General features: G+C 40.2%; 2 protein-coding genes across 2 annotated transcripts in view; both read right to left on the bottom strand.

The window, feature by feature from the left end:
- Positions 1-73,342: 73,342 nt before the first annotated feature.
- On the bottom strand, positions 73,343-107,567 carry LOC126188674 (uncharacterized). Its single transcript, XM_049930280.1, has 3 exons — positions 107,532-107,567; positions 88,961-89,238; positions 73,343-73,529 (listed from the first exon to the last, which is right to left on the bottom strand). Exons 1-3 carry the CDS (start codon positions 107,565-107,567, stop codon positions 73,343-73,345), a joined length of 501 nt encoding a protein of 166 aa, XP_049786237.1.
- Positions 107,568-137,647: 30,080 nt separating this feature from the next.
- LOC126189011 (uncharacterized) overlaps positions 137,648-144,179 on the bottom strand; it is a 19,329-nt gene continuing 12,797 nt past the window's right edge. The window contains exon 3 of the mRNA XM_049930822.1: positions 137,648-137,851. Coding sequence (XP_049786779.1) covers positions 137,720-137,851 — 132 coding nt within the window. The 3' untranslated portion in view covers positions 137,648-137,719. The remainder of the gene's footprint in view (positions 137,852-144,179) is intronic.

Genomic DNA, 144,179 nt, shown 5'->3' with positions numbered 1-144,179 from the left:
ATCAAAGACCATGAAAATATACTGACCAGCCAGTGTACTTAGTAGCCGGTATGTCCACCTGTGGCACAGATAACAGCAGCGACTCGTCGTGGCATAGAAGCAATGAGACCTTGGGCAAGTCGGTGGAGGGAGGTCGCACCGCATCTGCACGCACAAGTGACTTAATTCCCGTTAATTCCGGGGAGGGGGCTATGAGCTCTGACACCACGTTCAGTCTCATCCCAGATCTGGTGAGTTGAAGGAGGGGAGGCGGGGGGGGGGGGGAGGGGAGGCAGCACAGCACAGCACATCAGTTAGAAGGGCTCTGAGCACTATGGGACTCAACTGCCGAGGTCATTAGTCCCCTAGAACTTAGAACTAGTTAAACCTAACTAACCTAAGGACATCACAAACATCCATGCCCGAGGCAGGATTCGAACCTGCGACCGTAGCGGTCTTGCGGTTCCAGACTGCAGCGCCTTTAACCGCACGGCCACTTCGGCCAGCGCACATCAGTTAGAGCTCGCCATTGTGTTCCTCGAACCACTCCATCACATTCCAAGCCTTGTAACATGAGGCGGTACTTTGTACAAGCTGCATTGGACCCATGGAAGCCTAAGTGTGTGTTCCCCAGCGCAGAGTATAATAGAAACGCCGCCAGCTTGTCTCTGTCCCACAGTAAAGATGTCAAGGAGCTGTTGCCCTGGAAGACGACGGATTCGCGCCCTCTCATCGGCATGCTGAAGAAGCTTTCAGCGTTCATCAGACCAAGTACCGCACTGCCGCTACGCTAATGTCCAGTGCCGCTGATCAAGTGCCGTTTCAGTCGTAGTTGCCGATGTTGTGGTGTTCACATTGGCACATGCATGGGTCGTCGGCTGCAAAAGCCCATGGTTAGGGGTGTTCGGTGCGCTGTGTGTTCAGACACCCTTTTACTCTGTCCCGCATTAAAGTCTGACGTTAGTTCCGCCACAGTTTGCCGCCTGTCCTGTTTTACCAGTCTGCCCATCCTACGATGTCCGATATCTGTAATGAGGTGTGGTCACCCAACCCCCGACGTGTATATGTGGTTTCACCTTGGTGGAAACCCTCACTGCAGTACTCCTCGAACACCCGACAAGTCGTGCAGTTTCCGAAATGCCCATGCCGAGCTTCTGGGCAGTCACAATTTGATATCGGTCAGGCTGAGATAGGTCGCGCGCCTTCCCCATTCTACACACGAAGGGCACGCTCACTAGTACTGCATACACAATGCGTGTGTCTCGTTAGCAGTCGTTACTCGCAAGAAGTCGCTGCTATCGCCTGGACGGCTTTATATCGATAGTACGTCTGTGATCAGTGTATATTTGAAGCCTTTGTTCTCCCATAAGTGTTGTCTCATAACTATAAGATTTGTTTGTCACAACTCCTCCAAAATTCGAATCGTACCGCACCTATGAGAGAATAACTTGTGTGCTGGTTGAAGTCACCAAAGTAGATGTACTTTGGTGATCGCTTGTTATTTTCTTGTTGTGAATGGTAACAGTGCTCATTAACGCCATTTTAATAATGTTTTTATGTTTTGACTATTGAGGCTGTTTACTCCTACTCCATTGGCTTTCTTGTATACTTGTCATTCTTAATATTTGACCAAACATTTCTATATCTTTTGGTGGATACATGTCTAGCCTTGTAGTTTTTAAGAATATTACATTTAGCAATCAAGACCTTTTTTTTTAATTCTCTGTCATCAACAAGTATTGCATTATTGGTTTAAGTTATAAGTTGAGTGCCAGCAAATACAATTTCTTCTCGCTTATTCCATACATTTTATCTATCCGGCAACCCCTGTACTTCTGAACAAAATTACCAACACCATCTTCAGAGTCATTTACATTCTAGGATCATTAGATACATTCTGTAACAGGCCTAAAGGCTTCTTTCGAAATGCAGTAACTTGAGCACTCATAATTTTCTACAGACAGCCTTGCACAATTCAATGACTTTTAATGGTTCAAATGGCTCTGAGCTCTATGGGACTTAACATCAGAGGTCATCAGTCCCCTAGAACTCAGAACTACTTAAACCTAACTAACCTAAGGACATCACACACATCCATGCCCGAGGCACGATTCGAACCTGCGACCGTAACGGTCGCGCGGTTCCAGACTGAAGCGCTTAGAACCACTCGGCCACACCGACCGGCCTCAATGACTTTATTTTCTGTCAACATGTTTTTATATATTAAGCAGACTTTGGAGCAGTATGCAACTTATATACACTCTCATTCATTAGCTTTTGTTATGCCTTGATCACACTTTTGTTATTTCCAAAAACATTTTACACATTTCGACATTTTCAAAGACAGCGTTACGTCAGTCATATAAAATTGTTCATTAGATACATTGTATCACATCAAAATTTCCAATCACCAGACAAGTGCAGATTACATCAACTCTTGCATTCACCTCATTGATTAACGAAAAAATGGCTTGAGAATGAAAATATGCTTCCCTGATATTTTTGTTGAATGCCTTATTTGTCAAAGCATAACGTTTAATACTATCATGGAGTGTTTGAATTTTTATACCAATATACCAATGGTCTGTATTCCCCTCGCGGACTGACTGTGTGTAGAAGTGCATACAAATTTGTCCACAGCATGATGCATAAAGACATATTTTCGCTGTTGTTTTTCTATATACACATGTCATCATCTTTTAAAAACCTTTTGAAAGTTTGACCGCTATTGCCTTCATTCAGTTGCCTTGTTTTATCAACAAACAAAAAGCTGTACTGTGAATGATTCTAGCAATCCCTGCATAAAGTGTAAATTTTCAAATATCAGGCCGTTTCCTACATGCACCTGGTCAACGCGTTTGAGATTCATATTATCCTGTTGTAAGGGAATAACAAGGTTTGAGTTATTTATCAGTTGCTCTGGCATTCTATAATATGTCTGGGAAAGGCAAGAGACATAATAACCCTTCTATGTCACCTAAAGGAAAAGTATTTTCGTATTTTATCTTGATTATACAGCACCATATAATCAAATATGAACACAATACTCGGTTTTACTCCTTCAGACGGCCGGTTACCATCTTTTTTGTAAAAGTGGACGTATATAATACCATAAATGTTTGAAACTATCTCCTCAGCGTTTGCATTTGGACTGGAATAGTATTTTTCAAAATACATTTATATTATCGAAGTGAATGCCATCGGGATGCATTAGCTAGAAATTAAGAAAATGTCTTGCTGCAGTCCAGTGTACTGAAAATTTTTAATCTGATACTGTCCGGCAGCAGTGATCTATTCTTATTCTGTTTATCTGCAGTATTCTGAGACCAATCAGCTACGACAAATTTCTTGTGGAGAGGATGTTTCATTCAACCACAAGAGTACAAACTATAATAGTATTAATGGGATAGTTATAAAAAAGAACACAGATGACATACATACAGTTCATTTATTTTTACATATAGCTGGGTATATGCGCACACTCAAATAAAAACGTAATTCTAAAAGCCTGCATCAGGTGCTGTAAGACTCATATATAGTTCTATGTGTACTTATGTGCAACACACATCGAATTATTGGGCTACGTTCTCTTTCGTGAACTGGGAGTTAACTGTGATAGGTCTAGTACATTGGTCCATAAAGCTTTGTAGAAACTATTAACATATGGCTGCCAGCTCAATCTCTGGCCGAGCGCATGTTGTACGGCGTAGCTACTGTACATTAAATTCTTGAAGGTCTGTTCCTGTATGTCAGTGGATTCTGTTTCTTTGAAGAGTTTAGTTGTCCGTGGGAAGTCACCTAAGTTGATCTTGTGATTGGGTAATATCACTGTGGGTGTTAGAGTACTTTGGGCAATTCAGTTATTGCTCAGCCGGCACCACTCTGTAGGGGATAGTATCACTTTAGTGATACATTAAAGCAGTTTTCTAAAATGGACAGGAAGCGCGTTTCAAAAAAGGACAGATGACTTGAATTCAGGATAAAACATCATTCCAATGCTGACATGTTTACTCTGGTTTGAACTTAAGGTGAAAGATAAGTTGAGGAGTCCTCGTCAGGAGATACTTCACAGAATAATCTGGAAGTGAAAATATGAGTTAAATCATACACACAAAGTACACTTCACACACATCCACAGGTACACAGACATTATTTACATGGTGATGGAGATGCAGTTTCATGCTTCATGATGGGATGTTAACAATATGTCTGCTCATTGGTTACTGAAATCGTTCTTTATTGTAAGTATATGTATTATTTTCGCAATGCTGCATAAATAACTTGCAAAATTGTGTGTGACTGATGTGCTACTGTCAGCGGTGGGGGAGCTACTGTTTGAACCTTCTCTGTGTGGTACCTGCCACTGTGGTACAGCCCACTGTGGGCTGAAGACATGACTTCTAAACCTACCAGCTGTGCCACACCGACTGCGTATCTTTATTGACTTTTAAGCAGGTGATGGTCTAAGAGGACAGCTTTTAAATTACGATTTTCTTTATTCGCTGACTGAGCTCCATTACTTTTGAATCATTGTACTCTTTTGTACTCTTTTGAATCATTGTACTCTTATTTATTTGACGAACTGTCTTGCATTGACTTCGTACCAAACCGGTCGGTTGTGCGTATGAAGTAACCTTGAAAGTAGGACTCCGCATTCCTGGAAGTCAATTTTGTGGATTTAATATAAATAGTGCTGCAGGTTGGGGAGGCTTCTTCCGAAATAACATGTCTAAGTGTTTTCCTTGATGAGTGAATGACACCAGCACAGGAAAAAAATTTTCGTCTACTAAGTAGATTTTCCGGTTGTGGAAAGTAGGTCTCCTATAAGCAGCTGGCAAGTCTATACAGTTTGATACCAAATTAGCGATTTTATTGATAGTATGTCTAATTGTAGTTTCATGTTATGGTAAGAAGTAGGTCTGCTATAAATAGTGACCCACACAGGTTGAGATCGATAGGATTACAATTTTCTTACATGTTTACAGCATCACAAATATATTGTGAGTGCAAGAGGGATAGTGATTAGAATCATGAAGGTGAATGTCTATTACCTGAAACATGCGAAGCAGCCAGCGCTGTGTAGGTGGACTCGTAGAGACAGTTCTGACATTATGTGCGAGGTAGTGGTGAAGTGTCGGTCACTGCACATCACTCTTGGAGCGACAAGGTACCCATAGCTTTGGTGGCGAGCGAGCATGAAGTTCAGTAGCACTTCCAGTGCTGGAGAGACCAACCGGTGGTGACAGTACAGTCCAGTGGGGCTCTCTCTGACATGAGAGCAGCCATGAGTGACATGGTGCAGGACGTGGTGGCGGTGACACACTGAGGCAGCAGTGTTTGGGGCTCTCCCACAATTTTGTTTTAATAAAGATGTAAACATTCCTCCTACAAATGTTTAAACTTCGGGCAAGTCAGCTCCAGACTAAGAGTGGTAAGCTGCAACATCATAGGAATGGAGGTATATTGTTTGATGTTAAATAAAGATGCAATTGTTCCTACGCTATCCTACCGTAAATGATTAAACTTAGGATAGTAGGGCTATCGCCATTTTAAACTGAGCACAAGTATATCTGTACAACACTTTGGACTGCGCTCACATATCCAGGTTCTCCAACTTGGATTTAAGCGACACTGACGTTTGTTCTTGTCCTTTTATCCTCTTATCCTATTGAGGCTGTGCTCGCATCTTCCAGTCTGTTGTCTTGAATTTAAGTGACACTGACGGAGACAGTCTCAAAGGTGTGCTCCTCAGGTCAGCCATCTTTGATCGCCACCTTTAAATGTGACGTCACAGAGGCTGTGCTAAGTCATCCATCTTGGTTTGTGACCACAGAGGCTGTGTTCTTTATCTCTAGATCAAGAATCTTGGATCGCCATCTTGAGTTCGTGGACCTATACGACGCATTCGGCTATTTTCGTACCCACTCATTCCTAGTACCTCCTCAACTTCCGCTATAAACGGTGACAATACAAATCGTTTCTAAAAGAATACAGCTATCTCACTTAGAAAAGTAGTGCAAATCTTGTTTCGGAATACGATTTAAGTTGTAAGTAACTCTAAATTTATTTACGTAAAATGTATCTGTGGTCGAATCAGACGAGACTGAAGTGGTAAGCGCTACAGCAATGAACTTCTTCACTGCAGTACACATTTTTTCCACAGAAAGACACAATTTGTTTTGCTATAATTTCAGTCAAAATGATTCGCTTTCTATGTGTCTTGCAGTATAGCTCCCAAGTCGTATTACTGACAGATTTCTGCAATCCTCATTTCAGTATTTTTATCTCGTGTTTCTTCATGTAAGTTAACGTCGCCCTTCATTCAACAGCGTAATTCCCCTACTTGACTGGGCTGTCTAGATACGTTCGTTTTGAAATTTTACTAGATAAAAAATTTTTGGATCAAAATATAGAAGCTGCGGAAAGTTCGTCTTAATTATTTTTTCACACGATATCTGTTCTTGTACATGTTACTGGGTATACCTATATCATGTAACAACACACCAGGTAACGAAAGAAAACATATTTATGCTGTGCCCTAATGAATTGCCTTTCATCTAAGCACAATCCAGTCTGCACAATCCAAATGTCATTACAATAATTTAGGACATAGATCTCTTCTACAGCTCTTTTACTTTCGAAACATGTCTATTTCGCAATGCCGTAGATGTTGAATTCGATTCCGCACAAATTCTGGGGCCTCTTTTCACTTACGGTGATTTTCACCTATGCTCAAACTTTATGAAAGTGAAAATTCCGAGAATCACTGTTGTTCGGATGTTACGTAAAATTGTATGTCGTCTTTTAGAGGAATTGATAAGCTATTTTTGAGTCTGAGAGAAAGCAAAATGACAGGTAGTTTATATTGACCAACAAACATCTACATGAACCCTTTTTTCTGCAGTAGTGATCCCTACTTGTTTATTGACTGCATGACACATTACACAATTAGGTGCCCAGGTTTTTGTTTGTATGTCATATGACATACGTTGTGAGTTCAAAAAGTTTGGAGACCGGATTAATAAAAGATAGATAAACGTTAATATGATGGTTTTAATACTTCATGTTTTCTATATAGTCTCGTACCATTTGAACACAACGTGTAATACGTTCATAGAACCATGTGAAATTGTTAGAAAAGTCCTTCTTTGGGATGTTGTTCAACTCGTTCATCACATTTCTTTGAATGTTGGTTACACAGCGTATGTCGTTGACCCTTCGTGTGAATTTTTGCAGTTTGTTGTTTTTTTGTTCGTACTGACAACGCCAAGTCTCGTCACCTGTGACGAGTTTTTTCAGAGAAGAATTGCCTGAGTTTTGAATTTCTATACAGTTGCGGCCGGCCTCGACCCTTTGCTTATGCTTGGTTTTTAAGGTCCGTGGGACAAACTTGTCACACACTTTTCTCTTCTTGGGAACATTTTAAAGAATGTCTTGAACTCTTGGTTCAGAGATGTTGCTCGGTTGCGATTTGTGATACAACATCGTTGACATTACTGTCGCACGTAAACTACTTAACAATGCCTGCTTACTACTGACTGGTCGACTTCACATCTGTTGTTTACAATTGTTTCTTCAAGCAGCCGGCTTGGTTACTATGCTGACGTCCCGTATTCGCCGGATATAAAATAAGTCTCGGAATTTTTTGGATGGACGGAGTATATTCGTGAACTTGTACGCTTGAAAATCACTATACAGGGTGGTCCACTGATACTGACCGGGCCAAATATCTCACGAAATAAGCATCAAATGAAAAAATTTCAAAGAACGGAACTTGTCTAGCTTGAAGGGGGAAACCAGATGGCGCTATGGTCGCCCCGCTAGATGAAGCTGTGGATATCAACGGATATCAACTGCGTTTTTTTAAAATAGGAACCCCCATTTTAATTGCATATTCGTGTAGCACGTAAAGAAATATGAATGTTTTAGTTGGACCACTTTTTTCGCTTTGTGATAGATGGTGCTCTAATAGTCACAAACGTATAAGTACGCGGTATCACGTAACATTCCTCCAGTGCAGACGGTATTTGCTTCGTGATATATTACCTGTGTTAAAACGGACCGTTTACCGATTGCGGAAAAGTTCGATATCGTGTTGATGTATGGCTATTGTGATCAAAATGCCCAACGAGCGTGTGCTATGTATGCTGCTCGGTATCCAGGACGACAACATCCAAGTGTCCGGACCGTTCGCCGGATAGTTACGTTATTTAAGGAAACAGCAAGTGTTCAGCCACATGTGAAACGTCAAGTACGGCCTGCAACAAATGATGATGCCCAAGTAGGTGTTTTAGCAGCTGTGGCGGCTAATCCGCATATCAATAGCAGACCAACTGCGCGAGAATCGGGAATCTCAAAAACGTCGGTGTTGAGAATACTACATCAACAACGATTGCACCCGTACCATATTTCTATGCACCAGGAATTGCATGGCGACGACCTCGAACGTCGTGCCACTGGGCACAAGAGAAATTACGGGACGATGATAGATTTTTTGCACGCGTTCTATTTAGCGACGAAGCGTCATTCACCAACAGCGGTAACGTAAACCGGCATAATATGCACTATTGGGCAACGGAAAATCCACGATGGCTGCGACAAGTGGAACATCAGCGACCTTGGCGGGTTAATGTATGGTACGCCATTATGGGAGGAAGGATAATTGGCCCCCGTTTTATCAATGACAATCTAAATGGTGCAATGTATGCTGATTTCCTACGTAATGTTCTACCGATGTTACTACAAATGTTTCACTGCATGACAGAATGGTGATGTACTTCCAACAAAATGGATGTCCGGTACATAGCTCGCGTGCGGTTGAAGCGGTATTGAATAGCATATTTCGTGACACGTGGATTGGTCGTCGAAGCGCCATACCATGGCCCGCACGTTCACGGTATCTGACGTCCCCGGATTTCTTTCTGTGGGGAAAGTTGAAGGTTATTTGCTATCATGATCCACCAACAACGCCTGACAACAGGCGTCAGCGCATTGTCAATGCAAGTGCGAACATTACGGAAGGCGAACTACTCGCTGTTGAGAGGAATGTCGTTACACGTATATTCAAATGCATTGAGGTTGACGGACATCATTTTGAACATTTATTGCATTAATGTGGTATTTACAGGTAATCAAGCTGTAACAGCATGCGTTCTCAGAAATGATAAGTTCACAAAGGTACGTGTATCACATTGGAACAACCGAAATAAAATGTTCAAACATACCTACGTTCTGTATTTTAGTTTAAAAAACCTGACTGTTATCAACTGTCCGTCTAAAATTGTAAGCCATATGTTTGTGACTATTACAGCGCCATCTATCAAAAAGCGAAAAAAGTGGTCCAACTAAAATATTCATATTTCTTTACGTACTACACGAATATGTAATAAAAAATGTGGGTTCCTATTTAAAAAAAACACAGCTGATATCCGTTTGACCCATGGCAGCGCCATCTAGCGGGCCAACCATAGCGCCATCTGGTTTCCCCCTTCAAGCTAGACGAGTTTCGTTCTTTGTAGTTTTTTCGTTTGGCGCTTATTTCGTGAAATATTTGGCCCGGTCACGATCAGCGGACCACCCTGTATAGCCTGAATTGGCCAATAGTAATCTAAATAAGCAAAAGTACAGTCTCGGCTGAAATATTGTCGACTTTCATAGAAGTCCGTAAAACTCTGAAATTAAACTTGAAAAAAAAAAAAAAAACAGAATTGATTATTACGGCCCTCATTTCCTCATCTTCCACTTTGGTGCCATCGTGGTCAACGAACTTTTCGACAGCCAATTTCTTGCTATTGTTGGATCTTATCAGGAGCAAAACTGTTCAGTGTTTTCTGACTGTAAGTTCATTCGATTAAGAGATAATGACGTTTCTATGATAGGTAATTTATTTTTTCTGTTCGTATTGAATTGGAAACCAAGTCTATGCGGTGACTCTTATTCTTTGCAGAACTTGTTATTAAGTCGCCTGAAAGTTTCGTACAAACATTCATATTTCATGACCCCTTTTGGTATTTTTCTGCAGATTTCGGCCACGTTACGCAGCTTCGTTTATTTATGAAACTTGAAAAGTAGAATTTTCTCCACATACAAGAATTCTAGTGGTGCCTAAATGCCACATGCTCTGTAAGTTTTATGTCGCTGGATATCAAAACAATCGTCAGGTAAATTGTTAGTTTACAAATTATCCCCAGAAGCTTTTTCATGAAGTTATGATTTCCACTGACAGTTCTGTACTCCCAAACAGAACATTACTGAGACATTCGGTTTTTCCTCGTCATAACATTGTGTATGGATTGTCATATTTAAGCAAAACTGGACAGAGTAGTCTTGTTCTCATCAAGTAACTTTATTTTTCCACAAGACAAAAATATTTCGTGCTACATGTAGTTCATCTCCCTCCCTGCACTCCCACCGCCTCACCGTCCTCCTTCTTACTTATTCCATTAATGTTAAATTGACAGAACTGATAATGCTGCTGCATACTCCTTAACAAACACATAACAAAAATTAAAATAAAACTAACCATATTGCATCTGCAGACTGTTCATTAACTCTTGAGCCGGAACGGAACGGCTCATAGAGGAACAAACTGAATGAATTACTTGGGAATGGCAACCAAAGGACATAGGTCCACGAACTAGGAGTATCACAGCCAGAAGTGCGGATGGAGCTACTCATAGAGCACGAATTGTTGGTTTTTACGCAAACTATGCAATGGTTATAATTAATGAAGAAGAAAAATCAGTGTTTTTGTGTTCCCTATGAAAAATAACCAGGCAACATCACCACAATCAATAGATACGCTCTGCGAACTTCTTCACACTCTGTAACTCAACATAATTTGATCACAGCCGCCATTTCCCACTATCCTGTCTTATTCTTTCGACCCCATACCCCCCTCTCTTCCATCTCTCTCTCAATCTACCTCTCTCACTCTCTCTCTCTCTCTCTCTCTCTCTCTCTCTCTCTCTCTCTCTCTCTCTCTCTCTCTCTTTCTCCCCCTCCCCTCGCCCTCCACCACAATGTTATTCGATTTTTTGTAATTTGTGTTAAGGTCTTTTGGGACAAAACTGCTAAGGTCATCGGTTCGTAAGCTTACACACTACTTAAACTAAATTAAACTAAATTAGTTTAAGGATGACACACACACACACACACACACCCATGCCCGAGGGAGGACTCGAACCTCCGACGGGGGGAGCCGCGCGGACCGTGACAAGACGTCCTAGACCACGCCTCTACGCCGTGCGGCTAAAGTTAGTGCTTAAATATTTATCTGTTGAAATCTTTCTCATAGGCTACGCTTTCGATTGTTCCGTAATAAAGTTCACTTGCGTGCTTACTGCAAAATAGCTCCACCTTCTCGCCAATTTGTCGGGAAACGTAAATGTTCATACGAATGTTGGACTCGTTTTCACATTACCGAGTGTTCTCACGTTTTTCACTGATAACAGCGTCGAACAAAGAGCCGGATCCCCCTATTAGACATCATATTCACACAGACATCGGTTGGTTTGGGCAAGAGGCTGTTGATAGGTATCTACCATACTTTCTACCTTTGACGTGACATTTGTGGGTTGTCACATCTCAACGCATTTCTCATCACTATGTAATGAGTCGTACGTTGCTGCCAGCTGGTGCGAGATAATGACACTTATCGCTCCTTAAGTGTTACCAGACATAAATAACGTAATTAAGGTTTCCTAACTAGAGTCGGAGCTTATTGGTTGCCATTTTTATCGCTGCTTTTTACTATCGAAATTTCCTCATAAGATATAGAAATTACAGATCTTCACACAAGTAAGGTCTTCGACGAATACATGTACGCCATATGCGCCATGGAATTCAGAGTTGAGGAAACGATCGAACCCACCGAACGCAGTACGTGTTGTTTCCTTTAAGTGCTTAAATTATTTCGTGGAAAGCTTCTTATCTCATCCATGTCATTCTAAGGAATTCCGACATGCTTACATAAGATTTTTTTGTGAATAACGAGTCAAAAGACGCTACTAAGAAACTTTCTTCTGCGTACCATCTTTTCTTCAATATTCCGCATTGAAGTGGCTTCTGAGCTTGCGATTCGTTCCGATACGTGAAGATCTGAAATGAAAAACTGACAGTTACTGTTTCACATTTGCGTTATGTGTCCTGCAAATTATTCTGAAGATTACACACAAGAATTTTTACATTTCTGTTGTTGTCCTTACTGTTTATGTCCCCGTCCCGATGAACAAACCATAACTTTGTCGCTCGTTACAGACTCGGAGGTGCCGGTTTCTATTTCCATTGACCATTTTGATTTCTATGGGAAATTGAAGTCTTGAAAGGAGTTCATTCAGCCTCATTAGCTTTAATGAAAAAGAGACTGCTTGAAGAAGTTAGAAATGACACAAATAATTTGTCGAAATATCGAGGACTTTCCCTCAGCTATTTTGATGGAAGCCCACAGAATACGACGTCACACATTTATAGGAGAGAGGTTATTTCATTGGAGATGCAGGACAAGTTCGGGTTGATGCCGGATGATGACAGAAATAGTGTGTCCTTTTTAACTGAACCATCCCAGAACTCATCTTGAGCGAGTCAGGGAAAACACAGAAACTTAAATTAGGATGGCCGGAAAGAGTTTTGAACTGCTGCCGTCAAGAATGAGAGTCCATCGCCTTAACTACCGAACAACTACGTCCCATCACTACAGGATTCTTTTGAATTGAATTAGGGAACAGGCAGAAAGCAGCTCTAGTGTAAAAGGCTTTAATTCATAAACTGAAATCATTCACTGCACATAGCTAAAATATCTTGCATTGCCATCGGAAATAGGAAGATCAATTGCACAATGATTTTGAAATCTCCTACTGAACTTCCATTCTAAAATCAAATGAAGCAGGCCTCAGGCTCATCAAAGTACTATCTTCTTCTTCATTTCTAGTTCACTAAAACCTTGCGAAATGTAGCAATAATGACAATTTTCCAGACAGTTTAAACTGGAATGTGTTCGCATTATATCGTGTAGTAAGATCACCTTACAGCAAAAGAACTAAATCCCAGTAACAAAGCAGCAAAGAAGAAGTACGACGCTGTGAGAGGATAAGTTTCCGAAAAAGAAATTGGAATCAGAACTTCGGCAATATTAGTGAAACTTATTGACGAAATACCTCCCATCAGATGTGAATAGTATAGGCTAAAACCAGTACTATTGACGCAGATAGGAGAGAAGATACACTTACCTTTTTCATACTGGCCGGTATATCGCAGCACCAGTCTGTTAACAGCAAGTTAGCAGCTATACAAGGTGTTTCAGTAAAAGCGTACAAAAATTTAACAGGACATAAGGGATGCTCCACTGAACAATTTGAAGTAGGGAAACTGAGATCGGAGAAGCCAGCTTACGGAAATAATAGGAATAAAATCATATTACTGTGTACTTTTACATTTACGTTATTTACAGTTAACAGCAAGTACCATCATTGACACAATGAACAAACCATTTGTTCTGTATCACAAAATGTACTGAAGCAGTCGGCCATCAACCACAATGCAACGCTAGACGAATTTTTATTCCAACTCTGTTTGGCTACTATATGTGAAGAGAAGTTACAACCCGAGCAGACGTGAACGTTGCAAATGACGTCGAACGTTAATTTAGCTTTTTCTGCCCACTCGGTTTGAACTAGCTTAGGGTCAACTCGATTCATGAAACGGGCTAACTTGGGTTGGATTATTATAACTCGAGCTGAACGCGTTGCACGGCGGGCGGCGCTGAGTTACGATGTTTCGTGCTAGTTCAGAGCTCACCGCCGCTTTCACACCGACTGAACCGGAGTTTATCCGAGTCAGATGTCTGTACCTCCTCCTTAACGTGTGCGAATTGAACGTTATCACAAGTCTACCTTCAAAATTCAAAATTTCAAGCCGAAAAACCAAAAATTGTGCCCCGTATTGATCACGTTTGCGACTTATATACAGGGTGTCCCATTTAACTTGGCCGCCCTAAATAACTGTTTGTCCAAATGCATATTACCAAATGTTTCTAAAAAAATGGTTCAAATGGCTCTGAGCACTATGAGACTTAACATCTATGGTCATCAGTCCCCTAGAACTTAGAGCTACTTAAGCCTAACTAACCTAAGGACAGCACACAACACCCAGTCATCACGAGGCAGAAAAAATCCCTAACCCCGCCGGGAATAGAACCCGGGAACCCGGGCGTGGGAAGCGAAAACGCTACCACACGACCACGAGCTGCGGACCAAATGTTTCTAGCAAGTGTTCTTTAGCCGTCAGGGGGACATCAATCAGCATGATTGCCTTCGCTGTAGCTTTGTTTTTTTACAAAGATATGAACAGCGATATAACTTTTTTAAATGGCACCCTGTATTTTTTATTAGGTAATTCATTTCCTGTCCTAAAGGCCTAATCAAAAATGTATCACAGTGTACCAATCACTGAAACTCAACGTTATTAATTGCATAACACAAAATTGACGTTGACGCTCCCGGCGCTTAGTGCAGGTACTCGGGGTTATGCAACTCATCCATGTGCTGGCGTTGACAGAGGACAAATGTAAACATTAGTAGAATGCACACCCGTCATTCCGTCAGCCATCGTCAGTTGAAGAGTTGTGTGAGTAGAATGTACGCCAACGAAGAGAAGGTAGAAATGCTACTCGTCTATGGGGAATGTAAGTTAGCACAACAGTAATTTCAATACTGTTTTCTTATGTACGGGTGCATTTAGTACAGTAGTTTAGTCCTTTTAAATACTGTTGTGTAGAGTAGGTATACAGTAAAGGCTTTCCTTCACACAAACTGCATCGACATAGCGTTTCTTTTATTGTTTTTGTTGTTGTTGACGGTAAGCGAAATGCTACCCAGGTAGCGGAACTGTACAGAAAGCGATACCCTGACAAGAACCAGTCTTCCCGATAGATGTTTTCTCGTCTTGTTGCGACGCTTCAGGAAACGGGAAGTTTCAACCCGCGACAAGGCAATCGTCGTAGCACTCGCACAGACGAAGCTACCGAAGTTTCTGTTCTCGCTTCCGTTGCGCTTAAGCACAGTATGTCATCCCACTGTGAATGACCATTTCAGCGTTAATAACGAATTAGAGGGGTAATCAGGTGGAATCATATGCAGATGTATGTACAATTTTATTAAACTTAGTTTGATAAAAACCGAATGGTAATGTGAGAGAAGAATGACGGGATATTTTAATTTTAATTTAACTTGATGATCCTAACTCAGGTAAACCAGCGTCAAGTGCGGACAGCCATTGTCGAGGAGAAGGCGCTGGTGCCCACAAAAACGCAAGGCAGCATGACAGGAATTAGAACTGCGGCGTTGAGAGGTTTCGAAGGCTGACGGAGGAGTACTAACTGTGACTAAAATAAAAATACTGTGTAGTTTGCAGGGATGGAAACTCCTTCGCTAGGACCTGGTGGAACAGTTCGACAAAGAGAAGAAGGAAAGAGGAAAAATATTACATGACAAAGTTATAGATTATCCAAGTTAGGAGGAAGGATAAATTCTCGCATGAAAAATTCTGACAGTATAATGTTCTAAAAATTACGTTCTAAGAGTGTCTTCTATGGAGCCATTGATTTAAGCTAGTACTATATTAGAAGCATTAATAATTCTTAAAGGGTAAGTTCTGCCACAACTGATGCCCAAGAAGGGCAACAGTGAGGTCGATGGGTATTGTTAGAGGAGAAGGCGGCTGTAGTCCCAGTAGCTCGGACGTGATGCGAACGTCAGCTCCATAGTTATGGCATATGAACTTCGTTTTTGCTCATATTGAGTCAACAACGTCTAGTCACATAAAGTCATATAGAAAGTCAAGTTGTTTGGTGTTGACAAAGTATTTTGATACATGACAGCACACTTAGACGATGGTAGGTAATCAGCAAACTTATTCCAGGCGGGACGCCGTCGCGTCAATTTGTATCGATAATAGGACGCTTTGACTGTTCCAGTGTTCATTGTCTCACTCTTATGATTTTAACGTGGGCTCATGACCACTTGGCTGTGCCTGTGGCAGTAACTTATTTGTGTGTCTTGGAGAATAGAGCGTTATTAATTGTCAGCGTATCCTAAATTATCCTGGTATTTTCAAGTCCCTTGCGGCAAAAAGCATAATCGTATGCCGCACAGTATAACAGAGTTGTGGCAGCTGAGAATGGTAAAATTATGCTTGGGTAGCTTTTACTCTTATTTCGGTAAGAGAGTTTCGAAAGGAAGAGGCTGCAGTCATGTGGGCTACGTGAATTCTGATATAAGTGCTAGCAGTTTCGTGTAATTGATGTAACTAACGCACGCCTGCAGAACTGGAGGACATTAGGCCTCGACAATATATTAAGACTTTCTCCAGCTTTGCCTGCAATTCATTTACTGTTGTACCAAGCTCTCTCAGAGTGCGATTGTCTTACAGTAATTTACGGCCAGAGTTCGTACTTTCAAGGGCAACGTAGTAGTACTGCACTACAGGTAAGAGCAGAGAAGAGTAACTGGTCAAGGATGAACGGTTGCATTTCAAAGACCTGCTGTTCAGTAGAGCCATATCCCTGTTGACTTCCACTCTCATACAGGCATAATGTTTAGGGTACGTTGCCTTAAGGTTTACACACTCTTATTTTCTGTCGTTGTCAACTGATGTGTTCTATTTCTATTGGAGCTAAAACGTCCAAAGGAAATTAATGTAAAATACGAGAGGAAGCAATGAAGAATGTTTCAGGGTTTTAAGCCAAATTGCATAATTTCACCAAATGTTAGAGTAATTTAGAACAGAACGTTATTTATCACGACCCGTGGCTCTCAGAGATTTTAGTACTACGGTGAGGAATATGTCAAAACGAACCGTGAGGCAAATTTCGAAACTGCGTTGCACTCTCTAACACCAAGGGATGGTGTTACACCAGCTGCTGAGACGATTCGCCGATGCTGAAGCCGCCTTCTGCGTAACATAACACGATGGAGCACTGAAAAGTCTGGTGTCTTCTCTGTGGCTCTTGTAGTAATTAGCTCCATGATATCGATCTCAGCTACGTCATTGTTTTTGGACACTCACACCGGCTTCCACTAAGTGTCCTGTCACAATGCCTGCTCCTCGAGAAACCAGATGGCGCACGTACCTATAGCCTTGGTTAAGTGAGGGGCAACTGTTGTTTTGATTAGACAGTTTCCGTATCGAGGGAACTTAAAGCTAATTCATCCACCTCACTTTCTGTCATTCTCTTCAGCTCCAAGAAGGCTGCTTGTAAGATATAAAGAAGCTTTGCACTACTTTGCATCTTCCTCCGCTCTGCAAATGGAACTGCCCTATTCTTTAAGGCAAGAGGAGTATTAACAGAGAAACTGCATCGGAACCTAAAACTCCAGCGATACTATTACTCCGCCAACATCTCTGGAAGCTTCCACATGGCCAGATACATCTTTCCGACGAGAAAGCGCCGTAAATTTGGCAACGTTACCCTCAGTTACATGCAAACCAAATATTGAATAAAGGTATTCTGTAATGTCCTCTTTGTCGAATCTGGATAATTTGATTCTTTATTTGTGTAGCCATATTATCCATAGTCGCTGCACAATTCCGTTATTTTCGTTCTGTCGTTGCAACTGCAAGAAAATGTGTGTTTTTTCATCAGACGCGTTTCACTTTCTTGATGTAAAGCACCAAATAGTCTTCTTTAGTAAAGATATTTACAATTCGATTTCTTTTGAAGGTCCAAAAACAGTTCGTTAACAATACATTGCTTTTTACTTAGTGTGGTTTCCGCTTGGTTTCTCTCCTACATCGGGAAATGCCGTCTGCTACCACGTCTTTGGTGTTTTGCTTCATTATAGACGGATACGTGTAGTCTAATTTTTAGTTTCTCTGCAGAACTACGCATTTTTTTTTTTTTTGTTTTACACAGTACACCTTTTCACACACCACTGTTTTCTATTTATTTTATACTTCTTAGAGTGTAGTGTGGTTTATGTTTTGTAGAAATGCCACCATAGCATTGCCCCTAGTTTGTCTTTCACCTATATACGTTTTTTTAGTTACTCGTATGAGTGTAATTTTATTTATGTTCCGATGTATTTATACACTCAGTAAGAGTAGTGAAGGAACAGTGATGGCCTCTTTTTTTTAGGTGGAGTTGGGAGAAGCCATGAAGAGTGGAGTGTATAGTAGTGTGATTGGTGATAGAATGGGAGTTTGAGGAGATGGTGAGGGGCAAGAAACTGGGAGGGAGCGTGGCGGGTGGCAGAGGGTAAGTATGCAATAGGCTCTTTTCTTTTTCATGTAATTTCTTCAAATAATTTATATAGTGCCTGTTTTCCAATATTTATTAGGTCATTGAGCAACTGTTTATTTTGTGTTAATGCTTTGTGTATGTGGAAATTTACTTCGAAAGAAAGGAGGCGTCTGTCTTTACTGGTTCTTATGATGTTCATATCTTTTTCGGTATAGCTTGGTCTATATTATCCTTGTTTTCGGTTATCTGCAAATTTTAAATGGACTGTAAAATATTTAAATGCTCTGATGTGTTCTTTATATCTTGTGTACAATGTCCTGTCAGTGATTCCAATGTACATTTTTTCAGAACCTCTGCAACAGAACTGATACATACCAGAATGTTGGTAACTGGTTTGATATGAGTTTTCAGATGTACTTTTGTCTTGAGTTGTTTGTTTCGTAAGAAATGTTTATGCCTTTTTTATGTTACCTATTTTATGTGTGAATTTGTTGCGGTAGGTCATTGTATGCCATTTCTTGTATCAGTACAGGTTTATATGCTGATGTGGGTTGGTTAGTTTCTTCGTTATTTATGTCTTTATTTATCCTATTAAATTTCTCTACCATTGTTTCTTTGTATCCGTTTTCAATGCTATTTGTTTTATAAGGGATAACTCTTCCAGCTAAACAGAAGTATTTTGGAGGCTACTATTCAGTCTACATCTGCATCTACGTAATTACTCTGCTATTCACAATAAACTGCCTGGCAGAGGGTTGAATGAATCACCTTCAAGCTATCTCTCTACCGTTCCCCTCTCGAACAGTGCGCGGTAAACACGACTACTGAAATTTTTCTGATTTCTGATTTCTCTTATTTTATCGTAATGATCATTTCTCCCCATATAGGTGGGCGCCAACAGAAGGTCTTTGCAATCGGAGGAGAAAACTGGTGATTGAAATTTCATGAGAAGATCCCGTCGCAACGAAAAACGCCTTTGTTTAATGATTGCCACTCCAATTCACGTATCATGTCTGTGACACTATCTCCCCTATTTCGCGATAATACAAAACGAGCTGCCCTTCTTTGTACTTTTTTGATGTCATCCATCAATCCTATCTGATGCGGATCTCACAATGCACAGCAATGCTCCAGAATAGGTGGGACAAGCGTGGTATAAGCAGTCTCTTTAGTAGACCTGTTGCAGCTTTTAAGTGTTCTGGCAATCAATCGCAGTCTTTGGTTTGCTCTACCCACAACATTATGTATGTGAACGTTCCAATTTAGGTTGTTTGTAACTATAATCCTTAAGTATTTTGTTTAATGTAGAGCTTTCAGATTTGTGTGACTTACCACGTAACCGAAATTTAGCGGATTCCTTTTAGTACTCATGTGAATAACTGAACACTTTTGTTTATTCAGGGTTAATTGCCGCTTTTCGCCCCATACATGTATCGTATCTACGTCATTTTGCAACCCGTTTTGGTCATCTGATGACTTTACAAGACGGTAAATGACAGCATCATATGTAAACAAACTAAGAGGGCTATTCAGATTGTCTCCTATGTCGTTAATATAGATCAGTAACGATAGAGGACCTATAACTCTTCCTTGGGGAACGCCGAATATTACTTCCGTTTTACTCGATGACTTTCCGTTCTGTTATTGCCAACTGTGACCTTTCTGACAAGAAATCACGAATCCAGTCACACAACTGAGGCGATATTCCGTAGGCACGCCGTTTGGCTCGAAGACGCTTGTGAGGAGCGGTGTTGAAAGCTTTCTGGAAATCTAAAAATATGGAATGAATTTTGACATCCCCTGTCGATAGCACTCATTACTTAATTTCTGTTTGACACGTATCTGACTGCAACCTGTTTCTGATTTTACAGGTGGTTTGAAGTTGTATTTAACTTAATGTCACTTGTTGTGAATTTTCAGTACATGTCAAATTTGTCTTTGTTACTGTCTTTTCTCATACTTATGTCAAGAAAGTTGAGTGAGTTTTCTTGTTCTTCTTCAATTGTCAATTTTACGTTTTTATATACTCTATTTATGTCTTCGTGTAGTTGCTCTATTCCCTTTTTTAGGTTCATCTATCATGCATATTATTTCAGTCACAAACCTGTACAAGTAGATGATTTAGCTTTTCTTTGTTATTATGTCTTCCAATATTTTTTCTATGTGATCCATGAAAATGTTGGCTAACGTTCCTGAAACAGGTGAACCCATGGCTAATCCTTCCTTTGGTATATAGTATTCTTCATTGAATTCAAACAATTTTGTTGTGCTATTAACTGTAACGATTTTGCTTCATATGTGTGTGGATGAGGTAGCTGGTTGTGTGATTCCAGGTTTCTTCAATTATTTTTATGGTTTTGTTAACTTGGATTCAACTATACATACATTCTACATCAAAGGAGAACAGTGTTGGTGTTCCAGTGATTTTAATGTCTTTTATATGTTCTAGTAGCTGAGAGATATTTCTTACTGTTCTATTATTTTCAAGTTGTTAAATTAGGTGAGGTATGGCTGCATTTGTTTTGCAAGTAGATACGTAAGAGCTTCTCTGAAATTCACTATTTTCTTTATGGACCATTAGTTGACATATTACGCTGATGGCTTGAAGAGTTCTTTGTACAAGTATCTGTTTCTCTCTTTTTGTAAATTTATACTCTAAATTTCTGAGTGTGTTTTTAACATGTTTGAAATCTGTTGGTTTGGTTTGATTTTAACTTTTTAATGTTGGTTTTGTTGATGAATTCTTCTGATTTGTGTATGTATTCTTTTTTTTTCATGAGGACAACATTATTATCTTTGACAGATTTTGTTATAATGGTTTTTTCTGCTTGCAGCTTTTTTAATTTTTATGTTATTCATCATAACAGTTATTTTTAATTTATTGTTTCTTAATTTGTCTTGTTATCTTTTTAAATTCCTCTTTTATTAACTCCCTAGTCAGCCTTTCATTTTCATTACCTTTGTCATGTTATCTTCTACTGTCAGAATATACTCATATTCTACAATGATAAGTTCTATCTGTGGTTCACTTTCAGGTGAGTCAACATTTTGCTTTAGACCTTTTTCTGAAATCTGTTGTTCGTTTCCATTTAGTGTTATATCTGTAACATAGGTCACCTTTGGATAGAAATGGTGTGTGAATGTGTTTGTCTTTATGGGGTTTGGTGTGTTACATTTTGGGATTTTTTTATTTTCTTCTTATGCCTTATCCACATTTTCATTATAGCTCTGCATGTGCAACATACGTTATTTTTTGTTAATGGAAGTGAAAATTGCTGGATTATTTAATTTTGATGATATCTGAAGGTGAATTTCGTATATTTCTTGGTTTAGTGTCAGTTTTTTTGTATACAGTGGTTTAATTTCGATTACCAGCCAGGCATTTTCAGCGGCCTGTCTGGCAACTTGTGCTGCTTCTGAACTGCTTTTGACCTTTATATTTATGTTGTTTATCATACGATAATTATGTTTACATTTGTTATTAAATCTGACTGTTTCAACTGTTTCATAAAGATTATAATGAATCTTTTTAAACTGGTAATAGAGACAAACTGGAATTACAAGTTTTTAAACTGGTAATAGAGACAAACTGGAATTACTCGTCAAGGCGTCATTAAATTCTAAATTTGGCCAAATTGTGGGCAGTTGCTTTGCAGTTCCTTAGGATAATTTCGTTCTGTCATTCAACTACAAGAAAATGCGTGTTTCATTCACAAGACGCGTTTCGCTTTCGTGAGGTAAGGTATTTCAGTCCTCCATAATTAAAGATATTTACAATTTGATTTATTTTCTAAACCAAGAAAAGTTCGTTACCAATAAGTCGCTTTTTATTTACGGTGTTTTCCGTTTGATTTCTCTCCTACGTCGGTAAATGCCATCTGCTACCGCATCTGTGGTGTTTTCCTTCATTAGACACGGATACTTCTAGTCTAATTTTTAGTTTCTCTGCGGAACAATGCATTTCTTTTGTTTTATAAGAACAGTTTTTCGCATAGCACTGTTTTCTGTTTATTTTTATACTTAGAAGTGTGTAGTGTGGTGTGTGTCTCAGTGTTGCCAACGTAACACTGAAACTAGTTGTCTTTGATATATACTTTTTCAGCTACTTGTATATATGTAATTCTATTTAATTATGTTCCTGTGTATTTGTATACTAGGTAGAACTAATGAAGGAATAGTGCTCTGGTCCTTTGTTGAGTTCATCTACCGTGCATATTATGCCATCCATGTATCTGTACCAGTAGATGATGTAGCTTTTCTTTGTTATTATTTCTTCGAATATTAATTTTTCTGTATGATTCATGAAAATCTTAGCTGATGCTCCTGAAACAGGTGAACCTATGGATAACAATTCTTCTAGTTTGTAAAAATCTTGATCTAACTGAAAGTATTTTTGCTCTTTTATTAACTGTGACAGTTTTATTGTTTTAGCTGTGTATTCATGAAGAGGATGGTAGTGTGTTTTCGTGATTTGTTCAATAATTTTTGTGTTTTCGTTCACAGGATGTAACTGTACATACTTTCTACCTCAAAGGAGAAAAGTGTTGCTGCGCCAGAGATTTTAATATCTCTTACATATTCTACTAGCTATGAGGTATTATTGTTTTACAATTTTCTAGTTATAAAATTGGGTGATGTGTGACTGCATTTCTTTTGCTAGAAGCTGTCTAGGAGCTGCTCATAAATTCATTATGGGATGCATAGGAAACTTTTCTTTGTCAGCCTCTGGTTGACATGTTGGTGGCTGAGGACTTTTTTGGACAGTTCTCTGTTTCTCTCTGCATATAAATGTTCTGAGTGAGTTTTTAATGTGTGTTTCAAATCTGTTGGTTTCGGTTCTATTTTTACTTTTTTATTATGTATTTGTGGATGAATTCTTGTGTTTTTTTCTCAGTATTCTTTCCTTTGCACAAGGTCAACACAATTACATTTGTCAGATTTTGTTACAACGATGTTTTTTGTTTAGACTTTCAAGTTTTGTGACACCACAATAATCTTTGAATTTAGTGTTTACTTCTTTAATTTTGAAACGTCCCCTTAGAACAATTTATACATGTGAAACGTCCACTTAGAACAATTATACATGTGAAACGTCCACTTAGAACAATTGTACAAGACTGTGCTTAACCTGACACACAATGTTTTTAGCGCAACGCAATCTGACTATCAAAAATCCCTGCAAAAGAATGGCCCTGACAAACATTAAACTATACCTTTCACAAATCACTTACCTCACAAAAATCTTCGTTGCTCGAACTACTGCAATACGGCGAGCGCCACTACTGCCAGCTAAATAAAAGATACAAACTACGGAAGGCACTAACTACTGATAGTCTTAGCAAATGAAAGATTCTAATAGAGAACAAACAATGTATTTACCTCAAGATTCATAATATATACAGCAGTTCATGACATTTTTCAAAACTCCGCCATCTCTCTCCCCACATCCACCACTGCTGGCGGCTCACCTCCAACTGCCCAGCGCTACGCGCTGTTCGCATCCAGCTGCCCAACACTTAATAGTCATCAAAAGTCATAATATATACAGCAGTTCATGACATCCATTTTTACAAATTTCAAAACTCCGCCATTTCTCTCCCCACATCCACCACTGCTGGCGGCTCACCTCCAACTGCCCAGCGCTACGCGCTGTTCGCATCCAGCTATAGCAGTTCATGACAATAATGGCAGACAACAATGCAAACTAGCCACATACTGCACACAGCACAGCCAGTGATTTTCATACAGAGAGCGCTACGTAACGTTGCCAATAAGAAAACATAAACAGCAAACTTACATAAAGAAAACATAAACAGCCTACTTACATAGCCCCCATGCTCCCCACAAAAAATTTTACAAATGGTGTTGGGCACTGGCCAATACAGATTTGAAAAAATTTTTCATAATTACAATCACAAAGATATCAAATGCACACACTGATTAATACAATGTTGGTCAAAAGCTAAAATTTTCTCACAGTCAATAAAGACAGTCCTGATCATTCACCACAGTAAAACTGCCGTTTCTTTTATCAAAGTCTGAGCAATAAAGACAATGCACATGGAAGTAGTGGATGTCCATGCAGTCTTGAAGAAGTAGTGTTGTCCTTCTAACAGAAAGACAGTGCTGACTCTTGACATGCTGACAGGTAATGCGCCACAATGGAGCAAACCCACAGCAGAGTCAGTCGACGTGTTGAAGAATATTGGTAGGTAGGTCATCACAGAGCAGACCCACTGCAGTCCAGGTAGAGAGTATTGGTGGGCCACCAGAGGTGCAGACCCACTGTAGTCCTTGTAGAAATTGTGGTACTGGTGAGTCAGCAAAGGTGTAGACCCACTGTAGTCCTGGTAGAAATTGCCAGCAGCCATCTGTTGTGACTGTGCAGGTGCACAATCACCATTGAAGAGTCTTGTGGATAATAGAGCAAGTCCATAACCACCACTTGTGCATTCACAAAGTTTTTGGGAATTGTCCTTAGAACCAGCAATGCTGTTATCCAGTCCCTTGCTGAATTATTAACACACGTGCAAACACTAACAGTCCCTACTTCTCACATATTGTCCATATACTATGACCAACAGAAATGTGTGCAGTGAAATGAATGCTTACAAGTTACTGAATTTGAGTAACTGGTGTCAATTACAATTATATAACATAAGAATACAATTACAAAGATACAAAATACATCATTAAAAACATAACAATACAGATAATATTTGTAGTGCAGGCTTTACAAAACAATAGAAATAAACATATACATCAGTGTTACAGGAATGATGACATGAGTACATACATAAAAGATCAGAATCACTTTTAAAAATTCAACTTCACACATGAGCATTAAAACAACACAGAATAAATAATGTCTAAGCATCTTTACAAAGTAAATAACATATTATTAGAAAAAGTCTACAACAGAGCTCTCATCAGCTAAACATATAAAGACAGGAAAAACACAAATACACAAGGGTACACAAACATATAGCGGAATAATAGAAGGAAAGGACAGGGTTTGTTTTCAGTGTAACATTTGGTACTGCAGTCCACCCCAAAACTTCATTTCGTATATCTTTCCTCGTATTTCATCCTTTGTTTCCACCAAAAAATTCTATCTAAGCATGCTTTCTGTATTTATATGTTCACACATTGCTTACCTCATCATTTATTTCCAAGAAAATCCTACCTATACCTCGTTCCCGTATTCTATTCATATTTCTTTCAAAATAATTATTTCTGATTGTACCATACTCATTTGGGCCCAAATCTTTCTTCGCAATGCATTCTTTACCTATTCTCCATAGTCAGTTTCTTATATAGTCTACCCCCTCTTAAGCTAACTTAAATCTACTGAGCTCAGATATATATACCAAGGGACGAGGCAATGCAGCATGACAACAAATCAACACAAACAGAAATGACAAAAAATGCAAATTGGCAAAGCTAGCAGCATAAATTAGCAAAGCAAGTGCAATATTACAACTAATATAAGGCACTGTGCAGGAAACAAGAAAAACTAGCTTAGAAGAGTAACACAAAGTCCAATTCAGTAACACTATGCCTGGCAAACAGCAGCAACTTATACCTAAACATGACAATAGCTCAAGCAGAAAAAAATATTACAGTAAAAACAACAATGCAGACAAGGGAAAAGCATATTCAAATCTTAATGTCTATGAAATTAAAGTGGTGCACCATAACAACTTATTGTAAAAAAATATTACCATGTACTTGAAAAGAAAATCATGTTTTACTGTTACGAGTTCCTTCGTATTGTTCTTTCCTTTCCAAGTGCTCCTTTTTAAAGAATGTGGACCATAAAATAATTATTTAATAGATCTGTTGACAGAAAGAGTTCACATTAGCAAATGCATCTCATTTTATAAAAGCAATGCTGCAACACAGCTGGAAACCAGACATCAAATGAAATAAGCAATTACACAAACCAAAGCATAAAAATGTCATTCAGTAGTCATGTGACATTTCATTTCATAAGTTAATTGCTCTCAACTCTCGTACAAAGACTCTTGTCATAATCAGGTGTGCAGATGTAAAAATATTTCTTGTCATTTTGTTAGGCATTTCAGTAAATATCATAAATTTTTAAGTAACGAGGGTGTCGCATTAGCGATGAAAGGCACATCCTAATGGTTTATTCTCCAGGTGTTTGACACAGCTGTGTGCCCACGACGCACATGCAGGTGGTCACTTAACATTCTTATGGAAATATTTACGACAGCAGTTTCCACTACAGTGACAGTCTCATATAAAAATATTTCACAGGTCAAGAATTTTATTGACATAAACATACCTCAACAGCATAATACACATCGTCGTCGTAAAAATAACATCATAACACCTCAGTCACATCTCAAAATCGTCGTAGCTTTCTGCAATAATTTCAAAACCTAAAGAAAATTCTCTTCTCATGTCAATAGTGTCATCTGCCTCAAACGTACTTTAAAAATCATGATCCCATACCAAATACATCATTCAAAGCTCTCATAGTATCACAATGGTTCAAAAAAAATATGAACAGTGCAAAAAGTACAGACAAAATACAATTTCTTAAGTGTGAAGTAATCCAACTCTGTAATCACGTAAACATCTGTCACTGACGTAATAAAAAAGTTTGTCTCTCTCAGTTAAATGATCAGATTATGATACGTCCCCTTAGAACAATTTATACATGTGAAACGTCCACTTAGAACAATTATACATGTGAAACGTCCACTTAGAACAATTGTACAAGACTGTGCTTAACCTGACACACAATGTTTTTAGCGCAACGCAATCTGACTATCAAAAATCCCTGCAAAAGAATGGCCCTGACAAACATTAAACTATACCTTTCACAAATCACTTACCTCACAAAAATCTTCGTTGCTCGAACTACTGCAATACGGCGAGCGCCACTACTGCCAGCTAAATAAAAGATACAAACTACGGAAGGCACTAACTACTGATAGTCTTAGCAAATGAAAGATTCTAATAGAGAACAAACAATGTATTTACCTCAAGATTCATAATATATACAGCAGTTCATGACATTTTTCAAAACTCCGCCATCTCTCTCCCCACATCCACCACTGCTGGCGGCTCACCTCCAACTGCCCAGCGCTACGCGCTGTTCGCATCCAGCTGCCCAACACTTAATAGTCATCAAAAGTCATAATATATACAGCAGTTCATGACATCCATTTTTACAAATTTCAAAACTCCGCCATTTCTCTCCCCACATCCACCACTGCTGGCGGCTCACCTCCAACTGCCCAGCGCTACGCGCTGTTCGCATCCAGCTATAGCAGTTCATGACAATAATGGCAGACAACAATGCAAACTAGCCACATACTGCACACAGGACAGCCAGTGATTTTCATACAGAGAGCGCTACGTAACGTTGCCAATAAGAAAACATAAACAGCAAACTTACATAAAGAAAACATAAACAGCCTACTTACAATTTTTCTTGCTTTGTTTTTAATTTATTCATTTACTAACTCTCTAGTTAGCTCTGTACTTACATTACTTTTATCGTTTTTTCTTCTATTATTGGAATATAATTAGATTCTATAATGAGATTTATCTGTGGTTCATTTTCTGGTGAATAAACATTATGTTTTAGATATAGTAGTACCAGCTGTTTTTTTGTTTTCATTTAGTGTTACACCTGTAAGTTTAACCACCATAGAATAGAAATGGTGTATGTGTGTGTGAATGTGTTTGTTGTTATAGGGTTTGCTGTGGTACAGTTTGAGATTTCAATTTTCTGCTTTAGTCGCATTTTATTTATAGCTCTTCATCTTCAGCACTCGACTGTTTCTATGATGGAATTGAAAATAGCCGGATTATTTGATTTTAGTGCTATCTGAAGGTGATTTTCGTACAATTCTTGGTTCACTGTCTGTTCTTTTTTTTTTTAATCTAGTGATTTAATTTTGTGTTTCATCCAGGCACTTTTAGTGCCCTGCCTGGCAGCCTTTGCTGCTTTCATACTGTTTTGGTGTTTACATTTATATATTTTGGCATAAGACAATTACATTTACACTGGTTATTAAATTGATGGTTTCAACTGTTTTATACAGATGAAAATGAACTTTCTTAAAATGGTAACAGTGAGCAACTAGATCAAGTAGTTCATTTACATGGCCATATTGTCGGTTGTTGCTTTACAATTCCTTAGGGTATTTTTGTTTCCGCCATTCAAGCATAAGTAAGAGGGCTTTTTCGCCAGACACATTACGCTTTATTGAGATAAAGCATTACCACTGCTTTGTAATTAAAGATATTTACAATTTGATTTCTTTTTAAAATCGGAAAACAGTTCGTTAACAATATGTTAGTTTTTACTTTTGGCGATTTCCGGTTGGTTTCCGTCTGCTAGATATTTATTGTTTTGCTTTGTTAGACACTAATACTTGTAGTGTAATTTTTAGTTTCTCTGCATAACTATGCGTTTTGTATGTTTCACACAGTACAATTTTTGCATACCACTGTCATTGTTTATTATTATACTACTAAAAGCATAGCGTGATTTGTGTTCTGAAGTGTTGCCACCATAACATCGCCACCAGTTTGGATATAACCTACATACTCTTTTTAATTGATTTAATTATGTCCAGTGTATTTATATACTGAGCAAGAGTAGTGAAAGAAAACTGATGAATTTTTTTGGTGGGTTAGGGAAACGCCATCAAGAGTGGGTACAAGTGCATAGTAGTATTATGTGTGATGGAGTGTGAGGTCGAGAAGAAGGTGAGGTGCAAGATGTGGAATGAAATTTGGAGGGAAATTGGTGGCTGGGAGAGGGTGAATAACAGAATATGCTCTTTCATCTTTCATGTACTTTTTTGAATTAGTTTACATACTGTCTGCTCTCTGATATTTATTTGGCGATTGAGCAACTGTTTATTTTGTGTTAATGCTTTGGGTATGTGGAAATTTTCTTGGAAGGGAAGGAGGTGTCTGTCTTTACAGACATGATGTACATGTCTTTTTCAGTATTGCTTGGTCTATAGTATTCTTGTTTTCGATTATCTACAAATGATTTGTACCATATTTAAATTCACTGTTTTGTTCTTTATATTTTGTGTTCAATGATGTCCCAGTCATTCTGCCATATATATTTTCACAATCTCTACTACTGTGCTGATAGATACCAAATTGTTGGTATCTGCCTTGTATCGATTTCAGTGTTGAGATGTACTTTTGTGTTGAGTTGTTCGTTTTATAAGACATGTTTATGTCTTGTTCTTGTAGAACATGTTACTCACTTTATGTTTAGTTTGTTGTGGTAGGTCACTGCGTGCCAATTTTTGTGGTAGTGCAGATTGTATGTGTTATTGCAGTTTCATAAGTTTCTTCATTATTTGTGTCTTTATTTTTCTGTTTACCTTGTCTGCTATTGTTTCTTTGTGTCGATTTTTAATGCTGTTTGTTTTGTAATGGCTGTCTCTTTCAGGTAATGGGAAGTGCATAGGGTCATCTTGTTGCAGTCTGTTTTACATGTATCTGACTGTAGCCTGTTTCTGATTCTGCAGGTGGTTTGAGGTTGCATTTAAGACAGAGTCACTTGATGGTTTTCTGTACATGTCAAATGTGTGTTTGTTTTTGTCTTTTCTTATGGTAATGTTGACCAAGTTGAGTGAATTTTCTAGGTCTTGTTCTATTGTCAACTTTGTGTTTTTGTCTACTCTGTTTATGTCTTTGTGTAGTTGCTTTGATCCTTTATTGAGTTCATCTGTCACACATATTATGCCATCCATGTACCTATACCAGTAGAAGTTGCTGTAGCATTTCTTTGTTATTATTGTCTTCCAATATTAGTTTCTGTACACCATTCATGAAAATGTTGGCTAATGTCCTTGAAATATATCAACCCACTCTTTTTCATCTGTGTAGTATTCTTGATTGTATTCAAAATAAATTTGTTGTGTAATTAGCTGTAACAATTTTATTGTTTCATCTGTGTGTGGATAAGGTAGCTCGTCATGTGTTTTCAAGTTTCCTTCAATTATTTTTATGGTTTCATAAACAGAGATACAACTGTACATACTTTCTTCATCAAATGAGACCAGTGTTGCAGTGCCGAGGTTTTTAATGTCTTTTATATGTTCTACCAGCTGAGAGGTATTTCTTATTTTTCTATCATTTTCTAATTTATAGTACTGAGTTACATCTAACTGCATTTGTTTTCTAGCAGGTCTGTCGAACCTGCTCATAAATTGATAATTAGTTGGACAGGATAATATTCTTTATGGACTGTTGGTAGCTATCTCATATTGGGGCTGGCAGATTTTTTTGTAAAAGTCGCCATTTCTCTTTGAGTGTGTTTTTAACATATATTTGAAATCTGTTACTTGGGTTTCTGTTAACTTTTTTATGCTGTTTTTGCTGATGAATTCTTCTGTTTTGTTGATGCTCATTTGTTTTCATGAGGACAACACAACTGCATTTCTCAGATTTTGTTATAATGATAGTTTCTGCTTGTGGTTTTTCATTTGAACTTCCAAGTTTTGTGAACTGCAATAGTCTTTGAATTTATTGTTTTGTTTTTTAATTTGTGTTGCTACATTTTTAATTTATTCTTTTATTAGCTCCCCAGTTAGACCTGATTTACATTACTGTTGTCATTTTTTGTTTGTTTACTCAGATTCTGGAACGAAATCTTCTATCTGTAATTCAGTTGCTGGTGAGTCAACATCGTGTTTAGACCTGTATGTAAGAGCTGTTATTCGTTTTCAGTTAGTGTTACACCTGTGAAATTGATGACCCTTGAATACATATGGTGAATGTGTTTCTTGTTATTGGGTTTTGTGTAGTGCAATTAGAGAATTTAATTTTCTTCTTATGCTGCAGACGGATTTTGTTTATAGCTTTTTCCATGATTGAAGCGAAAATGGCAGTATTATTTTATTTTCGTGCTTTCAGAAGATGTATTTGGTATAATTCTTGATTTAGTGTCTGTTCTTTTGTATTCAGTTATTTAATTTTGTGTTTTTGGCAGGCACTTTTAGCGGCCTGTCTGGAAACATTAGCTGCTTTTGAACTGTTTTTGATCTTCACATTTATATATTTTGTCATAAGACGATTACGTTTTATTCCCACACACCCACTGACGACAGTGCACAGATATCACTTCGCTGTTCGCCCCCTCCCCCTCCCCCCTCCCAGCAGCAGAGCTGATCTAAAAATTTGTGTATATATTGTCCTGGCTGGTTAAGAACCATAGAACCATTCCCTACCGTGTGGGACAGGCATAAAACATCTCTGAATCACCTTGTGAATCTAGTCCTGTGAACTAGCAGTTGAAAGTTGATCACATTTTCCAGAGATAATTCATACACTTTCAGCCACGATGTTTTTTATTACTCTGGAATAAGATATCAATTGACTTCCAGTTTATTTTTACTAATTTGTTTCCCTGAGTAAATTGGTTTAGTTACTTTAGCAGTCTGTACACATTTGTTGAATCCTATTAAATCTGTTTGTAAAAAGGTTTATTGGCTTCTTTCAATAACCCTTGAATGTTCACAGATATTATTGTCTATGTACTAGACGATTATGGAATTTTGGAAATACTGGGAATGTCTCGATTATTTTGTTTTATTTACACAATTAAGTTCTTAAATTAATGAGAGATGGCACAGGGAGATCTATGAAAGTTGATCCTAGTGTGTATTGTTTCCATATGATAACAGTCAGTCAGTACTACATTCCTTCCTGTACCTATCACCAAAGATATGCTTTCCCATGAAACTGTCCTTTGCCATTTATATTCAATAAATAATAAATATGTCTCTGGGCTTTACACTGTATAAGCTTCTCAATTCTTACGACACAACATTAATTATGGTTTCGAATCCTTTCAATGTCTGTTCAGCACAAGTTTAGTCTTTTAACGGGCCCTATTTTTAACTTCTCGTTTATTAGTGGAATCACCTTGACAACGAGCAGCAAAGATACCAGTGTGATAATGTCCAAACTATTTTCGGCTGCAATACTCTTTAATAATTCGCATACAGCAAATAAAGTCCTAATTCAACATAAAAGTTTCCGTATTGTCAATAAATCTCTTCGCAATCGTAAGAATACGGTCGTAGCGCTTCGTTTAACACGTACAATCACCATTCACTTGAATATCAATGTTAGTACAACCAATCACCTCTAATTGACTCTGTCTCTGAATTTACCCCAAAATAATCTATTCTCCACCACTCCAACGTCTAATCCAGTTCTAGGAACGCAATTTAATTATGCTTCTAATCCCAAAATTCCGGCTACAACGGAAGAACTGCGAACACATTCGCCACCGCTGAAAACAAAATCTCAAGAGACCTAACACTGCTGCACATTGGTTTATATATTACATTCAAAACAAAACGCAGCTCTGTTATGGCTTCCTTGGATTCCCTTGGTACTACTTTGCGTTACTCTATTTCGAGTATCCACTTTTTGTAAAATTTTAACTATTACTTCGAAATACTACTACCGTTTTTTGGCTCTTAGGTCATTTCATATTACAGAATTTAGTCTAATACTCGTTTCTGTATAATCACTATCTAAAGAGCGGTTACAGTTTACATTAGTTAACGACTCTGTTGGTTTCAACTGTTTTATACAGATTTAAATAAATCTACTTAAATTGGTAATAGAGACCAACTGGAAATGCTGGATAAGGCATCATTAATTTCTTCATTTGTGAGACCATATTGTTGTAGTGCTTTACAATTACTGAGGGTATTTTCGTTCTGTCGTTGCAGCTACAAGAAAATGCGTATTTTTTTACCAGATGCGTTTCACTTTACTGAGCTAAAGTATCGTCAGTGGTCTATAATTAAAGATATTTACAATTCGATTGGTTTTCAGTATAGAAAAAAGGTAGTTAACAATACGTCGCTTTTTATTTACTTTTATTTCGGGTTGATTTCTCTCCTACATCGGGAAATTCCGCTTGCAACCGTATCTTCTATGTTTTTCTTCAGCCGTCCGGGGTGGCCGAGCGGTTCTAGGCGCTCCAATCTGAAACCACGCGGCCGCTATTGTCGCAGGTTCGAATCCTGCCTCAGGCATGGATGTGCTTGATGTCCTTAGGTTAGTTAGGTTTAAGTAGTTCTAAGTTCTAGGGAACTGATGACCTTAGAACGCTTGCAACCGTATCTTCTGTGTTTTTCTTCAGCCGTCTGGGGTGGCCAAGCGGTTCTAGGCGCTCCAGTCTGAAACCACGCGACCGCTACTGTCGCAGGTTCGAATCCTGCCTCAGGCATGGATGTGCGTGATGTCCTTAGGTTAGTTAGGTTTAAGTAGTTCTAAGTTCTAGGGGGCTGATGATCTTAGAACGTAAGTCTCATAGTGCTCAGAGCCACTTGAACCATTTTTCTTCATTAGACACTGGTACTTCTAGACTAATTTTTTGTTTCTCTGCAGAACTATGCATTTATCTTGTCTTATATGGCACAATTTTTGCACACGATAGGTTTCTGTTTATTTTTTTATTTCTTACTGTGTATTGTAGTTTGTGTTTTATACTGTTACCAACATATCATTGGTAATAATTGTCACTGACCTATACACTTTTAGTTAATTGTGTACATGAAACACTATTTAATTATGTTACTGTGCATTTATATGCTGTGTAGGATTAGTGAAGATTTAGTGATTGAAATTTCTTTTAGATGGGCGAGAAAGAACCACGATTATTGGTCGTAAGTGTATAGTAGTGTGATGTGTGATGGAGTGTAAGTTGGAGGAAAAAGTGAGAAGCAAGAAGTGAAATGAAAATGCGAGGGAGAGTGATGGATGCGAGAGGGTTAAGAATGGAACACTCTGTTTTCATTTTCATGCAATATCTTCAATTCCTTTATATACTGTTTAATTTCCAAAATTTATTTTGTACTTCAGCAAATGCTTATTTTGTGTTAATGCTTCGAGAATGTGGTACCTTATTTAGGAAGGGAGGAGGTGTCTGTCTTTACTGATTTTTATAAAGTTCGTTCATTTTCAATATTGCTTTGTCCACGGCATTCTCGTTTTAGGTTATCTGCATTTGTGGAATCGTTTCTACCATATTTAAAAGCTCTGATGTGTTCTTTATACATTGTGTAAAATGTCCTGACAGTCATTCCAATGTGTATTTTTTCACAATTTTTGCTACTGAGCTGATAGATACTGGGTAATTGGTATCTGCTTGACTCTGCAGGTGTCAGAGGTTCATTTTAAAATAGTATCACTTACTATGAGTTTTCTGTATATGTCAAATGTGTGTTTATTATTGTCTTTTCATATCGTTATGTCGAGAAAGTTCAGTGAGTTTGCTTGTCCTTCTTCTACTGTAAACCTTATGTTTTTGTGTACACTACTTATGCTTTTATGTAGTAACTTTACTCATTTTTTAGATTCATCTATCATGCATATTATGTTATCCACGTACCTGCACCAGTAGATGATGATGTAGCTTTTCTTTGTCGTTATGTATTCGATTATTAATCTTTTTATAGGATTTTTTATATGTTGGCTAAAGTTCTTGAAATAGGTGAACCCATGGGTAACACTTCTATTTGTGTCTAGTATTCTTTAATCAAATTAAAACAAGTTTCTGTGTTATTAACAGTAACAATTTTATTGTTTCATGATATAGCTGGTTGTGTGTTTTCAGGTTTTTTCAATAATTTTTGTGGTTTTGTTAACTCAGATGCAACTGTACATACTTTCTTCATCCACTGAGAGCAGCTTTGCTGTGCCAGGGATTTTAATGTCTCTTATCTATACTACTGGCTCAGCGGTATTACTTATTGTTCTCTCATTTTCTAATTACATTATTTTAAGAGATGTAACTGTGTTTATTTTTGAAGTACATATGTACATATGTACATATGTAGACGAATGGAAAAACTGGTAGAAGCCGACCTCGGGGAAGATCAGTTTGGATTTCGTAGAAATGTTGGAACACGTGAGGCAATACTGACCTTACGACTTATCTTAGAAGAAAGATTAAGAAAAGGCAAACCTACGTTTCTAGCATTTGTAGACTTAGAGAAAGCTTTTGACAATGTTAACTGGAATACTCTCTTTCAAATTCTCAAGGTGGCAGGGGTAAAATACAGGGAGCGAAAGGCTATTTACAGTTTGTACAGAAACCAGATGGCAGTTATAAGAGTCGAGGGGCATGAAAGGGAAGCAGTGGTTGGGAAAGGAGTAAGACAGGGTTGTAGCCTCTCCCCGATGTTATTCAATCTGTATATTGAGCAAGCAGTAAAGGAAACAAAAGAAAAATTCGGAGTAGGTATTAAAATTCATGGAGAAGAAGTAAAAACTTTGAGGTTCGCCGATGACATTGTAATTCTGTCAGAGACAGCAAAGGACTTGGAAGAGCAGTTGAACGGAATGGACAGTGTCTTGAAAGGAGGATATAAGATGAACATCAACAAAAGCAAAACGAGGATAATGGAATGTAGTCAAATTAAGTCGGGTGATGCTGAGGGAATTAGATTAGGAAATGAGACCCTTAAAGTAGTAAAGGAGTTTTGCTATTTAGGGAGTAAAATAACCGATGATGGTCGAAGTAGAGAGGATATAAAATGTAGACTGGCAATGGCAAGGAAAGCGTTTCTCAAGAAGAGGAATTTGTTAACATCGAGTATAGATTTAAGTGTCAGGAAGTCGTTTCTGAAAGTATTTGTATGGAGTGTAGCCATGTATGGAAGTGAAACATGGACGATAACTAGTTTGGACAAGAAGAGAATAGAAGCTTTCGAAATGTGGTGCTACAGAAGAATGCTGAAGATAAGGTGGGTAGATCACGTAACTAATGAGGAGGTATTGAATAGGATTGGGGAGAAGAGAAGTTTGTGGCACAACTTAACTAGAAGAAGGGATCGGTTGGTAGGACATGTTTTGAGGCATCAAGGGATCACAAATTTAGCATTGGAGGGCAGTGTGGAGGGTAAAAATCGTAGAGGGAGACCAAGAGATGAATACACTAAGCAGATTCAGAAGGATGTAGGTTGCAGTAGATACTGGGAGGTGAAGAAGCTTGCACAGGATAGAGTAGCATGGAGAGCTGCATCAAACCAGTCTCAGGACTGAAGACCACAACAACAACAATGTAGGAGCTGCTCTGAAATTCACAATACAATGGAAAATGGAAATGAAGTCCTATGCTTCTTGACAGAGCATAGGGGAACAACATGGGAGACCTCCACCGCCACAACTAGGCAGGGATAATAATGGAGGTGGTTTGCTGTTGCCTTCCTCTGACTGTAATGGGGATGAATGATGATGATGAGGACGACACAACAACTTTTCATCTCAGGGTAGATGAAAATCCCTGATTCTGCTGGGAATCGAACTGGGGACCCTGCGCTCGGGTAGCAAGAACGCTAATGCGAGACTATGAGCTGTAGACACTATAAAATGGAGAAGATAATTTTCTTTATGGATCTTTTGTTGACATCTCATGATGGGGGTTGAGGATTTTTTTGTACAAGTCTCTGTTTCTCTCTACCTGTAAATGTTCTGAATGATTTTTTCATATGTGTTTAAAATCTTGACTTTTTTATGTTGTCTTTTCTGATGAATTTTTATGTTTTACGTACTCTTGTATTTTCAAGTGAACAACACAATATCGTTACTAAGATTTTTTATAATATTTATTGTTTTCTTTTTGACTTTGTGTTTCTATATTTTTAACTTTTTCTTTTATTAAGTCCCTAGTTAACCCTGTGTTTACATTATTGTTGTCATTTCCTGATCCTATAGTGAGAATATATTCAGATTCAGTAATGAGATCTTCTATCTCTGTTTTAGACCTTTTATAAGAGGTGTTATTCGTTTTAATTTAATGTTATGTATGCAATATTGATCACCCTTCAATAGATATGTGTGTGAAAGTGTTTGTTGTTATGGGGTTTTGTGTGGTGCAATTTGACGTTTTCAGTTTGCTTATTATGTTTTAGTCGTATTTTTTATAGCTTTGTATGAGCAGCATTCGCTTTTTTTCATGATGGAAGCGAAAATTTTTGTGCTATCTGAAGATGAATTTCGCACAATTCTTGGTTAGTGTCTGATTTTACTTTTTTACTTCAATCAGGCATTTGTAGCGCCCTGTCTGGCAACTTTTGCTGCTTTCGGACTATTTTTCATCTTCAAAACTATGTATTTTGGCATATGGTCATTATGTTTACATTGACTATTAAAGATATTCGGTTTAGGCTCTTTTACACAGATTAAAAGGAATACTCTTAAACTGGTAAGAGAGGTCAACAGAGGTTTCAGGAAAATTAGCCAAAATTTTCAGGAATCATATAGTACAATTAATATTCCAGGAAATAATAGCAAAAAAAATTCTACAACATCATCTACTGATGCAGGTACATGGATGACGAAATATGCATGATGGGAGAACCTAAAAATAGAACACAGTAACTAGACATAGGTGTAAACAGTGTACTCAAACACATAAAGTTCACAATAGACCAAGAACAAGAAAACTTACTCAACTTTCTTGAGATAACCATAACAAAGGACAGTTACAAACACACACGCCTAGTGATACTCTCTTAAATACAACCTCAAGCCGTCTACAGAATCAGAAACAAGCTGCAATGTTAATACATGTTAAACAGGCTGAATGGGATTCCCCTAAGCACTTCTGATTACCTGAGAGAGCTAGACATTATAAAACAAACAGCATTAAAAATGGACACAAAGAAACAATGGCAGACAAACTGAATAGAAAAGTACAGACAGAAATAATGAAAAACGTTAACCAAACAAATATAACCTGCATTACTACAAAAATGATGGCATGCAGTGACCTACCACAACAAAGTCACACATAAGACATTTAACATGTTAAAAAAGAAAGACATAAACACTACTTACAAAACAAACAACTCAATACAAAAGCATATCTCAAATCTTAAACCAAAAGTAGACAGATGCCAACAAGACACATCTATCAGCTGTGTTGGAGAGATTGCAAATAATATACAGTGGAATGACTGGCAGGACACTGGGCACAAGACATAAAGAACATGTTGGAACATTTCAGTGTTGTACAAACCATTCAACATTTGCAGATCATCTAAAACAAGAATACCATAGACCAAGAAATATTGAAAAAGCTACGATCATCATAAGAATGTAAAGATAGACACCTCTTCCCTTTCCAAGAAAATTTCCACATACACAAAGCATTGACAGTAAATAAGCAATTGCTTAATGACCAAATAAATATTGGGAACCAGAAACTATCTAAAATAATTGAAGAGATTACATTAAAAAGGGAAGTGCCTATTTTGTCTTTCACACACTCCCTTCCACCACCTTCCCTCTTAATTTTATTTCACTTCTTGTTCCTCACCTTCCCCTCCAACACACTCACCATCACACATAGTACAACTATACACTATAATCACTCATAATTGCATCTCCCTCACCTATCTAAAGAGAAAAAGAAATATAGTCAACCTCTACTGTCCCACTACTCTTACACAGTATATAAATATGGGGCCACAAAATTAAATAGAATTATACATAAAAAATTAACTAGAAAACAGTATAAGTCAATGACAAACTAGTGGAAATGTCATGTTGGCAATACTGCAAATCACATACCACAGTATACACTTGGAAGTATAACAATAAACAGAAAACAGTAGTGTGTGTAGCAATGTACTGTGTAAAACATAAGAAATGCATAGTTATGCAGAGAAACTAAAAATTAGATTACAAGTATAAGCATCCAATGAGGCGCCAAAGATGTGGTAGCAGACGAAATTTTCCGATGTAGGAGAGAAAGCAACTAGAAATCATCATAAGTAGAATGGAACATATTATTAATGAGATTATATTAAATGAGATTAAATTAAATCTTGAAAGGAAATAAAATTAGAAATATATTTAACTACAGAGAACTGATGATGCCTTATCTCAATAAAGCGAAATGTATCTGGTGAAAAAGCACATGTTTTCTCATAGGTGAATGACAGAACAAAAACACCCTAAGGAACTGTAAAGTAACTACTTACAATACGGCCACACAAATGAACTATTTAATGACACCTTGCCAAGAATTTCTATTTTCCCTGTGTTACCAGTTTGAGAAGATTTATTTTAATCTGTATGAAACAGTTGAAACCATCTATTTAATAACCAATGTAAACATAATTATCTTATGTCAAAATATATAAACGCAAAGGTTAAAAACAGTGCAATAGCAGAAAAAGTTGTCAGACAGGCCACTAAAAATGCCTGGATAGAAGACAAAATTAAATCACTATATACAAAAAACGGACACTAAACCAAGAATTAAACAAAATTCAACTTCAGATAGCACTAAAATTTAATAATCCAGCTGTTTTCCTTTCCATCATGGAAAAGTCGACGGCTGAACACGAAGAACTACAAATAAAATGCGACTAAAGCATAAGAAGCAAAATTGGAAATCTCAAATTGCACTACACAGAATCCCATACCAATCAATACTTTCACACACATCATTTCTATCCAAGGGTGCTTACTCTTACAGATATAACTCCAAATGAAAAAAGAGTAATATATCTTAAAAAGGGTCTAAAACCCAACATTGACCCACCAGCAAATGAACCACAGACAGAAGATCTCGTATTAAATCTGAATATTTTCTCACTATAGAAAAAAAATAAAGAAATTAATGTAGATAAAGGGCTATCTATGGAGTTAATAAAAGAAAAAAATGAGCAACATAACAACACAAATTAAAAGAAAAAACAAAAAATTCAAAAATTATTGTGATTAAACAAAAAAATCTAATAAATAACTGCAAGCAAAAAATATAATTATAACAAAATCTGACGAAGGTACCAGTGTTGTCCTCATGAAAACAAACCAATAGATCGAAAAAGCAGTATAATTCATCAACAAAAACAACATTAAAAAGTTAAACTCAAATCCAACTCAGAGATTTCAAACACTTGTTAAAAACACACTCAGATTCATAGAGAATACATTTGCAGACAAAGAGAAACAGGGACTTGTAAAAAAATTTCTCAGGCCTCCAATATGATACATCAACCAAAGAAAATAGTGAATTTCAGAGCATGTCCTTCATACTAACTACCAAAAGAAATGCAGTCACACCTTGCTCAATACTGTAAACTAGAAAATGATAGAACTTCTCAGGTAGTAGAACATACAAAACACATTAAAATCCCTTGAACAGCAACACTACTCTCCTTTGATGTAGAAAATATCTACAGTTGCATCCAAGTTAACAAAACCATAAAAATAACTGAAGAAAACCTGAAATCACTTAACCTGGTACCTCATCCACACACACACATGAAACAAAATCGTTACATCTAATAGCACAACATATTTATTTTGAATTCAATCCAGAATACCATATACTAGAGGAAGGATTACCCATGGGTTCACCTCTTTCAGGAAGACTAGCCAACATTTTCATGCATCATATAAATAAAATTAATATTGAAAGACATAATAACAAAGAAAAGCTACAACATCTTCTAGTGGTGCAGGTACATGGATGGCATAATATGTATGATAGATGAACTCAATAAAGAATCAGGGCAGCTACACAAAGACATAAGGAGAGAACACAAAAACCTAAATTTGACAGTAGAAGAAGAGCAAGAAAATTCACTCAGCTTGTTCGATGTAACTGTAAGAAAAGAGAGTAACAAACACGCATTTGGTGTATATAGAAAACCCAGAGGTGACTCTGTCATAAATGTATCTTCAAACGACCTGCAGTATGCAGTCAGATACATGTAAAACAGACTGAACAGGATTCCCCTATGCACTTCTGATTATCTGAAAGAGCCAGACATTAGAAAACAAATAGCATTAAAATGGATACAAAGAAACAATGGTAGATAAACTTTACAGAAAAATAAAAGCACAAATAATGAAGCAACTAACCAAACCACATACAACCTGCACTACCACAAAATTGATATACAATGACCTACCACAACAGACTGACACATAAAATGAGTAATACATTCTAAGAGAACAAGGCATAAGCATTTATTATAAAACAAACAATTCAATACAAAAGTACATCTAAAAACTGAAATCAAAACCAGAGAGATACCAATGATCTGGTATCTGTCAGTTCAGCAGTAGAGGTTGTGAAAGGATATATGTAGAATGACTAGCAGGGAATTGGACACAAGATATAAAGAACACATCAGAGCGTTTAAATATGGCACAAACTATTCAACATTCGCAGATCATCTAAGACAAGAATACCATAGATCAAGCAACATTGAAAAGTATGTGAACATCATCAGACTCAGTAAAGACAGCCGCCTCCACCCCTTCCAAGAATATTTCCTTATACACAGAGCATTAACACAACAGTTTATAAATGACCAAAGAAATATTGGGAACCAAACACTATGTAAAATAACTGAATAAATTACATGAAAAGAGTCTATTCCATCCTTCACGTTCTCCCACCCACCACCCTCCCACCCAGTTTCATTTCACTTCTTTCTGCTCTGCTTTTCCTTCGATGCACACTCCATCACATATCACACTAGTATACACTTATAACCACTTATCAACAGGTCAGTGTGTTACTAGCTGTCAGTGTGGACTTGCTTCTAGACAAAAATTATGGTATAACTTTCCTGCCGTTTATGGCAGCTATGCTTGACAGTGGTCATTGACCGGCACTAGTAGCGTATTGTGCAACAGAAATTACAACTGAAGGTTTCATATGAATTTTGACAATCGAAGGGAAGTGCAGGTTTGTTCCCCATAACAAAAGAAATTATTTTTAAAGCGGTATTTCACGTGCCCCTTCTATAGAACAGTCCCAAATTAGTCCAGTGCGTTATGTTATTCGTTTTATCGCTGTGTGATAACCACGCCAATCACAAATGGAACAAAAGCAAGCAGGAACTGCCACATTGCGCACACTGCGGCAAGGACAACGTAGACACCTGGCTTGGCTGTGCAGCGGAAAAGAAATATCGACGCATCAACGCGGGAATCAAAAACAAGAATCGCAAGCTACAAAGAAGTTCCGCTAGAGGCCGCCAGATGCCACTCGCCGCCTACGACATGCGGCGGCCGTCCTTCACGCCAGCCGTCGGCATTGAGGGAGAGGGTATCTAGCCCCACCCGAACAGTATGCTGGAATACTCATTCCCGACATTACACAAGCAGGTGCGTTCATGCCTTCGGGAGCGATCTCGCGCTTCCACATGATGTCACTGTTGAGAGGCGGTAGCAACGTGGTACATGTTTGCCCGTTCTGGTATGACACTATCCCTCTTAAATTAACACTCATTTACGAAAACTGAATGGCAATGTAGCGAAGTGTGGGTACGATAGGAACATGCTTCCTACGGCCACGACAAGAGTGCAACTATGAATTATGACTGCTCTTGACATAGTACACGCTATTATTCAATATTTTCTATCAGATAACTTCTAATCTAATTTTCAATAGTACTGCATAAGCTCTCCATCCGGAGGTTCGAGTCCTCCCTCGGGCACTGGTGTGTGTGTTGTTCTTAGGATAAGTTAGTTTAGGGTAGTTTACGTAGCGTGTAAGTCTAGGGACCGATGAAATGGTTCAAATGTCTTTGAGCCCTATGGTGGTGGTGGTTGTTGGGATGTTTAAGGGGGACTAAACAGCGAAGGTCATCAGTCCCCCATGCCCTATGGGACTTAACATCTGAGGGCATCAGCCCCTAGAACTCAGAACTACTTAAACCTAACTAACCTAAGGACATCACACACATCCATGCCCGAGGCCGGATTCGAACCTGCGACTGTAGCGGTCGCGAGGTTCCAGACTGAAGCGCCTAGAACCGCTCGGCCACACCAGCCGTCCATGTATTATGTCTTAACCTTCTGCTTGTCGTCAGGGAGAAAATTAAGAAACATGTTAAATGTCCTACATTGTGAAGAGTTTTATTGTTGTTATTATTACTGTCATTACCACTGAAATAAACGTTCTATATGGAGACTAAAGCACCTAGAATCGCTCGGCCACAGCGGCGGGCTCGGGACCGATGACCTCAGCACTTTGGTCCTTTAGGAATTCATACAAATTTCAACATTTGAACTGCACGGGAGTTTTCAGAGCGTTAAATGCATTTTCTGCTTCACAGTTAGGATGACCAGATCTCAAAGAGAAAAAACCGGGAGACTTGTGTTTATTCTTGACTTTATTACTACATTTACGCTTACCTTTCTTGTCAGTTACCGTGATACTGCTGATCAAATAACAGTAGAATGCGATTTTCACTCTGCAGCGGAGTTTGCGCTGATATGAAACTTCCTGGCAGATTAAAACTGTGCACACAGTTTTAATCTGCCAGAAAGTTTCAGATAACAGTAGATTATAGGTCTATGATGGCGTAGCAGCTGACAAACCCATAGCAAGAATGTATCTTCATTTTGTCAATTGGAAAGGAACATGTATGGACATTACAGATAACTGAAAATTTCTTCAGAAATAAAAAAGACTGATACATACTTTTTGATTCTAATAGCTTGGATGTATTTTCTGCAGTGTTTAGTCACCTACATCTACATCTACATCTACATCCATACTCTGCAAGCCACCTGACGGTGTGTGGCGGAGGGTACCTTGAGTACCTCTATCAGTTCTCCCTTCTATTCCAGTCTCGTATTGTTCGTGGAAAGAAGGATTGTCGGTATGCCTCTATGTGGGCTCTAATCTCTCTGATTTTATCCTCATGGTCTCTTCGCGAGATATACGTAGGAGGGAGCAATATACTGCTTGACTCTTCGGTGACGGTATGTTCTCGAAACTTTGACAAAAGCCCGTACCGAGCTACTGAGCGTCTCTCCTGCAGAGTCTTCCACTGGAGTTTATCTATCATCTCCGTAACGCTTTCGCGATTACTAAATGATCCTGTAACGAAGCGCGCTGCTCTCCGTTGGATCTTCTCTATATCTTCTATCAACCCTATCTGGTACGGATCCCACACTGCTGAGCAGTATTCAAGCAGTGGGCGAACAAGCGTACTGTAACCTACTTCCTTTGTTTTCGGATTGCATTTCCTTAGGATTCTTCCAATGAATCTCAGTCTGGCATCTGCTTTACCGACGATCAACATTATATGATCATTCCATTTTAAATCACTCCTAATGCGTACTCCCAGATAATTTATGGTATTAACTGCTTCCAGTTGCTGACCTGCTATTTTGTAGCTAAATGATAAAGGATCTATCTTTCTGTGTATTCGCAGCACATTACACTTGTCTACATTGAGATTCAATTGCCATTCCCTGCACCATGCGTCAATTCGCTGCAGATCCTCCTGCATTTCAGTACAATTTTCCATTGTTACAACCTCTCGATACACCACAGCATCATCTGCAAAAAGCCTCAGTGAACTTCCGATGTCATCCACCAGGTCATTTATGTATATTGTGAATAGCAACGGTCCTATGACACTCCCCTGCGGCACACCTGAAATCACTCTTACTTCGGAGGACTTCTCTCCATTGAGAATGACATGCTGCGTTCTGTTATCTAGGAACTCCTCAATCCAATCACACAATTGGTCTGATAGTCCATATGCTCTTACTTTGTTCATTAAACGACTGTGGGGAACTGTGTCGAACGCCTTGCGGAAGTCAAGAAACGCTCTAAAAACTGTGTGACATTACTAGTCAGTAATCAGACCCAAATTATACATTTCATAGTAAAATTTACGATCTCGTTTGAGCGCTGACTCTTAGGGCAAGCATGCGTATATACCAAACGATATTCAATAAGCACTGCTAGTACCCACCGCAATGCTTCCTTTTCCCACATGGTTACGGTCCCATTAGGAGAAATAGTTCAAGTGATACTCGTTTATACCTGCTTCGGTTTTGGTTTTACTTGTAAATAAAGTGGCGGGTCGGCAAGTTCGAGGCGGGGGTAAGTAATATCTGCTTTTCTTTTCAACATACCTCTTACAATTTCTTTAGGCATAAGACGAGTTCAACAAAATGCTGTAGGCTTTATAGGAGGATATTGTGAAAATATGTATTTCTATAACTCTCAACTTCTAGAAAACATGTTTTTTCACAAATATTTAGTTAAATGAGAAACATATTGGACGCATTTTGATTCTCGATTAAAAACCGGGACAACTGTGTGTCCCGAAAGATCTTCTCCGGACGCGAGGACATTTATGTGAAATCCAGTACTGTCCTGGCAAAACTAGGACGTCTGGTCAGCCTAGTCACAGTCATCAATAGTGTTTAACATTTTTGCACGCAGATGTGAAGTAACAAGAAAACGTCACTATTCCAATTACCTGACACATGCACAATTATATAGTCGCTTGAGATTAAACGTCACACCTAACCAAAATGCAGGCATGGCACCGATTTAATTTCACTTCTCTACGGCCTTTTCCTGTTTCTTTCTTTTGCTCCACTTTTTTCTTCGTAGATGAAGTCTATCTAGTGTGTTAACCACACATTTTCGAGTTTTTACAAAATTTTTATTATTTATTTCGGAAACCACTTTTCTTCTGTTACAAAGACAAGTATGTGGTGCAGTGAAATTTTAATTTTTGTAGGATAAAAGATTTTAAACTAGTGCATCTCCAAAGTACCTCCATTTCCAGAGATGAAAATGGTTAATATTAGATTTATGAATAAAAGGAAAGAAACTAGTTCAGTGAAAATGCGATGTAACATTACTTAGCTAAGATAAAATATGTGATACGTTAGCTTACGAGCTGCGTAGCAAACTGCAACAACTGTTCTTAGAAGAAAATAAATTGTACAATAAACTTGGGTGATATGTTCCAAATAAGTGCCTGAACAAAATAATCTTGTGTTTAACGGGTCCTAAATTACACACTAGCAGTGATATTAAGCAACTAAGTGAAGCGCCTGCGATTATACAAAGCAATTTTTTTTTTTCATGAAGCCTATTGAGTAGAGAATGGAACAGCAGTATGAACGGCTGTAATGCAAAAGGTACAGTGTACGCCTTGCAGTCCATTTAAGATCTTCATCTGTGTGAGTTTCAATAATCCGGCCTGGCGATCTTTAAAATTATGCTACAGACAGTAGCAGCTTTAGTGTTGTCGCCATGAGATCTTCTAAAGAGCTGTACCCACAGGTAATATGTCTCTGGATATTTGAGAAAATTATTAATATTTATCTGAATGTAGTTTACACGTAAAGCGACACCCCAATTTGGCATTATTAATGTCAAATAGACCGAAGAACACGCAGACAGAAAAGCAAAGAGCAACAACACAGAAATTATTCGCCTCAACACGTATGAGCACACACGAACTGAGCGGAGCTTCTCGACAGTGACATCAATCGCAAAACGGAGAGAAACCTCTGATCTTGTCACTGACATTGACTCTACACGTGAACACTCCGATTCCCTTAACCGGTGGAAGCGGCAGATGTGGCCCGCATACCAGACCTGAATCATTCTAATCATCTATAAAAAAAGAAGATTCGGTCCAACTGAGACGGATCTTTTAAGTTACCGTGGGGCGCACTTGATTTTCATTGAACAAATTTGAGCTTTCGGTGAAAATTAGACAAGTAATGTCTCATCCTGTTCCAGTTTACCAAGTTTTTGTGTGCTGCTTGTAGTAAAAACAGTGTGGTGCATAGGACATTAAACTCAATGTCTGATTGATATCTGATTGATCCGGTTCATGTTTAACTATGAGTTGGAAGAACTGTGAATTCTGGGCTATGCTGCGTGCCGAGGAAAGAAAACAATTTTACTGGACTGTTGTCATTTTGGGTGTGTGATACAAAGGAAAATTTAATATATGTAGTTTCTCTTGAACCATTTTTTACGTGATTTCAATGGCTACTTCATCACTACCTCACAGTATCAGATAAGGATTTCTGTTTAGCTATGGACAGCTGGAAACTTAGGTAATATAGACTACCAGTGACTCGAAATTCCTGTCAGATTAAAACTGTGATCCGAATAGGGACTCGGACCTGGGACCTTTGTCTTTCACGGACAAGTGCTCTACGGACTAAACTATCCAGAAATGACTCACGACTCCCCCTTACAGCTTCACTTCCGCCAGTGTCTCATCTCTTACCTTCCAAACTTCAAAGAAGTTGTCGTGCATACCTTGCCAGACTAGAATTCCTGGAAGAAAGGATATTGTGCAGACAAAGGCTTAGCCGCAGCCTGGAGAGCTATTTCCACAATGAATTTTCACTCTGAAGTGAGTGTGCGCTGATTTTATTACTTCCAGCATCCACCATTTCCATTTAAACACGACGTCAACCATGCATTTTTCATTTTTCAATTAGTTAACTACGTTCTTGCAGGAGGTTCCCCTAGTCTTCTGTTTCCACTAACATCGTCCATCTCCAGTAACAGAAAATGAAGCAAGGCATAATGTTTTGGTTTCCGACGTTTAACGGCAATATTTGTAAACATATCCTACACCGACATAAAAATAATGAAATAATTTATTTCGTAAACTTTAAATAATATACTTTTGATAAATTAACGATTTTAGCTAAAATAAATAATTACGGCGCTTGATTGGGCAAAAGTGAAGACAGACTCTCAGTGGACACAGGATGTGAGATAAACCAACATCGTACATGGTGCCAATCCACTCGACTGTCGTACTTCATCCCAACACGATGACTGCTCCGAATCAGGGTTGTGGCTGCTTCGTGACATCGTAGCTACCGATTACATTCCCATAATCGCCATGGTTGTGGATGTGGTCTCAACACAGCTGCAAAAGAAAAACTTCAATGACGACACAGGAAACTTGGAGGCCTGTTCGTTGAAACATACATCCTGAACAGCGCTCGTGTCTGTTTCTGCATAACTCCGAGTTTTAACTGTTACCTCATCACTGATTTCAACTTACATCTTCGCTTATCGGAATCCAAGTCATATTGCTAGAGTTGTAAAACTATCGTAGGCTACCATAGATTATCATAAGTAGGCGTAGACTGCGGTAGTTCTCTTTTTTGGTCATTTAATATCGTACCTACATTACCTGTACGTTGGCTGTGCTGCACACAAATCGGGTGTACTTCATAACGATCGCTTTCTTTACATATGCGATCAGCGTCTCACGATTCCCCTAAAAACTTGAAGCGGTGAATTGTCTAGAAACTGAGTGAGCATGTATAAAGGGCTGGGTAAACTATGGAACATTTTTGTTCTACAGTTGTCCTCCTGTCTGTTAATTCAGAATAAACAGTATTTACGGTACATTGAAATTTTCTATATTTAATTCAAGTTTTATTCGAAAATTGTTTACTTGTAACTTGAAAAGAGGGATGTTGTAATAAAAACAAAGAAAAAATACAAATTTATCATATAGCGCTAGAAAATACAATTTCCTCAATAAAAAGGTAAACTAAAAAGTAGCAAAACAAAAATATATTAGATATCACTTCAGCACTTCGAACTTGTATGAAATAAGTTTCTGTTCGTCATAAACAATTTTTCCATTTATAACAACAGTAAACTGCTGTCTTTGTTCATGTGAAAAATGTTGTATTGAGAACAAAATGACAACAATAATTATATAAATCTTTTACGTTAGTTCATTTAAACTACACTTGCTTCGCACGTTATTGCTTTGGTTACATAAAAGGGCAGAAGTTACGCGATCAACAAATTTTTACCACTTATAAACCGCAATTTATATTCAATACGGATATATAATACACAGAGGACTATCTCTGGGTAATGTGCGGTACTAATTATGTGGAGAACAAATAACTAAACAGACAAAAATACAAACGGACGTCGTCGGCTCCCATTTTCTCTCTTAAACGTTGGTTTATGTTTCTTTGCCTCCCAGTTCTATCAATAATACCGGTAATCCTACCATCTACTACGTCATTTGTAACAAAACTACCGGACCGTAGTTTTGGTAGAGCGTAACTCAACACACTAATGAGTCAGAACATTATGAACACCTGCTTAATAGCTTGTTTGTCCGTCTATGGATTGAAATACATCACTGATTCTGTGTATCAGGGATCCGATAGTTTGTCAGTAGGTTCGTGGAGGTATGTGGCAATAGATGCCTACGCACAGGTCATGTAATTCGCGATTTGTATACGCGGTGATGACGTCCCAAGAGGATCCACATGTGTTGAGTAGGATGTTCATTAGGCGAATTTGGTCGCTGGGATATCAACGTGACTTCATGTTAATACCCCTCAAACCACTGTAGCCCGTTTCTGCTTCCTAGACATGGACAATTACACAGCTGAAAGGTGACACTGCCGTCGGGGAAGACATCAAGCAGGTAGGGATGGAGATGGTTCGCAGCTGTCAGCATGTATGTCTTCGATGATTATCACAGGTGCCATGCAAGCGCAGGAGAATATCTGCCATAGCTAATACCCCTCTCACCACGCTTCGTCCACGGCGTGCTGCACCACAGTAACGGTATTCGGACCATTGACTTACTGTAGCAAATATGTCATTCACACAAAGAGCCGACACGTTTTCACTGATCAACGGTCGAATCCCGACGATTTCGTGCCCAGTGCAATCGTAATTGACGCTGTCGTTGGGTCAAAACGTGAACACGTAGTAGTGGTTCCATCTTCAATAATGTACGATGAACTGTGCGCTCCGAAACACTTGTGCGTGCACCAGTTTTGCACTGTTTCGGCAAAGATGCAACAGATCACTGTCTACCCTACTTTACAGAGCAGTCAAGCCTCCAAACCGCACGTTCTGTGAAGAGTCACGGACGTCCAATCATTTAACGCCTAGTGGTATTTTCACTGTCCTTCTACCTTATACCCTAGATGCTCATAATAGCACATGAACGTTCAACCATCTTTGCCGTTTTCGACACACCCGTTCACAGACTGTGTGTAATAAAAATCTGCCCTTTATCGGTATCGCTTATCTCATTGGATTTCCCCATTTTCATACCATATTTCCGCTAGAGCGCTCCCCAGTCCGTGTCTACCCTGTTTACGTACTTTTGTGACTGCGTCACGTGCACGCAACACAACCAGGCGGCATTTAACGTCACGATGGGCAGTGCTCATAATAATATTTCGAAAGTGTTTCGGTAAATCAAAGACACATTTACTGGAACAGAAGCAACATTTCTGGTTCATTGGAATGAAGTACCTTTTAATGACATTCAGTAGCCAATGAAAGGTGCTGTGTCCGCCAGCAGATACGGAACACAGCTAGACACAGAGAGGGCGCCTCAGTGGTTGGCCAGCCTCCGGGAGGAAGGGGGGGGGGGGAGGAGGGGTGCACAACATTGTTGTGGTCAGACGCCATAGACGGTGCGCACAACACGAACTCTGTTGTGCTTTAGCCTTACATCACGCAAATAGTTCCCAAGTGAACACCGCCAAACGCAGATCTATGCGAGTACACGGCTCCGCTCAGACAAGGGTCTCAACAATTATTTCGACAGTATCAGTCGCAGCCTGGAAAAGCCCAGCTACACATTCTACTAGTTGCTCACTATTCACTGGATTCATTACTAGACTAGAGTTCACAGACAGATCAGTACTAGTGAATATAAATATTGCCACACATCATTGTCGCACTAAAGTATCGTATTTCTAATAAGAAATTGTTGAAAATTGATCCTAGTCTCTATGGTCAACATCCTTTTCGTAGCTGTTGCCTGATCGTATGTGGACCTGCGACAAGGCTGTATAGCTGCTGTATGCAAGCAAACCAACTCCATAACAGCAATAGGGGGTTATTCCTGGTACTTAATTATTCTGGACGACAAGATTGCAGTGTACTATAGTATCCTTGTTTATAGAGAACAGATTCTTAAAACCAAAGAAAGATATATAAATATGCTAACTGCAGCGCCAAAGTGTGATGATACAGATCTGTTTGAGGTCTCCTTACTTGTGGCTATGGCAGCGTTAAGTGCAGTAACATCAACGTAGTGAAAATGAAATATCATGTAGCTAGGGCCTCGTGTCGGGTAGACCGGTCACTTGCTGCCGGTCTTTTTAGTTGACGCCACTTCGGCGATTTATGTGTCGATGGGAATGAAATTATAATGAGGACAACACAACACTCAGTGCCTGAGTGGAAAAAATCTCTGACTCCACCGGGAATCGAACCTGTGCCTCTTTGCATGGCATTCTGTCGTACTGATCACTTTTTTCTTTTAACTCTCATTTTGTTCGTTGTATTTGTTCGGGGTGGACGTCCCATGACACACGCTTTAGTTCTTTGTTGATCCATTCACTCACAATTTTTTTTATTACAGAGGGCAGCTAACCCTCTGACCAAACATGCTGATCTACTGTGTCGGCGCCACTCATCTATCGAGGTGGACAACAACGTAGTGTACTGCAGAGTAAACCTTTAGACAGGAGGTCTGAATGAGATTTTCACTGTGCAGCGGTGTGTGCGCTGATATCACAAACTTCCTGGCTGATTAAAACTGTGTGCCGGATCGAGACTCGAACTCGAGACCTTTGCCTTTCGCGGGCAAGTGCTTTACCATCTGAGCTACCCCAGCACGACTCACGCCTCGTCCTCACATATTTCATTCCACCAGTACTTCGTCTCCTACTTTCCGAACTTCACAGAAGCTCTCCTGCGAACCTTGCAGAACTAGCACTCCTGAAAGAAAGGATATTGCTGAGACATGGCTTAGCCACAGCCTGGAGGATGTTTCTAGAATGACATTTTCACTGTGCAGCGGAGTGTGCGCTGATATGAAACTTCCTGGCAGATTAAAACTGTGTGCCGGATCGAGACTCGAACTCGGGAACTTTGCCTTTCGTGGGCAAGTGCTCTACCATCTGAGCTACCCAAGCATGACTGACGCCCCGTCCTCACAGCTTTAATTCCGTCAGTACCTCGTCTCCTACTTTCCAGACTTCACTGAAGCTCTCCTGCAAACCTTGCAGAAAAAAAACTGATGCTTTTGAAAAAATATTTAAAACATGGACAACAAGAAATGTAAAAAGAGATAATGATAAGGAATTTTGTAATCAAGAATTTGTAGAACTGATGAAAAAATATAATATTAATCACTACCCAATTTTACAGAATTAAAAGCATCTGTAGTAGAAACATTTAACAGAACATTCGAAGAACAAATGTGGAAAAAATTTGCTCCACAAGATATTTATAAATGGATAGATTTAGTTTCTAAATATTACAAAACATACAGTAATAAAAAATGAGACCAATAGAAGTATCTCAGGTAAAGCATAATTTAAAATAGAAGATTAAGTTGGAATTAGTAAAATTAAAAGAATTTTGGAAAAAGGATGCACAACAAGTCGGTTAACAGAAATGTTTGAAATTGAAGATGTAATTCATTGTAATCTAGATACATATAAATTGGAAGATATTGAAGCAAATATTTTGAGTAAGAATTACAGAAAACAAAATATCCTAATGTATAACTTGTTGAATCAGTTTTTGAAAAAGAAATGTGATAAACTTTTTGTTAAATGTTTGGGATTTGATAATTCAATAATAGTTGCATAAATAAAAATAAAATAATTTTATACAAGATTTCTTCTGTCTTGTAAAAGTTGATGCTCAGTATATCCATTAATAAATTAAAAGTAATTTCTGTAAAAATTAATATTTTATTCCAATTCCTATTTCATTTTATTGTACAAGTTGACTGAGTAAGGATTGTATTCTATTCTTATTATATCTTCACCATTTGAAGGTGTGTTACTCATATTCACAATCAAATAATCCTAGAATAGCAAACATATTTCTCAAATTAATATCTTTCATTGGTAAAGTTACATGTGGTTGAAATTCAATTTTTTGTTCTACAAGCACTTCCCCTTGTCTTTTTAATTTTGTGATTTCTTCTCTCCTTTTATTCATCACACAAACAGCCATTTTTTATCACTTTCTAAAGCTTCAATTTGTTCTTGTAAAGATTTCAATTGTTCATTGAAGTTCATTTTGACAGTGTTTTCTACCTGAAGCTAAAACTTCTTTAGTTACCCTTTTAGTAAATTTTGCAACAAGAGGTCTATTTCATCTAAACTTCAGCTTGTATTGTCCAGATGCACTGATAAATATTGTTTGAGACTGTACATTTTAAAAGGACCTTTTTAAAATCGGAAAAATATACCACATTTTCATCATCTACATGTGATCTCGTAGCATTTGGAGGTTTCTCATATTAAAATATTTCAGTAGCATTTTTAGCTTTAAACCACTGATTATCCTTCATGTCAATTATCACAAGAACTTCTTTTTATTATCCATTCAGAAATTAATTCATCAGGGTGGATGTGCTTGGAATTGCCTTCATTCAATGTCAAATTATCATTATTATACTTTTTATTTTTTAATAAAAATTAAGTATGTATAAATATGTTTTTCATTAAAACTTAAGGGTTTAAATACCCCCCTTCGTATTTGTGATTTCCCTAAATCACTCCAGGCATATGCCAGGATGGTTCTTTTGAAAGGGTACAGCCAACTTCCTTCTACGCCCTTCCCTAATCTGATGATACTGATGACCTTGCTGTCTGGTCTCCTCCCCCAAACAACCCAACCCAACACCAACTCACATTTCTTTATTCATTTTTATGCTGTTCTGAACTGTTTGGGTTCTTCTTTTTTAGACTGTAAAATGAACCCTTTAACAGTTCTGGATGTGTTAACGCATGTGGCTTTGTACCTGTCCCTGTGTGCTCTGAACGTGTTTACATGTGCCACCAGTCCTTCTACATGGTATTCTGAGCATCTCTATGTATAGGTAGAAGACCTGGTGGTGCACATAAACACATTCAGAGCACACAGGGACAGGTACAAAGGTGCAGGCGTTAACACATCCAGAGCAGTTGAAGGGTTAAAGACTTCAGACAAGATCCATTGTTAAATACAGTGATTATCTTTCATTGCGTGTTAAGGGGGTATTGGCACTCGCCCTCTTGCATGAGGTTTATTAATGAATGTGGTATTATTTTCATTATAAGACAGACTGGCCAAGATGACTGGTCATCAATTTTCAAAATTTTTTGTTATCTGCTTCAACATACATAAATGCCCTATGTATTTCATTATATTCTAAAGTTTGTACAACATCCTTAGCTTTAAACCATGGATTAGTCTCTTCATCAGTTACTGTTGGAACAATCCTAATATTTTTCTGAAGTTGATGTGGTTGGAATTCATTCCATTTAACAAATTTGTTTTCCTGTCATTAATAAAATACCATACGAATAAGAAAATTAACAATTTCATATTTTATATCTGTTTGTTATCCTGATGATGATTATCCACATTCAAAGATCAATTAACAACTGAGAATGTGAATTATTTCTACAGTCTTAATGGAAAAGAAATATTTATTGTTTATGTATGCTATAAAATCAGGCAAGCAACAACTAAAATTTGTGGTCAATTTTTCTTAAAGAAATGAGTAGTCATTCAGTGCGATGTTTTTGCATCAAATTTGATATAATTTTTCTGTACAACATTCTCATAATTTATTTTATGACCATGAAAATCTACAATTCTTGAAGTTACTTTCATTCTTCCAAATAAATTCACTGAATTGGGATCATAATTAAGTTTAAACATTTCTTCACAATATGGATGCTTATCCTCAGTTATATACATTCGCCTTTTCAAACTTCTTCTATGCACTACAATGACAAAACAATTATGCCCAAAACTTATATCAAATATTTTGAAATGAATAAAAGTTGCTCTCAAATTCTGATGGACTATTTGAGAATCAACAGGAGGTAATAGTGTACCTGTTCCTCTGTTTCTCTCCTGTACTATTTCTACAACATTATCAACCAATTCAATTAAATGTTCTGTATGTCATCTCTCATTCTGATTCCTTCATCTTTAACATTATTTAAATTTTCTAAGTGAGCAACTACGCTTTAATACATTTCTTTTCTTTTATACTCTCCATGTTTATGAACTGATAGCAGTATTTCATACATAGGCCATTTTTTGAATTGTTTGGCTTCTCCCTTTTGTGATTTTAAAATTAAAGAATAGAGGTCTACTTCATTGATAAAAATAGTTGATTTTTCATTTCATTTTGACCTGTCCCAAATTTTCTGAATTTTAAAATATGTTATCTTCATCATCACTGTTTTTAAATGCTTCATTTATTTGGTTTTATTCTAATATCTCAGCTACATCTTTTGCCTAATACCATGGATTTCTTTTGTCATCAATGATCATAAACACTTGCTTTTTATTATATATAAGCTTGTTGCTGAAGAGCTCTGTGACTGACTCCATTTAATAAAAATAATTTTTATGAGATATAACATTTTTAATTATATATAAATCAAGAAACTTCTACATTAATTGTTTGTCAAAATAGTAACTGGAGACGATATGAGTCAGCAATAACACTTTTAGATGATTTTCTGAATATTCCAGCAACAGAGGAAAAACCTGAAGTGATTGATGTTGTATTGAGATAAGCATTAATGATGTTTCAGGACACACACAACCTTGAAATAAGTGCTGAGTTAAGTGAGGAGACTCTATACTTTATAAATAAACCTATAAGTGGTTTAAGAGATATAAATACTGACTATAGAACCAATATGTATAAATGGAATGACAAACATATAAAATGGCATTACAAATATGCAACCAGGAAGGTATTCCATATAACAAAGGCAACATTTCAATTATAGCAGAAGTATATTGACATTCGGTTTTCATAAGGATATCAATATTTAAATAACAAATAAAAAACGAGTACATAGTTGTGAGATATGTTGTCTCCATTGTTCAAAACACCTACACGGAAAAGGTAATGTTGGTGGTGAATTTTTTACAGGTATGAGAAATGATCCAGTGGAAATACATATAGATAACAAATAGTTGTGGTATTTGGAGATCGATGGGAACATGCCATAAGCTAAATCAAGTCTATCTGAAGTTCTAGTTCATGAAATTGGTCATTCATTAGGTCTAGAACACAGTGACGATTATGGACCAATAATGTATTCTTGCCATAATGATTCAAAATTAGTATTTACTCAAGGTGCTATTAATGCTATTCACAGCTCGTATGCTGCAATAACATCAACATAATGAATTATACCAAAAACTGTACCAGTATGTCATCTGAACGGACTGAATCATGGAACCATGTTGATCACTTACTACTTACAGATGGATGTTTATATATTTTTATCAGAAGTGGATGTCGATAGGTAAAGATGTGAAATCATAATTAATAAGTAACTGGAATGAGATTTTCACTCTGCAGAGGAGTGTGCACTGATATGAAACTTCCTGGCAGATTAAAACTGTGTGCCCGACCGAGACTAGAACTCGGGTCCCGAGTTCGAGTCTCGGTCAGGCACACAGTTTTAATCTGCCAGGAAGTTTCATATCAGTGCACACTCCGCTGCAGAGTGAAAATCTCATTCTGGAAACATCCCCCAGGCTGTGGCTAAGCCGTGTCTCCACAGTATCTTTTCTTTCAGGAGCGCTAGTTCTGCAAGGTTCGCAGGAGAGCTTCTGTAAAGTTTGGCAGGTAAGAGACAAGATACTGGCAGAAGTAAAGCTGTGAGTACTGGGCATGAGTCATGCTTCGGTAGCTCAGATGGTAGAGCACTTGCCCCACGAAAGGCAAAGGTGCCGAGTTCGAGTCTCGGTCGGGCACACAGTTTTAATCTGCCAGGAAGTTTAATAACTAACTGGTTACCATTCTTACATCAAGATTTATAAAAAATAGATGGAATATATCAAAGACATTGTGGTGAAGTTTTGTTATTTATTGATGATACAATACATATAAATTGCAATTAATTTCAGAATATCCTCAATTTCAGGATATCTAGTATGGGATTATCTAAAAAATTATTTATTAAATGGTGTAGTCAATGCTTACAAAAGGTGAACACATTTATTCGATAATGAACTTTCCTATGTGGAGCTAAATGAATGCGATTTTAAATGTAAAACACAAAGAGTTACAACTTGAAAATTTCCAGGAATGCCTAGTGGAACGAATTCTGCATTGAGTGCTTTAATGGAGTTAGAGCTGGTACAAGAGATTTGTCACTACTTGGTACTGATTGCAGTAAATGAACATTAATTCCTGAGGTAACAACTATATTAAGGGGAGCCAGAACGAAGAAAATGACAAAATTAACCTTTTTTGGGCTTTTTTCATTATAAAATTATTGGAATCTTCTGAATAACACAAATCAAGTTCCACACCTCTAACGAATTCTAAGTGTGTCTTTTATTGCTGCGAAGTTGACGCACCACATAAACAGTTGAAGCGACTTGGTGTGTCACCTCTGACAGCGACGCTCGCTGGCTGGAAAAAGGGTATCTTTGCGGAATTAGACAGTGTTTTGTTTTCCAACGTTGTATGGCTTTATCTCTGTGACAAGTAGCTGTTCCTATCGGTAAACATAAACTCTATGCCGTGTGTGTTGACTTGTGGAGTTTGGTTTGTGTTGTTTAGCTGTTCAATTTTGCGTATTTGACGAATTTTGCTCATACCTGTTTTACGTATTTGGTTTGTGGATATCAATATGCCCCGTTACAGCAGTTGAGTGTTTAAGAAAAGGCACAATGAATAGAAGAAGAAATCTTTTGTTGTTTCGAAGGGAGGTGCTGCCCAGACTGCTTCACCGACTACTCCAAATGAATGTGATAGAAATTCTTCCAATAAGAAATTTTAAGACAGCAAAGAAAAATTTGAAAACTATGAAAGTGACAGTAATTATGTGAATGAAATAAGTAACATTCCCTTGCTCTCTAATATTTTGAAACATAACGTATTATGCCAAGTTTGCAAAGAAAGAGGACTGGAATTGAAAATAACTTCACACATTTCTTTTTGCATGTAAAATGTTATTGAAGTGTAACAAATGTGATCCAGAAGTTTCGTTTTCTAATTCTAACAGTATTCCTCATAGTGGTAATAGTGGACAGAAGGTGTATGATATAAATGTTAGGCTAATGTATGGCTTGCATTGCATTGGCAAGGGCAGTGCTGCAGGGACCGTGTTATGCGGAATTATGAACTTGCCAAAACTACCAACCAAATTTGGATTTTATAATGAGTTGGTGGGATCTTCTGCTGAAGATATTTCTCAAGCTACAATGAAGAAAGCAGTTGGAGAAACTGTGACAAATAAAGGGAATTGTAGAGATTTAATTGCTGGTTTAGATGGATTATGGCAATATAGAGGTCATAAATCTCTAAATGGATTTGTGACAGCTACCAGTGGACACAGCTGCTAAGTAATTCATGTTGCTATTCTCTCAAAACATTTTAGATGTAAGGGCAATACCAAGGACGAACGTATTAAAAGTTGTGAAACAAATTTTCATGGCACGAGTCGAGCGATAGAAGTAGAGGGAGTGAAAGTAATATTTTCCAGATCAAAGGAGTGGTATAATGTATGATACACGAACTACCTAGGAGATGGTGATTCTAAGGGATATAAAGCTGTAAATGAACTCAAACATTATGGCAATGAAATTCACATTAAAAAACAGGAGTTCATTGGACATGTGCAGAAGTGCATGGGGGCTCGCTTGCACAAAATAAGCCAGACATTAAGATCCCAGAAGCTTAGTGATGGTAAGACTCCTCCAAGGAAGATTGACAAATGAAGCAATTTATAGATTGCAGAGGTATTATGTGTGTGCAATTAGTTAAAATCCAGGAATCATTGAGCATATGAGGAGAGCAGTATGGGCATTATTTTTTCTCACTCCATCAACATATGTGCACCCACAACATGCACTGTGCCCCACAGGTGATGACTCAGGGTGTAAGTATCAATCAGGAAAGGAATATGCCCATAAAAACAGTTTACCAAATGCTGTAATTCATATAATTAAGCCCATATTCAGAGATTTATCACAGTCAGGTTTATTGAAAAAGTGTTTACACAGGAAAACACAAAATCTAAATGGAAGTGTAAGTAACTTAATTTGGATTTGAATTCCTAAAAGAGTGTTTGTACAGATAAAAACATTGCATTTTGGAGTGTATGATGCAGTGGCAACATACAGTGAAGGAAACATTATGAAATGTGATGTGCTGAAACGTTTAGGTTTCCAACCAGGACACAACACCATTTCCACAATGTGCCTACTTGATGAAGAAAGACTAAGAGGTGCAGGAAGAAGAGACAAAAGCCAACAACATGCAGCAAAAGGGAAGAAAAGACCAGTGAAAAGAAAACTAACACTGCAAAAAGAAGATGATGCTGATAATCCTTCATATGGGACAGGAATGTATTAAAAAACTTGGGAAGCCATTTTCCATAATTTTAAAATTTTCATTTTTGAGGAACATTTTCTCAAAAACTGCTAACAGTATATTAATGAAATTTATACACAATATTGTTTACTTCTTTACCATCATTTTTATAAGAAATTGTAAAAACATATTGTATAATTCAAGAGTTATAGATGAAAAAGTGAAAAATTTTAGAGAAAAAATAAGCATCTGTTTAAAAAAAATCTGAAACAAAAACCAATAAATATTTCTTAACATGGCATTATAACTTTGTAGAGAAATATTCACTGAACATGTAGTCCAAATTTCAGAGCAATATGTTTAATGGTTTTAGAAAAATTGTTCCTTCTATTTGCTGAAATTAAGATGGATCGTTCCAGCTCCTCTTAAAAATACATTGCAAAATCGAGAACAAATACATTTTTAACGTTCGTAAAAAAATTGCTATAGTAATGGAAGTCATGTCAATACTGTAAAACTGAGAAGTCAACTCGCAATATTACTCCACAGAAACACATAAAATATGGTTATAGAACAATGTGTAGGCAATGTATAAAGGAATACCCTATAAGACTTTACAAGCGTAAAAGCATTCATATGTTTGTGGAAAAAATGATTCTGTATATTCTTATAACAACAATGAGCAGGCAATGTTTAAAGGAATACCATATAAGACCTTACAACAGTAAAAGAATTCCTTCTGTTTGTGGAAAAAATGATTCTGTACAAATGATGAACAACAGACTGAGACCAGCAACACATAAAAGAAAGTGTTGATTGTCATAAAGATTTAGATTACTTTACCCAAATCCATTGTGTACAGACAAACATACAAATAAATGTATAAAATGTACTTTAGAATATACGAAATAAGTAATTTGGTTGGGTCTTTTTAAAAGCCCTTAACAAAAAATCTTTATATTAAATAAGAGACTAAAATGGACCAATTCACGACTTCCTCACTTTGTGGTTATTATAGAAGTAATAATTTAATTCGATGTATTAAATTAAATAAAGCTGATCTAATTACATTTCTTAATAGACATCAGAGTAGAAATCTTTGGAAACTATTATTTTATTCTAAAGTTGGAAATAATTTTTACAATTTACAAAATAATGAAAGTAAACCATCAGAAAAAAACAGTTTCTTTTTCTACTGAAGTATTTCAGAATTTAAGCAGCAGAAGAACAAGTAGAGATTAACGAGCTGCTAAAGTATTTGCTACAGATCGCTAACTATAAATTTCAAGAACAATTTAAACTTGCTTCTTAAATGTTTCAAAACCAAAAATTATGAAAACTATGAAATATTCTCTAAAAAATACATCAACAGTCGAAATTAAATTTTAAACTTATTTGTGTACAGAATGCATGCATGTGGGAATATTTTGGAATTTAGATTTCGAACTCAAAACTGTAGAATAAATGTAAAAGAGAGAATTACTTAAAAATTTAAGAATGGTAAACAAAATATTTAATCACAAATGTCTAATTTTCAAACACAAGGAAAGAGCTGGTAATTAAATAGAACTAGTTTCTTGCAATTAGAATTAATAGATGCATTCCATTAAGGGCTTGTCTTATACTGAGTCACCAGAAACAATGAAAAATAAGGAAGTCTGTGTTATTGTAAAAAATAATAATCAAAAAGCTTTTCTGTGGTCTGTCAAATTAGATTTATACCCAGTATAAAAATGTGGATAGGACCACAAAATATAAAAATGTTGCTCTTTGTCTTAATCACAAACTTGAGAATTTTGAATTTCCTGCAGAGGCTGATAATATAAGAAAAAGAATATATTTAATGTAACTATTAATATTTATTCATTTGATGGAAAATAACAAAATGAAAAAAGAAAAAACATGTTAATCTCCTTTATTTTAAGAATAGAGGTAATTCACACTACTGTTTTATCAGAAATTTATGTATGTTTGATTCGAGTCAAATTCCAAAGCATGAAGGAGTAAAACTTATTTCTGATAAGTATTTGCTGCACTTCAGTTTTAAAGAAAAATTATTGAATGTATGAAAAATGAAGAAATTGTAAGAACTTATTCTGAAATTTTGAAGAAATGAGATGATTAATGTCTGAAGAACAAACAAGACATACAAGTTCTAATATATGCTCATTATGTAGATATCATTATGAAAAATCTATAGATCTGTTATGTTGAATTGCAATATAAACCTAAAATATTCAAGTTTTTCTTCCAATTTGTTTACACAGTCTCTCATGATATGATTCTCATTGGTTTGTAAAAGAACTTGGTTATGATAGAATGGCTATCATTTAATAACAAACAATGAGGACAGATACATTAGCTTTGGAAATAAGACAGAAAATTTGAATATGAGGTTTATTGAGATGTGTAAATTTATATCTTCAAGCCTTGAAAGACTTTTATTAAATTTTAAAAAGAAATAAACAGAAAATATTTAAAAAATTGTTTCCAAAAATTCTATTCAATCTAGTAATCAAGAAAGGTGACTCTCAAGTCCAACTGGCTAGCTGCACAGAATAACGAGCTTCTTCACGAGCAGCAAGGCATGCCGGTCCCCATCAAAGAGCTGCCTGGCAGATTAGTGTCAAGATGCAATGTGCAGGCCAGTCTGTGAATGGTTTGAAAGGTGGTTTTCCATCTACCTCAGCAAATGCAGGCTGGTTTCCCTTATACCACCTCAGTTACACTATGTCGGCGATTGCTGCACATGCATTGTCTCCACATATGTGTACACCATAATCACTCTACCATACAAACATTTTAGGGTTATACTCATCTAGTATGAGACTTCCTGGGATTAGGGAGGGGACTAGGGGCCGAATGGCACAATAACCCTGGGTTCAGTGTGGGGCAGTGGTGAGGTAGGTGGACTGCTGTGGCCTGTTGTGGGGTTGTGAACCACTGAGGGCTATGGTGGAATGAATCCTCTCCGTCACTTCTAGGTCCCTGGTTTAATACACAATATACAATACACAAGGTGTCTGTCAATATGATTACATGAATAGCTGGAGAAAATCTGAAGGAACACAGATTCCACGAAGAGAAGAATTTTACAATAAACTAAGTGTGAAATAAGTGATGAAGATTACAAAAATGTAAAATTAGTATGGCAAAAATTTAATATCAAAAATCTTGCTGAATTTTATGATCTATATCATAAAACTGTTGTTTCGTTAATGGCTGATACACTTGAAAATTTTAGAATAATATGTATAAGATCTTACGATTTAGGTCCATCTTGGTATTGCACAGCACAAGGTTTATCTTTTGATGTGATGTTAAAAATACCAAATAAACCACTTGAATTATTACACAATTGTGATATGATTTTAATGGTTGATAAGGTACAAGAGGTGGTACATCACAATGTTGTAAATGACATGTTAAAGCAAACAATAAATATATGAAAGAATATGATGTAAAAAGATGTCAAATTATTTAGCATATTAAATGCAAATAATTCATGTGGTTATGCCATGAATCAATATTTACCATATGGTTGACTTGAATGGGATGAACCAAATATTTTCAATTTTACAAAAATGCTTCTAAAATTAGATATTTATTTCAAGTAAATCTAGAATAACAAAAAGAATTGCATAATATAGATAAAGTTTTACCATCAGGTAGTGAAAATACTACTCCAGAAGACAAGCATAATTATGTAGTTCTCTACAGAAATCTTAAACTGTACGTGTCTCTAGGACTGAGGATAACAAATAAACACAGAGTTTTACAATTTAAACAATCTGATTGTTTAAATAAATATGCAGATTTTAACAAAGATATGAGAATGGAAGCAAAGAATAATTTCGAAAATTTTTTTTTTGTAAGTTAGTAAATAATTCTATTTTTGGTTAGGTAATGGAGAACATAAGAAATAGAGTAGATTTAAAATTAGTTTCATATGGAGATAAGTGTAATAACCTTGTATCAAAGCTAAACTTCAAAAGGAGAACAATATTTAATGATAATCTTGCTGCAATCCATATGAATAAAACAGAAATTATGTTCAACAATACAGATTATACTGTAATGAGTACACTTAATTTATCTAAGTAACTAAAATATGATTTTCACAATAAGTTTATGAATCGAAATTCAGAGAAGATATTCAGTTTTGCTATCAAGCTACAGCTAGCGATATATATATATATATATATATATATATATATATATATATATATATATATATATATATATATATATATATATATATATATATATATATATATATATTGACAAGATTTTTATGAATATATGAAATTGATGATTTACAAATTTCATTCTAGTAACTTTCCACCAGATAATATACACATTTTCCAAGTAAACAAGAATGTTTTAGGAAAATGAAGGTATAATGTAGAGGGCAAACAAAGCAGTAGTTTTGTGGTTTTAGGGCAAAAATATATGCTTGCAATGTTGGTGACAAAAAAGATAAAAAATATAAAGAAGTTAAGAAATGTGTTGTTAAACATAAAATATGTATAGAAGATTATAAAGATTGTCCGTTTCACAACAGAGAACAATACAAAGCTGTGAATTTAATATGAAGCATTAAACATGAAATTTACTCACTCAAAATAAATAAAAAGGCACTTAGGCCACATGACAGTAAAAAATATGTTTTAGAAAATAAAATGGATACATTGCCATATGGATATTATCTGATCAAATAATTTCATACATTTTGAGTGTATGGTTTAAATTTTATATTAATAAAAATTTTCGCTATATAAATGCAGTTTCTACTGAAGAAGCTCAGCAACACTAACAATTTTAATATGTTGCAGTACTGGTTTTGAAAGTTTGAATACTACACATGAAGAAAACATTTATATAGAGCTTGATAATAAATTTAAGATTATTTTATGAGACAGATACATGAAATTAATTAGTGGCTGGGATTATCAATTTTTTAAAGATGATAGTATTAAGGTAAGATATAAAGGAATGAAAAAACTTTTAGTAATGAATTTCGTGATGTAGAGTTTTCATTCAACTCAAGAAAAAATTTCGTGACAGTCAACAGCAAGTCAGCTTATCAGAAAAACTGCTAAAGAATGGGGCCTAGCGTCATGGTGAAACGACACATCCACACAAATAGAATGTTTTGGTCTTTTGCAACGTTGTTAATCTGAAAAAGAAAGAACATGACATCTGCCATTTGATGAAATGAGTTGCAGAAGCTTTCTCTGGTAAATGATATCCTAACAACAGAAGAATTCATCAACTGGTGCCAGGGTATCGAGGAAATGCAACGGAAAAGACCTGATGAATGAGGTATGACTGACTACCCAGTGTGGTTCATGTCGAAATTGTGGAAGACAACCTAGACCTCGCTTCACTCATAAGCTAGGTTGAAAGAGAAAGGACACAGCACTTTATGCCAACCAGAGCTTCTGGACCAAGTACACAAGAGATAGTGGCCATTAACGTCAATCTCACAGTCAGGAAATAAGAGAGTATTGAAGAACAGGTGGATCACTCTTTGTCATCTCGTCCACCATGACTGAAATGCGCCCTGAAGAATGGACTCGGCCATCTCGGACACCGTCTAACAAAAATCCAGCATCCGACCAAGCAGGCGTAACCATTTTCTCCACCAAGTACAGATACATTAAGGCCAGAGGAGAACATGTCAATCCAGTTTTCACTCTGGATACGCTGGCCACACTGTGCATTACTGCAGAGAAAGAAAACTAGTATTCGACAACTGTTACCCTGCAAGACATCAAACATCAAAACAGTCCTATTCACACTGGTCAACAGCAGATGATTATTGCTGACTGCAGTCGTTCCCCTCGTCACCACACAGAGGCACCAGCGTCATTATCAATGATACGAGTCTCGGTCATCAATCGAGACGTTTTTGTCAACTGCATGCTCACAAAGGAAATCTACATGCCATTAACGCTCTAAGAATTTTAGGTGATGAAGGAGAATTTTGGATCAGTATTTGTCACCAGCAGCCACAACTCACCCCTAAGCTGTTAGGGACAGCCAAACATGACACTGATGAAGAAGCGCGCTCTGTTATCACTATAGACAACACAGGGGAGGAAGCATTAGTTGTATCTATGACAAGCTACTATGAAGGCTAATGAATGGGGCCAACGGACAAAGAGTAAGTATAGCACACGCCGCCAGCATACCACACATATGATGCTGCAAAGGAAACTTGGTCCAGCTACATTGCCAGACTGGGGCAACACTTCACGACACACTGCATAACAGGAGACGTAACCTAATGTGCATTTTTTAATATCCAATGCTGGTACTCGTATCTATGGATTGGTGCAACAACTGTTTCTGTGAGAAAACTCATATGTGTTAGTTTATGCCGAAGTGAAGGACAAATCACTGAATATTTTGAAAGTAAGATTCTATTGGCAGCGTACGCCGCAAGTTTCATAGGGCTTATTTCAGGGAATGAGTAGCTATACTCCAACGTTTCACTAGGGATTATAAATTAAAGCAGGGAAATCACGACAGTAATGTTTCTTATGCCGATACACTGTTTAGAAATGTGCTTACTGTCAATGCACTAGACGCAGGGATGCGGAATGACGTTAGGCAAGCTGGAAAAATCTTTATCTGTTATTTAGATTTTCAACAAACAAAGGAAACAGAGTAGGCTTTCCCTCACGGAGTAACAAGGTTCTTAAGACAGACTTTCATAGTGCCAACAAATCTCTCACTTGTGAGGATAGGCTGAAGGCAGAACCCACCAAACTGTATGGGGTAGTTCCATCTTCCCAAAGGACAGCAAGTCGAAATTTGTTGGAAATTAGCCATCCAAAGCGAAGTTTCGTACTCGGTGCTTCCATACTCATGATAGACTGTGATGTTATGACAAAAATATGAAGTGTTTACATTGTCGAAAAGAGAGGCAAAAGTCAGTGGTTTTTCAACGTCACCCTGTCATGTACTCTACTTGCATGGGTGACTAGATAGATGGATGGCTGGATAGAAGATGACGTCGAAGACAGTATTCGTATTATCATTTCTCTAGGTACTAAAGCGGTTTTGGGGGATGTTGGATTCAATTGACGAAATGCGCGATTTCAAATTGAGATAATAAATAGTGCTACTAATAACTTTACTGTCTCTCCACGGCTGATCGAATTTCAAGGCTGCGAGTTGTACTGATCAGCCGATCAAAACCAAAGGTCATAGTATAATGATTACCCTATATAAAAACAAACATCTGCAGGGAATGCTGCTGCTGACGCCATCACAAACACCGACCAAAATAATGGGAGTTCATATCTTTCAGCAACTGGGTTTCACGGTTCATAATGCGGCAAAACATATCCATGTACATAACTCTATGGTCGGCACCACACTCACCACTGAAATCTTATTTTCCTTAGTCACAGGAAATGAAACACTGGATTCGACTCCATATCCTCTACACTGGACTATTTCTGGGAACTGATTGGCTTATTGTTGTGGATGCGCACACTATCTATCCTTACGTCGAAAGGCTGAGCAGGACAGGGGAATCCCAAACGGTCTGCATCCTGAAACAGATCTTCAGAGCGAAATGTCTCCCAACAGCTATTGTTACAGATAATGGCGCCCAGTTCACTGCTTAAAAATTTTAGTTTCTCTGCACTACTCAAGGAATTCAGCATATTCGTAGCATGCCATTTCGTCCAGAGTCAAAATGGTTCCTGGAACACTTTGTTTGGACTTTCAAGGCTCAAAATAAAACTCACTGCTGAATACAATTAAGAGACGGCCTTGTTGGTGTTTGCTTCTCCTTACAGTAGTTTTTCCCATCAGGACACATCTGCCATGAAGATGCTGAACAGACGGAAAATGAAGACCCTTATTTTTCTTATTGCACCTGATCCTTGGAGTAGCACCATTGCCAGTGGCTTCGGAAGAATGCTTTTGTGGTGGTTGCCAATGTGTCCAACTCTAAGATATGGTATGGAAGGAGAAGTGGTATACTGGGGCTGTGGTCCGTCGCCTGTGTAGTGTGATGTATGTCACACTGATGGCAGGAGAGTATATATGACACAAACATGTGGATCAGTTCCAACCACGACTTGATACTTTGTCTCATTCCAGGAATTACAGGCCTGTTTCAGTTTCAAGAGGGGACTCTTCTACCTTGTAAACGAAGGGGAAACCACAGAATCAGAGCAGCCTACCAGCACAGATAGCCTGCCACCACCACTACTGATAGACTCAGAACCCAGCTGTGATGGTGCGAAGGCCAGGATGGAGGTGGACCTCATTCAGCAACGACAGCAGCATCCGAAAAAGAAGAAGCTTCTTCTCTACCCCTTGGACGTGGCGGGATGTGTGCCACATGTCACAACCCCTGTCACATGAGGGTCTGGCCTTCATCAAGGTAAAGCCAAAGTAGTGAGAACTTTAACATTCTTTCTCAGACTGTGCTAGACGCAGATGTAGTGTTTTGCACGTCTCCGTCATGTGCTGTAATGTTGCAGATAGATGACATCACTCCGCCCGAGAAACCAATGACTGGAAGTGTGATACCACTCAGCAGCTGCAACTATTCACACAGATTCCTAGTATCAATCTGCGCGGCTATTTTATACCAGTGCTCCAGAGCGTTAGCAGCAGTCTTGTCTTGTCCTTGAACCAGTATTCTACAATCTTCATCAGATGTCATCACTCAGTAGGTACATCAGTCGTTGCAGCCGTAACAGCTCACTGACGTCCGTAACGGACTTAGCTCTGGACAGCATTATTTCTGGAGAGTGACTATACTGTGTATCGCACTAAGTCTCAGCCATAACAGATTCAGACTAATGTCGTACCTAAACTGGATGTTATGGTTTTGTCTTGTTATAATAAAACAGAGTTAATTAACATTGTACTAATCATTTGACAGTGGAGTTCCACTACTGAACAGTTACGCAGTTACTGCTATTGAACAATCATCTTGTTGAAATTCACTTGATTTCCTTTTCTATCCTTTCCTTTGACAGATGTTGCACCCGCTTTGCGTTATTTCCGATAGGTATCTGTCTAATTAATTAAATAGTTGTCTGCCTTACAAGTATTTTATACCCAAGGTATTCGAAAATTTATATTCGTGAGAACATTACCATAGGTGACGATACCTGATCGTACAGGAACTTTTCGCAAGACACCTGTTACTTTAGTTTTCGCGTTAAAATCAATTTCAAAGGTGTAATCAGAAATTGTTTGGTCCTGCTTTGACCATCTATTTAAAATTTAGTCTCACTTTCTTGATCTCTAACTTGATCTTCAGCCTAGAGTGTTAACATGTTTATAGTTTTCGAACTGTATATTGAGAGGAAAGCTATCTTCAGTCCAGGATGTTACATCATTAGCGATGTAGATGTTAAACTGCGATGGGCACCTGCCACATTCTTACATAGCTCAAATATTCGTATTTATACACGGCGTATCCGTCCTAAGAGTTGTCAGGCATATTTTCGCCAGTCTTTCGGTAGATATTTGCAACTGCGTTTTTGCAGTGTGTAGGTACAGTCTTCAAAAACAAATATTACATATCAAATGTTTCATACGACACCTAATGCCAACTGCGAACGTGACAGTTTGACATCTCAGGAGAATATGGGGGAGTGGGGCGGGATGATGTAAGATTTTATACGCCAAAGAAGCAGCACGTGTGACTTTATCATGTGGGGCGTTGTCATGCAGTATAAACAGCCCCCCAGACAGCTTCCGCGGCACTTCATTTTGACGATCTCCTGTAACCTCGTCAGGAGACTGCGGTAGCATGGTCGTATGACGATGTGGCCCTTACAAGCATAATGTGTTAGCGTCAATCATGACAGTCCCAAAAAATACTGAATTCCAGATTGCCCAGTGAGAGTAGTGATGAATCCACGTCGTTCTACTTTTTTGGTTAGTTTCTTTGTCTCCTTGTCATGGTGTTTCGTCCAGCACTCATACATGGTGATTAAAAGAAGGAAGGAACGTCCCGTTGAAAAGAAGTAAGGAAGATTAGAGTTTAAAGAGCCGCTGAGGGCGCAGTCTTTAGAGACGAAGCACAAGCTCGGCTTATGAAACGATGGGGAAGGAAATCACCCGTGATCTCTTCAAAGACACCATCTCGTGTCCCTTCGGTAATAAGGTAGTTACAGACGGATCTCAAGCTCTGATTAACGAAGAATGAGGAAGGAAATCGGCTGTGCCCTTTCAAAGGAACCATCGCGGCAATAGCCTTAAGTGATGCAAGGAAATCATGGTCCAAGAATACAGAGTCTCTTGGCGGTAACATTGAATAAAAAGTTCTCCGGTTTCCAGCCGCTTCATATGATTAACATTACACAAGCTTTCGGCCAAGCACGCCTCGGCGATTGAAAAGTGGTTGGCAATGACCAAGGAGTGCTTGGCGGAAGGCTCGTGTAATGTTAATCACTTGAATCGGCTGAAAACTCGAGAACTTTTCATTCCAAATCAGGATGGCCGGGCGGGGTTTGAACCGTTGTGCTCACGAATGTGAGTCCAGGGTGCTAATCTCTACGCTACCTCCTCTCTGTAGCCATGGTGAATAGCCAGCTAAAGAAGTAATCTGGATTGTTCTGACAATGTTGCCACGTTTACGCTCGTGCCTCGGTTCGGCGCGCTTTTTCTATTGGAAACCGCATACTCTAGCGAGCGGCGACCCTTTTCATGTTCAAAACCCCGTGCGAGATGTTGAAAACTGATTCATGAGTGCGTTTCACTTTTTACACTGTCGCCTTGATTGTAATACGCAGAACTTCGAGCAGCAGGCCTCCAAATTTCTTGTGATTCACAGTGCTTCACTAAGAGTTGGTATGACTCTTCGTTTCTCGTCATCTCAAATTGTTTGACCAGATTGTAAACGCCTACGCTTCCTAACGCTTGTGTCATATAACTATGCTTTTTCACAGTAAAATCTATCATTTCACTTTGGTCTTGTTGCGGCGTTCTCCGTCTCAGAATATCAGAAAACTGATCACCACACGATACTCCTCTTCATCAATGGCGTGCGCCATTTCGTTTTGGACCCTTTTATGGCATGCTACGGTACCGCGGCGCAGGCATTTCAATGTATACGAAAACTGCAGGGCATGTATCTGAAAGCAGTCAAAAACTTAACAACATAACTACACTCCTGGAAATGGAAAAAGGAACACATTGACACCGGTGTGTCAGACTCACCATACTTGCTCCGGACACTGCGAGAGGGCTGTACAAGCAATGATCACACGCACGGCACAGCGGACACACCAGGAACCGCGGTGTTGGCCGTCGAATGGCGCTAGCTGCGCAGCATTTGTGCACCGCCGCCGTCAGTGTCAGCCAGTTTGCCGTGGCATACGGAGCTCCATCGCAGTCTTTAACACTGGTAGCATGCCGCGACAGCGTGGACGTGAACCGTATGTGCAGTTGACGGACTTTGAGCGAGGGCGTATAGTGGGCATGCGGGAGGCCGGGTGGACGTACCGCCGAATTGCTCAACACGTGGGGCGTGATGTCTCCACAGTACATCGATGTTGTCGCCAGTGGTCGGCGGAAGGTGCACGTGCCCGTCGACCTGGGACCGGACCGCAGCGACGCACGGATGCACGCCAAGACCGTAGGATCCTACGCAGTGCCGTAGGGGACCGCACCGCCACTTCCCAGCAAATTAGGGACACTGTTGCTCCTGGGGTATCGGCGAGGACCATTCGCAACCGTCTCCATGAAGCTGGGCTACGGTCCCGCACACCGATAGGCCGTCTTCCGCTCACGCCCCAACATCGTGCAGCCCGCCTCCAGTGGTGTCGCGACAGGCGTGAATGGAGGGACGAATGGAGACGTGTCGTCTTCAGCGATGAGAGTCGCTTCTGCCTTGGTGCCAGTGATGGTCGTATGAGTGTTTGGCGCCGTGCAGGTGAGCGCCACAATCAGGACTGCATACGACCGAGGCACACAGGGCCAACACCCGGCATCATGGTGTGGGGAGCGATCTCCTACACTGGCCGTACACCACTGGTGATCGTCGAGGGGGCACTGAATAGTGCACGGTACATCCAAACCGTCATCGAACCCATCGTTCTACCATTCCTAGACCGGCAAGGGAACTTGCTGTTCCAACAGGACAATGCACGTCCGCATGTATCCCGTGCCACCCAACGTGCTCTAGAAGGTGTAAGTCAACTACCCTGGCCAGCAAGATCTCCGGATCTGTCCCCCATTGAGCATGTTTGGGACTGGATGAAGCGTCGTCTCACGCGGTCTGCACGTCCAGCACGAACGCTGGTCCAACTGAGGCGCCAGGTGGAAATGGCATGGCAAGCCGTTCCACAGGACTACATCCAGCATCTCTACGATCGTCTCCATGGGAGAATAGCAGCCTGCATTGCTGCGAAAGGTGGATATACACTGTACTAGTGCCGACATTGTGCATGCTCTGTTGCCTGTGTCTATGTGCCTGTGGTTCTGTCAGTGTGATCATGTGATGTATCTGACCCCAGGAATGTGTCAATAAAGTTTCCTCTTCCTGGGACAATGAATTCACGGTGTTCTTATTTCCATTTCCAGGAGTGTATAATTTTTGGGAGGTACTTAAAACCACATCACCAGCAATCGCACAATAGTAACGGAGCAGCGGGACGGGTGTTCTCTTAGTGCTCTCCCTCGTAGATTAACTGCGCTTCATAAGTGTGGTATCTTCTACCCCACAAGATTATACGATCGATCGAGCGAAGGGACGACCGGTTAATCAAACAATATCGGACCTATCGTTTTCTTCGGTAACGTTATACAACATTTCGTTGTTTCAGAACGCAGATCGAAATCTTCCTCCTTGTCCTAATCATCTGGAGGTTGTCCTGCACTTTGCAACATTTTTCTTAAGACGTTGGCTTTGCCACCCGTCTGCCCATAAATTGCATGGAAAGGGAAGGAACACCTATTAGAAAGTGCTGGGTGGGTAGTACAAAGTAATGACCATGTGGTGTGTAATGCTATAATTCCCTATCTTCTTATTTTCACCTAGGGGAAGGAGGGATGAAGGGAGAGAGAAAGACAGACAGACAGAATTATAGAAAACACGTTAGTAGTTAAATTGGGTAGACGTGCATAATGCCTACACTACACTTGTTCGTCCTCTCCTGGAGTACTGCTGCAGGGTGTGGCATCCGTATCGAATAGTATTGATAGAGGACACTTCGAAATTAAAAGAAGTGCAGCTCTTTTTGTGTTAACGCGAAATAGGGGAATTATACGGGCTGGTAATCATTAAAAAGAAGTTTTCCGTTGTGGCGAGATCTTTTCACGAAATTTCAGGATGCCAAAATATTTTGTTGACACCCACCTACAAGGTGATTACATCATCATACTACAATAAGAGAAATCAAAGCTCAGGCGGGAAAATTTAATTGTTCATTGTACCTGCGCGTTTTTCCAGGCTAGAACTATAGACAAATAGTCTGAAGGTGGTTCCATGAAACCCTTTGCCAAACACTTAATCGTGAATTTCTGAGTGTTCATGCACATTTAGATGTAGATACAGATTGGAGAACGTATAATAGCATACGAATGAATACTGTTAGCAAAGCATATTGAGTGGCAAGCACCACACCTATTATTAAGACAAACTAGCGTTAAGGAAACTTTAGGGATGATTTTAAATCTGTGGTAGATAACGCTTGATTTTCCTAGATAGTTCTCAGATATATCATCAAAAAATTCTTATACTTAAAACGAGCTAATCTCCCCCTGTAAAATCCTTTCCACCAACAAGGTTAAAAACAGCGATTTTGACAGTGCACTGATAGTTACAAATAAGTGGTCGAATAATTACATTGCAAATTTTAGGTACTTCGACAGTATGCAAAAGAAGTTTTAACGCCAAACTATATGCGAAGTGTATTTGTTCCTGTTTATTAACTGCTATGGATACTTACGCAGCAACGGCGGTGTCAAAAATCTGGTTGCCAGGACATCTGTACATTTCCGGGACGATTTCGTCTTCCTGCTTCATGCAGATGTAGTAGATAGCGGGGTTCTCTGGAACAATACCAATCTGCCCCGGCTGAGAGCAAGGCACAATGGGGCCTTCCGTGCACACTCTGTCGGATTTCGTCAGGCTGGCAACATAAAGCAAGTTTTGTCTAAGAAGTCTTGCAGACGGATTAACATCAGAAGCAAAAATAAAGAGGTTGTGAGACAGCTGTTAGCTTTAGGTAAAGCGAACATTGTAAGAAATGCAACATTATATTGCAAAATATTTAACAATTGTCAAGGATTTTGATGCTGTTAAAATGGATATCACTACGTCGTTATCAAATCATAGCGTTATCACAGATAGAACTGAAGTAGCCCAAAAGTTGGCATACTCTTTCGCTACATACACTTCTATAGGGAGCTTGTTGGTTTCATTGATTCATTGATTAAAAGTGAATGCTTTTTCTGTATGACGATTCTAGTCAATTTCTTGAACATACTTCACGGAAAGGAGGCGTATATGTACAGCTTATATGAACAGCCCTCCTATGAACCATGGACCTTGCCGTTGGTGGGGAGGCTTGCGTGCCTCAGCGATACAGCGTACCGTAGGTGCAACCACAGCGGAGTAGTATCTGTTGAGAGGCCAGACAAACGTGTGGAACTGAAGAGGGCAGCAGCCTTTTCAATACCTACAGGGGCAAAAGTCTGGATGATTGACTGATCTCGCCTTGTAACATCAACCAAAACGGTCTTGCTGTGGTGGAACTGTAACGACTGAAAGCAAGGGGAAACTACAGAATTCTTCCCGAGGGCATGCAGCTTTACTGCATGGTTAAATGATGATGGCGTCCTCTTGGGTATAATATTCCGGAGGTAAATTATTCCCCCATTCGGATCTCCAGTCGGGGACTTCTCAGGATGTCGTTATCAGGAGAAAAAGAATGGCGTTCTACGGATCGGAGCGTGGAATGTTAGATCTCTTCATTGCGCAGGTGGATTAGAAAATTTAAAAAGGAAAATGGACAGGTTAAAGTTAGATAATGTGGGAAATAGTGAAGTTCAGTGGCAGGAGGAATAACACTCCTGGTCAGTTGAATGTAGGGTTACAGTTACAAGATCAAATATGGGTGATGCGAGAGTAGGTTTAATAATCAACAAAAAAATAGAAACGCGTATAAGTTGCTACGAAAAGCATAGTGAATGCATTATTGTAACCAAGATAGACACGAAGCTCACCCCTACAACAGTAGAACATGTTTACATACTTCACGGAAAGGAGGCGTATATGTACAGTTTACATGAACAGCTTCCCCCCCACCCCCCACCCCCCACCCCTCACCCCCACCCCCATGATCCATGGTGAAGAAGATGCTGAAGAGAGCGAAGAAATTTATGAAGAGATAAAAGAAATCGTTCAGATAGTTAAGGGAAACGAAAATTTAATAGTCATGGAGGACTGGAATTCGATAGCAGGAAAAGGAAGAGAAAGAAAAGTAGTTGGTGAATATGGACTGAGGGTAAGGAATGATGGAGGAAGCCGCCTTCTAGAACTTTGTCCAGAGCGTAAGTTAATTATTGCTAACACTTGGTTTAAGAATCATGAAAGAAGGTTGTATACGTGGAAGAGGCCTGGAGACACCGGAAGGTTTCAGATTGGTAAGACAGAGATTCAGGAATTAGGTTTAAAATTGTAAGACATTTTCAGGGGCAGATGTCGGCTCTGGCCACAATGTATTGGTTTCAACTGCAGATCAAAACTGAAGAAATTACAAAAAGACAGAAATGTGAGATGATTGTATATGGATAAACTGAAAGATCCAGACGTTGTACAGACTTTCAGAGGGTATATCCCGAACGATTGAGAAGAATATGTGAAAGGAATGCAGTACAAGAAGAAAAGGTAGCTTTGAGAGATGAAATAGTGAAGGCACCAGAGGATATAGTGGGTAGAAAGACGAGGGCTAATAGAAATCCTAGGGTGACACAAGAGATACTGAATTTAATCGATGAAAGGAGAAAATATAAAAATGCAATAACTGCAACAGGCGAAAGGGCTAAACAGGAATGAAAAGAGGACGAATGTAAGAATGTAGAAGCAAGTATCACTAGGGTTAAGATAGATGTTGCTTACAGGAAAAGTAAAGAGACCTTTGGAGGAAAGAAAACCACCTGTATGAATATCAAGAGCTCAGATGGAAAACCAGTCCTAAGCAAAGAAGGCAAAACAGAAAGATGGAAGGAGTATATAGAGAATCTGTACAAGGGAGATGTATTTGAGGGCAATATTATGGAAATGGAAGAGGACGTAGATGAAGATGCGAAGAGAGATGTGATACTGCGCGAAGAATTTGACTCAGCACTGAAAGACTTACGTCGAAACAAGACCTTGGAAGTAGACAACATTCCATTAGAGCTACTGATAGCCTTGGGAGAGCAAGCCATGACAAAACTCTTCCATCTTGTGAGCAAGACGTATGAGACAGGTGAAATCCCATCACACTTGAAGAAAAATATAATTCCGATTTCAAAGAAAGCAGGTGCTGACAGGTGTGAAAACTACCGACCTATCAGTTTAATAGGTCATCGTTGCAAAATACTAACACGAATCCCTTACGGAAGAATGGAAAAACTGGTAGAAGCCGACTTCGGGGAAGATCAGTTTGGGTTCCGACGAAGGCTAGGTACACGCGAGGCAATATTGACCCTACGATGTCTCATGGAAGACAGGTTAATGAAAGGCAAACATACGTTTGTAACATAGACTTAGAGAAAGTTTTGACAATGTTGACTGGAATACTGTCTTTCAAATTTTAAAGATGACAGCGGTAAAATACTGGAAGCGAAAGGCTGTTTACAACTTGGACAGGAACCAGATGGCACTTATAAGAGTAGATGGGCACAAAAGGGAAGCAGTGATGGAGAGGGGACTGAGACAGGGTTGTAGCCTATACCCGATGTTATTCCATCTGTATACTGAGCAAGCAGTAAAGAAAACAAAAGAAACATTAGGAGCAGGAGTCAAAGTCCAGAGAGAAGAAATAAAAACTTTGAGGTTTGTTGACAGCATTGTAATTCTTTCAGATATAGGAAAGTACTTATAAGAGCAGTTGAGTGTAATGTCCAGTGTCTTGAAAGTAGGATACAGTATGAACATCAACAAAAGCAAAACGAGGATAATGTAATGTAGTCGTATTAAATCAGGTGATGTTGAGGAATTAGATTAGGAAATGAGACACTTAAAGTAGTGGATGGGTTTTGTTATTTGGGATGCAAAGTAATTGATGATGGTCGAAGTAAATAAGATATAAAGTGTAGGATGGCAATGGCAGGAAAAGCGTTTCTGAAGAAGAGAAATTTGTTAACATCGAGTATAGGCTTAAGTGTCAGGAAGTTATTTCTGAAAGTCATTTCTGAAGTCATTTGTACGGAGTGTAGCCATGTATAGCAGTGAAACATGGACAATGAACAGTCTAAACAAGAAAAGAGTAGAAGCCTTTGATATGTTGTGCTACAGAAAAATGCTGAAGATTAGATGGGTAGATGACGCAACTAATAAGGAGGTACTAAATAGAATTGGGAAGAAGAGAAATTTGTGATAAAACCTGACTAGAAAAAGGGATCGGTTGGTAGAACACATTCTGAAGCATCATGAGATCACCAATTTAGTACTGGAAGGAAGCGTATGGGTTAAAAATCGTAGAGAGAGACCAAGAGATGAATGCAGTAAACAGATTCAGAAGGACTTAGGTTGCAGTAATTACTCGGAGATGAAGAGGCTTGAGCAGGATAGAGTAGCATGGAGAGCTGCGTCAAACCCGTCTATCGCTGAAGACCACAAAAATAACATTTGAACAACTTAATATATACAGGATGTTTTAAATTCTTTGTCACAAAAGTCTATGATTGAAAAATCAAGTCAGGGTAAAATTTTTTTGTCAGGAACGGAATGTTAGCTGACGCTTCCTGACAACGCTTGGCGTCGTTTTACTGAAATCGCCGGCCGTGGGACAACGAGATTTCGCCGAACTAGTGGAGTCTAGTATCCAGGTCTGCTGCCTATCCAGTAAATTGGCACAGTAGTTTTTAACACGAAAAGGTCAGTAATTGTCGCATATAAGTGGAGCAGGATATTTTCGAAGCTCGGCCTAGCACAGTGGTCGTCGAGGCCCGAACAAGTATTCGGGCGACTCGGAGTTCTCCACTGATATTTTATGATAATATCCGTCTAGCAACTAACAGCTGAATCCAAAAACGTCAACTAACAGTAAGGAATTGTTAAGAGTGCAGTTCCTGCTCAGCAAAAAACAAAATTATCGATGTAGTAACATTTTAAGACATTGTCATCTTCAAATTCGGTACATATTTTTAGAAAGGAATACAAAATTAAAGTAAGAGTGCTGCAATAACGCAAAGAGCAGAATAAAATTGATATTCAAAACATTTAGCAACAGCAAATGAATAACGTGTGCTAGACCAACACTAAATTTCTGGAGATAACGAATCAATAAGTCGAAAATGGTAAAACCAATCTATAGCCATCCCGAACAGGTTATGAAGGCCCAATGGTACCGACTGACCGCCGTGTCATCCTCAGCCCATAGGCGTCACTGGGTGGGGCATGTGGCCAGCACAACGCTCTCCCAGCAGTATGTCAGTTTCCGAGATCGGAGCCGCTACTTCTTAATCAAGTGGCTTCTCAATTTGCCTCACAAGGGCTGAGTGCACCCCGCTTGCCAACAGCGCTCGGCAGACTGTATGGTCACCCATGAAACTGGTAAAGCATAATAAAAATATATTTGCACCTGCTAAGGGAATTTAATTCTGTAAAATATATGCCAAAATTGCTACAAAATTACAGTCCTGAATAAAATAATAAACCTGTATATGTATTCACTCCCTGACAAAGAAAGCGAAGCATCCAGAAGACATGGTCAGATGTCAATGTGACCTCGTACATGTACACGCCATTGACGGGTGTGAAACCATTAGAGTTGCAGTTCCTTGTGGCAGGTAGAATGACTACCAGGGCGCATTAGAGTTGTTTGTGTTTGGCGTTGTTACCAGTCCTGGTAGTGTATACATGCTGGTCAGAAAAAGTCTGAAAAGCTTGTAAGTCAATTAATTAGTTTCATGTTCCATGGATCTCAGTCCACGAAAATCGTAATCATGTGGGACGAGTCATTTCACATTCGCATTGCAAATTAATCTGTAGATATGGTTACATGCTGAACATTTCTGAAGTTCCGTTCAAAATCGAAAGAAGGTATACAGATGCAAGCTAGTGCTTCCTACCCAACACCTTTTACACACTACAGTAACAGAAATTTTTCTACCGAACAGAAGGAGCGGTCAAGGACAAACATTCTCAGTTTGTTTTCAAATTTTACTTTGCTGTCTGTCAGACATTTTATATCGCTGGTAATTGATCAAAATTTTTCTTTCGGCATTTCGAACCCCTTTTTGTGTTAAAGACAATCTTAATGTGGAGTAACGAATGTTAGTTTTCCTTCTGGTACTTAATTTTATATATCATTGTTCCTTTTGAACTGTACCGTCGCAGTGGATTAATTACAACCAAATTCATGAAGGAATAAATATACGATGAAGCTGTAGTCAGAAGGCCCAACTCCTTAAGTAGATGTCTACAAGATGATCGCGGGTGAGCACCATATATTACTCTTAAAGAACGTTTTTGAGCGACGAATACTTCCTTTCTTAAAGATGAGTTACCCCAGAACATAATTCATATGGCATTATTGAATTAAAATATGCAGTATATATCAACTTACTGATTTGCTCTCCCCAAGTTTTGCAATGATTCTAAGTGTAAATGTGGCTGAACTAAGTTGTTTTAGAGTTCTAAAACGTGCCCTTTCCAGTTTAAATTCTCATCCATATGGACACCTATGAATTTTGAAGTTTTCATCCTATTTATTATTTCCTTATCATATTCTATCACACTTATCGTTGGTGTAATTCCCCTGGATGTGCAAAAATGAATATGCTGTCTTTTTAAAATTAAGAGTGAGACCACCCACAGAAAATCACTCAGTGATACTTTTAAGAATGTTGTTTACCATTTCTTATGTTTCTGTAGGCATTCCTCGACTGATTTCAGAATTAGTGTCACCTGCAAAAATAATTAACTCTGCTTGTTGTATACTGGATGGAATTTCGATTACACATATGAGAAATAATAGTGGACCTAAGATTGAGTCTTGGGGAGCCTCATAGGTTATTGCTTCCCAATCAGAATTGCGTCCCCGGACTATATTGGTTGAATTACGAAGTACAACTTTCTGCATTATTTTTGTTAGTTATGACATTTTCTTTTTATTGATTATACTATCAGTCGTATAAAACTTCAGTTTATCTAGGAGAATAGTGTGATTCACACAGACAAATACCTTAGATTGGTCGCAGAAAATACCGACCGGCGCCGTATTATTATTTATTGCTTATAAAATATGGCGAATGAACATGTAAATGGCATTCTCAGTAGAGTAACTCTTCTGCAACCAGATTTTATTTTTGGCAGCGAGCTATAGTCTTTTAATATGGAAACCATTGGAAAACCATGGATCAATGGAATCGGGAATTTTGGTAATTACCAGGGAAGATCGAAAAACAAATTAATCGGTAATCGTACTGGATTGCAAAGTACAGCTATGACCGAAATAAAAATGAATTGAGAGCAGGACCAACAATCGGGGGAATAGATAGTGGAAGAAATAGCGAAGCTCTTTGCTGGATTCCAAAGATTAAAAAAAAGACCGACACGATGACTAAATGTATAGATGGCACTGTAGATATGCTGTAACAACATGGACGCACATGAGTGAAGACTGTGATGAGGAGAGAAGTCTAGTGGAAACTTTTACCCAAAAGACCACGTAAAATTGTTGATGACAATGATGCGAGTATTGCCTTAAAACAAGTAATCAGGAGACAATGTATATCCGTCAATAACTATAGCAGGAGCGCATCTTCCGGCTGTGCATACGGAATTGTTCATGAGTATTCATTAGTGGTATGTACCGAGAAAATTTCCAAAACAGGCTACTGTAAGAAGGCTTTTTCTTAGATGTTTTCTGTAATGTCGCCCATTTTTAAGCGAAATATTTAATATTATTAAATAAAATGAAAGAAGACATAATGCAATTCCGACGAGATGTTACACAGAGTATATCGTTAGCCAACGGAGTTAGACAAAATTCTACATCTGTATACAAATGTCGCCCTCTTTTCGACTAGAAATATAATACTACAGTATGTATGAAACGAAAGATGTTCCCAGCGAGATATAACACACCGTATTTCATTATCCATTAGAGTCACAAGGAGATCTACATCTGTATACATACTCTGCAAGCCACAATACGGAGCATGACGGAGAGTACTTTGTACCACTACTACCTATTCACTTTCCTCGCAAATGAAGCGGTGGATAAACGAATATCTGTGCGCCTCTGTGCGAGCCCTAACTTTTCTTACCTTGTTCTCGCAGTCCTTAAGCAAAACGTACGTTGGTGACAGAAGAATAGTCCTGCAGACAGCCACAAATGCCGGTTCTCTAAATTTTCTCAATAGCACTTCGCAAAAAGAATGTCGTCCTCACTCCAGGAAATCCGACATGAGTTCACGGACCATCTCTGTAATATTCAAGTGTTGAGTAAACCTACCGGGAACAAATCTAGGAGCAGACTGAATTGATTCGATGTCTTCCTTTAATCCGGCCTTATCCGAATTCCAAACACGCGAGCAGCATTCATGAATGGGATGCACTAGTTTTTTACGCACGGTCTCCTTTATAAATCAGCTACACTTTCCTAAAATTCTCCCAAAAAACCTTAGTCGTCCATTCCTTCCCTACTGCAGTCCTTACGTGCTCACTCTATTTCACATCGTTTTGCCATGTTCTGCCCAGATATTTAATAAATATCTGAATATTGCAGGATTGTCTCTCCTACTCATCTGAATTAACTTGCATTTTTTCACATTTAGAGCAAGCTGCCATCCATCACACCAAATAGGGATTCTGTCTAAGTGATCCTGTATCCTCTTGTAGTCACTCAGTGTCGACAGAGTCATCAGCAAACAGTCGCAGATTCCTACACTCAGTATTAGTCAGATCGCTTGTGTGTTCAGAGAGAAAAAGCGGTCTTAACACATTTCCCTGGGGCCCTCCTGACGATACTCTTTATCTCCGACGAACAATCGCCGTCCAGAACAACGTACTGCAGTCTATTTCATGAAAACGCGTCAGGCCACTCACATATCTGAGAACCTGTACCATGTGCTGGGACCTTCGTCAACTATACGCAGTGAGCACAGTATTAAAGGTTTTAAGAAAACATAGGAATATAGAACCCGCTTGTTATCCTTCATCCATGGTTCGCAGTATATCGCGCAAGAAAAGAGGAAGCTGAGTTTCACACGAGCGATTATTTTCTAAATCCATGTTGAACTGTGGAAAGGTGTTTCTCAGTCTCAAGTAAATTTACTGCTCTCAAACTCAGAACATGCTCATGAATTCTGCAGCAAAACAGATCATAGAGATATTGGTCTACAATTTTGCCGGTCTGTGCTTTAACCTTTTTTGTGTATAGGAGTCATCTGTCACCTGTCTAGTCAGTTGGGACTTTGCTCTGAGGGACAGATCCGTGATAAAAGCAAGAGGCTAAGGCCGAATAGTGCTCTTTGTGAAGCTGAACTGAGATTCGATTCGGACATGGAGACTTAAATAAGAGACCAATTTCCATAAAATGGGACACAAGTCTTTCGTGTGCAATAGCTATCGACTGAACTACGCACGCACACTATATCGGACAGCTCAAAAGTTGTAACCTGCGGCTAATCCCTTTCCGTTTAAGCACACGCTACCAACACCAAAAGAATTTCATCATCGGAAACACATGAGTCACCCGCTCTAAAAGAGCATGTAGGTGCTTTGAAGATCTGAGGTACAGTGTAACTGGTACCAGCCGTTCAAGTGAGCGTAAACAACGGCCCCAAGTTATGGTAGGGAGGTGTGTGTGTCTATACCAGTTCGCTGTACGGAAGCAGCGCAGTAACATCGGTCGACGTGGAGACATGATAAAATAAGAGGAAGGAGTTATCGTGTTTGGGTGTACCCATCACAACAACATGACAGTCTTGGAATCCATACTAATGCGAACAGCGAATCACAGTGTCGATAAGCCACTACCCTACAGCTGTGGAATTCCGATACGTACTTGTAGGAGTTTCAGCGTTTTCAAAAAAATGGTTCAAATGGCTCTGAGCACTATGGGACTCAACTGCTGTGGTCATAAGTCCCCTAGAACTTGGAACTACTTAAACGTAACTAACCTAAGGACAGCACACAACACCCAGCCATCACGAGGCAGAGAAAATCCCTGACCCCACCGGGAATCGAACCCGGGAACCCGGGCGTGGGAAGCGAGAACGCTACCGCACGACCACGAGATGCGGGCTCAGCGTTTTCAAGAGGCATAACGCGACCTCAGAACAGAAAACAATCGAATGTGATTTCTGAATAAGAACCGCTCCATACATAATACTGATGCCTTACACCTATGTACTTACTCTGGTTGCACTGAAACTCTAATCATTTGCGTATCCAAGAATGTAGTAAACATCATGCGACTTTGAAGATGTTGCATGCTGAGGTCATGATTTAGTTTTAATAAAAATATAACTTTGACAAGTACTTAAAAAACGGTCAAGAAAACCATAAAGTTAAACATAATAGCAGCAGTTACTAGATACTATAACCTGACGTGGTGTGCGCTGTACGAACAGTTGCGTAATTTTATTGTTGTGTATGCTGGCACACCTCGTTGTCCAAACACATTTATTAAATAATATTTTCTTCTAGCTGGGCGAAACATGAGGTTAAAAATTACTACTTTGCAAAAAGAACAATTATGACAAGCCAGCTGAAAATCTGAGTGAATAACACAAGTTTGGACATCGAGGCACGCCTGCTTATGTAAGAATAAAAATACGCAACTGATCGTACATTGCACAACGTGTCAGATCATCGCATCTACTTACTACTGTTATCTTGTTTAACTTCATGGTCTTCATGACGGTTTTTGACATACTTGTCAAAGTTATATTTAACACGTATTTAAAATAGTCTTCTGAAGATTGGCAGAGCCCGAAACGCGTAATAAGGAATAAAATAAACGCGTCTCAAATATTTAGTACCTGTTTTTCTATGATCATCTAGATTTTTTAAATTTCTTATAGTTTTTTATTATAATGATGGCACATGTTTTAATGATCGCACATCTCTACCAAGACTCTCAGTCAAATTTACGATATTTATTAAATGTATTCACAGGTTCTTATATGAATCACCTCTAGCTGTATAATGGAATGACGACAGTGGGAATTTCTCCTAGACCGGGACTCTAACCCGGATTTCCCCTACTTGACGCGGACACACATGATGGAGGGTTGGACCCTCTGCTGGGGGCGAAGTCATAGCGCCTCTGGGGCGCTTCTCCTTCTTGCATGGTGTGGTGGTGGGGAGATGACATGGCGGTTGTTGTTTTGACTTGACTTTGTGCTGGTTGTTTTTTGTTTTTGTATTTTGTTTTTGAAAGATGAAAGAATAGTCAGAGGGATAGCAGAAGAAGCAGGAAAAACGAATGGCCCAATTGACTGGCCGGCATGATATTTAAAAATTAAAGCTGACAGGACAGTAGAGGGGACAGTAGGAGTGTGAGGAAAACGAACGGCCCATTGGCTAGCTAGCCGGTAAATTACAACTAAATGACATATTAAAGGAGAGGAGGAAAGACAGTAAGAGTTAAATGAAAACGAAAGGCCATTATCCTGGCCTCATCTTCGTGGCGGCGTCGGTGATGGCGGCAGCAGATAATCTTGAGGCAGTGGAGTGGGGGGGGGGGGGGAGGGGGAAAGAGAAAGAAGTCAGAGAGTGACAGATGGAGAAGTGAAAAGGGGAAAGCCCTTCAGGATTAGGCCAACGTTGGGGAGGGCGGTGGGGGAGGGGGGGGGGTCGTGTGAGGGGAGGGCTGAATGTCATGACGTGGTGATGAGATGGATCGATGATATGAGAAAGAAAAATTGCCATGAAATGAAGTGGCTAGTGAATGGGGAGTCATGGGGGGTGGAAGACAAGGTCAGGCTATCGAGTGGTGGCCAGACGGTGGACGCGGGTGCCCAGGGAAAGGATTAAAGGATTGGGAGAGTGGCGGGTTTGCGGGTAAAAGGAAGTGGCAGCGGAGAGGACGCGGGATGGAAGGAGCGGCACCTCGGCCAGGATGTGGAGTTCTTGGGTAGGGAAGTCGAAGGGGAGGCGGAGGTCACGCCGGAGAGCCCAGTTCTAGACAGTTTGGAGTCGGCGGAGGTGGGTGGGGACGGTATTGCCCCACACCACCGCCGCGTATTCAAGGATGGAACGAACAAGGGAGGTGAACAACCTGACAGCAGGGGATGTCCCCTATTTGCGGGCGGTCGCCTTATCCACTTTGGCTATCCGAGGACGATTCACGACCGGTCCCAAACTTCCCCATGTCGGCTTCCATGTGTCATACCTCCACTCGTACATCCCAGGCGAGACATTTTATTGTAAGTCGCAGGCCCGGCATCGGCCGATTCATTTCAGTGCCCGTCTTGTGAAGAAATAGGAAGCAAATGTGAAAGCATCATTGCATCGTACCTCTTCATAGTACAGCAACTGCAGCTTCGTAGACATGACTTTGTCGGATGAGAGGTGTTCGAAATAAAACGCTATGTGTGCTTCTGGCGACGAAGTGTAATAGTAAATTCTTGCAGACGTTTTAGAAACCAGCAACGTGAAAGCGTCAGCGGCCGATAATCGCGTTCGCTGTAATTTGAGATATCTGTCCACGCCTGTAACTCAAACTTGGTCCGTAGTAGTCACTTTAGATTCGCTAACTTTTTGATCAGTACGAAGATTTTCTTCGCCGTCCCTTAATATTTCTTATCCCTATCGTCACAACTATATCAGAGACGCCAGACTCTTCTGCAGTTTGAGCGATAGCGATACAACATACCAACAATGCCGCCTCTTGTTATTCAAAGGAGTGAGGCATGTTTGGTAAATAACTTCTTCCTACTATTCGTCACTGCGTCTTTATCTACAGTTGACTACTCAGCTCGCACTTAACCACTGAGACCGAGTGAAGTGAAGGAATTGTTAGCACTCTGGACTCGCATTCAAGAGGACGACGCCTCAAACCTACGTCCAGCCATCCAGACTTAGTTATTTCGTAACTTCCCTAAATCACTTAAGGCAAATGCCAAGGTAGTTCTTTCAAAAGGGCCTGGCCGCTTTCGTAATACATCGTTCCCTAATCCAAGTTTTTGCTCGGTCTACAATGACCTCGATGTCTACAGAACGTTAAACACTAATCTCCTCCTCCTCTAATAACTAAGGATCTCTCACGCCGGAATGCCATCAGTAATGAGCTCACGAAACTTGCTTTTATTGATAAATATGATGAGTCCCGATTCTGACTAGTAGTCGCTGAAAGCTACTTTGATTGTGACTATAGAACTGGGTGATGTTCCTGCTCAGAGACACACAGCAACAGTTTCCAGTGCATCAGGCAGTTTCGACGGCTTATGGAAACACCTAGCTTAAAATACGCAAAGTTTATACAACTGAAGTCAATTATATCCTCTTGGTTTACCGACTTCAAAATCACCTGCATGAAGTGAACAAGCGTCTGTATAGAGCAAGGCGGAAGTGTCTTTTATCAAATTATCTACTTCCAGCCCTTAACCAGTCTTAGCGAATTTTCACGATCGCCAGCTGAGACATACTCGTACAACGGAGTCAGGGGAACTGTCACACAACCTTTCTGAATACTAGCTCTCTAAATTTTCCGAACAAGATTTCACGATCATTTCATTTTTCTTTCAAAGGTTCACATTTAAGTTCGTGGAGCATCTCTCATCTGTGGTACATCCGTGTACACTATTATCTTAACATCATGTTTACGAACTCCTTCCTGATTTGTAGTCAGACCTTTCGGTTTAACATCTCGCCAGCGATGACATCATGCAGCACAAGCTCGTTTTGCAGAAGAATTGGGAAGGCAATTGGATTTTCTTTCTCAAACGAACACTCTCGACATCGGCAAAATTATTCAGAGAAATCGCAAAAATCTAAATCTCGATTGCCTGCCAGTGTTCGGAATCCCAATTATGTCGATAACTCCAACAATATCTGTAGAGTCGTCACCTCGAGTAACTGAAGTTACCATAGCAGCCAGCTGAGTTTGGGAATAATTATATCCCACGCCGTTAACCGTCAGTACAAGACAAATGTATAATTCTACAAAAGTCTTGAGAATGCCCTTCGAAGCACAGCTTCTGAAATTTTCCTCAGGATGTCAAGGAGAACATGGAGTGATCTTTGCTTAAGGCACGATGGTGCACCTACAGATTCGTTAGATCGATAGCTTTTAAATGTAAGAAATCTAGTATACCGTAAAGTGTTTTGACCTAGGAGTACGGAGGCTTCTGGGACGCACTAACATTGTGATACATAGGTCTGTCATTAAGATATACAGCTTGTCCTAAAGGAACAACGACAAACTTTGGGGACTGGTACTTTATAAAAAATAAGTAAAAAATATCTAGTAAAAACCATCCAGTTTACGGTAAAGTGTTTTAATGGATAGGTATGGACGATTCCTGGACACACTGTCATTTGATACATAGGGTGTCCCAAAGAAACACCGACAAATATTAGGAAGAGATGTATTATATAGTAAAAAGTAAAACATGTCTAGTAAATATAGGCTCCAACATGCATAACTTAAGAGATATGAGCACTTGTTCATCTTCGATACTATGACACAGATTTATTCTACTGCAAGGTTTTTGCTTTCTGTATTTTGGGAGAAGGACGCATTGACCAAAACAAAACAAAATGTTTGTAAACATGCATACTTTAGAGCTGTGAGCACTTGTTGATCTTCGCTAGTGTGAAACACATCTCTTCCACTAACCAAGTGGTCATAGCTCTTACGGTATGCATTTAGAACCCATGTTCACTCGATTCCTTTTCTTGTTTTGGTCCCTGCCACCTCCTTCCAAACACGAAAAGCAAAGTGCTCTCAGTAGAAGAGATGTGTTTCATAGTTCAGAAGATGAACAAGTGTTCATATCTCTTAAAATATACGCTTTAGAGCCATTGTTTATCACATATTTTTTCTTGTTTTGAACCTGTCCCTAAAATTTGTCGGTGTTTTTAGGGACTCCCAGTATAGTGTACACTAGCAACAGAAAGGAAAGCGTTTTGATTAATAGAAATTTATTAACACTAAAAACAATAAGTCTTAGGAAGTCTTTTCTGAAGGAATTTGTCTGAACTGCAGCCTTGTGCTAAACTAAAATGTAGACGACAATCAGTTCCAACAAGAAGCGAAAAGCAGCGTTAGAAATATGCTACACGAGAAGGTCGTAGATTCGGTGCTTAGCCGGATAACGAAGGAGGAGGTATTAAATCGAATAGCAGAAAAAAGACATTGTAAGTAGGCTGTTTAGGTTTTATGTTGGTAACGCCATGTAGCGCTCTATATGGAAATCACTGACTGTGCTGTGTGAAGGCTGTGGTTGGTTTGCATTGTTGGAATTCGCCATTGTAGTGTTGGGCAGTTGGCTGTTAACAGCGCGTAGCATTGCGCAGTTGGAGGTGAGCCGCCAGCAGTGGTGGATGTGGGGAGAGAGATGGCAAAATTTTGAGAGCGGATGATCTGGACCGAGACAGTAAATTTGTAATATTGGATATCATGGACTGATATAGATATTATGACTTTTGAACAATATTAAGGTAAATACATTGTTTGTTCTCTATCAAAATCTTTCATTTGCTAACTATGCCTATCAGTAGTTAGTGCCTTCAGTAGTTTGAATCTTTTATTTAGCTGGGAGTATTGGCGCTCGCTGTATTGCAGTAGTTCGAGTAACGAAGATTTTTGTGAGGTAAGTGATTTGTGAAACCTTTAGGTTAATGTTAGTCATGGCCATTCTTTTGTAGGGATTTTTGAAAGTCAGATTGCGTTGCGCCAAAAATATTGTGTGTCAGTTTAGTGTTGATCAGAATAAGTAAAGAGAGAAATGTCTGAGTACGTTCAGTCCTGCTCAGCTGTTTGAAAATCAAATAACGTAAGGGGTTTACCAGCACAGTCATTCATAATTTTTTCTAAGGGCACGTTTCAACATTTATAACGTAAATAGATTGAAAGAAGGAATTGTTTCATAAAATACATCCCAAAGAATCACAAGAGTCGGCAAATTGGTAATGGAGTGTATTTAGGGGAGGGGGTGGGAGTAAAAATTTGCAATGGGAGGCCAAGGATTTACTACAGTAAGTACGTTCAAAAGATTACAATATCTATGCAAAAATTAAGAGGTTTGCAGAGACAGACTATCTGGGGATTTGCGTCAAACCAGTCTGCGGACTGATGACCACAACAACCAAGACCAAGTGCCTTTTTTTGCCACGAAATGAGTCCTGGAACACAATGTGAGAAGAAGTCGTATTTTTGTCTTGGCTCACCTGCAGTCTGCTGTCAGAGGATTGTACGCCGTAGCACCAGAGCACGAAAAAGATTCAGAATCTGCGTTGACTTCAGTGCAGACGTGAAACCTCTGGCAGTCGTAGGGGTCAGGGAAGAACCCGACGCCGTGGCACGTGAAGTCGGCGGGTGGGTGGCAGTCCGAGTCTTCTTTTGCAATGCAGTCGGCCTGCTCCGTGCTGCACCTCGTGTTGGACTCGCACGTTGCCACCACCGTAGGGATGTACCCACCTGTACCATCGCCTAAACACAACACTACCTGTGCAAACAGTGCAACATACACTCAGCAAAACGTAATAAATTTAAAAAATGCCGGCAGTTATTGCGTAATCTTATGCATACACTTACTCCAAACATCCACGCAACGGAACTGTTGCATGGGTGATCGCATTTCAATATTCTTTCTGTTACATCGATATGCATTTTCTATAGCTACCATAGAGCAGTTCATGCGATATTTTGGGCGGTGACTTCAATCATATCCCGAACGGAACCTGTTCCTGTACTTCTTCATCCAAATAGGAAGCAGTCTCAGCTACAAGTATTTGTGTTCCTGACGGCCTTGAGGAACAAATTTCTGAGAATGAATGTTTGGAGCACACCACTGTATGGAGTGAACCATGGGCTATGGGAAAAACGGGAAACAGAAGACAATCAAAGCATCTGAGATGTGGCGGTACAGATGAGAGTTGAAAATTAAGTTTATTGATGAGGTAAGGAATGAGGTTCACCGCAGAATCAGCGAGGAAAGGAAAACATTGAATGGAAAACACTGGAAAGAAGAAGGACAAGGATGATTGGTCACGTATTAAGACATCACGGAATAACCTCTATGGTGCTAGAGGGAGCTGTAGAAGTCAAAATCTGTAGGAGAAGAAAGATGTTAAATAACTGACGGTGTAGATTGCAAGTGTTGCTGAGAGATGAAGAGGTTGTAAGTAGGCTGTTTATGTTTTCTTTATGTAAGTAGGCTGTTTATGTTTTCTTATTGGCAACGTTACGTAGCGCTCTATATGAAAATCACTGGCTGTGCTGTGTGCAGTCTGTGGCTAGTTTGCATTGTTGTCTGCCATTGTAGTGTTGGGCAGCGGCAGCTGGATGTGAACAGCACGTAGCGTTGCGCAGTTGGAGGTGAGCCGCCAGCAGTGGTGGATGTGGGGAGAGAGATGGCGGAGTTTTGAAATTTGTTATACTGGATATTATGAACTGCTATGTATATTATGGTTTTTCAACACTATTAAGGTAAATACATTGTTTGTTCTCTATTAAAATCTTTCATTTGCTAACTATGCTTATCAGTAGTTAGTGCCTTCCGTAGTTTGAATCTTTTATTTAGCTGGCAGTAGAAAATTTAAAGAGGGAGATGGATAGGTTAAAGTTAGATATAGTGGGAATTAGTGAAGTTCGGTGGCAGGAGGAACAAGACTTTTGGTCAGGTGATTACAGGGTTATAAATACAAAATCAAATAGGGGTAATGCAGGAGTAGGTTTAATAATGAATAAAAAAATAGGAGTGCGGGTTAGCTACTACAAACAGCATAGTGAACGCATTATTGTGGCCAAGATAGACACAAAGCCCATGCCTACTACAGTAGTACAAGTTTATATGCCAACTACCTCTGCAGATGATGAAGAAATAGATGAAATGTATGACGAGATAAAAGAAATTATTCAGGTAGTGAAAGGAGACGAAAATTTAATAGTCATGGGTGACTGGAATTCGTCAGTAGGAAAAGGGAGAGAAGGAAACATAGTAGGTGAATATGGATTGGGGGGAAGGAATGAAAGAGGAAGCCGCCTTGTAGAATTTTGCACAGAGCATAAATTAATCATAGCCAACACTTGGTTCAAGAATCATAAAAGAAGGTTGTATACCTGGAAGAATCCTGGAGATACTAGTAGGTATCAGATAGATTATATAATGGTAAGACAGAGATTTAGGAACCAGGTTTTAAATTGTAAGACATTTCCTGGGGCAGATGTGGATTCTGACCACAATCTATTGGTTATGAACTGCAGATTGAAACTGAAGAAACTGCAAAAAGGTGGGAATTTAAGGAGATGGGACCTGGATAAACTGAAAGAACCAGAGGTTGTAGAGAGTTTCAGGGAGAGCATAAGGGAACAATTGACAGGAATGGGGGAAAGAAATACAGTAGAAGAAGAATGGGTAGCTCTGAGGGATGAAGTAGTGAAGGCAGCAGAGGATCAAGTAGGTAAAAAGACGAGGGCTAATAGAAATCCTTGGGTAACAGAAGAAATATTGAATTTAATTGATGAAAGGAGAAAATACAAAAATGCAGTAAATGAAGCAGGCAAAAAGGAATACAGACGTCTCAAAAATGATATCGACAGGAAGTGCAAAATGGCTAAGCAGGGATGGCTAGAGGACAAATGTAAGGATGTAGAGGCTTGTCTCACTAGGGGTAAGATAGATACTGCCTACAGGAAAATTAAAGAGACCTTTGGAGAGAAGAGAACCACTTGTATGAATATCAAGAGCTCAGATGGCAACCCAATTCTAAGCAAAGAAGGGAAGGCAGAAAGGTGGAAGGAGTATATAGAGGGTTTATACAAGGGCGATGTACTTGAGGACAATATTATGGAAATGGAAGAGGATGTAGATGAAGACGAAATGGGAGATAAGATACTGCGTGAAGAGTTTGACAGAGCACTGAAAGACCTGAGTCGAAACAAGGCCCCGGGAGTAGACAACATTCCATTTGAACTACTGATGGCCTCGGGAGAGCCAGTCATGACAAAACTCTACCATCTGGTGAGCACGATGTATGAGACAGGCGAAATACCCTCAGACTTCAAGAAGAATATAATAATTCCAATCCCAAAGAAAGCAGGTGTTGACAGATGTGAAAATTACCGAACTATCAGTTTAATAAGTCACAGCTGCAAAATACTAACGCGAATTCTTTACAGACGAATGGAAAAACTGGTAGAAGCCGACCTCGGGGAAGATCAGTTTGGATTCCGTAGAAATGTTGGAACACGTGAGGCAACACTGACCTTACGACTTATCTTAGAAGAAAGATTAAGAAAAGGCAAACCTACGTTTCTAGCATTTGTAGACTTAGAGAAAGCTTTTGACAATGTTAACTGGAATACTCTCTTTCAAATTCTGAAGGTGGCAGGGGTAAAATACAGGGAGCGAAAGGCTATTTACAGTTTGTACAGAAACCAGATGGCAGTTATAAGAGTCGAGGGGCATGAAAGGGTAGCAGTGGTTGGGAAAGGAGTAAGACAGGGTTGTAGCCTATCCCCGATGTTATTCAATCTGTATATTGAGCAAGCAGTAAAGGAAACAAAAGAAAAATTCGGAGTAGGTATTAAAATTCATGGAGAAGAAGTAAAAACTTTGAGGTTCGCCGATGACATTGTAATTCTGTCAGAGACAGCAAAGGACTTGGAAGAGCAGTTGAACGGAATGGACAGTATCTTGAAAGGAGGATATAAGATGAACATCAACAAAAGCAAAACGAGGATAATGGAATGTAGTCAAATTAAGTCAGGTGATGCTGAGGGAATTAGATTAGGAAATGAGACACTTAAAGTAGTAAAGGAGTTTTGCTATTTAGGGAGTAAAATAACTGATGATGGTCGAAGTAGAGAGGATATAAAATGTAGACTGGCAATGGCAAAGAAAGCGTTTCTCAAGAAGAGGAATTTGTTAACATCGAGTATAGATTTAAATGTCAGGAAGTCGTTTCTGAAAGTATTTGTATGGAGTGTAGCCATGTATGGAAGTGAAACATGGACGATAACTAGTTTGGACAAGAAGAGAATAGAAGCTTTCGAAATGTGGTGCTACAGAAGAATGCTGAAGATAAGGTGGGTAGACCACGTAACTAATGAGGAGGTATTGAATAGGATTGGGGAGAAGAGAAGTTTGTGGCACAACTTAACTAGAAGAAGGGATCGGTTGGTAGGACATGTTTTGAGGCATCAAGGGATCACAAATTTAGCATTGGAGGGCAGTGTGGAGGGTAAAAATCGTAGAGGGAGACCAAGAGATGAATACACTAAGCAGATTCAGAAGGATGTAGGTTGCAGTAGATACTGGGAGATGAAGAAGCTTGCACAGGATAGAGTAGCATGGAGAGCTGCATCAAACCAGTCTCAGGACTGAAGACCACAACAACAACAAACAGTGGCGCTCGCCGTATTGCAGTAGTTCGAGTAACGAAGATTTTTGTGAAGAAAGTGATTTGTGAAAGGTATAGGTTAATGTTAGTCAGGGCCATTCCTTTGTAGGTATTTCTGAAAGTCAGATTGCGTTGCGCTAAAAAATATTGTGTGTCAGTTTAAGCACAGTCGTGTACAATTGTTCTAAGGGGACGAGAGGAATTCGTGGCAGGATCGATCAAGCACGTCAGAAGACTGAAGGCTCAAAAAAAATTGGTGACCACCTTCGGCGCCACCCCTCTCCCCCCCCCCCCCCCCAAACACACACACACACACACTCGCCAGTTTCTCAGTATAACAATACAATCAATCAAGGTTTCAGTAGTAAGCTCAATGGGACAAAATATTAGTCACCTCTCTAAAACAGCACCCTGTCCTCTTTGGAGTACTACTAGTCGGTCGCGCAACCCTCCACCACTCACGGAAGTCATGGCAGTGAAGGGGCGTGTATTTAAAGAGCGTTATACTCGTACATAATCAGCGCTGCAAGATGGATCGACGTGGAGCCGCGACAGAATGTCAAGATGGAGTTATCGTATTTGGAAGTGCTCATAACAACACCAGAACCAAATTTCCCAATGTGTTGGTGTATCAACGCGCACAAGGAATGGTGTGTTACAGCTTAAAAACACTGGTCGAAAAAAGTTCCTAACCAACGGGAAATGGTAATGACAATCGGCTTCAAATCTGACACGAATTTCTGCTGTCAATGAATGCTGGTCCTACTCAACCAGTTGCCGAGCGACCGGAACTGCATGCAACAGACATTTGGAGACGGATACCTTCCAACAGACCATTGCTCACAGCGTCTCGTATAACTCCACTCCTTCGTTGGGTCGAACAACAAGCAAATTGCACAGTAGCTGACTGGAGAGGTATACTGTGGTCAATCGTGTCACGTTTTTGCTTGTTTTCTAACTCTGCGAGAAGTCGAGTGGAGTACATGGGCGTTTAACCGGCAGCACGTGGAGGGTGTTTTGGTGGTGTTTTTCGTCTCAAGATGTTGGTCCCCGTATAGAATATTTCAGTGGTAATGACAGTAATAATAACAGCAATAAAACTCTTCACAATGCAGGACATTTAAGATGTTTCTTAATTCTCTCCCTGATGACAAGCAGAAGGTTAAGACATAATACATGTCCTGCATTTTCTGGACCTCCGGTATCCCTATTTACACTACTGGCCATTAAAATTGCTACACCACGAAGAAATGCGGATGATAAACGGCTATTCATTGGCCAAATATATTATACTAGAATATATTATACTAGAACTGACATTTGATTACATTTTCACCCAATTTGGGTGCATAGATACTGAGAAATCAGTACCCAGAACAACCACCTCTGGACGTAATAACGGCTTTGATACGCCTGGGCATTGAGTCAAACAGAGCTTGGATGGCGTGTACAGGCACAGCTGCCCACGCAGCTTCAACACGATACCACAGTTCTTCAATAGTAGTGAGTGGCGTATTGTGACGAGCCAGTTGCTCGGCCACCATTGACCAGACGTTTTCAATTGGTGAGAGATCTGGAGAATGTGCTGCCCAGGGCAGCAGTCGAACATTTTCTGTATCCAGAAAGATCCGTACAGGACCTGCAACATGCGGTCTTACATTATCCTGCTGAAATGTAGGATTTTCCAGGGATCGAATGAAGGGTAGAGCTACGGGTCGTAACACATCTGAAATGTAACGTCCACTGCTCAAAGTGCCGTTAATGCGAACAAGAGGTGACCGAGACGTGTAACCAATGGCACCCCATACCATCACGTCGGGTGATACGCCAGTAGGGCGATGACGAATACACGCTTTCAATGTGCGTTCACCGCGATGTCGCCAAACACGGATGCGATCATCATGATGGTGTAAACAGAACCTGGATTCATCCGAAAAAATTACGTTTTGCCATTCGTGCACCCAAGTTCGTCGTTGAGTGCACCAGTGCACCATCGCAGGCGCTCCTGTCTGTGATGCAGCGTCAAGGGTAACCGCAGCCATGGTTTCCGAGCTGACAGTCCATGCTGCTGCAAACGTCGTCGAATTGTTCGTGCAGATGGTTGTTGTCTTGCAAAAGTCCCCGTCTGTTCACTCAGGGATCGAGACGTGGCTGCACGATCCGTTACAGTCATTCGGGTAAGATGCCTGTCATCTCGACTGCTAGTGATACGAGGTCGTTGGGATCCAGCACGGCGTTCCGTATTACCCTCCTGAACCCACCGATTCCATGTTCTGCTAACAGTCAATGGATCTCGACCAACGTGAGCAGCAATGTCGCGGTACGATAAACCGCAATCGCGATAGGCTCTACAATCCGACCTTTATCAAAGTCGGAAACATGATGGTACGCATTTCTCCTCCTTACACGAGGAATCACAACAACGTTTCAACAGGCAACGCCACCCAACTGCTGTTGGTGTATGAGAAATCTGTTGGAAACTTTTTTCATGTCAACACGTTGTAGGTGTCGCCACTGGCGCCAGCCTTGTGTGAAATGCACAAATTTTCATCGTTTTCTACCACTGGTGTATAAGATTATCGACGCAGTCTTCAGTGAGTGAGTGCCGGAACCCAAGCTTTGTTGTAACTAACCTGCGACCCAGTTTATTAGGTCATCCGACATTTATTTCGAGTCTTTAATAAGTTGGCGTTTGCACCCCTATAATGCTCTCCTCGTATTTTATTTCGTGATTGTATTTGAGGCAGTGTCCGGAGCCAGTTGCTTTGCGTGATTGTTTCAGTCGGAATTATCACTGATGTTTCTTGCACCCCTCTTCATTCTCTGGTAATGCGCTGCACACCCGGCATTCGGGGCTGTAGATCGTCTTTAACATCACAAAGAATGCCTTTCCCCTTCGTTGACGGGAGTAAAATACACTGGATACAATGTTTCCGCAAGACTGTAGCCATCTTTGAGATTTGGCCAGCATAAAGCAGATTCTTGGTTTCTCATAGCCATAGGTGTCGTTAATTCTTAAGATTAAGACTGTTTGGCGAACGCAGAACCTTTGCCTTTCACGAGAATGTGCTCTTCCACCTGGGCCATCGAACGCGCTATCCGACCCGCTCTGTCACGTCCACTTCCTCCAATAACTCTGTACTACTTCGCAAACTTCACACGATTTCTCCTACATGCCTTGCGGGACCAGCACTCCTGGAAGAAACGACATTGGGGAGAAATGGCATAGACACGGGGTAGCGGATTGTTCCCAAAATGCTTTTTCACTCTGCAGCGGAGTGTGCGCTGACTGAAACATGCAGGTAGATTAAAAGTGAGTACTGGGCGCTGGCTTTTTTTATTTTGGCTGTAACGCCTGCTCGGTTTGACTATGTGAGTATGCTCCCATCAGAATCGGCGAGAATTTTCTTGTTTGAGAGGGTTAGAGCTCTACGAACGAGAGCACGAAATTCCTTTTGACACATGGTGATGGCCAGAAGCATTTACGTGGGTTTCCTACACAGGATGCCGCTGGAACGATGGTCAAGAACGATCATTCTAAGCAAAAATGTCCGGACCACGTGGCCTTCAAATTGTATACCTTAAGAGCTTTCAGCATTCCTTCATTCCGATACTACGAAACAAATTTCTTCTATCGCATCCTCTTTGCTTTCCATATTTCGAGAGATGGTAGAGTGGACCAAAATTAGAAAAATAAATGCCCAGTAAACATGGGCGCTAAAGTGTATACCTTAAGGGCTCTGAGCACTCTGCCACTGTAGAACACATCCCTTCTACTGAACAAGTGCTCATAGCTCTTGTGGAATGCGTTTTAGAGCCCATTTTTACTCGACAATTGTTTCTTGTTTTGGTCCATACTACCTCCTCCAAAAATGTGGAACGAAAAGAGCCTGCAGTAGAACATATTTGTTTAACAGTTCAAAGATGAAAAAGTGCTCACAGCTCTTAACATATGCATTTTAGAATCGACGTTTACTAGACATTTTTGTTTCGAATAATCGTTCGTGGTATATTGCCATTCCTTCCGGGACAGCATGTATCACATACATTCTTCCCTCCACCAGCACCTCGCGTAAAGGTTGGCCTCTTCCAGTCGAGATGGACAGAACTTAAATGCTCCGAAAACTCGTCACGTTTTTAGGGTTTGTGTCTCAATCTGCAAAAACTGAACCCTTACAGGATCGCTTTATTGTCTGTCTGTCTGTCCCACTGTTGAGAACCCATTTTCTCAGGAACGGGTAGACATATCAGTTTCAGGTTTATGTCACATATTAAGGTCGATGGTCCCTTGGAGGCGTGCAAATTTTAAGCTTCTAAGTCACTTCAATCTTTCTATCACATATTTTGATACTTGAAAACTCACTCATCAGAATCTATGGGGTACTTCCTGTTGACCTAGAATCATAAAAGTCGACAAGAAGCTACGTTTCACAGTAAAAGTTAAATAAAAATCTGAAAGTTGCTGAATTTTAATTATATCCCAGAAAAATATATTTTGCCATTTGAAGATACATTACATTCATCTACCGTCAAAAACATGATAAACGAACATCGCTCCACGCAAACATAACATGTAAGTTGTAATCATGTTTTAATAAGTGTATAAAGAATAATTTATTAAACTTTACGTACATAAACTGCTCGCTTGCTTTTGGATGTCGGGGCTAGTCTGAGGAAATTTTTTTTATACGGTCTTGGAATTCTCGGGATCAGTATCTCGCCAGTACCGGTATCGATAACGAGCCAAAATCACTGAGATTCTAGATTGTCAGGATGGATGAACTATATATAAAGGGCTTATTTCAATAGTGGTACAAGTCAATTACCTCCACTTTTCTGCCTAAAATGCTTCTGACATTAATGATCCGAAACAAACAGAAAGAAAGGTTCATCTCTAGGAAGAAGCCATATGCGTGAATATTTCTGGTATCTCAACTGCAGATTTTTCAGCGCTCATTTAACTTTAGGACTCATTATCTCAAAATGAACAAAAATGGACCTGTACCACTATTGGAATAAGCCCTTCTTATAATGTGTGCGTGTATGTGTGTGTGTGTGTGTGTGTGTGTGTGTGTGTTTAAGTTTGTAAGGAAGCCTCAGTGTGCGAGTGATACTCTTACTTGGCCAGATTTATCGTTCCATGAGGCTACAATTCAGACGTGTCGTCCATTCATCGATAGAAACTCTTTTAGCTTGACTCTGCAGATCCTACTACATTTACTTCAAAGTGTCTCATGTACAGATTTGCCACAACGGGCAATAACGGACTACCCACCACCACACCGTCAGAAACAGCAGTGAGATGTAATAATAGAGACCCGTGTGCAGTTGGTGCTGCAGATGACTTCGCCAGGCGCCGTGCAGACTGCCCGCCTAGTGACTGGGAACCGCCGCGGCGCTGCACCGAGGGACGCACTGACGTGGGCGGCACTCAGCAGCTGCAACACAGAACGGTACCAGCTCCACATAGCTTTTCATAACAACCCACAGAAATTTCAGTGTGGCTCACAGGTCATTATCCGAAATTATGTTCAACATGTGGTTCCGGTAGCGTTTTATTACTGTTCATTGGGAAAAACGTTTCCTAGCTTGTATATGGCCTGTGCTTGTAGCTGCATTTAATACTGATTATACACGAAATAATTACATTGTCGTTGTCTGATATCCTGAAATTTCTTTGCGCTCCATTAGAGTGTCATATAAAACAAATAGCAGGAAAAGCGGATATAACTCTGAGATTTATTGGGAGAATCTTACGGAATGTACCTCTAAAGCTACAACAACACCGGACTAGTCTCGCTTGGCGCCTGCGTTACTTCTCGCCTGGTGCGAAGCCCTTGAAAGCTTGGTGGCCACACCGAAGCATCGATGCCAGCCACCATAGCCGTGCTGCGCGCTCGCACTGTCGAAATGTCTGTTCAGGTGCTGAGTCAGGAAATGCTTCTAGCGGGAAATATTTGTTCGACGTACGAGATGTTGCGCAATCTTCCATCATGCTGAGTACATGGTATTAATAGCCGGCCGCTGTGGCCTGGCGGTTCCAGGCCCTTCAGTCCGCAACCAAGCGCGGCTGCTATGGTCGCAGGTTCGAATCCTGCTTCGGGCATGGATGTGTGTGATGTCCTTAGGTTAGTTAGGTTTAAGTAGCTCTAAGTCTAGGGGACTGATGACCTCAGATGTTAAATCACACAGTGCTTAGAGCCGTTTGAACCATTTTTTGTATTAATAATTGTGGTAGAAGTAAACGTGGGGAATTCAATAGTTTCTACAAAAAACTTCGAGAGTTTCAAAACAAAGTTTTTGGTTATTTACGGTTCACTGTAAAATCGTTCGACGCCCTTCTCACGGCTATTAAAGAAAAACTACAAAAACAAAATACTATTTAAAGAGCTAGCATGTATCCTGAGAAGCGTCAGTTGCTAAGATTTAGGTGGGTAAATATAAATTTAATACATTCCTTTATTTAAAGAAGTTCCACAGGATGAATGCACATTACAAAATGAGTTGGGAAAAATAAATTTTCTGAAACTCAGTTCGTTTCCAAGAAATCGAAGACAGCATAAGCAAAACTGAAATGATGACGCATGTACTTGGGGAATTGTATTAGAACCTGCACCAACACAATAACATTTGAAATAGTGTTGTCCTAAGTGGTTGAATTAAGTGATTGTTCTTCTTCCTGTCTTGGCTAAAATGGAATAGCATTGTTTGGAGACTGCCGACATTAATGCTTCGTGATAGAGAAGAAATGAAATTACACAATAAGTAGCGTTTTAGCAGGTCGTATAATCTTCGACGCCAGTAGGTGACAACGCAGGAAGAACCAACTACACCGTTGGCCTAGCGACAAGCCAAACGACTAGTGCAGCAAGCTGGCGGTCAGTGCCGACGGTCCCGTACGTTCACAGCTACTAGTTTAGCTAGGTGAGTCGCCTGGTGCGCCAAGCTAAGTGCATCCAGTGTGGCCGTTGACTCACACATGAAAGTAGTTGGTACAAAACTCAGGTGGTGCCGATTTTCAGTACTGTTGCTCGGTTCAGGACATTTAACCAAGTAGAATTAATAGACGAGATAGAAAAAGTTCAACGAAAAGCTGCGCATTTCGTCACGGGATCGTTTACTCGACGTGAGAGCATTTCAGAGACGCTCAACAAATTCCAGTGGCAGACGCTGCTCTATACTCTTTCATCCCACACTGCATTCGTGAATGCAACAGGAAAGCAATTTGCGATTATTTGCTGATGAAGCTGTTGTGTACGGCAAGGTGTCAAAGTAGAGTGACTGTACGAAGATACAAGACGACTTATGCAAAATTTCTAGTTGGTGTGATGGATGGCAGCTAGTTCTAAATGTGGAAAAATACAATAATCGGATGAATAGGAACAGGAAACCTGTAATGTTCGGTTACAGTATTACTGGTGGCACCGGCCGGTGTGGCCGAGCTGTTCTAGGCGCTTCAGTCTGGAACCACGCGACCGCTACGGTCCCAGGTTCGAATCCTGCCTCGAGAATGGATGTGTGTGATTTTCTTTATTTTAGTTAGGTTTAAGTAGTTCTAAGTTCTAGGGGACTGATGACCTCAGATGTTAAGTCCATAGTGGTCAGAGCCATTTGAACCATTACTAGTGACCGCCTTGGCTCAGACAAGTCGTTTGAATATCTGGGCGTAGCGTAAAGCGATATGAAATGGATCGAGCATGTGAGAACTGTGGTAGGGAAGGCGAATGGTCGACTTCGGTTTATTGGGAGAACTGTAGGAAAGAGTGGTTCACCTGTGAAGGAGACCACATACATGACACTGGTACGACCTATTCTTGGGTACTTCTCAAGTGTTTGGGGTTAGTACCAGGTCACACTGAAGAAAGACATCGAAGCATTTCAGAGGTAGGCTGCTAGATTTGTTACCAGTAGGGTCGAACAACATGTGTTACGAAGATGCTTCGGGAATCCCAGGAGGGAAAGCGACATTCTATTCGAGAAACACTGCTGAGAAAATTTATACAGGCAGCATATGAAGCCGACTGCCGATAGATTCTACTGCCGCTAACATATGAGGATTGTACCAAAAGTAAAGTTCCCATATTTTTTACAAATATAAAACATTGTTTATTGTTATTAATTTATACATCGTTGAAAATCTTACTCTATTGTCTATTTTTCAACATAGCCTCCATTTTTTTGACACACTTTGGAAGATGGTTCTCCAGCTTTTGTACTCCTAAGTAGAAAAAGTCTCCTGCCAACCAGTCATCGCTCTTGAAGTGTTTGCGACCAAAGTGTTCCTTTAGCTTGGGGAAGAGGTGATAATCTCTGGGGGCTAAGTCCAGGCTGTATGGGGGATGGGGCATGACAGTCCACCCAAGTTTCTTCAAAAGCTCCTGTGTTCGACGAGCAACGTGGGCTCAAGTGTTGTCGTGAAGAAGCACTACTCCCTCCTTCAGTCGTCCCCTCCGGAGATTCTGAATTGTTCGCCGGAGTTTGGTCAATGTTTCACAATACCTGTCTGAGTTTATTGTCGTCGCAGGTTCCCTGAAATCGATGAGGAGTACCCCCTTCCAATCCCAAAACACAGTCGTCATAACCTTTGCTGCAGACTGCGTTTGTTTGAATTTCTTTGGTTGCAGTGAACCGGAGTGACGCCACTGATGAGATTGTTCTTTAGGAGTGTAATGAAGCACCCGCGTTTCATCTACCGTGATGATAGAGTCCAACAACTTCTCCTTGTTGCCTCCCCCCTCACATTGTTGCAGAAACTTGCGACCACAATCAAGGCGTTTCTCCCTGTGTCCGTCAGTAAGCATCCGGGGGAGCCAGTGAGCTCACACCTTGCGATAACTCAACGTTTCTGATTAAGTTCTCTCAATTGTGCCGTGAGATGCTTCAACATTGCGTTCAACAAGTTCACGGACGGTGACCCTCCGATCTTTGAGCAACTCGCTGTTGATCTTCTGGGCCATCGCATCCGAAACCGGCGGTCATCCACTCCGTTCTTCATCTGAACTTCCGAGCGACCCTCAGGAAAAGCCCTGCACCATTTCCTGACGTGCTGAATGACTTGCACTCTTCACCATAAACCTCAGTCATTCGCCAATGAATCTCCATGGGCGGTAACTTCCTTGCGTGTAGAAACCAGATTACTGTTCGAACCTCGCACTTGGCGGGAGCACCGATCAACTCTTCCACCTCTGACAGCTGCCAAGCCAAGACTGAGCGACGTAGCGAATCGCGGACGGGCGGGCTCGAGAGTGGGGAACCACTGCGCGCAGCACAGCCTAGCACCTTCCCTAGAGGCTGTAGTTCACTGGGAACCTTACTTTTGGTACAATCCTCGTACATTGCGCATAAGGACCAGGAAGATAATATTCGAGAAACTAGGGCTCATACAGAGGCTATAGATAGTCGTTTTTTCCCTCGCTCTGTTTGCGAGAGGAACAGGAAAGGAAAGAACTAGTAGTGGTACAGGATACTCTCCGCCACGCACCGTACGGTGGTTTGCTGAGTACCTATCTAGATGTAGATGTAGACAAAGGCAGGACGATATAACGGTACCATCGCGGAGTACAGATGCCGATGTAGATACTTGTACAAAGTACTGTACAAAGCGAAAATAAGTATATGTTAGATATTCCCGAGATCCGTTTCGCATAAGTTTCTCATAACGGTTTCTCTTGGCTGTGTGGTTATGTGGTCTGTTTATCATTTAGAAAACCTCGAATTGGAGAACTTATTGCATGTATGTATTATCTGAAACAGTGATCTGGCAGTTTTTAAAACACCAAGGTAGGTGGAATATTTTCAAAGTCGATTTACTGCTTATGCCGAAAAAATATGAAAGAGAAAGGATGGAACTAAAAAAATTATACAGAGTGTGGAAAAAAGGACACCACACACATCCATGCCCCAGACAGGATACGACTGCAGCGGTCGAGTGTAGGACAGAACGGAAACATAAAACGAAGAAATTTGAGTACAGCAACTAGGGGTCGCAGCTGAATATTCACGGCGTTATGCCAGCGTGAAAACGGTGGTAAATTTGAACATTTGCTACAACATACTGATGTTAATTAAGTTGTGTCCTTTTCAGGACATACTGAAGCATGAAACATGGTCATTCGATTGTTTTCATTTCTAAAGAAGTGCTGTACAGTACGTCAGATAAGTACGGTACACTTGTATGTGATGCTTTAAGTTTCTCTTATTATCATCGTGACTATTAATTAGTACAAGGTGTACAACTTTGCTTCTGCCGTTTGCCGATAGGTGGCAACAACGGTAAGTAGCGGTTGAAAGAAACAGATCGCAGACGTCAGGCAGTTAGCTTGGACCTCGACCAACATAACCTCATCCAAACATTAGTCGATTTGTGTCTGTATCATAAAGTTGTTCTTGATGGAAAATGTCTGTTTGCGAGCCTAATTCTCGTCATTTGCAGGAGGTGTTACCGTTTTGTTTCAATATGAAGGAAACAGTAGCTTAGTCTCATCGAATGCTCTCAAGTACCTATGGTAAGGACGCCATTAGTGAAATAACGTGTCGTGAGTGGTTTCAAATCTTCAAGAACGGTGATTTTAACGTCGTAGACCGGCATAGTAGCGGAAGAGGGAATGTTTTCGAAGGTGCAGAATTGGAGACATTGCTGAGTGAGGCCTGACGTCAAACTCAAGAAGAATTGTCACGTTTAGTGGGAGTGACACAGCAAGCCATTTCAAAAACGTCTCAAGGCTATGGGCATGATTCAGAAAGAAGGGACTTGGGTCCCGTGTGAGCTGAAACCAAGAGACGTTGAAAGGCGTTTGTGTGTTTGTGAACAGTTGCTTCAGAGGCAAAAACGGAAGGGATTTCTGCATCACATTGTGACTGGGGACAAAAATGGGTTAATTACGATAACCCTAAACGCAAAAAATCATGGGGATATCCCGGCCATGCTTCCACGTCGACGGCCAAACCGAATATTCACGGCTCCAAGATCATGCTCTGCATTTGGTGGGACCAGCTCGGCGTCGTGTACTATGAGGTGTTAAAACCAAGTGAAATAATCGCAGGTGCTCGTTATCGATCGCAGTCAATGCGTTTGAGCAGAGCTTCAAAAGACAAACGGCCACAATACAGCGACAGGCACGATAAAGTGATTTTGCAGCACGACAATGCCCGACCCCACGTTGCAAAAGATGTCAAAACGTACTTGGAAACAATAAAATGGGAAGTCGTACCACACCCGCCATATTCTCCAGACGCTATTCCCTCTGACTATCACCTGTTTAGATCAATGGCGCATGGCCTGGCTGACCAACTCTTCCCATTTCATGAAGAGAAATTGGATCGATTCGTGGATCGCTTCAAAAGATGAACAATTTTTTCGACGCGGGATTTGTACAGTGCCCAAAAGATGGGATAAAATAGTGGCCAGCGATGGAAAATACTTTGAATGAGGCGTGTGTAACCAATTTGTTTCATGGCAGCCTCAAATGTTGGGGAAAAGACGGTGGAAGCAAAATTGTACACTTTGTACAAACATTTCGTTTTCGTATTCAGTTTCTATGAATTACATTTCATTTTGAATAAAGACGACCATATGTCAGATTTCGGTTACGTTCCTGTAGCACCGAAAATATTCAACTAGTTTCTGTACTCAAATTCCTTTGATTAATGCTGTCTTTGTGCCCTACACTTTTGGTCAGTTCGTTTTTCCGCACCCTATATAAGGAAAGGGAATGTTGAAATCCAAATGTTATGTCGTGGAAAATAAATTACAAGTAACTAAGATGAAGAAACAAGGTTGCAAGAAAGGAAATGTGCATGAACAAAACATGGATGGACAAGATAGCAATGACACTTCAGAGACGGCTAGTCATTTACTTACAGTGTTGACGCACCATCAGTACCACAACAATGGCACGAAGAACAAGGATATTTTAGTTTCCTTTTCTTAGGAAAAACCCGATAGAAAGTAGTGTTTCGCTGTCTAGAAGCAGTAATGGATATTTATTTCATTCTTAGAAGTACAAGTCACTAATAAGTAACTACTTCTCAACAGCCAACATCAATTTCAAAATGAGTATACAAATGTTAATGAGTTTACGAAAAGAAATTTTATTGGTATTGGTTTCTAAGCCAGCCAACTACATACACTTTTGCAGTTATAAAGGCATATTGCGTAAGTCACCAATTGTATAGGTAGGTTAGTTAGATTTCCCACAATTGTTAGTCGTTAGAATGAGTCAGGGAAATGTGGATAGTAGTTATGTTTTACAGATTTTTCTTTCAAGTTAAAGTGATTCAGTTTTCACGTTCTCAATTATATTACGGAAGTTCAACAACCAAGAACATTTTTTTTAATTAAGGGAAAGGATATTTAAGGATATTTTCGTCATGTCGTCTCCCATTTTTATTGATTGCCAAATGATTAGAAGTTCAGTGAATATTTAAATTCACTCTAATCTCAGCCCCACGCACATATAACAGTTTGCTGATAATAAAGCACTGATAAGGAAAGGGAATTGTTTCGAAGAGTATTTCAATCATCGGCAAATCACGTGAGACTATGTTGTGCCACTGGGGAAAGGCACATAGTTGGAGGAGACGGTAAGATAGATCACAACTCAACAGAGCGGCTAGGACGTCGAAAGTGGTGGATGTAGGAGTCAGAGTTGGGGAGTGCTGTAGAAATAGTAAGACAATAAACAATTCTAGACATAATACGCAAGAATTATCGATTTTATTATTGTATCATAGTGTGTAATGTGATGAGACAAAGTGCAAGTAATGTTAACACTGTATGTAAACAGTTATTTCCATAAAACAAAAGAAATAATTATTCTATGTCTCCTATTACATTTAATCATTTAGCCTATGAATCGACATCAATAACAGACTGACGGAATTAAGCCGAGCTTTCCATCATCTTGAAGATAATATTGTGCGTAATACGCGAAGCTGAATACTTCTTGAAAGTAGAAAATACGTCAGAACACTATTTCAAGATAAATATTTTGGAATTTGGAGAATCAAGATTAAAGTTTGCAAGCTATAGATTCCCACACAAACATTTCAGTGCAATCATATTACATCTGACAGATGTTCAAAAAAATCCGTTCTCCAAGTAAATAATTAAAAATCAAAAATTCATTGTTCAAAATCAGAAAAATTTAGCAGATGGCACATTTTATGTTTGCCAAAATAACGTCTGTGTCACATAAACACGCTGACAAATACATGTGTTACAAGCACATGTCACGATTACGACATGACTCGGATCTCAGCTATTGATTAATGTTTCCTTAGTTCAGGGTGATGGTAAGTTAATGTTTTGGTTCACTGATTCATAACATAAAAGGGAGTCCATCACAATGCGCCATTTGGTTATGCATGTGAACCAAGTTTGTAAGAGATTGACAGCCATAAGGAAACGAAACATACTATTATATTATCAAAATGAAAGTTAAACGGAGTATCATTGTTATGCATATCAAAAGATAATATTTGATCTGAGAAATAGAACCCGGAAATTTTTCTTAGCAGGATATTTGAAAAGAAACTGGTATTTTTATTTTCAAGTATTCACTAATTCATGTTCAGTAAAATACCATTTTGAATGAGGTATTTCGACTTCCGCTACGATTGAGTTAGTTCAGTTATTTCAACAGACTCTTTCCTAAGAGGTGTGTAAAACCAAATGATGCAGTATGTGCATCTCACGATTCGTGGAATTGGCTCAAGAAAACTATCTTCCCATAATACTTACCTCACCATGAATAAAAATTGGTTCCTGCTGTCAGTAAATGATAGCAACGTTAGATGTAATTTCTAAAAAGGAAACTTACAGCAAAAAATGCAATTGTTTTATGACAACCTCGTGAGTGAAAACAATGGTATGAAAAGAAGCAGAAAATCTTAACCAGTCTTCTATTGTAATAATGTCACATTCGAACCAACATCTCATATGTCAGAAATAAAATTGTAAAACAAAAGAATAGTTTGACAGTTTGACGTCGATCAGATGAGGATCGAGGGCTCGATACCAATTTCCGAACTTTGGATGGCAGACTTACGAGAGCTATATAACAAAATAGATATGCCTAATCAACAAACAGAACGGTTTGTCCTTGCTTAGTGCTTTGAGTAGCAACTTACACAGAAACTAAGTTACTATTGCAGACAAATATGATGCTAAAATATGCTGGACCACCCTACCATTCAGGATAGTTTCCCATGCACCAGTTTAGATGATTGTTACGATTATTGCTTTAAAAATGGCTAGAACTATTCCTTATCGAATATTAGAGTAACTGTGAAATTTTCTATACGTAATAACTTAGATTTTAACAGAGCTCGCAACGTAACTATAAATATAAAAGCAGCCACATTTATCTAATAAAATCAGATCAACCACACTTACCAGAAAGACAGTCTTTACACCTCTCGGCAGCTCCATATTAGCCTGTGTGATTTCGAATGTATTGAGCCAGCTGTTTAAATACTTATTACTAGCCAAGAGTTTATCAAGGGATCTACCAGATAATGTTGGTATCAGAAAAATCCTTGCGCAACACTTTTGACAGCTGTTATCGAAATACCTGATGCTGTATGAAGAGCAGGGAATTTACAAAAATAGTTCTACGTTCGTAAATTTAATGTGATTATAAGGAATAGTTGCGTCTAGAACATGTGATCATTGGTTTTTCGCCGGAGGTGAATAAATACTTGGCGAGAAACTATTAATAACATTGCGTGTTTTGTCGACATTTTGACGACACTAATATTTTTTTGAAATTTTGTTACAATTTCTGTGGTATTACATATGATTTAAAATTGAAATAATCACTCAATGAAACAATTTTTGCTCATCTTTAAAAATTTTGATCAACCGTCAAAATTACCGACATGTTGTATCGAAGTACCAGGATTCTCAAAGTGTTCCATCAGAATAAAAATTTGGGAAATCCTGGTCTAGAGCAGTGATTTATACAGTTAAGTACTTGAGACACTGAACTGAAATGCAGTGTTTTGTGGATCTCAAAGAAATTACACAATTAAAAAAGTGAAAAATGATGAGGTGTTTCAAAAGCCGCATAGCTGTATGAAGGTGCTTCATTCGCAACTACCGGTTTCACATCAGGATGGACACATCTCGAGATTTATAAAGGCTATATTTCCGTAATAAAGATGGACAATTACGGAGTTCCAGCTTTCGAGAAGTTATCCTCGTTTACATTCAAATCACAATCGTGGGTTGTCATAATAAAATTGAGTAGACCCAAAGGATACTTGTAAAAATACTCAAAACATGACTGCTAAATGAGCCAGGCGTGATACCACCACAGTAGATGCATTACGAGATCCGTTAGATGCCAACTGTATACAGCCAGTGAAGTGAAACTTAAAATCTCGTGTAATGTTCGTACTTCCGCCGTATCAGTCTTGCTAGCTTCCATGGGTTGTTTACGCCACATCGGCCTGTTAGCAACACCCACATTACACGGGATTTTAGGTTTTACTTCAATGGTTTTATACAGTTGGTGTCTACCGGATTTCATAATAGAGACATTCGGCCTGGCCCATTTAACAGCCATGCTTTGTTTTTACAAGCATCTTTTGCGTATACTCAATTTTATTTGAGACACCGGTATCGCGGTTTGACTTCTAACGTGGATATTTTCCCGAAAACTGGGACTCCGCAATTTTCCATCTGTATTATGAAAATATAGCTATGACAAACCTGAAGACACGTCTATACTGACGTGAAACCGGTAGTTCCTGATAAAGCACCTTCACACAGCTATGTGACTTTTGGAAGTACCTCATCATTCTTGACATTTCACTTGTTGTAATTTTTATTATAATTTGAATGTTTATTGAGCGTTGAGTGTTATTTGTCATTGTTACTCATAGTTAATAATTATTTGTATTACTTCAAGTGTTATATTGATATTTCCTCGCTATTTTATTTAGTTTACCAGACAACAGTTCCCATTGCGGGCAGTATCAGTGCTGACTTCACACGGAACTTCATGGTTCTCGAGATTAAAAACAACACGAAAGCAGATCTTGTAATATTTGATAAGCGCGCAAAGGGGCGTAAGTTGAAATCCGGGCTACAGTAGGGTCTCTTCAGCACTACGACAAAGATTAGAAACAGTTCCTCCACCGTAGTATTACTATCCAAGATTATTGTCTTGAAGTAGATGTTATTTTCGTACTTTTCTGTGCACTTTGTTTGTTAAGAAAAAGTGTCAGATTGAAGAAGTTCTGGTTTATTCCATGTGGTAAGCTGTGATTATTTGAAAGAGAGATCACTGCTTTAAAAATAGGTACTGCAGACGATGTCAGTCACAAGGATTTAACTTCTCAAAAATTACTCAACAGGTATCTTGCCCTCTACTAAAGAGCATAAAACATTAGATGCCAGGTAAGTTCCTGGGATTTACTTCGGAGTATGAGGAAGGCACAGGTAGCTCAATTTGAGGAACATTGGCTGGGAGAGCTTTTATACCTCGATCTCGAGCACAGTTTTTTCGACGACCGATCTAACAGTCTTCTTCAGGTGTTGCGAGCTGTTACTTCATGTGTGTTCGTAGTATGGACACCAACCAGACCGTGAGCTATTTACACTGACTAACCAGAACTTTATGGCCATGTACCTAATGGCCGATACGTCCATTTTTGGCACGCATAACCGCGGCGGCGCGTCGTGGCATGGAAGCAGTGAGGCCTTGGTAGATCGCAGGAGGGAGTTCGCACTCCATCTGCACACAGAAGTCACCTAATTCTGCAAATCCGGGGAGTGGGTCGATTAGCTCTTGAAGCCACATTCAATCTCACCCCAGATGTGTTCGATAGGGTTCACAATTGGTGAGCTGGGGGGGCGGGCACATCAATTGGAACTCGCCACCGCATTCCTTGAGCCATTCCACCACACTCCTGACCTTGAGACATGGTTATTCATCTTGTAGAAAAATTCCACTGCCGCAGGGAAACATGACCTCATGAAGGAGTTTAAGTGGTTTGCAACCAGTGTACGATACTCCTTAGTCATTGGCCATCATGGTGCCTTGCACGAGCTCCACTGGACCAATGGATGCCCACGTGAATGTTCCCCAGAATATAACGGAGCCGCCGCCACCTTGTCTGCGTCCTGTAGTGCGCGGGTGTCAAGGATATGTTCCCATGGAAGACGCCCTCCCATTGGTATAATGAAGAAGGTATAGGTATTCATCAGACCATGCAACGATCTGCCACTGCGCCAGCTTCCATTGTCGATGGTCATATTCCCATTTCAGTCGGAGTTGCCGATGTCGTGGTGTTAACAATGGCGCATGTTTCGTCGACTGCGGAGGCCCATCGTAAGGAATGTTCGGAGCACTGTGTGCTCACATACACACGTATTCTACCCCGCATAAAAGCCAGATATTAATTCCGCCACAGTTCGCCCCGTGTCCTGTCAGTCCTATTTTACCCGTCTTCCCAACCTACGACGTCCGACATCTGTAATGAGCGACGGCCGCTCAACCTCACGACGTTTGGACCTGGTTTTATCTTGGTTTCTCGACGTGTTGAAGACATTCACCATAGCACTCCTCGAACACCCGACATGTTGTGCAGTTTCCGAAATGCTCGAGCCGAGCCATCGGGCCATCATAATCTGCTCTCGGCCAAATTCAGACTGCGCACCTTACCCATTCTACACACGGACAGCACGCTTGCTGGTACTACGTGCACGATGCATGTGTATGACTAGCAGTCAGTCCTCGCAAGGTGGCACACTATCACCTGGACAGGTTTATATTGGTAGTAGGTCTGTGGTCCTAATTTTCTGGTTGAACATTGTATACTTACAATTAGTGTCTTGTAATTGTAACAGTCTAGAAATCCACTTTAGGAAATTTTCAGCCACTTATGAGAAATACAGACGCATTACTGAGAAAACTGACAGACAAGAAGAGACAGTAGTTTTAGGAGATTTCAGTTCAGATTTCTTAAAAGAATCTGATAGGAAATGTAGTGGTTTGGCAAGACAGCCAACCCACTAGGAGGAAGCCGAAAGGCACGCGTTTAAGCTCACGCAGGCTGGCGTGAGGTCTGGAACCGGACAAGGTAATTATAATAGCCAATAACGTACGTAGCTGCTGGAATACTTAACTTTAATTCATAATTGGTGAACATCGCTCTTGACGGTACATGTTTTACAGCATCAATAGTAACTGGTAATGGCGCCTTGCTAGGTCGTAGCAAATGACGTAGCTGAAGGCTATGCTAACTATCGTCTCGGCAAATGAGAGCGTAAATTGTCAGCGAACCATCGCTAGCAAAGTCGGCTGTACAATTGGGACGAGTGCTAGGAAGTCTCTCTAGACCTGCCGTGTGGCGGCGCTCGGTCTGCAATCACTGATAGTGGCGACACGCGGGTCCGACGTATACTAGCGGACCGCGGCCGATTTAAAGGCTACCACCTAGCAAGTGTGGTGTCTGGCGGTGACACCACAGGAAAAATGAAGCAGAATAACTGTTTGGCTGTTACAATCAGGTTTCATTGAGAAATTTTCCAGTTCGCAGCCATCAATATAGCAGGACCATGATTGACAACGGTTTTATATACAGTCGTCAGACTGAGATAATTAATGTGTTCTTTTATTCATCAGTCTTCTGACTGGTTTGATGCAGCCCGCTATTAGTTCAAATGGCTCTGAGCACTATGGGACTTAACTTCTGTGTCATCAGTCCCCTAGAACTTAGAACTACTTAAACCTAACTAACCTAAGGACAGCACACACATCCACGCCTGAGGCAGGATTCGAACCTGCGACCGTAGCGGTCCCGCGGTTCCAGACTGTAGCGCCTAGAACCGCTCGGCCACCCCGGCCGGCGCCACTAGTTCCTCTCCTCTCCTGCGCCAACTTCTTCATCTCAGAGCAGCAGTTGCACCCTACGTCCTCAACTATTTGTTGGATGTATTCCAATCTTCTCTACAGTTTTTACCCTCTACAGTACACTATAGTATCATGGAGGTTATTCCCCGATGCCTTAACACATGTCCTATCATGTGTCGCTTCTTCTTGTCACTGTTTTCCATGTGTTCCTTTCTTCGCCGAACCTGCGGAGAACCTCCTCATTCCTCGTCTTTCAACATTCCTCTGTAGCACCATATCTCAAATGCTTCGATTCTCTCCTGTTCCGCTTTCCCCACAGTCCATGTCTCACTTCCATGCAGTGCTGTACTCCAAATGTACATTCTCAGAAGTTTCTTTCCCAAATTAAGGCCTATGTTTATTGAATGTGCTAGTCTGCCTTTTATGTCCTCCGTGTTTCGTCCATCACGGCATATTTTGCTTCCAAGGTACCAGAATTCCTTAACTTCGTCTACTTTGTGATCGCTAATTTGATGTTAAGTTTCTCCCTATTCTCATTTCTGCTACTTCTTTCTTTCTTTCTCGATTTCAGCATTTTTTCATGCAGCCATTTGGCTTTGTCTGCCTCGCACTTTCTATTCATCATGCCTGTTCGATTTATATTACTGTATTCCTGTCACTCCCTGAACATTTCTGTACTTTCTCCTATCGTCAATCAGTTGAATCATTTCTTCTCTTACGCAAGGATTCTTTGGTGTTACCTTTGTTTCTATGTTTGTCGAACATCTGTGATTGATCTGTTTATTGATGTCTCTTCAACTGTACTGTCTGCTGTGATATTCCTTATCGCAGTGTCCACATCCGTCGTGAACTTCAAACGCACTTCATCATTCCCCAGTACTTCGGTATTCCACTTACTTCCGCACTGTATCTTCGACACTGCTCTCTCAAACTTCAGTCTACTCTTCATATTGGCTTTTGGGTATGCCTTACAGTCTAGTATCTGATTTCGGAATCTCTGTCTGTACATGACGTAATCCATCTGGAATCTTACCATGTCCCCAGACTTTTTCAAGTATACCACCTCGTCTTGTGATTCATGAACAGAGTATTCGCTATTAGCACCAGAAATTTATTACAGAATTCAGTCTTCCTGCTCTCTTACTCCTACTTCCAAGCCCATATTCTCCGATAACCATTTCTTCTACCTTTTCTCCTACGACCGATTCCAGTCCCCCATAATTATATTTTCGTCTTCCTTTGCCTATTGAAGCACCAATTCAGTATCCTCATATACTTTCTGTATCTCTTCATCTTATGCTTGCGAAGTCGAAATGTATGTCTGAACTATCGTTGTCGGCATTGGTTTGCCGTCGAATCTGATGAGAACAACACTATCACTGAACTGTTCACAGTAGCTCACTCTCTGATTTACCTTCAATTCATAACGAACTCTACCGTTTTCTGCTACTGTTGGTATCATCCGATATTCATCTGATAAGAAATCATTATTTTCTTTCCATTTCACTTGACTTACCCCCACTGTCTCTAGATTTGTGTCTAGTTTTCCTACAACGTTGAAACCTCTGACATTTCATGTTGTGATTCATAGAAAGTTAACCGTTTGTTGGTTATTCCATCTTTTTCTCATAGTCGCCGCTCCCTTGGCAGATCCGTACCAAGGTCCGAGTGGAGGAAATAATCCAAAATATTTTGTCAATTAGGAGATCTTCATGCCTTTTACACAGCTATTTCCATTACTTTCTTCATCGTCACGGCGTGATCATTGCCTTTTTGCGGCAGTTTCCCACCCCAAGGGCAAGAGAGTGCCCTGAACCTCCTTCCGCTCTCCTCTGTGACAGGGCCATTGGCAGAGTGAGAGTAACTTCTTATACCTGGAGTGGGTACCATATTGTTAATGGACTACCTGACCAAGACGCATAATTAATGGAAATAAAAAGTGTAGCATCTTACAGCTTAAAACAGTTAGGCTTGTTAATAAGAACAGATTCCATTGTTTTATGTGTAAGTCAATGGAGGTGGTATGGGAAGAGATATATATAGAAAGAGATGTTATTATGAAATTTAATATATTCCGTTTAAATTTGTGTCAACATTTGAAATTAACTTTCCTACATATTGTCTAGGAACTCCGTCAGAAAAACAAATATGTCATGAATAACTGAAGTGATTAAAATTTCATGTGAGAGGAAAAGCGTTATTTACACAAAGGCGAGAATAAGTCAAGATCCAACCAGCAATATGAAAGCGTCAGTGGCCAGCAACCGCCTTCCCTGCAAATCGAGGTTTCTGTACACTTTTGTAACTTGAACTTGGTTACTACTAGTCACTATCGACTTTCTAGCTTTTTGCTGAGTACGAAAACATACCACACCCCTCGCTTGATGTTCTCTTATCCGCATTGTCACGGCTACCTCCGACAGCCTAGCTTCTTCTGTAATAAGAGAGATTTCATTATATTGACAATGTGGGCTCTTATCTCAGAGAAGTATGGCATGATAAGAAAATAATCTCTTCCTATTTTCGTCTTTATCTAGTTGCTGGCGTATCTGACACGTAATACGAGGGTAATCCCAAACGTAATGTCTCCTATTTTTTTATAAGTACAGAACTCTGTTTGTGTGGCAGTTGGTCACACTGTTATGAAGAGTGTTTCACGCGCTGTGTGTAAACATGCGCACGCCGCACTTGGCAGCCGTTGAATGGAGCTCCCGTTTGATATTACCGCCAAGTACGAATTGCGCGCATTTATTCGGTTTTTGAACGCAAAGGGCACTGTGCCGATTGAAATCCACCGCCAATTGACGGACGTGTTTGGTGAGCCGTGCATGGATGTCAAAAATGTTCGTATGTGATGGAGAGAGTTTGTAGCTGGTTGTGCCGAAATTCACGACGAACAAAGGAGCGGGAGACCGACAGTTCCTGAGGAGACAGTGTTTGAGGTTGATCAAAGCATGTCTGAAGATCTGCGGATCACCTTGGATGATCTCTGCACGTTGGTTCCTGAGGTTTCCCGAAGCACCGCTCACAGAATTTTAACGGAAACATTGAACTACCGGAAAGTGTGCGCAAGATGAGTGCCACGCATGCTGACTGAGGACCACAAGCTGCAACGAGTTGATGCTTCCCGCGCATTTCTTCACCGCCTTGCAGCCGAACAGGACAACTTTCTGGACTCAATTGTCACGGTTGACGAAATCTGGGCATACCACTTTACGCCTGAGGCCAAGCAACAATCAGGCCAGTGGCGGCATCCTTCTTCGCCAAAGCCGCGGAAATTCAAACACAGTCTGCTGGCAAATTCATGACAACCGTTTTTTGGGATCGGAAAGGGGTATTGTTGGTCGACTTTATGCCCACTGCGACCACAGTTAATGCTGACAGGTACTGGGAGACTGAAAAAACTCGAACGGGCGGTTCAGAACCGGAGAAGAGGAATGTTGAGCAAGGGCGTACACATTCTCCATGACAACGTTCGCCCACACATCGCTCGGCAAATCGTTGCTCTCCTGCAACAGTTCCAGTGGAACATTATCACCAACCCACCCTATAGTCGACGAAAGAGACATTTGATCGTCATTATACAAGTAATTTGTTTCTTTTTGCAGTGTGGGGAAACAAACCGATAGTTTCAAGTGCACTGAGAACGTATTATGGCGTACAGAAAGATGTAATTTAGAGAAGGAAGGAAGTAAGGTTAGAGTTAAACGTCTCGTGGATAGCGCGGTCAGCCGTCCGCTGTGACCGAGCAGTTCTAGGTGCTTCAGTCCGGAACCGCGCGACTGCTACAGTCGCAGGTTCGAATCCTGCCTTGGGCATGGATGTGTGTGATGTCCTTAGGTTAGCTAGGTTTAAGTAGATCTAAGTTCCAGGGGAATGATGACCTCAGATGTTAAGTCCCATAGTGCTCAGAGCCATTTGAACCATTTTTTTTAACAGCGCGGTCAGTAGAAACTTAGCACAAGCTCGGATTACGGAAAAGGTGAAGAAGGAAATCGGCCGTATCCTTTCAGACGAACTATACAGGGTTTGCCTGGAGCAATTTAGGAAAAACACGTAAAACCTAAATCTGAATGGCCGGACAGGGATTTCAACAGTCGTCCTTCCAAATTCGAGTCCAGACTGCTAACAACTGCGCACCCTCAGTCGGTAACATCTAACTTAAATGGCACCAAAGTTCATAAGTTCATGCCAACATTGTTGTGGTCTTCAGACCGAAGACTTTTTTGATTGAGCTCTCCATTCTACTCTACCCTGTGCGAACCTCTTCATCTCTGAATAACAATTGCAACCTACATCTTTCTGAATATGCTTACTGTTTCATCCCTTGCCCTCCCTGTACGATATTTACCTCCCACACTTGCCTTCAATACTAAATTGGTGATCGCTTGATGTCTAATAATGTGTCCTTCCAACCCGTCACTTCATTTAAAATAAATGATAATTAATTGTGAAACGTCCCCTTAGAAAAATTAATGAATTACTGTGCTGATAAACCCCTTACGTTATTTGATTTTCAAACAGTTGAACAAAACTGAACGTACTCGGACATATCTCTCTTTACTTATTCTGACCATCACTAAACTCACACACAATACTTTTTTAGCGCAACGCAATCTGACTTTCAATAATCCCTACAAAAGAATGGCCCTGACTAACAATAACCTATACCTCACAAAAATCTTCGTTACTCAAACTACTGCAATACAGCGAGCGCCAATATTGCCAGCTAAATAAAAGATTCAAACTACTGAAGGCACTAACTACTGATAGGCATAGTTATAGCAAATGAGAGATTTTGATAGAGAACAAAGAATGTATTTACCTTAATAGTGTTCAAAAGTCATTATATATATCCAGTCTTACAAACTTACTCTCTCTGATGGACTCACGTCCAGATAATCCGCTCTCAAAACTCCGCCATCTCTCTCCCCACATCCACCACTGCTGGCGGCTCACCTCCAACTGCGCAACGCTACGCGCTGTTAACAGCCAACTGCCCAACACTATAATAGCAAATTCCAACAACGCAAACCAGCCACAGACTGCACACAGCACAGTCAGTGATTTTCATACAGAGCGCTACGTGACGTTACCAACATAAAAACCTAAACAGCCCACTTAGATACAGCCTACTAACAATTGAAACCGTCGGCTGCCGACAGGTGCTGTTGATATACCTGGATGAGGACAGCTGAAAATGTGTGCCCCGACCAGGACTCGAACCCGGGATCTCCTGCTTACATGGCAGACGCTCCATCCATCTTTTTTTTTTCCTCGATATAGTTCGTTGTGCTTGGTCTGGGCGGACGTCACAAGACACCCGTTCAAGTTGATCGTTGATTCCTTGACTCAGTTTTTTTTATTACAGAGAGCACGCAGCCCTCTGACGGAACACGCTGAGCTGCCGTGCCGGCTCCATCTGAGCCACCGAGGACACAGATGAATAACTCGACTGGAGGGACTTATCCGTTGCACGCCCCTTGTGAGACGCACATTCCCAGCTGTCCACAATCTACATACGTAATGTTCCTAACAGATATTTGCCCAACCACTCATTACTCACGCCCACTAAGGTGACGAATCCCGTGAGAGTTCCCTTCATTTGGTCAAGTTGTGCCACAAATTTCTTGCCTCCACAATTCTATTCGGTACTTCCTCATTAGGTATGTGATCGACCCATCTAATCTACAGATTCTTCTGTGGCGTCACATTTCGAAAGCTTCTATTCTCTTTTAATCTAAACAGTTTATCATCCATGTTTCACATCCATATTCTCTTGGTTTAGCTAAGTTGATCGACGTAAAAATCTAATCACTTGCACATGCACACCTAAAGCCACCGTACAGTTCACGGCAGAAGGTACGGGAGGCGTCAGTAAATAATGTAATGCGTTTTCGTCTGATTGGCAGGTGCTTTTTTTTTCAGGATTCCAAAATACCATATTGGAATACTCGACTTCATTTTATTGGGAGAATTTTAATAAAGTGTAGCATATCTATACAGTAGACGGCGTGTAGAACACTAGTGTGGCGCATTCTTGAGTACTGCTTGAGTGTTTGGGATCCCCAACACGTCGGATTAAAGGAAGATATCCAAGCAATTGAGAGGCGTGCTGCTAGATTTGTTAGCGGTAGGTTTTATAAGCACGCAAGTATAAGGAAAATGCTTCGTGAACTCAAAATAGGAGTCCCTGAAGCGAAAACGACGCTCTTTTCGCGAGCCACTATTGCGGACATTTAGAGAAGCGATATTTGAGACCGACAATCGATCGATTCTACTGCTGCCAGCGTAGATTTCGCGTAAGAACCACGAGGATGAGAGAAATTAGTGCTCATACGGAGACCTGTAGACAGTCGCTTTTCCCTCGCTCGCCGGCCGCGCTGGTCTAGCGGTTCTGGCGCTGCAGTCCGGAACCGCAGGACTGCTACGGTCGCAGGTTCGAATCCTGCCTCGGGCATGGGTGTGTGTGATGTCCTTAGGTTAGTTAGGTTTAAGTAGTTCTAAGTTCTAGGGGACTTATGACCTAAGATGTTGAGTCCCATAGTCCTCAGAGCCATTTGAACCATTTTTTCCCTCGCTCTGTTTTCGAGAGGAACAGGAAAGAAATATCTATTATTGGTAGAGAATACCCTAGGTCATGCACCGTACGGTGGCTTGTGTAGTATACGTGTAGATGCAGACGTTAACTTGGATGTAGACAGAGCATGCCTGCACGACTCACGAAAGGACAACACGGCAATCGGATTTTTGGTAATATTTTATGTTTATTGTACGTGAAGTTCAGCATTCAAGTATCAGTAGTCAAAGCATTTAATTGTTATTTTCTATTCAATGTATTTCTCAAAAACTCTCGGGAAAATCGACTTTGAAGTTTTTGGAGGCGTTTTTAACACCCTATATTTAAAATGATTTTTCGACAGGTAGCGCGACGCTGTGACATAATACTCGCCTCCTACGTGGGGGCCCTGGGCACGATTCTAGGCTGAAGAAAATTTTTAAACGGACGAACATAATCTACCAGCATTTCCGTGAAGAGTAAAATACACAAAGATAGAGCAAAATTGGTAGGGCTCGAGACATAATCGCTGCTCCGAGTCTCGTTTCAGACATCAATTTTATTTCTTGGCTTCATTCAGTCTGCATATCTGTGACATTTTAACACAACATTCATCGAATATACGCTAACTAATGGTTATCTAATTGTTATTTTTAAGAAAAACGCGTGTCTTCTTATTTCCAATTACATGTCACACGAAAAAATTCCTTTTGATTGCAAATACACTGACAGAAAAAAGTGCAGCACCAAAAATTAATTTAGTGTAATGAAATTTAGCGAATATCTTTCTGTAGGTAACATATTTATGTGATTAACACTACAAGACCAAAGGTTCATGTAAGGGTGAGATAAGCCAGATGAGCTATTGAAAATATCAAATGACTAGTACATTAATAACCAGTGTAACCGTCAGAATGTTGAATGGAGACGTGCGCACATTATATTGACAGGTGCAGAAATTTAATTTGTGGAATGGAGTTGCATGCCTGTTGCATTTGGTCGGTCAATGCAGGGACGGCTAATGCTGTTCGTGAATGACGCAGTTGTCGTCCTATGATGTCGCATATGCGCTTGATTGGAGACAGATCTGATGATCGAACAGGCCAAGTCAACGCGTCGACGCTCTGTAGAGCATGTTCGGTTACAACTTCAGTATGTCAACGAGCATTATCCTGTTGAAAAACACCCCCTAGAATACTGTTCATGGATGGCAGAGCAACAGGCCGAATCGCCAGATGACGTACAGTTTTGCTGCCAGGGCGTATGTTCCTGGTGTCATACGAAATCAGAGGCAAGAGAGCAACTCCTGGTGTAGGTCCAGTGTGTCTAGCACACAGACTGGTTGGCTGTAGACCCTCATTTGGCGTCATTCAAACTAATACATGACCATCACTGGCATCGAGGCAGAACTAGCTTTGAACAGAAAACACAATAGATCTCCATCCTGCCCTCTAATCAGCTCTCGCTTAACTCCACTGTAGTCCCAAATGGTTGTGGTCTGGGGTTGGTCGAATGAACGGTACAGGGCGAGCTGTCCTTCAAGTACCCGATTTGTAACAGTTCATTGTGTCAGTGTGGAGCCAACTGCTGCACAAATTGCTGCTGCAGGTGCAGTACGATGAGCCAGAGCCAATGCGGAACACGATGGTCTTCCCTCCCGTTCGTGCCAAGTGGCCGTCCACGGTCCGGTCTTCTTGCGACCGCATATTCTCGTGTCCACCGCTGCCGGCAGTCATGTACAGCGACTACATTGCTGCCAAGTCTTTCTGCAATATCGCAGAAGGAACACCTACCATCTCATAACCCTATTACACGACCTCGCTCAAACTCAATGAGGTGTTGATAATGGCGACTTTGTCACCGCAAAAGCATTCTTGACTAACATCAACTGACCACGTCCAGTCTCAAAGGTAACTAACGCTCACTATCGTTACAGCGTGTATTTATAGAAAACCTGATTTTTATCCTCATAGTGGCGCTACTAGCACCCCTCTTACGCGACTGGTGCGAGATCTCTACAGACATCACCTTTCAGCTGTAGAAACACGCCTACCAACTTTCGTTTCTGTCACACAACTCCTTCTTGGTGACGTGATTACTTTCCTGTCAGTGTATAAATTCTAAATTGTCGAGCTTTTATAAAAGATTGTTTACATTAAAATAACATCACAAATGTAACACTTTCATTTTTGTGAGTTTTAAGCTTCATGGAAATGCTCGTACCTTTGTTTAAAAATTTACCACTGCCAGGAATCTTACCCGGACCGTCCCTGTCGTAGGCATGCATTCTATTCGAAAGTAATGCGAGCCACTGAAAAATCTACCCTGATTCAGGGTATTAAAGACACTAAAAAAACTTAGAGGTTGGTTTCCAAGAGAATTTTAGACAGTTACATCGAACTACTTTGGGAAAGAGGTATTTGAATTCTAAGCTTCACTTACCACAAACATAAAAAAAAGCACAAACAGTGGGCCGTTGATTTAACTTTCACGCTACTCTATAATATCGTAAGCAAGCGTAGCCTAAGTAGTGTTCCTAGTAGCACTGGTCAGTTAAGGTGGCACCAACGTTACTTGTACATTAGGTGTGCTGCATAACCATCGGGCATTAACACACAACGATCTCGTTTTTACATATGTTATCAGTGTCTTACTACAGTCTCCTAGAAACTGGAAGCAGTGAACCGTTTGGAAACTGAGTGAGAATATATAAAGGGCGGCGTAACCTACGGAACGTTTTTGTTCTGCGTAGTTATCCTTCTGTCTGTTATATAAAAGGTAAACAGTATGTATACCAAAATTGAAATAATCGATGTTTAATTCAGATTTTATTCTAAAACTGTTGATTTGTAACGCGAAATAAAAGGATATTGTAATAAAAATAAAGAAAACAATACAGATTTTTCATATAGCGCTGAAAAACACAATTTCCTCAAAAACAAAAGTGTAAAATGAAAAAAAAAAAACAGAAAATTAAAATCTATGAGACATCGCTTCAGTATTTCGACCAAGTTACGGTTAGTTAGTTAGTTACACGTGCCATGTACCTTTTGCATAATAGACCGTAATGGTGAGGAACAAGTGATTTTACATTTGCGTAGCAAATATGGTTGCATTCTGAACACTTTTAACTTTTTTTTGCTGTCATTTAAAAACAAGTTTTGGATTTGTCAATAACAAATGGCTCTGAGCACTATGCGACTTAACGTCTGAGGTCATCAGTCCCCTAGAACTTAGAACTACTTAAACGTAACTAACCTAAGGACATCACACACATCCATGCCCGAGGCAGGATTCAAACCTGCGACCGTAGCAGTCGCGCAGTTCCGGACTGAAGCGCCTAGCACCGCTCGGCCCCCGCGGCCGGCTTGTCAATAACAGCAGGAAATTCCTGCCTTTGATCACGATGATCAAAGTTCTATTGTGTACTAAATAACATTAATTATATGTCTTTTTAATGTTTATGTATGTAAACGGGACTTAAATCAAAGGTAACTGCTTTGGTTACATAAAAGGGCAAAAGTTAAGCCATCAACCAACTTTTATCACTTATAAAATGCTATTTATATTTTGTAATAATATGAAATACGCAATGGACTAATACGCAATGGACTAATACTCAATGTTGTGCGGCTCTAATTATATGCAAACAAACAACCAAACAATAAAAAAGTAAGCGAAATCGTAGGCTGCCATTTAATCTCTTACACGTTCATTCAAGTTTCCTTCCCTATCAATACTACCGGTAGTTCTATCATTTAGTACGCCACTTACGTACTGTAGCAAAACCATCGAACCATAGTTTTGATAGAACACAATTCTATGTTTGACCGAGGGCGGAGGAGGTCGGTCCTGTATCAGGCAGTTGTTGCCGGTTCACGCCATACTCTCAAATTAGCATGAGTCCAAATGTGACGTCAAGCGAGCAGTTACAGACCGCACCAAGACTAGATACTCGATGTAGTTGATATATGTATATACAGGGTGAGTCACCTAACATTACCGCTGGATATATTTCGTAAACCACATCAAATACTGACGAATCGATTCCACAGACTGAACGTGAGGAGAGGGGCTAGTGTAATTGGTTAATACAAACCATAAAAAAATGCACGGAAGTATGTTTTTTAACACAAACCTACGTTTTTTTTTAAATGGAACCCCGTTAGTTTTGTTAGCTCATCTGAACATATAAATAAATATGTAATCAGTGCCGTTTGTTGCATTGTAAAATGTTAATTACATCCGGAGATATTGTAGCCTAAAGTTGACGCTTGAGTACCACTCCTCCGCTGTTCGATCGTGTGTATCGGAGAGCACCGAATTACGTAGGGATCCAAAGGGAACGGTGATGGACCTTAGGTACAGAAGAGACTGGAACAGCACATTACGTCCACATGCTAACACCTATTTAGTGGTCTTTTTCACTGACGAGACATGTACATTACCATGAGGGGTGAGGTACACGTACACACGTGGTTTCCGTTTTCAATTACGGAGTGGAATAGAGTGTGTCCCGACATGTCAGGCCAATAGATGTCCAATGTGGTGGCCATCATTTGCTGCACACAATTGCAATCTCTGGCGTAATGAATGTCGTACACGCCGCAGTACATCTGGTGTAATGTCGCCGCAGGCTGCCACAATACGTTGTTTCATATCCTCTGGGGTTGTAGGCACATCACGGTACACATTCTCCTTTAACGTACCCCACAGAAAAAAGTCCAGAGGTGTAAGATCAGGAGAACGGGCTGGCCAATTTATGCATCCTCCACGTCCTATGAAACGCCCGCCGAACATCCTGTCAAGGGTCAGTCTAGTGTTAATTGCGGAATGTGCAGGTGCACCATCATGCTGATACCATATACGTCGACGCGGTTCCAGTGGGACATTTTCGAGCAACGTTGGCAGATCATTCTGTAGAAACGCGATGTATGTTGCAGCTGTTTGGGCCCCTGCAATGAACTGAGGACCAGTGAGGACCAGTGAGGTGGTCGCCAATGATTCCGCACCATACATTTACACTCCACGGTCGCTGTCGCTCTACCTGTCTGAGCCAGCGAGGATTGTCCACGGACCAGTAATGCATGTTCCGTAGATTCACTGCCCCGTGGTTTGTGAAACCCGCTTCATCGGTAAACAGGTAGAACTGCAACGCATTCTCTGTTAATGCCCACTGACCGAATTGCACTCGATGATTAAAGTCATCACCATGTAATTGCTGATGTAGTGACACATGAAACTGGTGAAAGCGGTGACGATGCAGTATGCGCATGACACTACTTTGACTCAGTCCACCGGCTCTCGCAATGTCCCGTGTATTCATGTGTGGGTTCATGGCAACAGCAGCTAACACACCAACTCCACCCGCTTCTCCTGTGACGGGCCTATTACGGACCCGTTTGCGTGCCACGACCATACCTGTTGCATGAAGTTGGCGTTAGATGTTTTGCAATGTGCGGCACGTTGGATGCTCTCTGTCCGGGTACCGTTCTGCATACACCCTGCAGGCTTCAGCTGCATTTCGTCGACACTCGCCATAGATGAGTATCATCTCCGCCTTTTCAGAGTTCGAATACACCATGGTCACAGTTCCTACAACACTACAATATCACAGACGTCTGGTAACACGGTGTACTACAGTTGGTCTGCGTGCGGAGGCGAATGCAGAATAACAATAGCAGCAAGCACTACTTGCGGACACTGCGACAGTTAGACCAAACCACAACAGTGCACTACAGCCACACTCGTAAACACGGTCGTCATCGTAAACATGTCCCTCCAGATGCTGCTCGCCGACCGTGGCCCGAGTTTGTTACAACACGCAACTCAACGTCGGAGGTTTCAAGCGTCAACTTTAGGTTACAATTTCTCCGGATGTAATTAACATTTTACAATGCAACAAACGGCACTGATTACGTATTTGTTTATATGTTCAGATGTGCTAACAAAACTAACGTGGTTCTATTTAAAAAAACGTAGGTTTGTGTTAAAAAACATACTTCCGTGCACTTTTGTATGGTTTCTATTAAACAATTACACTAGCCCCTCTCCTCACGTTCGGTCTGTGGAATCGGTTCGTCAGTATTTGATGTGGTTTACGAAATATATCCAGCGGTAACGTTAGGTGACTCACCCTGTACATATGTCCACATGATATATTTAATTAGTCATTGACCCAAGAATGTATATGTAACGAACTTTCACAATAGCTTTAATAGCAATTGTAATAATTCATCTTCGAAATAGATCCTAGTACCGTATAAAAGGGCACCTCTAAACGCATCGAGTAAGCTACTTATATGTTTATTTACTTAGTTACGTAGCCAATGAGAGACGATCAAAGCAGATATTTAATTAAAGTCAGCATAATTAATTACCCAAGATAGCTGCATGAACAGAATGGGAGCACGTAGTCGATAGCGTAGACACACTTCATAAGCAACAGTTACATTATAATATTTTTAAGTTAAATGGCTAATGTCAATTAATTAATTAGAATTTTTCACAGTTTCAGCAGAAATTTAAATTCAGTCACACATACACAAATATGGACAGACAGTAATGGAAAAAGGAGATCGTTTCCCATAAAAGGGATACACCGTTTATGTACGTATTGTAAGTATTCAGAGCACAGTCAAAAATAGACTGAACATCCTGTCTTCATTTGAGTTGCGTAATCTTACTAATTATGATTGTGGGCGAACTTTTAATCTATTTTTTTATTTTAGTATATCATTTCAATCAACTTTTCAGTGCTCGTCTACTGACAGCTCTAGCCTTAAGATCGTATTCCTGAATCAAAAGTTGTAATTCAGGCTGGTGATCTCTTTAACGTCCATGCTCGGAAATTCCGGGGGAGTGAAACCGATCTTATATAAAGAGGCAGTCATCTTTGATCTAGGCTATACGGGCCGGGGCACTCTGAGGCAGGGTCTATGCCTTTCTGCGCCGTTGTTTGGATCCTTCAGTTTCACGGCATGACCAGTTTTTCGCGACATCAGCAGTCAACACTTAAAATAGTTCTGTCTTTGGTGGAGTTAAATTTTTGATTTTCTTGTTTACGGCTGGCTCGAACGTGCAATAAATCCGCATCGAGCTGAGTACTAACTCAGACAGTCGAGTCAGACCCTGAATATTTTTGCTTCAGTTAATACTTAATAGTAATTTTATCGAGCGTTGCACGGATTTGAGTTTATCACGGATAGTGAAAGCCATCACTAAGAATTCTTTCATAGGGAGTTGGACTGCGTCGTACATTTCAGTGGGAATCACCAAATTGGTAATGGACGGAAGCTTAGACGTAAAAAACTTAGTGCTTTACTACAAAAAAGCAGGTTCAGATGGATGTAGAGTGCAGCTATGCTGAGATGAAGGGGCTTGCAGAGGATATATTGGCATGGATCGCTGCATAAAACCAGTTTTCGGACTAAAGACCACAAAAACCATAGCGAGGCGTCTCCCTTACCACGAAATGGCTCCTGAAACCCATTGTGAGAAGAAGTAGTGTTGTTGGAGCAGAAAAATGGATCACTTGACTCACCTGCAGAGGATTGTACGCCGTAGCGTCGTTGCACGTTCCACGTACAGACCCTGCCTTGATCTCAGTACAGATGTATTTCTGGTTATCGGACTGTTCAGGGAATCTTCCGACGCTGTGGCGGGTGGCACTTGAATCGTAACGGTCCATTTTTCATACGATTTCGAAACTAATTAGGTTCACTTGATGAACTGTTGCGCCATTAGGTAAGACACATACAGTGCTTTTGAGCTCTGAAGTATGATTTCAACAATTTCATCTCAAATTATTCGCTAATAGTACGTCTATTCATTAGTAGAAACATTTTGTGTTGATTCGTCTAGTTGCAGTTAGCACTATTCTTTTACAAACAATTGGATAGCAAGAAAAGTGCGTTTCTGTATTTTATAATTTTAGAAACCTGTAACAACTCTGTCATACTGTCAACTAGCTATACTATTGTGTAACATAACGACACCTAATTAGTACGTAATTACTGTAATTCACGATGACAAACTACACTGATAATGTAAACAAAGTGTATATTTAGGCTCCTGGATTACATACTTAAAAATACACACTAAAAAAATAATGTACCCATATTTGAAGCCATAAAACATGGTATGAATACTTGGGATAATGTAGTTTCAGTGCAACTAACAAAAATGTAATCCGCATTGTTTACCTGAATCATTTCACTATTTTTTCCATGAAAACGATAGATACGTATGAAATACCTGGGCTAACAGGACAGAGTGGATGAGGTTATATTTGTGGAAAGGGGTCAAAATAGGTTACTGTCAGTTGCACTCAACATATAAACTTTATTTCTTAAAATAGACGATCACACAAGCAAGAATAAAAACTCTCAAAGTTTTAACGAAAGACTTTAGATAGGCTGAAGGCCACATCGAAAATCCAAGGCACATGGCCTAAGGAAGGAATTGAGGTATAGGAGTTCTTCTGGAGGTTTCACTTCTTTAAAAAAAATTTTTTAATCTTCAGTATCAATAGGCTGAAAGGCTTAGCTTAAGTTTTTCCCATAGAACTCGGCTGAAGGCCTCACATTAATCAAGAACAGTGTTACGGCTTAAGGCCGAGACAAAGATTTCCAAACTTCAATATAAATAGGCTGAAAACTCGGCTGAAGGCCACATAAAGACTAGACAATATTTCTTATGGCTTAAGGCCTAAAAAGAAAAGCCTTACAATTTTAATACGCTAAAACTCGGCTGAAGGCCACACAGAGTATTTAAGACTAAAAGGCAATCACTATGTAAAACACAAGGAGCGGCACTGAGAAGGCTTCAATGATCAAGCTGGGAAGGTAACACTAACGCACGTTTAGGTGAGACAGGCAGCCAGACCGACAACCTCTTAATCTCAACCGAAAGCCAGCCAACGAACCAACCAACAAAAGCAGTTCTGCTCCACCCGACCAGCGAACGACAACAAGATGTCAATAGCACAACGTTCTGGATACTGGCACCCAATCCAGCCAAGTCAGAATAAATGCCCAAAACTACCAACAACACCTCAGCTGTCGAACTACACGTCGTGCTGGACAGCATCGACACGACGAGGAAAATACGCTGCCGAAAACTATGTGAAATTCAAATGGTTCAAATGGCTCTGAGCACTATGTGACCTAACATCTGAGGTCATCAGTCCCCTATAACTTAGAACTACTTAAACCTAACTAACCTAAGGACATCACACACATCCATGCTCGAGGCAGGATTCGAACCTGCGACCGTAGCGGTCACGCGGTTCCAGACCGAAGCGTCTAGAAGCTCTCGGCCACACCGGCCGGCAAACTATGTGAACGCCTAGGGCAAGTCACCGGAACGTCAGCGGCCACAAAGCAGAAGATACCGTTGGTACACTTCATTAATGAAGGAATGAATCAAATTCAGTTAAACACCCCACAAGAAAATGGCTGCAATTCTAGCCGACTTCAAAGCACACACGTTGCTCGTGAGAATCTCCCAGAAAGTGACAACCAGGATCAAACTAAGAGATGTGATAGCAGTTGAGGCTTGATAATAGGTTAAGTGAGCACTCAACTTTAGTGTCCAGGATCGGCGGACGACGAACTTCGTAATCCTCGCAAGAAGCGCCTCACAGCCGCGCGTGCTCGCCGCCAGCGGCTCTGGCCACGGAGACTTCCTCGCTGCTCTGCCCCAACCGACCGACTGCTACAGACACACGGAAACGGTCAAAAGACCAAATACACATCGGCCTATGAGACGACCGATCGTATGACCAACCAACGGTCGTTCCCGTTCCAGTCTCCTTCTGCCGGACAGCGCATGTGTGTCCCCAGCGGTCGGCAAGTATGTCTGTCAGCACCTCACTGGCGCTCCGTCCCCGACAGAGGACATTTCCTGTAATTTTGAAGAACTTCGGTGAATAAAATTAACGAAATTACTGACATTAATGTTCTGATTGTCAGTCAATGTATGAAAGACCCGCGAGAAATGGCTTGAGGGTGGCAGTAAAACGTAGAGTTTGAACTGTACTGTGTGACGTAACACCAAGTCAAGAAATAAACAGCATGCAGAGTTTTAACTCTGAGTACACCTGAATTACTTTCTGACCATTCATGTTAATGGAGAACCATGGTTGTTCCACGGCCCATCATCACTTAAAGAAGTCTACAGGAAGCAAAGAAAAGAAGTCATGTTTCCCCCAACGTTTTCCTTCGAAGCCTGAGTTACACCCGTCCGACTACAAGAACTTTTATTTCAGTTACCTTCTTCAAGATTAATATTCGTAAAGACTTTTACTTTGAATCTTTTTTTGGGGGGGGGGGGGGGGGAATTATTACCCCCACCAAGGCGACTACAGATCAATACAGTACTAGGAACTGGTATTGTGACTGAGCTTGAGTCAAAGTGCTGAAGCCAACTTGGGAGTTTCAGGAGTACCATTCTAACATCAAGACTAAAAGATGATTTTATTTTGGAAGCAAAATTTTAGACTGGACGCTGAAACATTCTGGAACCAAAAAATTACAAGGACAAGTAAATTGGGCTGTGGAACTGTGAGTACTAGCGGCTACAGCGATCTTGGACATCGTGACAACCGATGTATATCTCCCACTATATTTTTATATTTCCTTCAACATAATCAGTTCAGTAGGTCATGAACAACGTTTTGTTTAGGGAGTTTCTTCTTTTATTGTGTGCTTTCGTACGATGTTTTCATCATGCGCGATGACAGTGCTGCCCACAGTCAAGAGGTGGAGGAGGCAGTAACTTTGATACAGAATAATGAGGAGACAGTTCAAGTGAATGATAGTGATATACAGTCAGAAGGAGAAGCTGTAGGTGTAGATTTAGACAGTATCCATCCTTCGATCAAGGTTTTATTCACGAGGAAATAGTTCGCGATAGTAGAAACCTTTTTAATATGCTTGCGAGACTCATTGTGGAGAAACTGGAAAAACGAAGTGAGAAGCTATACAGTCAGATAGGGAAAAATTTGTAAAACGGAGTGGGATATTAGACGAAAAGTTGGATCAACAAGGAAACAAATTATACCATTTGGATAAAAACTTGGAGAGGCTAGGTCTAGGACAAAAACGTATCAGAAAATATTTATATGATGTCAAAGATCAGGTAGAGAAAACTATAGAGATAACTGAGGGGCTGGAAACTGAATTTTAAAATGCGTGTGAACGGAGAACATAGTAAGTATGAAACTTCGTAACTGTTCTACAGAAAACAAAACTGAGAAGGTAAGTAATGATCTGATCAATGATATTGAGAGAAATTATAGGAACGTAAAAACGTTCCACTCTATTACTAACAATGAAAGCTACAATATTAATTTGAAATTGATGGATCAAACAGAACACTTCATAAAGAACTGTCAGATGTAAACGGTGATATTGATGGGTTAGTAATATTTCAAACGTTACGACAAAAACAGATGATATCAAGGAAAATGTTGAAATCAGAATTTTTTGTTGCGACAATGGTAGTACTTGGAATAGTATAAACATAAAGAATTTTCTGAGGGAAAACAAACTCCACCCTGTGGACTTTATTTGACACTGTAGAGACTATTTTACCAGCAGTACGTTTGGACAACTTAAAATTTAAATTCATGAGGAAATTTTTAGATGGGGAGGCACCGTTATGGGCTAACCAGAGTATACATGCAAATATGACTTTCACATAATTTGAAAAATGTTTTTTGAACAAATTTTGGTCTGAAACCAAATAAGCTAGGAACAAATCAGAATTCTTTAATTGGCCATGTTTCAAGGAAGGTAGCATTTGCATGAAAGATATTTGTGAATAGTAACTTAAAACACTTGTACACTTAAACACACTATTAGGTGAAACAGTACAAATAAATGCATCAAAGAGGCAACTGCTACGTAACGTATGTACATACCGGATGACTCGGTTGAATAGTTTTTTAAGATATTTTACTTAAATAGATATGTTATGGGAACGAAATGAGGGACAGAGGGATAGGCAAAAGAAACATGGATCACAGCTGTGAGGGGGAGGGGGGAGAGGGGAGGTTCAATGATCATCATGGAGACAGAGACAAAAGAAACGATAACAGGAACACTTTTCACGATAATAGCAATAGGAGAGACAACCAATGTAATGACAATTGCAGGGTTGCTGACATTAGAAATAATAATTTGAATGATAGGCGTGGGGCTAATAAAGGGTGTCATAAGCAAAGAAGTAGAGCAATGGGAGGATAATGACAGAAGGTTTGATAAGATGAATTTTTGTAAACATATGGAATCAATCATAGAACTAAACTTCACCTCATGGGGAGCCTATCGGTTTGGGTGGGAAAAAACAGATACCAAAATCGGGCTCATAATTTTAGGAGAATAAGATGTAATGTTCAGAGGAGTTACACAGCAGAGGTTACGGTAGTTCACTCCAAGTAAATAAGACGAAGATTAGCAGAAAATTTTGGGAAGATACATTAAGGGAAATGAATGAGGAAGAAAATAAGAAGTAGAGGGATGACACAGGTCTTGATAACGACGTCTTGATGAACTTACTTCATGAATGTTGTAGCAATAACAGAGTCCTGATTGAAGTTACTAGAGATGATAATTGTAATAAGTTTGGTTTCGTGAGGTTAATGAATGATGAAGACATAGAGAGAATGGTGAACATATTTGTGTTGAGGTTCTATGTGTTTAGGCTGAGAATCATGTACTTGAGAGGGTAGAAGATATGATAGGCAGTAACTATGATGATAGCGATGATGCTTGTGCTCTGAATAGTGATGTTATTGATGATGATTTCGGTAATGATGTCGTTGGTTATTTTCTGATGTTGAAAAGCGATGATGAAACTGTGTTTTATAAAGAATTAGATGGGATGACTTATGTTGAGATCGAAGAAGAAAGAACGTTGAAAGATGATGCTAAGAGTAGAATTGTTGGTCTTGAGATGATTTAGTGAAAAATAAGGAAGTACTTAATGAACTGCTTCTACCAGTTAATATCAGTGAATAGTGTCCACTTTTTCTGATGTTAGTAAGCAAAGTGAGCTGATTAGTGATGCGATTTTGATGGTTACTTGTGATATTTTGATAATATTTGCAACGGTGTGATTTTTGAAAGAAATTTTTCAGGATATACATTCAGAATGTGTTGGTGAGTTATGAGGCTAATGAAGAGCCAGCAGATTACTTATAGTTTTGGAAAGCTTACAGCCTGTGAAAAGTGGGGAGTCTGTAGACAAAGAATAAGATATTATTTTTCAGAGAGATAGAAGAGGATTTGTTGTATGAAGATAGAAACATTGATAACTATGATGTACAGGAGAGTCCATATACACTGAAGAGTCAAAGAAACTGGTACACCTGCCTAATATCGTGTAGGGCCCCCGCGAGCACGCAGAAGCGTCCCAACACGACGTGCTATGGACTCGAATGACGTCTGAGGTAGTGCTGGAGGGAAATGACACCATGAATGCTGAAAGACTATCCATGAATCCGTAAGAGTACGAGTGGATGGAGATCTGTTCTGAACAGCGCGTTGAGTGTATCACAGATACGCTCAATAATGTTCGTGTCTGGGAAGTTTGGTGGCCAGCGGAATTGTTTAAGTTCGGAAGAGTGTTCCTGGAGCCACTCTGTAGCAATTCTTGACACGTGGAACGTCGCACTGCCCTGCTGGAAGAGCACGAGACCGTTGGAATGTACAATGAACATGAATGGATGCACGTGATTAGACAGAATGCTTACGTACGTGTCACCTGTCAGAGTCGTATCTAGACGTGTCAGGCGTCCTATATCACTCCAACTGCACACGCCCCACATCTGCACAAAGCCTCCACCAGCTTGAACAGTCCCCTGCTGAAATGCAGGGTCCATGGCTTCATGAGGTTGTCTCCATATCGGTACACGTCCATCTGCTCAGTATAATTTGAAACGAGACTAGTCCGACCAGGCAACATGTTTCTAATCATCAACAGTCCAATGTCGGTGTTGACGGGCCCAGGTGACGCGTAAAGCTTTTTGTCGTGCAGTAATCAAGGGTACACTAGTGGGCCTTCAGCTTCGAAAGCCCATATCGGTGATGTTTCTTTGAATAGTTCGCACGATGACACTTGTTGATGGCGCAGCACTGAAATCTGCAGCAATTTGAGGAAGGGTTGCACTTCCGTCACGTTGAACGATTCTCTTCAGTCGTCTTTGGTCGTTATCTTCCAGGATCTTTTTCCGGCCGCAGCGATTTCGGAGATTTGATGTTTCACCGGATTCCTGATATTCGCGGTACACTCGTGAAATGATCGTACGGGAAAATCCCCACTTCGTCGCTGCCTCGGAGATGCTGTGTCCCATTGCTCGAGCGCCGACCATAATACCACGTTCAAACTCACTTAAATCTTGATAACCTGCCATAGTAGCAGCAGTAACCGATCTAACAACTGCACCAGACACTTGTTGTCTTATATGGGCGTTGCCGACCCCAGCGCCGTATTCTGCCTGTTTACATATCTCTGAATGCGCATGCTTGTACCAGTTTCTTTGGCACTTCAATGTATTTTTGTACAAACTGATGATTGGAGGAGTAACTGCCTGGTCGACCCTGGAAGTCGTATTTGTGGAATATCAAAAAAGCTCAGAGACAAATATGGGGAGAACTTTGCTCCTCTAACTGGAGTCAAAACTAAAGCTGGCACTGTGAAAGTTGTAAAACAATTACCGGACAGGTTTATTCTTTTTTCCAGATAAATGATGTTTCTCTTGGGCTGGGCCGTTTAGTGATTAAGGAGCTGAATGAAAGTTTAATACTGGGAATGATCTGGATTGTCAAAACTAAAGTTGGTTTTAATTGGAATGAAATGAAATTATCATTTACAGATCCTAAGAGCGGAATTTCTGGGGAGATAGATAATGCCATAATAAATGATAGTGATAGTAATCATATCAGGGGGTAGAGGAATTTGGTGACAGAAGATACTATGAGCAAGATTTTGTGATGGAGAAAGATGATCTAGAAAAAGTTTTATGAGTATATACTGACATGCTTGATGAATGACCAGGTGGAGTGAAGAATTATAAGTTGAAACCTCATGACGCATTTTTCATTAAACTTTATGGTGTACCTATCTATCAGAGAAAAAGCAGTTGAAAGGAACTTACAGAAAACATAAAAATGGAGAACAACGGAAAGGTGTTGTACTCAGTATAATAACCTGTTGGTGGTAGTTTCTAAACAAGATGTTGAGATTAGGCTAGCTCTGCGCTCTAGACATTTAAATAAATACTTGAAGACAGAGACTGATCACCCATAAAACAAAGATGAGTTACTGAATGAAGTTGAGAATGCAAAATACATGACTAGTCTTAACTTTACTACCGGTTTTGATCACGTCGAATTAGAATATGACTCTGAAAAGTATACTACATTTTTACAAAATGGTTAGTGTTTTCAGTATTGTGTGGTTCCATTTGGGTTGAACGTTTCTGTAGCTGAATTTATTACATGGTTGGTTTTTTTGCGTGTGAGTGTCTGTGTGTGTGGGGGAGGGGAGGAGAACTGGAAGGATCATATGCATACTTTAAGAGAAACTAAGCAGAAATTGAGACTAGGAGGTATAACTTTGAAGTTAGAGAATGGCAAATTTAATGTGATACAACTTAATTCTCTTGGCCCCAGAATAATAGAGGAGAGAATTATACCTAATAATGGGGAAATCCACGTCAATGTAGAATTTCCTAAGCCTATGTGTAAGAGGGTGCTAAAGTCGTTCTTTGGTTTTGTAGGTTTCTATATATGGTATGTCAGGACTAATGCTTAAGTGCATCCTTTTTTACTTAAACCATCTGCTGAAAAATAATGATATATGGGAATGGAGTGAGGAGAGTGAAATTGCCTTTGATGAGAAAAAAGAAAAACTTAGTAAGAGTGAAATTCTACACTGATCAGACCTTTCTTTTCCATTCTCTTTAATGATTGATAGCACCAATTCAGGCTTGGGTGTTCAATTGTTTCAGAACAAAGTAGTAAATTGCATAACAGAACAGCATTCAGCTGCATTCGCCAGAGGAACTTTACAAAAAGGTGAGAACTATTACATCATCACAGAAAAGGACCTTTGAGCAATAGGTTGGGATTTAAGAAATACAGGAATTATTCACTTAGTCATGAAGTTAAATTTTATACAGAATATAAAGCCTTATGTTATACTCAGAAATGTAAATTGTATCGTGTGAGGAACATCATAATATTTTACTTGGAAAGCTCCGTCTCGGAAAGGAAGAGAACTTACGCTGATATGCTTTGTGAGGAAAGAAAAGGTATATTTGTATGTAGATGTTCTAGATTGAAAAAATATTGATAGCTTATTGTATGTGCTTTTAGCAGTGGGAAGAGATTGATGGTTGATTGGCTGTGATTTGAGTTAACGTTGAGAAATTATATACTGACAACTGGCTATGAAAACTTGTATAAGGGGATCTATAGTTGTTTCACTATGTGTAATGTTTGAAGTGAAAGATTGAGATATGAGTTGTGCTTGCCTGCCTCGAAATGAAAGTTAGAAGATATGTTAGATTTGTCTGCCTTGATCCAACACTATTGAAAATGAGTTACATTAAGGAAGAAGGCTGGTTCTTTATTATATAATAGGAGTTGAAAGAGCTACGTTCTATACATAGTATTACTGTTTCACATGACTGATCACTTCTAGATGATGTATTGTTTGTATTGTAATTACTGTCATAAGTGTGAATGTATAAGTCATTATACTCTGTTAGCTGTTTTGTGGATTGCTTGCAAAACTTTTGACCAACCTGTGAGTGTACAATTCTTTCGGGAGTATATTGAAAAGTAATAGCCATTTTTTCATATGGTTTCTAAGCTAATTTGTATCGTTCGATCATCTGTCACGTCATTAGATAGGGCCCATTATGTAATTTCATCTTTTGAGTTCCGCAACGTGATTTTCAACAACTTCATGTCATAGTATTCGTTAATAGTATGTCTGTCCATTAGTAGAAACATGTACCGTCGATTCGTTTAGTTGCAGTTAGCACTGTTCGCTTACAAACATCTGAGTAACAAAACAAGCACCAAGTACATACTGTTTTCTGTAATACAAAAACCTGTAAAAACTCTATATGTCATACTGTCATCTTGTTACACTATTGTTTAATATAACAACATTTACTTAATTCGTAATTACTGTAATTCACAACACAAAACTAAATTGAGAATGTAAACAAAGTATCTATTTAGGCTACTGAATTGTATATTGTAATCCCGTCTACACTGTTGTCATGTTTGAAGACGAGGGTGGGAATACTTAATAAATGTCTAATTACTGAGTGCTGATTGCACAATTACTTCGTAATTACTGCAATCCACAAGTTCTGCCTTGGCAGAGCCTGGAAGCCGAACCGCCTGTGTCAACGACCAGTAGACTGTTACCTAGGGGGGAATGCTGAGCGAGCTGCGGCGAACACAGAAGATATCGCAGCGCAAGGGGACGGCCAAGTGCCCAAATGTGCAGCCAAACCATAATGACATCGTGGAAGCCGAGAGATACCATCTTATTAGTGACAAAGTAAGTTTTCGTAAAGATTGCTAGGTACAACGCAGCAATAAGTATTCAGGTGTCAAGGCATCAGGAAAGAGTCTCTGAAAGGTGAAGTTGCGAAAGTGTGAATTCACTAGGAGAGCTGGCAGTGAGGTTAATCCTGGACACATGATGTGATAGCCATCCCACCGCTGCAGAGTGCACAGAAAGCGCCAATATAAATGCCCACCATTCTTAACAAATGTCTGATTGGTGAGTGGGCCAACTTCCTGCTGCATAGTCTTAGCCCCTGTGTCAGCTATCCAGCGTGAGAGAAAACTATGGAGGTAGACCCTTAACACTCCTAACTGCCTTCAGTCGTCTACGAACGAAGAGTCTCGGTGGAAGGATGCTGCACTGCCAACTTCCGAGACAGCACTGGTGGGTTTCAGAAGCCACCATCACTCTACAGGCCTGCTGGAAGCTTGACCTGCGTGACCTGGACACTGTCCATGACCCACCTTCGAGGCTTCGAGAAGAGTAGCACTGCTATTGTTCTTGCCACTCCTGTGGCAGACACCGATGCTACCGGCTCCTATCTGCTAAACAGGGGCTGAGAGCCACCCCCTGCGAGCCAGAGAGTACTTCAGATGAACCTGGGGCCTGACTCCTGAGTGTGAATCTACAACGTCAACGAGTGCGCTTTGGAGATCACTACGTGGAGCTGGAGGCCGCCACAGTCCTTGGGTCGACAGCTGCCCCATGATGTAGCAGCCGGCACCTGAAGCTTTGCTGTGCTGGCGATACTTCAAGTCGTGTGCACACTGGCATTCATCTGCTGACGAGGCGCTGCTCTTCCAGCCTGACTGTGGCGTAGCCACAGTATTGTATAACTACCTAATAAATGTGTTATTTCAATGGTTTCTTGGCGCTCTCAAGCGTAACTAGGTCCTCACCACCGCGACCCACCTGGTTCTCTGCTGACGACTGTAGGAGTCTGAGACCAGGTTCCTGTAGTAGTTTTAGTTAACATAAAAAAAAATAATCAGCATTTTTTTATCTGAATTATTTCACTTATTTTTCCATGAAAACGATAGATATGTATTTGACCTTGTATCCTACTCCATATCTTTCAATTGTAATCACCGAATGATAAAATTTTCTGCAATTTAGATCAACTTCTGTGATTGTAATTAACAAAGTTACTATAAGTAGCAGTGCTCTGATTGTTAGCAAACGTGTATAAGACCTGCTATAAATTGTGGGAGGGGACCAATATATTGCAAATTTTGCGCTGCAATGTGTGATGTACCATCAAGTCAAAAAATAAACAACATTCAGAGTTCTAAATTTGCGTACACCTGAGTCTCTTTTTGAGTTTTCACATTATTAGATATGCTTGGTGTTCTCTGGCTTGTCATCAGTTAAGAAACGTACAGGAAGAATCAACTGCAGGTGAACAACGAAAGGAAGTTAAGTTCGCACCAACATTTTTTCAAACAATTTGAATTACACCCGTTCGACTTCAAGAACTTTTATTCGCTACCTTCTTCAAGATTAATATTCGTGAAAATTTTGATTTATTTATTTTTTCGACAGTTACTATTTCCAGCAAGGCGATTACGCCGCACAGTCTGAGTCCTCTTCTGCAACGCAAGCGGCCTGCTCTGAGCTGCACCTCGTACTGGAGTCGCATGTTTCCACCACCGTAGGCAGGTACGCAGTTGAAGGATCGCCTATACAAATCATTACCTGCAAAAACAGAGTAATATGCAGTAAGAAAGTATAACAAATCCAAAAAAATAACAATTGATGATTCTCTTTTTTTTTTAAATAAATTGGCAGGGGTATTTCATATCTGGTGGAGCGTATACCCTCTAAGAATTCTGGAACTAAACCTTGTTAGCAAGTTCGTTAGAGATTTCTGTCTTCTTCTTAACGTAACGCTCTTAATAGAAGAGTGGTGAAATGGAGCACGAGAAAAATCGCTTTTAGGGTTCCTTCGATTTCATTTTTTAATTTACTGTGTGACAACATCATAAATCATCATTTTAAATTTCGTACGCAGTGTTTTGGCGCTTTTGCACTGTGATCTGCCGCCCCCTTAAACCAAACATTCCTTTGGCTGTATAATTGGCAATTGTTCATCAGAGTCTCAGGGATAAAAAAGTATAACATTACACTTACGGACTACAAAGAGCGCTATTTATGTAAACTTACTTATTCACTTCCAAACATCCACAAAAATCATAGGCCGGATTGCAAACGTTTTGAACTTCTGGCCGAGTCCACGATGCGTGGAGTGACAGAAAAGGCGAGAGGCAGGAGCACAGCAATCAAAGTCAGAATACTGTCTCTCCCCACTTAAATTCTTTTCTTCTGCAATGGTGCTCTTCCTTCCGGTACCTACAGACATTGGGTCTGACGGGTAGGGATTCACCTATGTCATTCACCTCAAATTTTTCCGGAACCGTTTACGAATTCGAGATTCTGTTCTCACCCAAATGAATTGGCTGAAAATGACTTACAAGTTGTGGCACCCTCTATCGGTAATGCTCGAGTTCAATATGGTGTTGGCCCATCCTTAGCCATGATGGCATCTTCCACTCTCGCAGGCATACATTCAATCAGGTGCTGGAAGGTTTCTTGGGGAATGGCAACCCATTCTTCACGGAGTGCTGCACTCAGGAGAGGTATAGATGTCGGTCGGTGAGGCCTGGCACGAAATCGGCGTTCCAAAACACCCCAAAGGTGTTTCATAGGATTCAGGTCAGGACTCTGTGCAGGCCAATCCATTACAGGAATGTTATTGTCGTGTAACCACTCCGCCACAGGCCGTGTAGTATAAACTGGTGCTCGATCGTGTTGAAAGATGCAATTGACATTCCCGAATTGCTCTTCAACAGTGGGAAGCGAGAAGGTGCATAAAACATTTATGTAGGCCTGTGCTGTGACAGTGCCACATAAAACAATAAGGGATGTAAGCCCCCTCCATGAAAAACGCGGCCACACTATAACACCACCGCCACCGAATTTTACTGTTGGCACTACACACGTTGGCAAATGACGTTCACCGGGCATTCGCCGTACCCACACCCTCCCATCGGATCGTCACATTATGTACCGTGATTCGTCACTCCACATCACGTTTTTCCACTGTTCAATCGTCCAATGTTTGCGCTCCTTACACCAAACGAGGCGTCGTTTGGCATTTACCGGCGTGAATGTGTGGCTTATGAACAGCCGCTCGGCCATGAAATCCAAGTTTTCTCACCTCCCGCCTGTCATAGTGCTTGCAGTGGAACCTGATGCAATTTGGAATTCCTATTTGATGGTCTGGATAGATGTCTGCATATTACACATTACGACCCTCTTCACCCGTCGGCGGTCTCTGTCAGTCAACAGACGAGGTCGGCCTATACGCTTTTGTGCTGTACGTGTCCCTTCACGTTTCCATTTCACTGTCACATTGGAAACAGTGGACCTAGGAATGTTTAGGAGTGGGAAATCTCTTATAAAGACGTATGACACAAGTGACATCCAATCACCTGACCACGTTCGATGTCCGTGAGTTCCACGGAGCGCCCCATTCTGCTCTCTCACGATGTCTAATGACTACTGAGGTCACTGATATGGAGTACCTGGCAGTAGCTGGCAGCACACTGCACCTAATATGACAAACGTATGTTCCTGGGGCTGTCCGGATACACTTGATCACATAGTGTAGTTCACTTCGGCCCGGCGGAGTCGTCGTTGCCAGTCTTGGTAGCAGCGCTGAAAGGCGTCAACAACTGGTATGGCCTCTAACATATCAACATATCGGTCACATTCGTTTGATTCCTGACACGCCGACGTGTCTAAGACATATTTTATTTTCGGAATTTAGGGGAAGGAAAAAAGTCACAAGGACTCAGAGCAGGTGAATTGGGAGAAGGGGGTAGGGTGGCGACTGTGGAAAAACGGAAATGCATTTTGAGGTAAAACGTTCCGCAGTGTAAGTAGCAGTGTCACATGGGGCGTTTTCATGATGCAGCATCCACTTGTCTGCAGTGTCCGATCTTACTCGATTCACTCTTTTCCTGAGCCTTTCAAGGTTATCTTTGTAAAACACTTGGTTGACGGTTTGTCCTGGAGGAACAAACTCTTATGCACTTTTCCCCAACTGTCAACTCATTCGACCTTTTTTCAGTCGAAGAGATGTCTCAGTGTGCCGTTCCTCACTTTGCCGTTTTGTCTCATGGTCGTACTAAAAAATACAAAATTCATCACTTGTGATAACACGCTGAACAATTCGTGGTCATTTGCAATCCTCTCAAGAAGATCAAGCCACACGTTTCTTTAGTTGTTGTCAGTTGTGTGGTTTTTTGGGCACCATTTAGGCACACACCTTTCGTATGTGCAAATAGTCGGTCAAAATCTGATGGACAGTGAACATGTTTAAGTTGAACAGGTCACACATCACCCTTATTGTTAAACGTTGGTCTGATCTCACAAGAGCACACATACGTTCGATGTTTTCGGCGGTATTTTAAGTTGAAGGTCTCCATGAGCGAGATTCATCTTCAATGTTCTCGGTCTTACAAAAATGATTTGTGCAAGCGAAAAACTTGTGCTCTTGATAAGGAATGTTCCCTATAGGCCTTATTCAACTTTTCAAAGGTCACTCTCGCGGATTCCCCAACGTCAATTCAAAACGTGATTGCATAACGTTGTTCTAAATTCCGCTGTTCCGTTTTTTTGACACGCAACTTCACTGATGGCGCCCTCAACAATCGCATGATGGCTCTACAGAGCTGAAACTCGGGCTGAGCATCTGGAAGGGATGAACTCACTGGTCTAATCAAGCAGAACAATATAGCGTTTCGAGATCCCTTGCAGTGTTACCAGTCTCATTACTTTTCTCACACACCTCGTAAACGTCTTTCAGAAGCAAAGCGAAGTTAGGTATGCTAATTCTTCATGTAGATCAGAGAGGCAACCCGAAGAGAACAGTTGAGTTTTACGCTTAAAGGCATAGCGACATAATGTGTCCAGCAAGAATAACAATTCAGCGAACGTGTAAAATATTTTAGCTGTGCGCGTCTCGTGTTCATCCCGTCATTGTTTGTTACCTTCCCTTAGCGTACTGCCGCCTCGTTTTCTTATTCCATTTACTGACGTCACTAACTTCCTGCCTTACCTGCCCATGAGTGGCAGCAGCAGCGCTCATCGATAAGTGCACTGTCGGACTGTCTCTGGAGCGACCGATAGTATTTCCGGGTCGTCGTGTGTCTGGAGTTGAGTTGGGAGTTCAGTCCGGACGCAGCGGCAGTGAAGTCGGGGACGGAGCGCCAGTGCTCGCCGGCCTCTGGCGACATTTATGAACTGTTCGGTGGAAGGAGAGTGGAGATGGACGACCGTTGGTCGGTCGTTCTGTTGGTCGTCTCATCGGGCCACGTTTATTTGGTCTTCTGACCGTTTCTGGGCCTCGTCAGTTGGTCGTCTTGCCGGACGTGGGTCGGTTCCTTCCTTGTGCAGAGATGTTGTGGCCAATGGGCAAGAGTTACCTCTGCGTGGATGGGTCTGAGCCAGTGTGCCCGCCGTGTCTCCGAGTTCCGGATGGACATGGAGTTGACTCGGTTTGGAGCTGCAGTCAGCTTCGGACAGCCAAGACTCGCCCGACCGTCGCCGACACCTAACTTGAGTGGGAACGACCTGGGTTGGTCGTTCGGACGGTCGCCTTATCGGACGTCGTGTATTGGTCGCCGACCGCTTGTAGAAACTCTCTGTGTGTCGAATTGATTCGTCCTTGTTGTCCCACAGTGATTGCTTTTACGATTGTTCGAGTTCTTGTGCAAGTGTGTTTACGTCGAACTGTGTGTAGCTTCTGTGATGTCCACTGAGCACATGAATACTGTCTGCGTACTGGAGTAGTCAGTCGATCGGTTGAAATAGAGCAGCGAGTGTGTCGGCTGGAAGGGAATTGACTAGGGTGTTGGTTGGTTCTTCAGCCGTCCCTAGGTCGTGTTGCCACCCGATTGTTTACTGTTAAGCTTGGCTGCCTGTCTCGCATAAACTGTGCTTAGGCCAACCCTTGGAACATTCCTGAGCGCCACTGTTTGTTGTTTGTGATTGTCATGTTATTTGGTCGCAGGTACTGTGCCCGGCCTTCAGCCGTGTATTAATGTTGTCTGTTTTATGGCTAGTGTATGGCCTTCCGCCGAACTTCATGTCAACTATTTTAAGATTAGGCCTTCAGCCGTGTTTCATTTACAATTCTTGTTGCTGTGTATTTAGGCCTTCAGCCGTGTTTGTTTCAGAAGCTGTGGCTTTAATATGTAAATCCCTGTCTGTAAAGTTTCTCTTTAATTATCTTGAATTCTTGAAACGGCCTTCAGCCGTGTTATGTAAATGTTTATCTTAAGGTGGTCTTTAATCATTCCTGAGTAATTGTTTGGGCCGTCAGCTGACAAGATACTTCAAGTTTTCTTAAGATGTTTATATTTTGTACTGTGTAATAGCTTATCTTTAAAGCCTCTCTTTTATTATCTAAAGAAAAAATTTTTATTGGGCTTTCAGCCGAAGAATTAACTTGAATTTTTCTTACTATGGCCTTTAGCCAGAATTGGTAAATGCTTGGCTTTTAAAGAATTTCCCTAGGTGATCTGAAATATTATTTCGGCCTTTAGCCGAGAAGATATTGCAATTTTACTTAAGTAAGGCCTTCAGCCGTTTCTCCAAATCCTGGTGTTTTAAAGGGAATCATTTAAACTTATTCTGCAGAAGTTACTTGAGCCCTCAGCCGTGAATTGATCTTTGCTGTTTTAAAGGGAAAACTGTGCATTGGTTTGAGGAATAAAGTTGTGTGTGTTCTTGTATAACTAAGAGTAACTGACCTTGGCCCCTTTCCACAACCTGGTCCGCTCTGTCCTGCGAAACCAGATTTCAGAATTCCTATATTAAGAGCACTGGAATACTATTTAAACTGTAAGGAACAAGCCTGAAACGAGCGAATGAAGTAGTTGTTGTGTCAACAATTGACGACAATCTCTATGTGACCCCAAGAGGAACTGCGAGTGCCTGTGGAATAAGTCAGGCCACTATTGTTCGCATTTCCCGCTCAGACAGTTTGCATCGGCACCATGTGTAACGTCACTAGCAGATTAACCAGCGAGACTGCAGAGGACGCGTGGACTTCATCGCTTTGTTTTGATGTTCAAGCTTGAACATCAGGAGCAATGGAGCGTGAACATTTGATGTGCAATTATTGGAGACTACGAGATTGACCATATTTCATCGAGGAAAACTTAAGGGGTAAGAGAAACAAAGCGCTCTCCCACGTCTTTCCTGGATGTGAAGATGTTACAAGTTGACCCGCATTTTCGCCAGATACGACGCCACTAGACCTTTTTTTTCTCTGGGGTAAGCTCTAGGGCCGGCCGGAGTGGCCGTGCGGTTCTAGGCGCTACAGTCTGGAACCGAGCGACCGCTACGGTCGCAGGTTCGAATCCTGCTTCGGGCATGGATGTGTGTGATGTCCTTAGGTTAGTTAGGTTTAATTAGTTCTAAGTTCTAGGCGACTGATGACCTCAGAAGTTAAGTCGCATAGTGCTCAGAGCCATTTTTTGTAAGCTCAAGGCTGAAGTCTGTGTACAAGTTTCGATGCCCAAAAGGATTTAAAACGTAGCATTTCAGTAACATGTATAATATTAAACTCATAACATGAAGTCATTATTTAATAATCGTTATATATCAGATCCCTGTTTCACCTACCTATTCTATTTTGGAAGCACTCCTTCCTTTCAAGGCTGTAGTAGAAAAAATAGCATTACTGTTACCGCAGTCAACTGTTGAATCATATTTGATGTAAGTCCTAAGCCTTCCAGTCAGGGGAAGGGGGCAGACAACGACTAGTGCAAAGTCCCAAGCGACTGGAGAAAAGCACAGGTGACTACTGTACATCAGAAAGGTAAAAGAACGGGCCCGAATATCCTTAATGTCGTCGTCCTCATGAATTCCTGAACACATTCTGAGTTCGAGTATAATAAAACTTCGCGAGACGGGAAAACTTCTGTCTACAAATCAGCACAGACTTAGAAAG

The sequence above is a fragment of the Schistocerca cancellata genome, chromosome 5 (genome assembly GCF_023864275.1).
Source record: "Schistocerca cancellata isolate TAMUIC-IGC-003103 chromosome 5, iqSchCanc2.1, whole genome shotgun sequence".
NCBI classification, from domain to species: domain Eukaryota; kingdom Metazoa; phylum Arthropoda; class Insecta; order Orthoptera; family Acrididae; genus Schistocerca; species Schistocerca cancellata.
The sequence above is the reverse complement of the archived record's forward strand: the minus strand, read 5'-3'. Positions and strand labels throughout refer to the sequence as shown.

Bases quoted from the DNA above. Each gene is read 5' to 3' on its own strand.
- LOC126188674 (XM_049930280.1), bottom strand. From the start codon at position 107,567: ATGGAGCTGCCGAGAGGTGTAAAGACTGTCTTTCTG. The intron at 89,239-107,531 runs GTAAGTGTGGTT...CTGTTTGCACAG, and splicing joins GTGTAAAGACTGTCTTTCTG to GTAGTGTTGTGTTTAGGCGA. The intron at 73,530-88,960 runs GTGAGCCAAGAC...TTATGTTGCCAG, and splicing joins CCTCTGACAGCAGACTGCAG to CCTGACGAAATCCGACAGAG.